The sequence below is a fragment of the Centruroides vittatus genome, unplaced genomic scaffold, assembly GCF_030686945.1.
Source record: "Centruroides vittatus isolate TY-2023 unplaced genomic scaffold, ASM3068694v2 scaffold_752, whole genome shotgun sequence".
NCBI classification, from domain to species: Eukaryota; Metazoa; Arthropoda; class Arachnida; order Scorpiones; family Buthidae; genus Centruroides; species Centruroides vittatus.
Window position 1 is genome coordinate 916,427 of NW_027122716.1, and position 143,285 is coordinate 1,059,711.

Below are 143,285 nucleotides of genomic sequence, written 5' to 3' on the forward strand. Positions count from 1 at the left end.
GCGAAAAGTGAGGAAATTTTAGTAGTAACTTAAAAGTAAAGTTGCTGTAATAATTTCGAATTTACAACATAAAAAATTCCATAAATTTGTTTTTAAATGAATAAATAAAAGAAAACATTTTATAATCGAATAAATATTTTTGTAAAAAGACTCGGTTTTTGCGACAAATTGTTGATAGACTCGATGATAATTCCAGTTTGCGTGAACTTTCTTCATCTAGCTTTATCATGCGCTAGCAGAAATAATTAAAAAGCGTCACATGAGTCACGATTATAGCGTGAAGCAAAGTTTGCATGTCGAAAGCAGAGAAATATCCGCCAACTCATCACCCTAAACCGATTAATACTCAAGGTACACCAATTTGCTTTCACATATCGTAGGGAATGGAGTTAAAGAGACTGTCACGATACGGTCACGCTTTATTAGTTGCCGTCACGAATATCGTGTCTTAACTTCGTACATTTTTATCTCGAATAAAATGATATATAATGTACGTTATATAATAACAAAAGAACATATGCAGACATATTCTGATGATAGCGTCGACTAAGATGTTTGCATGAATTTGTTGCCGTCACATGTCACATATTTGTTAAGAATTTATAATTATATTATACAGGAAAATAGTGTTATATGTTATACCGGATAAATTTGCATAATTATTTACGTCATAAATTATAAAATTAGTAGATATTTAATGCAAGGAAAAGAAATAAAATTTAATTAGCATTATCTAATTGGTTTAATTGTTGATTACACTCTAAATTTAATTCTTTTCCATTAAAAATTTTAACTTAATTAACCAAAAGGGTCCACATAATAAATGTTTTCCTATAAAGTAAACAATGTTACTTCACTAGGAGTATTTGATGGAATTTAGAACAATGAACAATATAACAAACAGCTGTTGATTATAAACAATTAAAATTTTCTGTCAAACTATTTATTTGTTAGGAGTTAATCTATTGCATAAGTTTTAATAGACCACACCTGTAGTTCCCTTAGGCGGCCAAGTAGTAAAGTTGGCCATAAACCAGCAACTTCTGAACTATTCCTTTTGCCCTTCAACTACCCGAGGGTAGTAGTAGGCTTTGATCTATCTTTTTAACCGACATTGTTAAATGTGTATGTTGTAACTGTTAGCCTATTTTCGAATCTAGAAAGAAGGAGAAGAAAAAAAAAATGCACGCAGTTAAAATCTCTTAAGACAACAAAAATATGGCCTACCGGAATTCCGTTGCCCCGTTTTTCTCTTTGGCATCCGTGCTTAAAACCGATTAGTTTTTATCTTTATAAAAATGCTTTCAACATTTGCTTTTACATCCGATTAGTATAAAGAATTGTTTGAATCAGATTAAGACGTTAAATTGTATTGTCTACCATTCGTTATTCGTTGATAGAATACAAAATTACAGCAAGCGATCTGTGCAAAAACAAAATTTCGAACTATTAATATGCAGTAGAGTCTATATAATCCGTCACTACCCAGTCCGACACGTTCAGTAATCCGACACTAGACGAAGCATATTAAATTTTTATAATTTTAAAGTTAAATTTTCTAGTTTACACGTGTAGTGTCTTCTTTTTTTCTTAATACTTTGTGCAGTGCCTACACTACACTACCTTATACTGTATGATTAGTTTTGTTAAATTCTTAATAATAAACAGAGTAATTTCTTCTTATATGTATGTACAGTACAGTACTATAGTTTTAAATTGAAAATTCAGTAATCCGACACTCGCCAGTCCAATATTTGTCGGATTACAGAGACTTTAGTGTAATTTAAATAAATCTTTAGTTAATATTTCAATAATTACCATTTACTCAGTTAAATATTTTTCCCCCTTTAAACGGATGCAATTTAAAATTATTTTTTACATATATCGAGGATTGAAATTAGACTTAATCACACGTTTCGTTGGAGATTTTGATTTATGGCTTACTATTATTAAAGTCGAACTGATTTAGTGTAATTGCGAGGGAGCTTTGCAACAGAAAATGCTCACTCAATCACACATTAATATATGTTATTAGTGGAGATTGATCAGTTTTAATTAATAAAAAGTTAACTTGTCTCAAGGGTGATAAAAAAGTTTAATTATTGAATCGATTTATGCTTTTATAACGCTATTAAATCAATCACTTAAAATTTTATCAAGTCTTTGAATACTTTAATATGTAAGTATCAAGTTTTATTAATTATTATTGTTATTATTATTATTATAAATATAAATTGGCGTCGTATTTTAATTTATTAAGGAAATTTTTATTTATTAACAAACTTATACCTCTGAATTAGGAGATTATTATATAATTCTAGATATATTGAAGCTGTTTTAAGATGTATTTTTCTATATAGAAGGTCTCAATTCGCTTCTGTTAATCTATTTATATTAAGATATTATTAAGAATAATAAAAATAAATATTTTGTTTTTATTTTTTCATGTATTGTATATTATAGCCATAAATCTTCGTCTGTATGGCTATTACTAGTATTTTATATGGTGCCAATGGTCAAAATAATGCTTCTCTCTGAATTGTTTTTTGTTTAATATTTATCTCAAAATGACTGTTTACCACTGTCTCTTACTATACTGATCGCTGTATCGAAATTAGCAACGCAGAATTTATAGTTAATGGGGAAAAAAACCTGTTAAAGATGGACAAAACTAGCGATTTAACCCTAAATTTGGATATAAAAACTCATAAAATTAAGGTTTAAACTAGTGGTTTAATTCTCAATAGGGTTAAACCACTAGTTTTGTTTCCATTAACTGTAAAGACTCTATACATTACGTATAACGAAACACCTATTATAAGACTATATATTAAATTATCTTAAACTTTTGAATATATTTCAATTAATTAATAAAAAAATTATCGAATTATTCAGTCCATTTGCTTTTAAAAAAATTAATATTAATAAAAACTTATCTTCTAAGAAACGAAAACTCGAAACGGATTTTAATCGTTAATTATAAAAGTGAGTTTCAATTTAAAATTTTTAAAATAGAAGGAAAAAAACTGGTTATGAAAATACACGATTTATTGATGTTACGCGGGCAGTAACAACGTACCATTAATATTAATATCACTTAGTAACAAATTCGTTTAGAAAAGGTGAAAAATGCAATATTTTTATACGAAATATAGGCCTATATATATATATATAAATTTTAAAAGGAAAAGAATAAAAGTTAAACAAATAATAATAATAGCAAACAGCGTAACAAACGTTAGTATTTTAGTAGAGGCATGTCAGTCACTGCTACGTCGATAAGCCATTTCGTGTCTCTGCCTCATTATAACAGAGTAGTTGGCGTGACTTCTTTTTCAAGTTTATCGGCCAAATAATATGGTGACATACGGTTCCTTGTCACGCTCTTCAAAGAAACCTCGCCCACAGATAGTTATTAGATCCAATATTAGCCCTAGTACTACCGTGTAAACATCGTTCTAAAAGTATAATCGATAGTCGCCAGCCACCGATCGTTTTGTGAAAACCAAAACTCTACTGCACAATATTAATCGCTCTCTCGGTGTTTGTTTGTTTGTTTGTTTGTTTTATAAATACACGAGTTAGCACCTTTGTCGGTTCGAAAAGGGCATTGGGAATACCGCCAATACTCTTTATTTATTTATTTTTTAAGCGAAATTAATCAAATTTTCCCTGGATTAAAATGATCGATTTAAATACAGAAATTTAAAAGCTATGTCTTTTAATAGTAGTTTCCACTTCTATAACACACAAAAGCCTCGAAATTAATAAATTTATTTATGGATATTCTCTGATTACATTATTTATGAGCATTTGATCGATTATAGTGTAGCTTAAGCTGATTAATTTAAAAAAAATTTACTCGATAAAGTTAATAAACGTACAATTAACTATAGTAAACAAAGGTTATTAATTTAGTTTTTATAAAAATGCAACTTAAGTTATATTCTAGATTATATTATGTTATTAATAATAATTTATTTTCCTAATTATTTATGGAAATTAAGAATTCTTTCTGGATACATACACAATAGGTTCTAACTAATTATTTATTAATGTACGAGTTTTATTGTTGTGGAAAATAAATCGGTAGAAACGGAATCAAATACAGTGAATATAACGTTACAGAAAACAAGTGTAAGCCGATATTGAGCCTAATACAGGCCTATAAAATCTTTACAGAATACCAAATTTATAAATAGATTAATATAAGAAATTCTGAAGCTAAATCAGAGTGAAAAATATTATAAATTGCTTATAAAATTCGTTCGGACCTTAGATTATTTGCTATTAACATTGCAACACCTTAAGAAATTTAAGAGCACCTGTTTAATACAATAACACTAATTTAATATAGAATAATCCGATTTAAATTCATTTTAAATCTGATTCTCGTGTCGAATTTTAAACGAAGCATCGATCAAATCTTATAATTTAGTCGAAAGTTATCTATTTGACAGTCAATCAAGCATTTAGTTTCAAGCTACAGTTAACCTGTTTATTGGTGTTATCGGCTAGGCTGAAATGAAATATCGTTTGTTTCATGGAAATCAGCTGACGTCACGTCACGCACGTGCCTTGTATTGTTGGGCATATGGTCGAAAATGATAGCAAAGCATAGCAGGAGATTCTACTGATATAACTTAGGTGTTATGCTTTCATGCTACGAACTTACTTTTCTGCATCTTTTGTGTTAAAACCTCACGGTTGAGTCAGGATCAAGCTAGGAGATGATAGCTCAGTTAACATTAGCATTGTTATTAATAGCGATTGACTGCCGAGAAATCGGATAAAGGGGAGGAACCCCGTCGAGTCTGCGGGAAAGAGGGTGGGAATGCCTCCTGATAGCTTAATGGAGTTGTTTATTCCCTCCGTTGGTGGTATCTTAGGTGATCATAAAGAGATGATTCACTGCTCTGATTCTGCCAGTTGGGTGTATGCATTGATCACCGGGTTAGCTGCGCTTGATACCGGTATTGTGATATAAATCATTACTACTGTTTAATTACTATAGCTCAACTTAGGCCTGTATCATTTCTGATCTTCCAACGCCGCAAATTGATATAAACCCAGATTAGCAGAGACTAGCAACTTATCTGTTTAATGTTTAACTTTATCGGCGATTTTGGCTAATGGAATTTTATTTATGTCACAAATAATTTCGATTTTTTCGAAATTTTTAAGGATTTAAACCTCCCCACATAATATAGAATTCAATCTATTACGTGATGGCTTCATTAGCAATCTGCAACCAAATTTTATTTTTAATATATGTCAATTGCGGGGCTTTCAAATATACCAAAGCACCCTTTAGTAATTTGTTGGCATAAAAAAAAATGGATAAACAAAATATCGAAAGGAGGTGACGATATTAATAGGAAGTGGAGCAGCATTGGCTGACAATATTGCTTGACAAACAATCGGCAATAGAGGAGAAGCCTTCTATTTGCAGCAGTCAACGAGCGCGGCCACTCACTCTATCAAGCCCATTGCTCCGCTAGTGCTCTCTAGCGGAAACACCGTTAATGAAGAGATCTCCGCTAGATGGCGCGAGGCCGTGACTTAACACCGTAACCTGTTCCGGCCGACAATTTCCTCCAAATGAGGTCGCTCTAACCTGACTTTCCTGCTTTTAATTTATGGCTTCTAGAAAGGCTGCAGCCGGGTCGAGGAGCCTCTTGCACTTTGGCATCGATCGGCGAGGGTGGAGAGAGAAAAGAATAGAAGAAGAAGGAAAAAAAAACAACAACAAGTATCGAAAATAATTAAGATACGCCCGGTTAGGACAGTTCGATTAGGAGGTCCTAGAAGCAGAAATTTGTTAAATTTTAGCGCGAGCGTTAACCAGAAAGCGCCACCAGAGACAGAGAGAGAGAACGCAATTAGATACATTAATTGCTACATTGCTGAGTGGTTCTCATTTGTCGACAGAGTTTTAAAGGTGGACGAACAGACGATTTACTCCAATCAGGCGAGGAAGTCTATCGTTTCTGACCGGAGACGGCCGGCCGTAACCTCGTGGTGGCAGTAACCACAAGATAAACCTAAGGTTTTATCTGGAGCTGCCCGCTGGGGAGAATACGGCACAATGGACAGATAAGAGTCGGAATAGTATCGTGGCTACGGAATTCAATTTCGGTCAGACAGATAACCGAACTCGTATCTGTGCGAGAAGCGCCTATACGGCTTAGAAACGGATACGTTCTATCGACTGAGGCAAAGATCCCGCGATTGAGTCAAGATTTTTTTTAGTTTTTTTTTAGATATTTTTTTCTCTCAGTTGACGTTGGGTTCTATGGTCAAAAAAGTCCAAAAGACGTCAAAGGATTGGCGCTAACCCTAGGGAATTAGAGAGTGGCACTTCGGATTCGAGCACTTTTATCGAAATGTTTTCGAGCGAAACGCAATGGTACTGAATGGCTATGAATTGAAATGCGGAAATAGGGAAATACTACTTGTATTATGATTCTGAAAAGCGACATTGAATAAAAGAAATACATTGAAAGGCAAGTATAAAAAAAATTGAGTTTTTATGACATTGCTTTTTGAATGCTATATTTCCATCTTTTCCACAAGTTTTAACGTCGCATAAAATTTTAACGATCTCCTTTTAAGACTTGTCGTAAAACTCTTCGAGCTTCCAACCATTCGACAAGCTAAACTTTATAACTTAAGTTATATTTTATCCATCGCTTTCCTTTAAAACGCGCGAAATCTTAGCCGAGAGATTCATGCCGATTGTAAACTTTATCCACTGAAAAATTGCTTAACGAGAATTAAATTCCGCTTTATTTTAAATCACAAGTCATATCCGTGGAAAATTTTGGCATATAAATCGAATGAATTAACTCTTTAAGACATAAAACTAAGTTAAATCAATGATCCTCCAAAGTGGGGACTTCAGCTCCATCGAGGATGGATGAAGATTCAAGAGAGCGCTGGAAGGGGTGTCGAACAACAAAAAATTCATTTCGAAACGGTATATTTATGCGTTAAAATGGGGCAGTTTGGAAAACAATGATTAATTAATCAAGATGTTTAAATCAGTGAGCAGATAGCGATCGAATCGGGTTCGATTTTTCTATCGAATTTCCCTTCAGTAATATTAATAAAAAGGTAGAATCGGATTTCCATTGGCGTACGGGTCAAGCCGGTGCAACGTCCTGGCGTTTAATCCCGACGTTTCACACGACATCCCGCATCATCTATCACCATTAGACTTGTTGGATCTGCTGCCAGCGGCGTTGCATCGTCCAGACTAATTAAAGTCTCGCATTCTTCTCGCACCGCAAATGATTCCGAGCTCGTGACTGGTTAGTCCCTACTGTTCATAACCCCGCCTCCGTTTCTCCTCATCAAAAGCCATACAAGACTAGGCAAATGCGGAAATCTTTTGTGCTCTAAAACTGCAATATTTTGTTGATAATTGGTCGTGCATGTTTCTCATATTATCTTCTTTTTTCCCCCTATGATAATTAAGATAATTATGAACGAAATAGTTATTTTTCGTTTTGAAATGTGTACTTTTCAACGTTATCGTCTTTAGTAACGATACTTTGAACAGTTTTAATACCTTTTTATTGTTTCTAATTTAATGACATTCTGCACTTATTCGATCGATGTTACAATTTTCTTAATTGTTCGAAAAATGTTATCGTTTAGCCTGCGCGTAAATAACTTATTACGTGGAAAAAATATTCAGAATTTTTTAAAATAATTTCACAATTAAATTTGTAAACCATTAATCTTCGTATAATTCAAAAATAATTAAAGTTTCTGACTCGCTCTTGAACAAACACACACACATTCAGTGGCACAAACAGTACTTGTGGAGGTAATCCGGGTGCTGGATTCTCCACAGGGTTTATGGTACGCTTAATTTTTCTTCATTCTTGGTATTTATGGTACTTTTTACATCATCCAGAGCAAAATCTTAGTTACACCAATGCAAACATTTAACAGTTTTAACACGTCTATTATAAAATATAGAGAAAATAAATATTTTCTAGAAGTTGATACTTAGACATTTAAGTTTATTATCCAAAAACAATATAGTTTGGTAGGCCTTAATCTCTACTGATGGGTAATTTCTATAATTATAATTCGGTTCTCGGAAAATTATATAATATAGGCCTATTTCTAGCTAGAAAAGTCAATTTTTATTATGCTTTATATTAAATTTTCTACGCTAGATATTTTTTAAGATGAAGCAAATCTACCTCCATAAGCCTGTTGCATAAAGTGCTGTATAAACTCTGTATAAATCTTTCTGATTAATTCTACAAATGTTATTTTTATAAATTTTATTAACTATAAATCACGTATATATATATTTCTTCGGGATTAATAATGGATAAAAATAAATAAATAAAAATTTTACGCACTTTTACATTAAACGGAGCAATCAAAAATCCTGTTTAAAAACCTTCGATGGGAATTAAAATGGCGAAAATATTAGCAATAATAACGACGGCTAGACGTCGTTATTTGTTATCCATTGCTCCTTTATATTCGGACAGGACAAGAAACGCCAATAGCTTGGGAAAAAGCTATTTGCATATTTAACTAAAGTGATTTAAATAACTAAAACTTTATAAAACTATTTCCTTCTCCAAAAATCGCTTTAGGAAGTGGGAAAATGCTTATTTTGATCCCCGAGTGTCTAAGAGTCGACGATAATGTCACTCTTAAAGGAGGACGATAGAAAACAGAACAAAGAGCGCAAATGCATTCGTCTGACCGCATTACCATTTTGTGCTCCAAGTCCTAAAACTTTGATTCATTTAAACGTGGGAAGCTTTTGTCTGGAATCAGTGAAGAAAAACAGGAAACATAGCGGCACAAACATCGTCTCTTCCGGTGAGGTACGGGGAAAGAAAATGTTAAATCCACAGACGTTTGCGAGGGGAGCGTGATAAACGTTTTCATCCCCATCTACGAGAGCGCCAACTCAAAAGAAAGAGAGAAGAAGAAGAAGAGGAGGAGGAGGAGGAGGAGGAGGAGAAAAAAAGAAAGAAAGAAAAAAAAGAGGGCTTAAGTGACGAGCGACAACTTTACATAAGAAAACGACGTCCTTCGATTTGCAATCACAGTTCGGAGTCTCTTCCATTCTATACCGGAAATGGAATGGGAACGCCTTGCCATGTGGAAAGAGGCGTTCACTAGAGAAACGGAGGAGAGATACGAACTGAGCTTTGTTCTTGAATCTTTTTTATTCTCCTTCGCTGACTGACTATTTTTTTTTCCTGCTAAAAAAAAGATTGCTGAAAGAAACAACTGATTACCGAAACGAGAAAAGTTCGTTTATTATTTAGCTAAAGTATTCTATTTGTTTTTTCTCCGTCTTCTTCCAATCGTTTTTTCCGATTACATTGGATAAAAGTCTATTCTTAAGGATAATTCCTCGACAGAATATATTCTGGTTTTGTTTTTTCTCCGTTTTATAAGATTTTACGAGCGTTTTGAAACTTGTAAAAAATTCGGCTCTGATGTTTTTTTGTTAATTCAAACTCGTTTGCAACGGATTAAGTCCCCTGAGTTTATTTAATAATAAGAATAATAATAATGATAATACAAGAGGAACTTTAAATATACAAGTTATGTTAGCTGTTTACATACTTTAACAAAGTAAAATATTTACAAACTCCAAATAATTTACAATACTTCCGTTACTGCTGGCAGAAAGGTTACACAACTCTACAAGATACAAAAAAAAAAAAAAATGTATTACCTTTCTAACATAGGAATAGATATATAATACCAGAAAAAGTTTATTAATATCTAAATTAATATATTTACGAAAAAATAATAAACGATATTTGTTACATTTTAGTTGTAAAATTAATGATTTAGCGTGGTAATTTGTTTCGTATAAAAGATACAAGAATGGGGACCAAGGTAGAGACAACTCACAGCTTAATAAAATACTAAACATTGACCTTTCCTTGCGTGGGTTTATTTAATTCCTTGCAGAGGAAATAATAAATTTTTATAATTACTTATAAAGTTTAAAAGTTATTACTAATTTCTTCAAAATTTTGATTTAATATAGTAACTTCATGTAGATTCTAGCCGTAAAACAGCGAAATTTACCTTAAAAAAACGGATATTCTACTATAATTTTCGCCTGGAGACTATATAATATAGATTTAAAAGAAATTCGCACGATTTAATAATTCTCACACTGATAAAGCCTATACTTAGGTATACTTAGGCCAATATCAATTCTATAAAATATAAATTTGGCCCAAATTCGTGTAAAAAAAAAAAGTATTAATGAGTTATATTTTCTTATCTCTAGGCTAAGTCTAATAATGGTTTTCTCATCTGGTTCTATAAATTATACCGTATAAATTGTCAACAAAAGCAACTTACCACAATAAATAGATTTTCATCTATTCAAGATTTCCTCCATCTTTCCTGATTTTGTTTTTCTAGATTTTTATGTAATATAAATTGCTTGATCGCCTCATTTTTCTATAATTTTTTCTTGTTTTTAAACAAGAAAAAAAAAGAATAAAAATATAAAGAATAAAAAGTAATTGTTATCCTCTTATTCATTGAATATAATAGCCCTTTCTTTCAGTTTTTTTTCTTATAAATCATAAATAATTTTGTATTTATTATAGCCTTTATGTTATTTTTCAAAGAGACATTGAAAATAAACTTAACTTATATAAAAAGCAATCACTGTGGGGTTTGCAATCAGCTGGAAAATATAAAAAATGTTTTACCAATTGACTCTACAATTTATTTAGTTGATATCTCACGCGAGTCCGTGATACAAACGTGACAGGCATGATGTTTCCTGTAATTTAAACGTGATCGCGAGAAAATCGCTGTTTTGCGTGAGAAAATAATATAAAGAAATAGATTTTTGTACCATTTAATTTTTGTTCTATATTTAAATCGATATTAAATTTAGTCGTTGTAAACATTTAACTTTCCCTCCTCATTTTAGATCTTATTTTTCTGTGTGTGTAATTTTTCCCGTTTTGTTCCACGTCATAAGTTTCCTAGTAATTGTATGATCAATTACGAGGAATTGAATAAACTTGTTTGCATTTCCTGTAACGTTAACATTAATAAAATCCCTATAATAGACCTATATATATATATATATATATAAGCTTTATATCATTTTAATGAAGGCATAAATCTTTATAGACTTATAACTTTATTGCACTTGCAATTTGGCGTATTTTTTAACGATTTTTTAAACTAAAACTTCGTAAATAACGAGAATATGTTTATCAGTAATTGTTTATTAACGCTAATAGTTTATTCGGGTGCAAAATAGACTCGATAAGAGATAAATTATATTAAAAAATAACTAAAAATCTTATGAAACTAGTTACGTACTAAGTTCTAAATACTAAGGTGAAATTAAATAAAAGTTTAATTAATTAATTAAAAAATAAAACAGATATATGCAGATATAAATAGCCAAATATCTCGTTTATTTTTGGATTTTTCGGTGTATATTTTATTTATTCTAATGGGCAAGAATAAGGCCTAAGACTTTGTCTTTAAGGGTTTAAATCTTCCTTCCCAACGCTTGTGTGTTATGATTGTATCTAGCTTTATATAAAATATGAGTTATAACTCTTATATTTTATATAAAGCTTCACCGATTAATAAGGGCATAAATCTTTATAGACTTATAACTTTATTGCACTTGTGTGTATTGTAGAAAATTCAGTGTAAATACAATTTTCTGACCACGTGTAGGCCTAAGCTATATCTAATTAAAACTGTCGATGATAAAGAAGAATTCGTATCGATAATAATCGAAAAATTATCAATGGTTCCTTTATGCTATTTTTCTTTTAGATTAATGAAAGTTTCTCATACTTATTAATCAGTTTCTGTGTAAGATTTCATTAACTGAACTGTTGAAACTTTACAAGAAAGTGGAAAAAGAAAATAAGAAAAGAGAAATGAGTTATTAGTTGAATTAAACTAAATACCTTTCTCCGTTTTAAATGATGAAAGGTATTTAGTAGGATGCAAAACAAGCGCTCAACCAGGCGATGACGTCACATTCCTTCATCCACCTGTGACGTAGTAGACGATGTATGAGCTACTAAACTCCTTTATCGCCATTTACGATCGCACTTCGTCGTTTGATGCTTCTTATCTCCTCAATTACTGGAGACATTGGAGCGTCTAGGACAATGGCGATTCAATGACGTGTGATAGAGTAAGCTGGTAAGGCCATTAGGGCTGCGAGCTAAGTGTTAATTTTTAGTCACACGTCGCCTTGGCTAATGACTATTGATCTGTTCGCAGCTTCTGTAGTGTTAAGCTGAGGCCGTAGTCTGTAAACGACCTACCCAGTTTCAATTTTTGTCCGTTTATCTAATTCATTAGCGGGGCGGATACTTAAATAATGACGACAGCTCGGATGTGTGTCGTCTAGTAGAAAAAGTTGAGCATTTTTGCTTTATCCGCAGACACTTTTTCCGACTCGAAACTCGGGCAAGTGTGAATGGGTGTGTGTGGGGTTTCATTACCTTAATATGCATGCGAAATAAGTGGAAAGAAAACTGTTCCACTTCCATTAACATTTCAAATACGATTGGTGCGTAAAAGGAAACCCGGCGACTTTGAGAGATAGAATGAAGGAGGCGTGAAAAAGATGAGGAACTGGAAGGCGTTTCGGATTCCCATCGGTGGTAATTTGCAAGTCAAATCCTTCGAAGACTGCTTATCTCGCAGCTTAGAGCTGCAGAGGATCGTCTTCACCTAGTAAATAGACGTTCTTCTATGCAGATGGCCGAATCTATTGATTGAACGTTGCAGATGAAGCGAAAAGCGGAAAACGTCACACATGCGATTTGCTTTGCATATTTTTCCCGTTTTCCTACCTCTCTGGCAACTGATCTGCGTCAGAAGACTTAGAGGGAACGATGCCAGTGAATCGACCACATAAATATTTAAAACGGGAAACGGTTCAATTACCTTTCGTAGAAAGTAGAATTGAAATCGGGTTTATGGTGATTTGAATATAGACAATGACTCAACTCTTCATCGTTAGTCTTTTCCACTAAGATTGGGATCCGATACGATGGGAAATGAGACTATCAAATGATGAAGGATAGCAATTAGGACAAGGAAAATAATAACACGTTCGACTTAAGATGTTTACTTGACAGATAAGAGTCCTTGCATTAGAGAATTTGCCTTAAAACTTGCAACAACCTTTCCTCTTTTGAATAATGGCGTACACAATACTTTTAAAGGAAAACAGATTTATCAATGATAATTGAAGCAGATAATTCAATCTACCAGACTCGCATTCTTAATCATTATGTTATATTTATGGTTTCGTCTTTACTTTTTGTCTTCGTCCGTGCAGAATATTTGCGTAGGCGTACTTTAATTAGCTTTAGGACTTACATTTAATAATAAAAGAAAAAAAATAACATTTTAAAAAGATCTTTATTGCTGTGTTTTTGTAGATATGACTGGTAAATATAAGATTTACTTGGAATAAAAAAGTAGACTGTCGACTGTAGAGCTGGAAGATAAGGAATTTACAATAAAAATTCTAGGGGAATTCTGAGCGTAGAGGAGCTGATGGAGTAGGATAAGATGTATTTCTCTCCTTTAAATAATGCTGCACTTAATGAAATGTTTTAAATTATAAACACTATTTAATATTTACCATCGAGAAACTGCTATTCTCACATTGAGCTTATTATTCAGATATTTTTAATAATTGCTGGCTTCGTCTTTACGGTAAGTTATATCTTATCTTCGAATTTATTTTCATTGATAAAACCATCAAACAGAAACTATTTTAACCATTAAATGTGTCTAGTCTGTTCTAAAAGTTATCTGGATCATGCCGCTTTAATTTATTCTTAATTTTAAAATCCCTCCTAGACAGAAAGGCACCAGAAATGTCTTTTCACCGAATGTAATTTGGTTTAAAAAATATCTATTTATGTATTAATTATCATCTTTTTTATCAAAATCGACATGTTTTTAATTATGTAAAGGAGAAAAATAGGTGATATTTGATTCTATGAGGCTTTTTGAAGCTCTATGAGGCTCTTATGAGATTAATTGAGGCATCGACTCTACGCTTATGTTCATTTGCGAAGACATTTTAACTAATGAAGACACAATTTCTTGTAAAAAAAAGAATTAAGATTTGGCTCTTCATAACGAAGATAATTTCTTTAAGGAAGAAAATATAGAAACTCCTAGAAAATATATAAATTATTCTATTAGAAAATCACGAAAAAGCACTCGAATTAGCAAATTTTTAAATTTAAGACGTTCTGATGTTTACATTCAACAATTTCCAGGCTGAAAAAGCTAGTTGTCACCTAAAAAAACACTAGTTAAGTATTAATATTTCTTATTTAGCCTATATCTATTATAAATGTTTTTAAGATCCAATATTTTCGAGTTTATTTGCTTTTATTTTACTACTATTTAAAACAAGTAGGATAATTTTTAATTTTATTTTATACATATATTTTTTATTACTAATTCGTCGATAAATTACACTAATTTGAATCTGTGAGAAATCATCATTCTCTCCAGAAAATAGGAATGGTTTCGGTTAGAATAAACAGTTCATCTTAGAAGTTTCAGTGCTAAAAAAGAAAAAATCGAATGTCTATTTTTTAAATTATCTTAGAATTACTTATATTATTATTTAGTTAATTAAATTAAGCCTATATAATTAAATTTAAGCTTAATTATTATTATTACCCTTAAATATATTGACTTCCTGCGGCTTGTACAGTACGTAGGCTTTAGGGGACGATTTTGTTAATTAGAATTCATTTATTTCTTTATTTATTAATTTTTATATAGTTTATTATTTGTTATATTATACTTAGGATATAATTTATTCTTTTAAATAATATACATATACAGTAAAACCTGCCAAATCGGAAAAAGTATTCGGTACCGTGCAAATCCGCTTTACACAAGTTTTGACTGTATATAACATTTAAATTGTTAATCCGTAAGTAATTCAAAGCCTTAATCATAACTTTATGTAGGCTATAACATGCCATAAATAGTTATTTCTTTAATTTCTATTATTATTCTTAATAAGGTCGAATGTATTTTGATATGTAGATTAATCTAATATTTCATTCCACTATAAATTATTTAGGTTATGAAAATAATTTATATCAGAACACAGCAATATTCTGTTATAGTCAGGGCATAAATAATGTATATAAAATAATTATTTACTCACAATATACTTTATTCCTTTGTAATTTATAACATTTAACATGTGTTACTAAAGGAGGACTGTGTACTGTTTTTAAACAATACTACAGAACAATAATTAAAGTATATATTAATCAAAGCAAGAATCATTTTTGATACATTAACATACTCAGTTCAATAGTCCAATTGTTATTATTAGGTGTATAATTTAAGCTTGAGGAAATTTTGCCTATTTTTATATAATGTTCATCAATCAACACACAGAAAAAAGTGTGATAATGAAAGAAGTTGGAAAAACATAAAAGATTAAACTAATAAACTTTATACAGTAAAACCTGTGTAAACCGGACTGGCACTGTACCGAATATTTTCCGGTTTGGCAGGGTTTATTTTTTACCAGAAAGTCGATCGGTTTCGAAGAATCTTTCCGTTAAAACAGGCTTTCGTTTTATAATAAAACCTGTTCAAAACGGAACCTTAATAAAACAGAAACCTGTCTAAACGGTAAAAATTCTTTTCAACGCAGCGATTTTCTGTGTTAAAGAAGAAAACCTATCAAATAGGAAAAATATTCGCTATCGTGCGAGTCCGATTTACGCAGGTTTTGCTGTATTCAGGGCTCGTTTTGGGCAGGTTTTATTATAACAGATTTATATTTAAGGGATTGAAAAATATTTTATAAATTTAAAAAAAAATAAATAAATAAAACGAAATTATCGCTTAGAAGATATCATGTTAGCAGCTTACCATATGTTAAGATATATCGATACATAATTGAAATCTATGCTAAAATTTGATGGGAAAAGTTTGGAGGTATAATAGGAGTTTAATCTATCAAAAATGCTTCCCCTTTAAATCATTTGAAATTTTGAGCACCCCATACAATCTAGATTCCATACTTATCGCCAAATTTTACAGGCGATAAATAGAAAATCTAGAGTGATGAATAAGATCGAGTAAAGGAGAGATTTCAAAGCTTTCCCAAATATCAATATAAAGTCTGTGAAAGAAGTAGATAAAATATTTTAAGACATTGATATATTTTACGAATACGCCTAATATTTTATGGAAATACTCTTTGCTTCTTACCAAGCATCGATAATTTAATTATATAATTAATTCTCTGCTTTGATGTATCATAAATTATCTTCAAATGTAGGCTTGGACTCATCTAAATCAATTAAATTAAGTTAAAGTAAATCGAAGAGATTTTTGTTTTTTTAACAAAGAAAATCGCTGTATTTTGAAGAATTTTTCCTGCATCCGTTTTATTAAGGTTCCGTTTTAAACAGGTTTTACTGTAATTAAGAAATGAACCATTTTTTAAGTGATTTAAGTTCAATTTCATTTACATTTAATAAGAAAAAAAATTGAAATTAAATATCGAGGTCCCGATTAACTATATACGAACTTCCGATTTAGACCGGAAGTCACGTGATTTTTAATTAAAATACAATTATCTGAATTTGTTCATAAACAAATACAGTGAGACAAATACAAAGTATTGTGCAACTTGAACACTAACTATGTAGTGTATTTACTCGGACACATGGCGAATTTCATCACTAATTTTTATTCAGTTGAGGAATAAAAACATTCAATCTACATCATCTTAAAATTGCGAAACTTTTTTTACACTCGAATCGAAGTTCATTTCGCTTACTTTGTAAATAATACAAAGTATATTACAGTAGCGTGGACACGTTCTCTCTAAATATAAACAAGAAGGCTCCCGTGTCCAGTTATAACTAATTAAAAATAATAACCGAGAGAACACACGTGCACGAAGTGTTAAAGTCAAGTGATAGACACATTCCAATAGTTACTAGTTAAAAATTCTCATTAGAAAATATGATACACGTATCTCAGATCAGTAATTCTTAAGTTTGCAGCCTAAATGGCTTACTTTGCGTGTATGATACACCTGATAATCACAATAAATTATTTAAAGTTGAAGTAAATTATTGGGTGTCACGGTCTCTTGTGACGTCTTGGAATATCGTAAATGCCAGACTGAAAATAATGACTTAGAACACTCGAATTGTTACCAATGACACTAATTTATTTCTCTTGTCTGTCTTAGTTCATACTCCTTTTTAAGAAAAATTCAGAAAAATCAATTTTTTCTCTAATTTATTGACCCCTGGATAAAAGGGTTAATCCCCTAGATAAAGGGAATTAACCACTTTATAAAGCTTGTAGATTTATTAATACTTGTAATAGTATTTAGTTGTTCAAATCGTTTCTAACTAGCTGCATGTGTCCGGGTAGGGGATTGGTGAGGTTGGATTGTAAGAGTTTGCTATTAAAACCATTATATCTTTTTCAAATTTCTCTTCAGCAGCATCATATACAAGATAAGGGCTTTAATTTGTTACCTGAACCGTATTTTTCTCCCTAACCGTTTATTCAAATTAAGTCGTAGAAACGGAAACACACTTTCAATTAATATGCATCATTTTATTGCATGTAAACTTTTCAAGGTTAAAAATATGATATAAAAACTATTGTAAGAAAATAAAATAATTTTGCAACATCATCTATAAATATCATCACCCTTTATTTAATTTTATAGATATTTTATTTGAAAAAAGAAGTTTTACGCTTCGATACATAACAGATTACATCTTGAGAGAGATGAGGTAGGGTCGAACCAATCACAGTTGTGAACCCTCGTTTCTTTCGGAAATTTACCTAAACATGTGAAGAAAATCAATAAAACAAATAAACCAGATTTTTCACTATTTATTTTTAAAAAAATAACTAGAAATAAACAATTTATTTCCATGTTTAATTATAAAAAAGTAAGCTCCAATTCTCAATGAGAAGGTTATAAACAAAAGATCAAGAATGACTCTCTTGTTCTTCTATTTACTTTCTGGTAAATAAAAATTTGATAAAAGATGATGAAGATCGAAGTAAATATCAATTTACATCATTTTAATATTACATTTTTTACTCAAAATGCATTATCACTTCAGCATTCCAATAATACAAGGTTATCATTTGATGCGGATCAAGTATCATTAATCGTGTTTAAAACACTCATAATCGTTTATAAATAAATAAATATAAAATATTTACGCTAAAATATATAAAATGTTTACACATTAAATGTTTCTAGACGATTACTAGCATATAATCACCTTTTATTAAGCGTTTATAATAATATTATCACGAATTTTGACTATATAAACACTCATATAACCTATAGGCCTATATTAACATTGTGTATCCTACACGAAAGGTTGCAGAAGGGGCAAATTGGGCAATTATCTCTCTGGGATGGAGAAAAAATTCCACAAATTATAATTATAAGAGTGATTGACGTATGTATCCTTACTACCTCGACTATAAGAAACTTTGCTGTATGTAATGCTGTGTTCTATAATACACTTACAAAAACATCTTTTATTAAATTTAATAACTTAAAAATTCTTAATAAAAATGTAATTTTTGAAAAGATTTCTTCATTCATTTTTCCCAAATTTTAATAATTTTTGTCGATAATTTATTCAAAGCGATTTTTTATAAGGAAATCGAAATAATAATAATGTTAGACGGATAGATTTATTTAAAATAAGCATAAAGTTAGAATCTATTGTTAAATCACAATATATAATTTATAAATTTTTATCATTTAAGATATTTTTAAAATGAGTTTAAAGGAAACACTGGCTTTACATTAATTGCATCTTACATTACAAAATTAGGTAATGGATGGCCTAGATTTAATATTAGACTATAATTAAAGTTTAAGAAACTTAAAACATTAACAGACAATAACAATTTTTTTTATATATATATAAAAGCAATACAAAACATGTTTCAAATGCTATTTCTTTCAACTTCTAAGCATTTATTCTTGTAAATAGGATGTAAACTCGTTGAAAAATAATACCCTAACGTATAATAAACTAATTTGTAAGTTTTACAAAACAATAAAACATAAATCATGCATTAGATACAGCCTTAAACTTGAAATTAATAAAGTATAAAATGTATTGATTTGTACGGAATTAAATATAAAATATAAACTAGAATAGATGTTTATCGACAGTTTTTATCTCCAATTCCATAAAGACTTTTTATTTTTTATGTTTTTTTTTGAAACATTTAATCAGTTCTAATTGAATTTTATTGACTGCGTATGATCAATATGCACTTATCGAAAGCTAAAGTGAAAAAAAAGAGATCAATTTTAATAGAAAAGTCGAAGGAGATTCATAAATTATAATCTGAATCGCTTTGGTTATTTGGAAATCGCAGAAGATAATTTGTTTTAAGAAAGAAAGATTAGGCAATAGATTTACAAGTAGCCTACAAATATCTTACAAATAAGATCCGCATGACTTTGACAATTTTATAGAAAAATTTATCACAAAATGATAAATTGTAGATGTGAAAAAAGATACGATCTGTAATTTATCACAAAGAAAATTACTCTTTTAAAATATTAACCCGAAGTAATTTATAAGTGACGAGTAGCAATTCGTAGAATTTTTGTTAAACAATGTCTTAAATTTAATTAATTTAACGTAATTATAAATCACATCTACTTAAATAGGAATTTTCTAAGGAGATAGTCGATTAAACTGTGTTACTTTTTTATATGAAAATACAAATAGAAATAAGTTTAATATTTAAATTACTGACGTTTGTCAATTTAAAATAATTAAAATTAATATTTTTTTAATAGTCTTTGATGTATTTAGTTCAATTTGTAATTAATTTTATACGTGTCTTTATATAATATATTGTAGCATATTTAATTTTTAAGGCTATTTTTTTATATACCTTAAGGAAACCACGAGACATTTTTGCATGATTCTTGTAATTATCTTCCAATTAAATTAAATCTTTATCATATTATTTATTAAAAATCATTCCAAGTATATTATATATATAAATTTATAAACTTATGCAGTGGGAATTCGTGAGACATTCCTATTATTTTTTTTTTACCTATTTTTTCCGATTTCGTTGATAATTTATTCGTTTTTTCCCCCTTAATTTTATTCAGTAACACACAATTAAATTATTAAATTCATTGCTAATTGCTTATTTTTCTAATTATATGACTAATTTGACATCAATGTTCTGTTAAATGAGGCGATAAATAAAATCAGAGATAATGATTATTCTTAAACTTGTAGCTGTTTAAATTATCAAATTACAATAAAATTCTAAGTAATTTCTTAAATATAATATACTAAATTAATAAGAAATAATAACAATAAAATTGTATATCCGTGTTATAATATTTTAACAGCAATTTTACTAAAATTAAACACCATTAAGTAGGAAAAAAAAAAAAATGCTCCCGTTTGTATCGTGTTTAACTCGCTATTTTTATTATTTTATCGAATCTTTTTTGCTATATTTATATATTTTCAGGTTAGAAGACGTTTTTTTATACATTTTGAATCCATTTGCCCATCAATTATTATAACAAAAATACTAAAAAATGATTTATTTTAAGACCCATACAAAAGTAAAAATCTAAAAGTCAAATTGTTATATTTACTACATCCAGATAAAAACATAACTTCAAAATAATAGTCCATATATTTATTTTAGAATGTGGATATAAAATCTATTTTATCCTCTAAAAAACGCTATTCAAACTTATTGACGTCGGTGAAATTTTATTTTATTTTTTTGGTACTATTTTTAGTCTATAACTTGATTTAAGATTTATAAATCCGATTTTAAATATTTTACCAAGATTGTATAATATAGAAATATATTTATGTTAAATAGTATGTTAATTTTCTCTTTAAAAAATAAATTATTAAAATTTAAGTTTAAATTGGCTGGATTTTGACTTGTCGAGGCCCTAAGCTAAAGCAAATAAGAAGGCCTTCCTCCCTATCAAAGAATGATAAAGTTATTAGTCTAGGCCTTAAGTTGTAGCTTATTCGGCTTGTATGTAGCTCATATCCGGTCCTGTTTAAGTTCTAGAATAGAATCTTAATGGCAGAAATTAGCAATTAGTTGAACTGATTAATGAAGGAAACTTGCTATGAAGAATTTAACTGTTCAGGCCCTAAGCTGTAGCATATAAGAAGCCCTTCTTCTCCATCAAATATTAATAAGTGCAGAGGTATAAGGCCTTAAGATGTAGCTTGTTTAGCTTGCGTTTAGCCTATATTCGATCCTGTTTAAGTTCTAGAATAGAATCCTAATGACAGAAACTGGAAATGAATTCAAATGATTCATAATGAGGTAAAGGCCTTAAGATGTAGCTTGTTTATTCGTAGCCTATATTCGATCCTGTTTAAGTTCTAGAATAGAATCCTAATGACAGAAACTGGAAATGAATTCAAATGATTCATTAATGAGGAAAACTTGGCGATAAAGGATTTAACTTAAATTTTATTAAAAGATAGATGTAATTATTGAGGCCCTAAGCTGTGTCATACAAGAAGCCCTTCCTCTCCATCAAATAATAATAAATTTATGGATGTATATAACCCTGTTTAAGTTCTAGAATAGAATCTTCAGCTGATTCATTAATGAGGGAAGGTTGTGACGGAGAATTTAACTATTAAATCTTTGTTTAATTATAGAACTATATAGTTAACGAGAACAAGTTTCGAAGAAAACACTACTTGGAATTAATTTTCTATAATTAAATCCGACACAATTAATTTGGAGCAGATCTAGAACATGCATTTAAACGAAGGCATTTAGATAATTTTACGATAATATAAATGAAAAGAATTCGGACAGAAATGATTTTTCTATCTGCAGACAGCATACATTATGAAAAAAAAAACCCTTTCAGATTTGTCCACAACTGCATCATATAACATTAGTTAATTTCTTCTAGCCGCAAGGGGACTCGTCATTAATAATCATTGTTAGCTCTTAATACCCGTATTCCCTATAGCGAAGGTAAATGTAAAAGAGGAATAAAAATCTTTTCGTGCCTGTATTTCCGTGCCAGACAAATTAATTTCCAGATTTCGACTCAGCTAAGCCGTATGCCAGTGGGTGTATGTAATAAGTGGCAGTGAAACAGGATATTGTTGCCGGCACCGAGGTAATTATGGTCGTCGGTATGTGATTAAGTCACACAATACAGGACTTTAGGCAGCCATCATGCCGAGTATTAACGGCCGTAAGTCAATCGGCTTGTGTGACGTCTTAGAATCAGTATAGACCACGTGGGATAATAGGTCTGGTAGCATCATTTGCACGGACGGGGGCCGTTCTCTAATAAAGTATCCTCCTCGGAATCTTTAACCTTCAAATAGCGTTATCGCCGGACAATAGTGTTGCTAGTTACATTGAGAATTGCTTGAGTAATGGCACTTTCTGAGCATTCTAAGAACTCAATGGCTAACTTGGTGAGAATGAAAGCTTTTTCTTCCAACTTACAGAGATTATCTTCTTTCATGATCTTAATATCGCTCAATATAGTTTAAATTCTTATTTTTCTTCCCTTTCTTCAAGGTTTTAAGCCTGGATAACATTTTTTATTGCTTGGTTTTCTTGAAGTTTTTATTGAAAATCAACTGCTTAAAAACCAGAAAATTATTGTCATTTCGTTTAGATTAGATTTTATTTTATCCTATCAGATATATATTTATGGATTCTGATAAGAACATTGCTTAATTGAGGAAGTATTTTACCTTCCTATAAACTCTTGATACGCTATAACTAGATGGAAAAAACACCCCGCTATATAGAAAGCTCTATAATCAGTTTGATTATAACGACAGAAGAAAAATATTAATTTAATACTCCAAAATTGATTTCTACATCTAATTAAATTACTAATAATATTTTTTAATTGAAAAAAAAAAAATATTTTTCTCCAATTTACAGCCACGAAAACCATTATACAGAGATGCAAAAGTGGGTATACAATCGTTATTATGGAAGAAAACAGAAGGAATAGCATTTATTTTTATGCATTAATTAAATTATAAATAAAAAAATACGACGAAATAATAAAAATAGTAAACACTAAACATCCATTTATCAGATCCACAATTGTATTCTTCCTTTTGAACCACTCCTGTATTTATTTAAAAATAAATTTATGATGTAGCTGAATTAAAAACTGCTCTACTAATCTTATTTAGCAATTCTTTAACTTTGTTCTTTCTAAATATATAGAGATTTTTTGAAGCTATCAACATACTTATCGAATTACTAACCATCATCTGGAAGTTTTCCTATAATACATCAATCAAAAGACAGGTGTTGGTGGTATCAGTGATCTAACTTGGTAAAATCAAACACGGTCAAAGGTTTGACAGGGCAACAAATTATAACAATGTAACCGATCCAACACTCTTTTTCTTTTCATTAAAATTACATTTAAATTCTTAAAATCAACAAATTCAGGATCATAAATTTATAAAATATATTTAATACTTCGTTAGAGATCAGTGTAGAAAAAAATGTATATATATTCATGTTATTCAAATAATAAATCCTTTCTTCGTGTTTTTAAATTGAGTCTTTACAGAGTATATTTGATTTTCTAAAAATATAATTTAAAAAAAAACGAAGGAAAAGCATTAAAAAAAATTTAATATAGGACAAGCTATATGCCTATATTTCACGAATATTATCTTACAGAGTTTAACAATAATAGAGTTAATTATTTCTGAAATTTGAAGCAGCGACAATAATTATATTCTTTGTTCAACAAGTGGTCTATTTATTGCCGGTGTCAATGTTCAACTTAGCGAAATAAACTCGATGAAAGATCTGACAAACTATAAATTAAAACAATGAAGAAAAAACAAAGTATATAAGTTATATTTAAGTTATACGTTATAAAAGCTAAATAAATTTATAAACTATACAATAAACAGATGATAATAGTCTGTATACAGCGTGTACAGTACAATACATTCAGAATAGGTTTGTGTAGATTAGATTTATTTACAAAAAAAAGAAGTGACTTTCACACATACAGGGCCAGATTAATCATTAAGAAAAATACACAGATACGTATGGTAAAAGGGTCCAAAAGTAAAGAGGTAGGTAAGGTCGAAAGGTTTTTAGGTAAGGTAAATGGTAAGGTAAAAGGGTTCAAAGGTAATAAAAGATTCATACGGCTCTTCTTTTGTCATTGAATCCTTTTACCGTAGGATTCTTCTACCATGTAACCATTCTGCCTTTGGACCAGGCGACTCTTTCCATCTTTAAAATAATTAGTTTCATTTTATCAGTGGCGTAGCGAGGGGGTGCAAGGGGGTGTATCATGCACCGGGCGCCACTCGCAGAGGGGCGCCCAAATGGTCTCCAAGACAAACTATATGTGTTTCTGTAGGGGGAGGGGGTGCCAATAAAGTGTCGGGCGCCAGTTATGTTCGCTACGCCACTGCATTTTATTCCTACAAGACTTTTAAATACTCGAAAAGTATGATATGTATTATATAGGGGCCCACAAATATCGAATGAGGACCCACAAATCTAACGATACGATCTCATACACAAACAAACACACATAAAAATATGTTCCAGAAAGAAACGGCATTTCTTCTTTTGTCACATTTTATTTATTTATTTTAAATTTTTAAAAGAATGCTCCTAAGATAGAAGCTAATCTTATTCGAAACCCTCTAAAACAATTTACAAACTGGGAACAAACTGACGTATCGACAGATTTATTTTTTTTTAACAATAAAAAAGATGAATGCTGAAATAAATTGTATAAAATATTTATTATTTTATTAAGCTGAAAAAACCCGAAGCGTAGAAAAAAAATTGTCGGTTTTCGATCGATAGACGTTCTTTAATTGACAGCACAAATGCATTAACCAATACGATATCATTATACTGTCATTTCGAGTAGTGCCAGAGTCACTAATGACTCTTGAATATTAATTATATGTAAAAATTCCGATTTTTCAAACTTAAATGCCCGTCAATAATATTTTTTTAGATTATGGTTAAATCATTACTGTCTGCAATTACAGTATTACTTTAGATGATAATAAATATTCCGCGCTAATGTATAAATATATTTACAAATTTTAAAGAAAGAATGGTAAAATTTAGTTTACTCTCTTCCTAAAAAAAAAATAATCTTAAGTTAATTTTAATTTTGGCTTTTTAATTATAATTAAAGGCCCGAATATATACCGATAAATGTGTTAAGTATACGTGTAATAAATACAGTTTTAGTATTTATAATTTGCATTTTTAGTAAATAGGCCTATATCTTACTTAAATGATGTTAAGGCTACTAGAATTATTTTTATAAATAAATTTATTATAATTTCGAAGGTCAAAAGATAAAAGGGCATAAGTCCATATCGACTCTGAGTATAAACTCAGTTTTATAAGTCCTCACTTATATATAATGTGCTTTCATGTGCTTTCATGCACTTTAATATTCCAGACAAATTAATTTTCATGATTTTCAAGTACTGTAAATAATAAAAGAACATTATAACATTCTAAAAATATGAACTACAAAGTTATTTTAATTTCCTAAAAGTATGACTTATGCCCTTTTACCCTCTGACCTTCCATCTAAATACCTTAATTTCAATGCCTATCTATATTGATAAATAGTAAAATATTAATGAAAAACCGAATTTATTCTTAGTATACAGACAGGACTCCCTTTAATATAATTTCACTTATAGAAACGAAATTAATTTACCTTATAAATGTTGATACGTTAACTTACGAGCTTAGCCTATTAAATGAATGGTAATGTTTATTATTTGTTGTATACTGTAACGAAATTACAGTATACAACAAATACATAAACAGCTTCACGATCTTATCGCGCGCGCCATTAAAACCTGATATATAAGCCTATATTTTAATTGCAAAGCTTAGAAATGTGTTGAAAATACGAAAAAAAGGTGCCATATAACTACATTTAAAGCCGTATTCAAGGTATATGAATAGAGTTGTTGATGCAGAAAGGTGCATGACCTAACATCTAATCTTCTTTTCTATCGCGTATTTAGCACGTTCAATTAGTCAGGTGTGGGTCAGGCAGGTATCACGTTTCTAACGTCCTATCTCCAGTCAGGTACCTAATAATAAATTACACCTTACAAACTTCATCCGTCACTATTTGCCGGGTTTGCGGTCAAAGAAGCATAGAAAAACTCCGTTTTCTCCAACAAAAATGGACGAAATTTTCGTCGGGTTGCTAAAATAGATAAGGATCAGCACGAGAACTTGCAGAGTAATAATGACTGCCTCTTTATTTTTACAGGTAAATGGATACCGGCGATAAAACTTTTTTTTTCTTTTTTTTCATAACCTTCCATCCAGTTAAATTTTGTTGATCAGAAAGGGAACATTGTAAAAAATTAAATTGAATGCTGAGTAGGCATTCTGATTTATCTTCTCAAGTAAATGCCAAATTATTGATAGATATCTTGGTATTTTACACGAAATTTGCAATAAGTTATCCCAAATATCTCATTTTCCCTTATATTTTTCGATACAGTTTACCTTTATACGTACTTATTTCAAAGAAATTTTTATTAAAAGGATCAAAGTTGATGATAAATCTACGAGAAGATACACAACTCGATTTAAAATGGGATCAGATTATCATGCTCTAGTAACCTAGAATATAGAATATTGAGATGAGGAAGAGAACATTGCTATGGTTATTCGAGATTTTCCAGATTTTCTTTGACTATAAAACATATTTTTACTCTGTTTTACACCTTAATACATTAATATAGTAGGCCTTTCAGGACACAAGGTTTCATCAATTAACTTTAAATTATTGTAATTAAAATGGTTTCTACCTGACCGTAAGTCAATAATTCAAGAATAGGAAACTGCTTTAATAAAAATAATTTATTAAATTTATAATTAAATTAATAATAGATGCTTTTTAATAGAAATTAGGTGGGGAAATGTTTAGAATTTTATCTTCTCGCGTGTAATTCAAGCATTGAAATTAAAATGACTTTGTTATCATTAATCTGAAAGCTAACGGCTAACTAATTACAATAAAAACCTGTCTAGAACGGTACCTGAATAAAACAAAACGCAGAATTTTTCTCGTTTAGTCAGGTTCCGTCTTAAACAGGCTTTACTGTATGCTATATCTTTAACCATTATGCTAAAAACCTGCTCAAAACGAAACCTGCCTAAACGGGAAAATTCTTCGGTACGTAGTGATTTACTACGTTAAAAATTAAAAAACAAAAGCGGTTCAAAATGGAACCCAGCCAAACCGGGGAAAATACAGTAGAGCGTCGATAAGTGGAACCAATTGGAGACTGGGGTCCTTCCAGTTAATGATTTGTTCCAGTTTCCGACTTTGTACGAAAAAATACATTAACCTGTCCGATGTTCAAATTTTTCTCCGTTGCGTATCGCTTCCTGTTGAATTTTTCTCCGTTGCGTGTCGCTTCCTGTTGAATTTTCGTCGATTTTAAGCCTAACGAAAATTTTTATAATAATCATCGAGGCTATCGTATCGTTAAAAATTATTTCTGCATTTTGTACAAACAAAATAAATATATTAAAGAATATAAAAAACATGAAAATTATACTTTAGAAGTAAATTTAGTATCAAAAACATTCGATTCAGCACGACACAGTCCGACTGAAAATCGTTCCACTTTCCGGCCATTCCACTTACCGACGCTCTACTGTATATACAGTAGAACCTTAAATTAGATAGAGTTAGATAACCTAATAAATAGGATTTAACAATGTGGAGGGCTTATCACACCAAAGGCGACAGAAAGAAGGACCAGAACTTTTGCAGAAAAGTTAGTCTTTAATAATCACATTTCAAATTTAGGTAAGGATGCATTTCGGGTACAAGGACCCCTCATCAGCTTACAAACACATGGTACCAACATAATAATTATAACACTAAAATTAACCAATACAAAAGAATATCTAATATATACAGTGTACTGTATTTACAAATTTTAATGTAACCTGTACACTAAAGAACTAAAACTATCGAGCATAAAATTTTTCAATACAATGACAATGTGATATATCATATTATTTGGGAAATTATTAAATCCTATTAAATCCAATTAAATCCAAATTGTTAAATCCTATTTATTAGGTTATCTAATTTATAGTCGTGGGCTAAAAGCGTTGTTTATTATTATTACATACAGTAAAACCTGTTTAAACCGGAATCGCACAGTACCGAATATATGGGCTATATTCTTCCAAGATTTCCGTTTTCAACAGGTTCATTTTTTTTAACGTAGAAAAATCTTCCCGTTTAGGCAGGTTTCCGTTTTGAACAGGTTTTAATGTATTCGGTACCCTTCGATTTCGGTTTACTCAGGTTTCACTGTAATAAAATGGTAAAATTCATCATAAAATGTTAGAAAATATTGCCGAATTTAATAAAATCATAGATTCACTATCGATTTTGCAAACGGTATCGGAGATTTTCTCCTCATTTAAATATTTAAACTTTCAAGTTTTTTGCATAACCTATCCCAAAACGTTTCGTTTTTATTAAGCGATATCCTTTTTCTGTATTGCCGATCAAATTATTTAAATAAATAAATAAAAAAATCTTATTTTTTTTTAGTTTAAATAAAGTTTTAAATCTTTAATTTAGCTTAGAAACTGCAAACGAAGAGGTTTTATTCCAGCTCTTACATAAATATGAACTCGTGTAGAATATAATGCATGATTTATTTATGTATGGGTGATTAAAGTGTTTGATTATGTAGTAAAACTATAACTGACAAATCTATCGTAAAAAATGAAATATATTTCAATACATAAATAACGTCAAAGTATTGTGTAATAAAATTTGAATATATAAATCATGTTTTTTAAAAAAAAGAATTTAAGTACGCTGATAGGGAAAGCTGATAAGGAATCAAAAATATGATATATGATTATGTCTTAACCAGTTAAACACTAAGAATAATCATTTTTTATTTTACCCTAATGGTTTTCTCTCTTATATCTACGTATATAAAACTCGAAATATGTATGCAAATTAGCTAAAGGGTTCTATATCATTTACTGTAGCCGCACTAACTTTAACACGAATATTCTTCGACACCCTAAAAATACTACCCCTAAAGTCTACCCCTCTTATAGTTAATACGTGTGTTAGGTAAAGGATTATGTATGTACAGTACAGTTGACTGTATCCGCACCAAAAACCCCTAAATTCCACTCTCTCTTAACTTAAACCCGTGCAATTTCTTGTGTTTTGTAAGTTCATTATGGTACAGTACATATTCCGGTCAATAAATGTACTGTACTGTACAGTACATTTAGTTATTAAGACCATTGTTTTTAATCACCCTCTCCCAACCCAACCTCACCAATCCCCACCCCTCAAAAGCACGAGTAACGTAGGGCACACGCAGCTGATTATATATAATTTCCATCTGAGAAAATTATATTTTCTACCTGAATATGGCTTTGTCTTAAGATGGACGTGATAAAGCCTTATACTTGTAACATGTTTATAAACAATAACAAGTTCATTTTACAAGCAAATATATACATTTTTAAGTGTAATTAAGTAATTTAAATCATAATAAATCTGGAATTTTACTCTTCTTTTCGAGTAAACATATTTGTTTCTATTTTAATAATAAATCGATTTATTATACTTTTTTTAAAAAAAATTTTAAATAAACAAAAACAGATTTAAGTAATAAAATAAATATTTAATAAGTAAACAAGAAGCTTGTTTTCTCTTTAAACACTTTGTTTCCGACGAATTCCACCCTTTTGTATGAGTTAAATTAATTTGGTATGAACCAAATTTAACGCTAATTAAAATTAATTAAGAGTGCTTAATATTTTATCGACCAAGTTTTATGTAATAAGTTTATGCTAAACGTTTCCTCACCGGAAATTTTGTTGAACACTCCTGTTTTCGTAGTCCTATATTAATAAATTTCTATCGATTTTATATATATATATATATATAAAAGGAATTTGAAAGCATTCTTCTGAGAATTGAATCAATAAATTGCCTCCTTGATTGTATTTAAAGTATGCAGACGGATGTAAACACAATTAAGAACGGTCGTAACTCTTTAAATTAATTATGCAAATTAAGTAGATACGCGTTTAAGGTAAAAATAATATGGAATCGATGTCTTGCAGGTGCGGAATGTCAACAGTACCAATACAATAGAACTTAGGTGACAATAGGGATAGTTGGCGTGTTGACGAGGATGAATGCATAAGGTAAAAATGGGTGATTGGGTCTTATTTACTACAAATTGTATTGATGGAAGGCAAAGGGCCAATTGCACCCCGAAGCTAGCTCTAATGGAGACGTCAGATGTGGGTGGATGTGACTTAATGACGAAGGGGCGGGTTGCTAGGCTATTCGGGTTAATGGTTTTACGACCAGCCCCGGGCTGTAAACTAAGTCTAACACGATATCACTTGCTAATATAGCCGGCTGCCACGTATTATTATATTTTTCTCTCCAAATACAAAATAGACAATTGAATAACCAGAACCCAAGATAAAGCCATTTTCTCTCCTAAAATTTGTTTTCTAATCATCTAATTTACTGTAGATTAAATGTCTTTAAAAAAAATATATATATATATATATATTATAAACTTAATCCAACTAAAATTTAATTTAAATACATAAATAATTATGTTGGGAAACAAAAGAGCATAGATGATACACACGAGCTGAGATAAGTTAAGCATTTTTGGGGATAAAAATAATTTATTTTTGAAAAATAAGATATTTTTTATGATAAACTGAATTTTTTTAAAGCAATAAATTTTATTAAATGTGTTAGATCTAACCTAAATAGGCATGACAATGAAGAAAGGGGATAAAATTTATCTGTAAATTTTTCTCCCCTACTAGTATTTTCTACTGAAGAACAATGTATTTACTATAATTTTAGCTTACACTGATATATATATATATATAGGCCTTCAAATAAATGAATATAGATAATTAAAACAGATAAAGGAGAAAAAAATGCACAAAGAACATTTGAACATCTCTTCTTGTTTTTTTATAAGGAACTAACCTATATTTTAACACTCCACTAGAATTAAATAATGTATAAATTCAAAAATTGTCGGCATGTGTACAAGAATATTTATTTATTTAAATGATATAAATTATTTAAAATTTTTTTCGAGACGGTTATTCATTTTTGGGGAGTGAATTGTCATTTTTTACACTTATTTTTCGTTTATTCTTATAGCTTTGGTACGTTTCATCCTGAACAACTATATCATAAATATTTTAAAAATTACGCAAGAATTTAATTAAAATTTTATAATTTCTTAAAATAATATTCCATTCGTTAATTTTTGAAGAATTAATTTAACAATGTCATCGATTAAATACTCGTGATAATGTAATTCATGCGATACGCTTGATGTCGAACCATCTACATTAATTTACTTGTTCAAACCTTAATTAAATACACAGGAAAAAAAAAATAATATAACTCAATACACGCAAATATTTCATCTAATAATTAATTCTATTAAATATTGTTAAGATCAGCTTCGTAATATTTAATAAAGTCTCGATTTTCACGTAATAACTTTGGATACTCTTGATATAAAATATCAAATTTACTTATTTAAAACCTCAATGATAGATATAATACACGAAAATAATAGATATATAATGTTTCAACGTCAGTATTTCAATAATTTATGATTCTTATTACGTGCTACATGCAATTGAATATGTCTAATATTTAGTTACGGATTTTTTTTTTATATGGGTCTATACTATACGAATTTTTGTTTTATTAATTAATAATAAATAAACGAGACGTGAATCAGGTATCAACACAAATTATAATCATCAATATATCGAAATATTTACATTATTGACACTGGAAATCATCGACCCAAATGCAATTAATTAATGACATAATCTATGACAATTTTGTTTTCTTTTAAATTTCCGTCCTCGTGCCTGAAAATATACACGGGAATTGCTGGTCCCGAGCTGTAAACGTACTTTTATTTTATGTATCGAATAGGCCTGTAATATTCATTTAGTCGGGGTAACATCCCCGTACATATTTATCGAACGTCTTTACTTAATACAGTTATCAGTCAATGTGAAGGAACTATACCCATCGTGCACGACGTCAGTGGTCTCATTTAAGTTGAATAATTGACTTTTTTCACGATTTCGTCAACGGATTTTTTTTCGTTCCGTTCGATGGCGATAGAGGACATTTATCAGTTGGTTTTTGGAGGAACGGGAAATCTCTCTGTTCGTTGCCGTTAAAAAGCACACTTGTTGAAAATTTGCAGGGAGCACTTATGGAAGAATAGGCCATAAAGGAGGAATCTCGCCGCAGATCTCTCGAAATTCTTCAATTTCCTCGAAAATGAGCAATAGTTTACTAAAAGAGTTCATGGAACTCTATAAATCTAGATTTCATTGAGGGCAAGCGGTTGACGGTGAGGCGAAAATTGGATAGGGTGAAGTAACCAATGGGCCTAACAATGGTCGACTCGAAGTCGTGGTTCCGATGTGAGCGGGTGGTGGTACACCGTGGAAAAACTGTCCTGCTCCTGGAATCCCGAAACCGAAAGAGGGTAGAAGCGGTCTGGCAGCCATTCTTAATTTCTCGATTTCTGCTTCTTTTAATCTCTTCTCTTTGGCTCTTCTGTTTTGGAACCATATTTTCACTTGGGTTTCCGTCAAATTGAGCGAACTGGAGAATTCGGCTCTTTCTGCTATCGATAAATACTGTTTAGTACGAAATTTTCGTTCCAAGGCTAGAAGTTGTTGAGTGGTGAAAGGAGTCCGAGGTTTTCTGTTACTTTTGTGTTTTCTCAATTGGCACTTGACGGGAGGAAGTTTAGGAAGTTCTCCTGGTTCTGCAAGGAAAAAAATATAAATTTAAAATTCATTCGATTTTTTAAAGATAAAAATAACACAAATTTTAAACTAAAAATGCAGGCCTTTACAATTTAGCTGCAGAAACATTAGTGCAAGCCTTCAGCATGAAAAAATATATATAAAAATCTTGTAAAACATTAATTTTTTCATTTGAGACCAATCAGCTAAGTATTTCGTAAACATTTTACTAAGTTTAATTAAGATTTACTAGTTTTAGTTTCTAATTTATGCACGGAATTAATAAATTCTTCCATGCATAAACTAGAAACTAAATCCAGTAAACCTAAACTACATTTGGATTTATTTCAAACATTTTCAAATAAATCCAAATATTTAATTATATTTGGATTTGAATCAGGCGATTTTTTTTAATATTTTCGATATTCACAGTTAAATATTTTTTACACTTCGACTAGCAATTGACTTTATATTCTACACGATGCAACAAAAGTTTTAAAACTTTTGTTGCATCGTGAATTTGTTGCACATAATTTAATAATTAAAAAATAAAACTTTTATGCACATTTTATATTTATTTTGTAGTAAAGAAGGCAAAGCTTGGAGACAAATAGTTAATTACAAGAGTACATTTGTATTTAATTATTTCATTTTTGGAGTTTTTTCACAAGTAGATTATAGAATACAGTATTACATCAATACAAAAAGACAGACAAAGCACTCCATTGTTGAGGGTGTAAGGTTACATACGTCAATCACCTTTACGATTATAATTGGTGGAATTTTTTACTCGATCGGGGGGCAAGCACCCCGTTTTCCCCTCTCTAAACGTCCATATGAACGAATTATTTCAAACACTAAATCATATTTTATAAGTCTAAATTTACTCCTTAATCAGAAACTTACAAGAGCAGGAGAATAGAATTAAAATAGCCCCATTTGATTAATATACCTTCTTATGTATTTTACAAGACGTATATATTTTTTTACAAATTAAATAATACATTAAAAAAAGAAAAAAAAAGAGTAATGTACTGTATTCCTGTACAAATATTCTCTAACATTTAATGACCAGACTATTTCGCAATTTCCTCAATAAATATTACTCTAGCATTTTATTTCTGGAAGAGATTTAGTAGTTCATTAAACGTAAAGTAGATCAGCTTCATATTTTTTCTCTTCTTCCTAGAGCCTTATATTATTTACATTTTTATATCATTTAAAATAACTGCAACGAAATTTGCATTATTTATGCGACGTGAAAGAGGAGACGTATAATTTACTTCTCCTTTTTTTTTTTCTTTTCCTTAAAGATAATCTCTCGCAGAATCTTTAAAGAATCAAAAAATCGATTATTGGTAACAAAATTATAATAATTTACCTTAACGTGCGAATTAATAATTACTTAATAAATAATTTAAATATACCAATAATCTTGTTAAACAACGAGGAAGTACGGCCGATTTCTATAGTGTTATAATGATTATTATGTTTATATTTTATTGGTGTAAAGTGGTAAATATAAGACTTTTTTGGGGTAAAAATCTTAATTAAAATTAAAGTTATAAAATGAATTAATTATGCTCTACGTAAAGGCAAAATCATAATTGTTAAATCTACATAAACGATAAAAATAATACATTTTGGCGGATAATTTTGACTAGTTTTGTTTTAAGCAAATTTTTTCCGTTGATAGTATACAGAATTACGTCTACTTAAGTAAAGAAAATAACAAATTTACAGGGGAAACTTGTAGGGAGTGTCTGTCTAGTGGTCAAATGGGAGGTCAGTTGAAATTCTTAAATATTCTAAGTGGACCAATTTGTTTTAACCAAATGTGAAGCAATTTAGAAAATGGCAGCCTTAACCTTAATGGTTAAGGTTTTCGCTTGTTTTTTAGACCTATATTTTTTTAGTTGGCACCGTTAAAAACTGAGTCTAGACTTAGTGTAACCTGTTTTTATCTCGCATTAAAGAAGTAAAATAATTGCCGATAAAGACGAATAAATAAATTTTATTAAACGAAATAATACATTTTTTATCTGCAAAATCTATAAATCAATTATTGAATGAAGACTAGAACTAAAAATATTGAAAATAAAGCCAGATTTAAGTGGAGATATCGCTGACTAGGTATTACTTACACAACAACATTCTAGGCAGAAAAGAGAAATATTTTCGGATAAAAATACATATTGGGTAAAGTCTAGAAAGCTTCTATCGAGAGATGTAAGCTGTTTTTAAACTTAGAAATTTATTCGAATTCTTTATTTAATATCCAGGAAAACACGATTCGATCGAAACATGTTAAGAATCCCTTAAAGATGTTAAGAAATCGCTTAAGAACATGTTAAGAATTCCTTAAATTCATGCAGAATGCGTTAAACTATAAAATTTGTTTAATCTTCCTACAGGCCTACTTGATATTCGCTGTAAGAACTGTTTATTTTAGTCGTGTAACGTGCCTTTAAAATAAATGATAAACAAAATGAATTCATATGCATAAGCTCAAGTTACTACACTGAACCACTCACTTCTCAATTCAGTATGTACTGCACAGTACAATACCTGCAAGAATTCGGATTCATGCCGGATTGAATAAGAACTGATTTATGCCGAACGTTTTTTGTCTGGATTTTGTTTCTAACCGGAGAAAAATCTGTCAATATTTTGCCTTCTTTCTATGGACGGACATGCAGTTTGTATCTCATGATCTATGATTGAAATATTACATATTTATTTAATATTTTAAAAAAATATTAATAATTCGTTCTTCAACCGGAATTTTAATAAGTAGAAATTAATTTATCCATTGTAAGAAGGAAATTACAAGACGATTTTTCTTCTTGCGAGGATCTTAGCGAATTATAAAATGAAGGATGATGAACGATCCGAGCGAAAATAATTATGAAAAATATGGAAAAATCTGTAGCAGAATATTTTAATACAAGAACTAACTTCTACTTTTTCCGATTGGGCGATTCACACGGGTACAAAATTATCGTCAATGACACGTTGATCGGTTAAGCCTGTCGTTTATATTTATACTCTTAATTTTGCTGGTCGTGTATCGTTCTTCCCTCCTTAATTTCTATAGACTCTTAGAGAGTTGTTAGACATTTTGTATATAGCCTAAATAGTTCGACTTCTCATCGTCAAAATGAATTATATTTCATTAAAAATGATCAAAAAATCGATCGTTTCAGTACCAAATTAGCATTCAAAGGCAGCATATTTAGCCTAAATGTGCCTAAGACACTGAAAGACAAATTTGCTAGAACATTTTAATTTTATAAAGAAAGAATCAAAATACTTTCGAATTTTTGAATATTTTTGTAATCTATAGTAATTTTATAGGTTTAAAGTTATTCTTATGACTAGATTTTCAATATATTTATTTTTAAAACTTTATTCAATACACTTAATATTTTAACTAGACCTATAAATTATGCAAATAACAAAAAAATCAATGTGATTTTTGCGAGTCATATACAAAATGCAGGCTGTGTTTCTATCGAACAGCTTTTGTTTTCTTTCTTCGGCATAAATTAAATTTGCATATTTTCATACAACAAATAGTCACAAAATACATTACTATAATTTACCCATTTTTAATTAATTAAAACATCAAATTATGCAAAAATATTAATTAAAGCCAACCTCTTTGATTTTGCTTATCTAAAATATGAAAATGAAATTTTCATTATAATGTAATCAAATATATCTATACAATATTTTTCAAAAGCTATAATATATGAATATTTATGGATCGAAAGCCTATAAATATTCATGAGTTTTTTTTTTAAGCACAAACACCACATGGTTTATTATTATTTAATAACGTAAATAATGCCACAGTAGGTCTATATATTCAAAAAGTGCAGCTGAAATTCGATTAAATCGATAACATAAAACATAAAAATTTAAGTATAATTAATAATGATTAGTTTTAAATTGCTTAATTACTATTAATTTAGCTTAAATAAGCTTAATTAAGCGCAATTGGATTATATACTAACAAATTAAATAAAGACAAACAGTAATTTAATAATTAAATCATAACTTGCTTGCCATAAAATATGCAATGAATATTACAGTTATTTGTTTAAATTATTAATACAATATAACCTCTTATTTAAATATTTTACACGAAGCATTATTCTTTTTAGAAAAAAAAAAAAAAAACATTTAACGATAATTACTCTTACATTTTAATGATTTAATCCATAACGTTAAGAATATAATTAGAATTTTAATAAACCGAGCTTGCTTATTGTCTATTTTACTTCTCATTGATTTATTAAAGAAAAATTAATTAACTTCACCTATCAACAGATTTACAGAATATAGTATCTAATGCATTTAATTATCTTTTAGCATTAATTAATCTCATGAATAATAGAAGGCAAGGATATGGAGTGCCGCTGGGCAGCGTGTCAATAGCTTGGCTCTCCATTGGCCCCGATTATGTTTAAGCTAAAGACGTAACAAAGCGAATTTTTAGTCATTATTCGTTGTATGACAATGTAACCGGAGATGTAACCACCATATAAACATTTCCATCTGATCGCTAAAGACCCTAACAGATTTGGAATGGTATGGATTGGACGGTTCATGAAACAAAAACCGTTACTTCGATGATTGATGACGTCTTGATCTAGCGAGCGTGACGATAGACGGCAATTTGCCAGACCGTGACGTAGTCCGTGAGGGAAATGTTGCGTGTCACGTAAAACATGCGGGCGTCGGCTCCCATGCCAAGTTTGGTTCGATGCTTGCATGTCTTCATTAGTCTTGGTTCCGGTTTTCATCGATAGCACCTTTCTATTTAGCTAACATTACATTTATATAGCTACAGCAACGAGTACAAGAGCCTTTTTTTTAAAAAAAAAGGTTGGGAGGGGGGAATCAATTGGTATGAACGAACTTTGAATGTAAAATTCTAGACGACAAATTGACTTACTCGGAGAGTAATTGATAATCTGTACTTTAACACTCGGGTTTAACATCTTACACTTTGTTTTTTTTAAGCTCTTATTTAATATTTAATAAGCTGTAACAGTCGAAGAATGATCTCATTGTTCTAATGAATGCCGACATTTTCAGAATCGCAAGCTAATTAAGTGATACTCGAACCCGGTTTTATGTTAGATATACGTTACATTTAAAATTTTTGCTAATTTTTCGGTGATTTTTTGCGAGATTTTCGGCTGTCGATTTGTATGACGAACAATTAATGCTAATTTCTATATATATACGATTCCGATGTTTATGATGTTTAAACACAATGGCGTATATAAAGACACGGGCGAAAACTTTATTTATTTTCCTTTCTAAACGAATGAGAAGTCAAAATTTTAGACAACATAATCATTGAAAAATACGCAATGACGCATTTTAAAGTACAAAAACATGCATAAAACTATTTGCATTAAAGGTTACTTTAACTTAAATTATCCGAAACTTCTGGTTTATATTTTGCCAACGATCTTTATATATAAAAAAAAAAAAAAAACTAGAAAATAATGTTAAAATTCGCAGAAATTTTTAAATATTTCTTCAATTATTTAAAAAAAATTAAAACAAAATGAGCTGTGTTTTGCTATAAAAATTTTAACGAGGCGAAGTTCCTAGTAAAGACATGAAGATGTCTTTACTAGGAAATATTTATGTTTTTTTTTTAATCTAATAATTCAAAAAATTCGTATTTTTACAGTAAACTTTATAAATTATGCGAATTATTTTGTGTTTAAGCAAGAAAAAAACCGAAAATAAAAGGACGAATTTTATATTATCATCATCATTTTTTCTTTTTACAAAACTGTAAATAAGCATTTAATCAGTTAAAATATGATATATAATCTTCGTAATAAATAACTCGCCAAAGACTTAAGCAATAATCTATAAGAAAGATTCAAAGAATAACAAGTTAATCTTGTCATTGGATAATTCTCTGACGTAAGTTAGAAAGATGAAACCTCAAGAAATGTCACTTCGGAATTATAAAGAGCATATCTTATCTAATCTTAGATCTGAACATGATGGATGCCTTTGTGAATTGAGATGACAAATGGCGGTTCACCGGAAGAAATATAAAAAAGAAATTATGAATGATATCGGCGACAAAAGCCTAACATGAATAATAAAGACTTTAAGCGTTTTGTGTCTTAGCTCTACAAAAATAATCTTGATATAACATGACATCTAGATTGTAAAATTATGAAGAGGATCTTGTTATAGATAATTCTGCTTTACTTTTTCAAATTTTACTTCATTAGGTTCGAACTTAATACTCTTTAGAAATTTGTCTGTTTTATATTAAAAATATGTTCGAATTCCTCAAATTTATAAATATTAATTTTGTAAATTGAATTTATACGATTTTATAATGGATAAAATTACGTTTTAGATCAATTTCTACCTAGATCTATTCATGCGTGGAATATCATTACTTAAGTCGCCGAAAATCAATTTTCACGTTTCCTGATGAAATTTAATGTTGAATTATAATGATTTACTGCATTTTTTGTATTAATAATAATTACAGCATAAATTAAAATTGTATTTAATATATTAAATATAAGAAATTCCTAGGATAATTTATCATATACAAGCGATAAAGAATGGAGAATTATTTTCTAAATCAGTGTTTCCCAAACTTTTCGGATTACTGCTCCCTTTTAGTATATATAGCTTATATAGGGCCTATATATAGTTTATAAGTTATATTATATCCTATTTTCTGTTTCAAAATGAATTTTTGTACTCCTTGTCTTTCAACATCCCTACCAATCCTAGTCTTCCAACATCCCTAAAACCACTTGTCTCTCGGCATCCCTTGAGTCTTCTACCACTCTCAATGGTACGACAGCGCCCACTTTGGATATCGCAGTTCCAAATTATAAAATTAATATGTGATAGCCTAATTAAAATTTTATGCGTAATTTTTAAAGCTTTTCCCTATAAACACAACGACTTTTCCCTAGACCCATTAAATTTTATTTATAATTTAGTTTAGTATACTTTTCGGGATTATTGTTAAGAATTTATTTTCATAAGTAATTTTTTTTTAAATGCTTACTTAAAAAATAAACTAATATTGCCATAAATGATAGTCTAATCATTTTTTTGTAGTTTATAAAACAAGAAAATTTATCTTCTTAATGACGTTTCTAGCTTATTGACTGAACGTTCCACTTTATTTTTGCGTTATGTAAGCAATGTCGTGCTTACATTAACACTCAAAAAGTACTAATTAAATATGAGATAATACAAATGATTTCTAGGACGAATAGAATTTAAAAAATAAAAATAAAAAACGGGAATAACGTGAAGAATTTAATGATATTTTTTGGCTTGTTTACACTGCCGTTGATGTATAAATTGTCTATGGAAAAAATATATTAAATTAAGAAAGAAACACTTTAAAAAATTATAATAAAACATTCAAAATTTATAAAATAGTAGAGCAATAGATATTAATTTTACTGAAGGAAGGATAAAGTTTTATAAATTTGTGTTGTGCCTTTATTACTTCTACTAAAACGTTAAAAATTATTAAATTTAAATCACGTATAGGCCTATTAATTATAAATTTATATTAATATACTTTATCAGCTTTAAAATTTCTCTGCTTTAATTCCTTTGAATAAATTAAAAATTTGATTTTTCCATTTTAATTAAGCTTTCGAAATTATTCTGCAATTAAATTTAGTACTGCAGGTTTATAATTTATGTCACTTTTTCTAGGTTTTTGTTAAAAAATAAAAACATTTAATGACATTTTGAAGCCATTGTCAATATTAATATTTAATTATCGTAAGTAGTATAATTTTCTTGGTGTAATTTATTTATATAATTCTGTCATAAAGTAGCCCTTCTGAAAGTTGGTAAAACTACTTGATTTCGTTTTCAGAAACAAATTTATAGGGTTAAATTAACTTATTAAGATTTCATTCTGGAAGAAAACGTAGAATGGATGTAAAACATACAGACGAAATGATTATAAAAATCGTGGAAGGAGAAAGACGTAATCCTATCTTATTTCGTGTATACCATCAATAAAAATATCAAAACTTTAAGCTAATATATTTATAAAATTACAGACTAACAAAACAGCTAGATCAAAATTTGATAAATCTATAATAGGGATGCTTATAAAAAGGATACCAGACTAAAAAATGAATTTCTCTTCCAACCTGCAATTTTATCTAACTTGGCCACTTTTTTTTATAAAAAAGTCTACACTTAAATACGCTCTATCCAATTTTTCATAGCAATCATACCGGGGATGTCTCATTTTTCATATAGTTGATTGCATCATATACGTGTATTCGCATAAAAGTAGTAAACAATGCTATTTTTATTCATCTAGACGTAAACCTTTATTATATAGGGGCTTTGTATCACGTTCGAATACAACTAATCATGGAGGTTGCCTGTTTCTATTTTGTACTAAATTCTTTCACCATTCTTCCTATCGTACTTTTATCTCAATGTTTCTTTTAATTTTTATCCTGTTTCGTATTCGCCTGGCATTTATCTGTAAATCAACCTCCTATCTTTGCTACTTTTGTTTTCTCTTGCAGTAAATCTTGCTTATACTTTGAATTATTATACAAACTTAATTTTTTTTTCTTTTTTATAATATTCTTAGAACTTTATCCTTCGAGAAAAAGGAATTTTATACAGGATCGAAATATTTTCCTTTAAAAAAAAAAAAAATAATAAAGCTTTTAACAATTTAAATGTCAGTGGAAGAGATAAGGAAAGATTTTATGCTCGTTTGATACGAGCTTAGCTTTCTTTTATATATATATATATATATATATATAATATTTGAATTTAAGGCATTTTTTCCCTTCAATATTACGATAATACCATCTTTTCATAAATTTATAAGATATTAGCGAAGTTTCGAGCTACTTTCAACATACAAAAGTCCATTTACTAGAAAATAATCGTTTAATATATTGATATAATCTTAAAATATCATATTTTTGGCTGTAGTGGTTCATTGAAGATGATATATCTAACCTCTAGCCCTGGGCTTATTTCCCATCTCCACTCAGATTAGCCATTGTAAGAGATGCTGGTCAACCAATATTTGTCAGTAGTCGGATACTTTATGGCTTGCCAGTCGGTTCTATTGTTAGATAAGAAACAGTCCATTAGGAAAAGATAGGCGTTAAGTTGTTCGGTTGTGAATTACCTTCGGTAATTGGAACTGAGGTCTTTAATTCAAAACATAATACACTGATTATATACTGTATTTCGTAATAAGTCGAAAATAATGGACGAACATTGTAAGAAAAATCATCTGTTACAAAATATTCTTTAACTCTTTAATGTGTAATTTCCACATAATGAAAAGAATGCAAAATAATTACAAAAGCGAGTGACAGAAAATAAAATTTTTCTGCATTATAAGACTTGTTTTTTTTATTGTTTCTTTTTTTAAATTAATATCTTACTAATGGCTTCTATTCAGTTAACGTTTGATTAAAATTCGCTATCATTACGTAAGCAGTAATTTAATTCTTAAATTAGTCTACTTACTTTACATTGCACTTATTTTAATCAACGTAAAAATGTAAAATAAAATAAGCACCTTATTTTAAATAAAAACCGTTGTTTCAACTTTATCTGAATTTCTACTTTATTTAAAAAACTTTATTTGTTTCGCCATCTTTAAAGATTTAATGCTTTAAAATGTTTTAATAAATAATATCTCAATTATTTAATTATAATCTAAACTTCCATATTTATTACGATGTTTTTAGGCTTTAAAAAAATATTATTATCCTTAAGATTTGTAAAATTTGTCGTTCGTAAGCAATGTTTTAAATAGCTATAATTTGTAGTTAACAGAATCTACTATTTCTAGAAAATGTAAATTGAATTTAGATTTAATTATTTGTTTACTATTATAAATATTAAACAAAATCTACAGGCACTATAATAGTAAACATTCGTAAATAAATGCAGTTTAAAGTTCTGTACATAACAGGGGTGGCAAAACCTCGTCACGATAAAAGCGTATCATAAATACGTGAGAGCCACATTCTATATTAGAATGGTATTTTATATATAAATTATATATTGTATATAAGATATATATATATAGAGGAAGAGCACCAAAGTTGGACCCCTACTCCTAAGTAATAAGGGGTAGGAGTCCCGATATACGGGAGCCTCAATAAGGGTCTGGAAGAGCCGCAGTTTGGCCACTGTGGGTATATAAAGTAGTTTACAGTATATATTATAAAATTTTCGTTTAATTTATATTATAATATATTCAATTCTGTTTTGTTGACACTTGGAAAAGGCCTAATTTTTCCGTAGTGTCTTCAATAAAATCTGATTTGATTTAACTAAAACGAATTTTTAGGCTAGTCTTTTTAAAATAACACGAGATAAATCTAGTATTTTAACAGCCGAATAAATTATAAAAACGTAAATTAAATAAAAATAGATATAACTTAGCCTACCAATTTCGAAACAGTTTTCCTCAGCGACGAAATTTGGAACGAACTTATCACGTAGGTGAATTATTATCGAAGATAATAACCGAAGACCATTCATTTACCACAACTACAAGTTCTAATAAAGCCTAATCGAAAGTTAGCAATGATTTAAATCTATGAGGCTTTTACGTTACAGAGACACGTCAGTCAGGAAACATGACGCCAGCGTATTCCTAACGGAAGTAATCGATAAGCGAAATGATTTTATTATTTAAAATACAGTACACGCTTGCAATGATAGTTCTGTACCGGAAAGTTCTGATATCCTGCAATATATCTCTAGAATTGAAAGTTTAGAATTAGCCTCTCTCATAAGTAGATCTATTTCCTCTCATTTTCAGGATAACATGGTTTTAATGGACGTAAAATATCGTTTACCGAATTCGATTTATCATTTTTAAATTACTAACATAATAATAAACTACATACTTTTATTATTACGCTGCTGATATATGCCTAATTGAGGAAAGATTCAAATTACCCCAACGACTTGATTATATTCAGTTAAATATAACCAATGCTAAATTCTAATTTTATTAATTTACACTACAGATAAAAAAAAGTTATATATAAATAGCTTTAAAATATCCCTTTAAATAATTTTAAAACTAGAAAATTAGTAGGCCTATATTTTTTTAAATTTTATTTTAATTAACATTTTTTTTTTCTTTTTTAATTTGAGTAATATTTACTAGTAAAGAAATATATGATCCTATCATAAATTTTCTAGTTTACGATGAAAAACAAACTTTAATGAATATTTTATTGATCTTAAAGCATCATCAAATAATCAAATGGCCTAATAAATCAAACACCTAATTAATAAACTTTCCTTATCAGCTTGGAAATTAACTGATAAGAATTCAGTTTATTAACTGAAATATATCATCAAATAAAATTAATTTCTTTCAGATTTATGTTTAAATTACTGACGAAAATTAATGAAGACATTTCTCTAAATTTAATTTATTATTTTGTTTTATATCGCTGTCACTACAAAAAGGAGAAAAAAGAAAAAAAAAATTTACATGAAGTTAAATATGTTTATGAATTTAAATTTCTTTCGTTATCTGATTAAATGTTTTGTATTTGCTTCATTATTAGATATATTTTTTTCAATCTCACAATCTAATTATAGAATATTAATGAGGTTTTAGTATGATATTTTTCATTAATTATCTGTATGAGAGCGAAACACGATACAAAAATAGGATCGTGTATCAATTGATTTAATTTAACTTAATTACTTCGATATTAAAATTTCTTTAAATTAATATTGAAAAATATTCGTAAATTTAACATATTTTGTGCCTTATTAAATCAATTTTGCATAATATTCTGATTTAATTACGAAAATATTATTTTAGCCTGTTTAATCAGAGAGTTAAATTTTTCACGGGGTATTTGATTTATGATATATTTGAATTATAATTATGCGTTAATTAATTTTAATTTTCATTACTTTATAAATTGTAATAAATTGCTTTTCATTATTATACAATTTATGTATTAAAAGAATAATAGATTATTTCTTTTAATAAATTATATTTTTGTATCTGTTGTGTGCGTAAATTTTAAGATTTAATTTAAAAGATTTTTATATGAATATAGGCGGATCTCTTCCAAATAAAGAAGAAAAAATAAATAAAACTGCTTAAAATACTCTAGCGAAGGATGGATAGAGATATCTTAACGACGATTGGTTGGCGAAATAGAAAGAAGGCGGAGATATATCTATCTCTTTCCATTTCATCAACCAATCATTATTAGCATCGTCAAATATTCAAAAATTTGTTTTTTTTTTCATATTCAGCAAAGAACCGCCTATTTATATAGAAAATTTGTTTCATGTAAATTTTCAGTCGCTGCCATCTTCCAATATTTTATTTATTTATTTCCTTAGATGTCTTCAAGCAAGATATGCATAGACTATATCTCTCATGCAAGCCTTGTTCTTTCTTAAAAATTAATAATTATTATAATCCGAATATTAGACAAAACTTTCAGGCCTACTTATGAACATTCAGTATTTTTTTTTAAATCCATAATAGATTATATTTAAATTATATAAAATGTATTATTGTTATTGAAATAGGTACACTGTCGAATTCATTGAAGACGAATTCACTAATAGCTTCTACAAGGCATTTTAAATTAGATGCAAAGAAAAAGAATAGACTAATTCGATGCAAGGAGCTTTTTTGTTTGATTCTTATGTTTCGAAAACCGATAGCAGCACAATTAATCACAAGATCGTCTTTTCTATTTAACTTGTAACATTCTGATTGACATAACTAATTACCGATAGGGATTCTTACACAAACGATGGAGAAAAATTCCTGCACAAGCAAATGCTGGATAGAAGGCAGACTAGAAGAACGACGCAGTGACAAACGACGACAGATCACCCCCGGGGATGACGAAAAGCATAAAAAATATCCGGTGTGTGGGGTGGTGTCGACGTCATTCTATCCATCAAGCTTCGTTCGAATGTCTGCACGAAAGCTCCATCTGTCACTTAACTGATGGAGATACCGATACTTGTCGGGAAGTCTTTGATAAGTAGTTACTAATCGACTTTAAAATAATGGACGTTGTCTATGCATTATTGAAATTTTTACAATATTTTATAAATAATAAGTACATTTATTTACAAGATTGTATGAGTATAATTTTAACTATTAATAGATTAATTTTTATATTAAATTTGCTATAATCTTCGCATGGTTTTAATATTTAATTCAAACAAATTTTAAACTTCAAAAATGATTTTTCTCTATAATCTTTTTTATTTTTTATTACTGTTTCGAGAATTAGCAATATTGTAATTTTAATAACAAGCATGACTTTTAGATCTTTCATTCAATTAGATATAATATTAAACCCAACTTTCTATTGTAAGATCACGCTCTTAAATGGCTTCCAATTTGATTAAGAAGACTGCAGATCTAATTAATATTTTAAACTGACGTTTTATAAATTTAATAGAATAATTTTTAAATTATTAAATAGATAAAAATTAGAAATCTAGATACCAAGTTACGCATTTCGTTCCTAATAATTCCAATTATTGTTATTAATTTAGGCTGTTTGGTTACAGAGTTTAGTCAAAGTTATAACAAAAAGCGAAATAAAAATACTGTATTTAAGACCTTTACGTAGTGATTGTTATATTATATGCCATAGAATAGAACACGACAGCTATATCAGTAATTGGAACTTGTTATTATTGATAGATCTAGCGTGTGATTATAACCAAAACATTTCAATATTTTATTCATTACGTCACTTAAATATCGAACCAATTTATCATTAGATAATGGAACAACTTGTACTTGTTACCAAACTGGTTTGCCATGGGAATTGCATTAACTCTAGTTTATGTAATCTGTACTTTGTTAAGGCAAAGTCAAATGCACTTTGTAAACACAATAAATCCTTATTAGTTATTTATTGTACTGTACAACATGGTAGCAATTAGTTTTAAGTAGATTATTTCAATTTAGACTACGTGAAATTATCTATCATTTATGAAAAAATGGTTTAATAAATCATTTAGTCAACACGAAGATTCTTTTTGTCAGTGTAACTGTTAAACGGATCTTTTTATAGATTTTTAATGAGGAAAAAGTATAACTATTGTTTAGTCTTAGTCTAGTAATAATTATCTTAAGAATTATAATTATTACGCAAATTGATATCAATTAAAATTTCATAACAACTTTTTACTTCATATGTTTAATAGTTATTCACGATAACTATAAATATATGTTAATAAATTTTCAGTTTGGAAAATCTTTCGTAATCTCAAACGTCAAATATGATTCATTTAGGCCCTAAATATTAGAACCAGCTTTATATTTTATTAATTAGAGAAAAACAGTATTTAGAAACAGGTTTATTATACTCACAGAGAATTTAATTAACTCTTTATTTGTCCAAAAAATTAAAATTTACAGTGAAATTATATTCATGGTTAATGCAAAACTCTTCAAAACATTATAAAATATGAAGTAATATGATTTGAAAACAATTTATAAAGAGCAGAAACAAGTTAATGGATTTCAGATATTCTTGGACAAGGTTTAATATTATTTCATTTACTATAGCCTACAGCAGAAATTTAAAATTCTTAATGTTAATTCAAGAAATTTTATAATTTCAGTTATTTCAAGAATAAAAGTTTTAAAACTTAGAAGTTTTGTATGCTTCTTGATTGATTTTCTTCGTCGTTTTAATGATTTAAAAATAAAATCTTAGAATTGGAATGTTTAGATTTGTCTTAAATTAACTTATATAAGGAAATTTTAATTTTTAATTGATTTTTACTATTTTAAAATAATTCACTAATTTATAATTGTCCCAGTTTTAATATTACGATAATATTAGTGTTATGAAAAGTTAAAAATAATAATAATTTCGGTAGAAAAACAAACACATCAGAGCAAAATTTGGACTACTGTAAAATGGATTCGTCGCTGTATATTGTTTTTTTTTATATTAAAATCATATATTTAGGTGCAAAGTAATCTCATTATTACTAATAGTTAAATTCATTAATTAATTATTATTATTTTTTCATTGTTCCTGTTATCATTAGATTTCTGAATGGTGTTTAATTCATCGATAAGTTTCTCCTCACAGTCTCACCTGTTTCTTTCAAAATTAAAGGGTCTAAGTAAAATACAGTAAATATAATTTGTATTAAAATTATCTGCTTTATTTAATATAATTATTTTAAGCTCTTTTATTTTGTATATTGTTTGTGTGGAATTTTGTGCTGGTGTGGGGGAAAAATCTTCTGTCCTAGAACATTAGCTAATTGTAAATAAAATAAATAAATTGTCAACCTCAGTTAGTTTTTAATGGAACTAATCGAGCGCTAAACTGTAATTTAAAAATGTTAAAAAAATTAAAATTACGTTCATACCGATAAAACATTAAGTTATTATTAATACAAGGCTTTCAGATAATAAATTTTAATTTTACGTGTTGTAATATAACATTTTCATTCATTTAATTTATTTCAGTTTGTTACGAAAATCATCATCCGAAACCAACTTCTTAGCAATGCTTAGATGATAGAATGTAAAAGATGATCTATGATAGAAGTAACAGGATATAATGCAGCAATCAAGAATTAAAGTAATTATTGATTAAATTATATTAAAATAATCTTTATATAAGCTATATATATATGTATAAATTTAGGTTATGTATTAAGAACAAGTTAATAGGTTAAGATTTTCTAATGAAAATTTAAATATAATGCAAGGATTATTCTTGCTGTGAGCCGAGACGTTGAAGTAAACAAATAAGTTTATTTCTTAATTTAGCGAACAATGCATTAGAAATTAAATAAAACTATTTAAAGCTTTTTTTACCTCTTAAAAATTTGCTTTTTTTTACGATTTTATGGTGAAATATAGCCTAACAGATCTAAAAACCAATTTAATTTATACATAAATATATTTTAGTTAATAAAACTGAGTAAACAGGGTTTATTTAAAAGCCTAAATAAAAATTTCATCGGTTTAATTAATAAACTAATAAGCTAATAGTATAAAAAAAACTATTTAAAACATTTGGTGTAACGATAGATTGCATTATAATAGACTATAATTATCTTTTTTTAAAATTTTTTTCGTTCATTAAGATGAATGAGAATAGAAAGCAATTTTATTTTTTCAAGATCAAACAGTTATTTAAACTGTACAACTTAATTACAGCTAAGCCAATCGCTTTATTAGCTTTTGGTTGTAATTAGGTTGTACACACGAATTTTCCTTTGGCCTCGAGCGAATTCAAAGAAAAATCGTGCGTAACGCATACAACCTATCACAATCTCTCACAATTAATTTCATTTTAATAAATAATAATTTTGTATATCATTTTTAAAAAATAATAATAAAATTTACTAATTCAAAAAAAAAAATCTTTTGTTTATCAACACTTTAATCGACTATTTACAGTCGATTTTTAGATAAAAACGAATAATTAAGTTTTCTAAATCATAATAAAACTTAATTATACTTATAATTTAAAATATTTTTGTTTAATTACATAAAATAATAAACTCAAAAAATAATAATTTATTTATTAAACAAATTTCTAAATCAATTATGCTTATAATATTTATGATTCACGCAACTTAAACATATTCTTTTATTCATATAATGAGATTTTAAGCATAGAACTTATAAGACTTTTAAAAAAACTGTATGCTTATTATATATATGCATACCCATTTTTTAAGTCTAAATATTTATAACCCAATTTTAAAACTAGATATAAGATGTAATTTCTAGAGAAATATAGAATAAATATTGCTTTCTGCTGAATTAGATTTAATAAAATATTATTAATAACAGACCATTATTAAAGGCTTACTAATTTCTAGAATTTTTCTTGCTTATTTTATTTAAATATTTCAACTGTTATTAAAATTAATAGCTAATTTCTAAAGTTATTATTGTAAACACTAAAGGCACTGTACACATTCAGTTTAATTTACGAATATATTTAAAGCTGATTGGTTTAAATCTGCAGTAATTTCTCTTGATACCTCTAAACTAATTTAATATAGATTAGTAAGCAAATATTTTAATAAAATTATTACAGATTTTTAAATAATTTTTAAGTTTCAGGCCTGTACAGTAAATAACTTTTAAAATATTACATAACTTTATACTTTTATCTGATTTATCTCTCGCTTCTAGGCCAAATAAACGTGTGGTTTTACAATTATATAAAATAAAAACTCATATACTGTTACATATTTTTCATGTATTTATAGATTAATATCTGTGAAGAAAGATTAGCGCTGTTTTGTCTCTCGGGTTTTTATAAATTATCAAATTTTCTGCACCAAATTTTCCTTCAAGACAGGAAAATTGAATGATTTGATAAACTTTTTGCAGTCGATAAAATTAATTTTAATATAAAATAGGATTTAAAAAAATCTAAATGAATTTAACTTTAAAGAAGAAATAATTTAACTAATATGAAAATTTTAAAACTGGGAATCGATAATTTCACGTGTGATGCCACACACAGCCATAGTTTAAGAGAAATTTAATAGGGGGGGACGAACAAAACTAATTTTGACGACGATTCATTTTATTGATGTTTAACAATTAATTGCAATTATTAAAAACAAGATCTTACTTGAAACAGGCGAGATAGACCTGGCGGTGTGCAACCAGGGTATAGCCAATCCTAACGAATGGGCCCAAGGCGGTGCTGGACATACCCCCGATTCGGTAGCAACGACTCCTACGGGTTTGGTACCATTACTTGCCGGGTGATTGCGGACCCCATTTACGTTTCCCAGTCCCAAAACACCGCTGCTAGGTTTGTCGAGTATGCCATCCACGGTGAAGCACTTGGAATTGTTAAGCGGAACCGGTGAAGGCGTTTTGGGATTCTCTTTGGCCCTGTCGTTGGACAGTAAAGAGTCTACGGAAAAGGAAATCACTTTAGCTTGCTGGAATTCACGCTTCGAGTCCGATAATTTTCTTGAAGTTAGGCCTCGAGGTACAATAACTGTAACGGGTGCTCCGGCCGACATGGCTGTTCTATCGCCGTTGCTTGGCGGTACAGAATCCGTAATAGCAACCGGACTAAGTTGCATTTCCGTAATGTTTTTATCTCTCCCACATCGCAAACCGTGCCATGACTCGGGTCTTGTTGGTACGAAGTCTCTACTCGAGCCAGGTACAAACCGTCGACACCATCGAGTGGGTGGAGTAGGTGTATCCGTCCATTCTGATTGGCTGCTGTGACATTGGCGTGAGTCGGACACGCCTACCTCACTCTGTAAGGAAGAAAGAGGTGGAGGTTGAAGTAGAAGTCTCGGGGGCAGTAACTGCTTCCGATTAGTGTGTCATCCGTCACGATTTGTCACGATGTGAAGTCACGGATTTTTGGTACCGGGGACCGGCTGTTCAATGGAAGCGACTCACCCCGATCGTATTCTCTACACCTGGCTGCGCCACCTGGTAGAATAAGATGGATAAGAATAAAACAGTTTTATGCCAACAACGGATGGAGAAGAATGGTGGCAATCGTTGCTGACACCATTGGATTATAGCCAATTTACTAACTTGTCTTACATATGACGTATGACTTTAACCTCTCGTGCCTTTTATCCTTGCCTAAAATATAAGTAATCACTGAAGAACTTGAGAAAAATTTTAACACGTTGTATGTACTGTACAATAATTCTGGTATAATGTTATGTATTAACACAGATCAAATCTTAAGACCTGAATATAAACTAGGTTATTGATAATGAAATTCCACTGTAAAAAATGCATACAAGTTATAGAAATGAATTTAATGATTTATAACCTAAAAAAATCTATAAATCTTTATGAGAAATGTGAATTATGATTATAAATTAGATTCATAAAACATTTTTTTTAAACCTATTGCAGATGAATTTTTTAATTAATAAGCGAATAAATAAAACTGCATCCAGGATCTATCAATATCGAATTTTTGTATGGACATTAATTATATAATAAATTTAGATATGCATTTAAATTTATTATAGAACTTTAAATCGATATAACTAAAATATTTAAGCTAATTTATTTATTTTAAAAATTCTCATAAACTTTACGGAATTTTACAATTAATTTTTATTTAAATCATGTAAATTGTTTATTATTAATCATTGAAATTAATTTTATAGTTTGTAAAAAACATCTAGTATATAATTATTATTTATTAATTTTAATTAAGCTTGTTTAACTCTTAATCTTACCATTAACTCTATTGATCTATATCATATTTAGCCTATATTATACAGTATTTTATTAAATTCTTAAATTATGAAAAATAAAACATAATTTAGAATAAAAGTTTAATCTGGGGAAAGGTGATTAAGGATTTAGATAATCCTCAATGCTTAAAAAGCATTAAGGATTACCTAAATCCTTGATCAAAATCCTATCTAAATCCTAGATCGTGATTTTAGAAAAGAACTAACTTATGATAAAAATAAAACCAATTATAAAGTATTTAAACTATGAGAATACTCTAAATATAATCTACACAATTACTTTTTAATAAAATATAATTTATAATTTCTACAATAATTATATAAAATAATTAATTAATTTTGAGGTAGGCTAACTTTTAAACACGAATTAAATTTACGTGCCCTTATACGAGCCGAGAAAATAATTTTATTTTCAGCTACTATCCCCATACAAATATAAATAAGTCGCTGAGATCTACAGTACTTGTTAAACTTTAGCAAAGAATAAGTTATTTTGCCTTTACCAGGTGCATCTAAAGACAACACACGTGGCTCGGCTTAAACACTACATTCAACTGGTGCTACACAAATCAATACCGATTACCACACCTTGCTAACTGCAATGTTTTCTTATTGAAACACCTCATTCACTTCCCACTGAGGTGCCATCTAATCTCACAACTATCAATAACAACAGCCAAAGTCAACGCCTTCGCACTAAACCCTATATACAATAGAGAACAAAACTTCTCATTCAAAGGCATTCAAAGCGGTACTGAAAATCCCTGGCTTACAACTAAAACCCGAATATTGCTACGGTATCGGTTGCCTCATTTGTACTTTTAAATATTCAGAACTTTCATGTAAAGAAATATGTCGAGTGTCGTGTCGATAGCACTCGACAATTTTCTACAATGTTTGGACGAATGGTAGGAAGAGAAGTCTAAGTATAGGAATTGGCCCTCCTACCGTGTTGGAAATTGGAAATACCATGTTTTACTACAAAAAGCAAGATTGTAATCATACTTCTCTGCAATTTTGTTATTGGCTAAAGATAAATAACAGAATCCAATCATCAGAAATATAATAATCTGTAATTAAAATTGATTACTTTTGTATAGAGGAGACAAAAAATTTGAGTAAATAATTTTAAAATTTAGCGTATAAATTCAACGGAAACAAATGATTCGCAGAATAATAAAGGTTATTAATACACATTTAAAACTAAAAATTTAATTAATAGTCATTTAAAAAAGCTATTTAATAACAGATTTTCCGTAGGAGAAATTCGCCGTTCTGGCATGTTCACAGTCTTTTTTTATTTTATTTTAATTTAATCTTTATAAAATTTATGCTGATTTGTCTAAAATTATAACATTAATTTCAATTAGAAGTAGATTTATAAAGTTAATAATAAATAATTTAATAAAAGTTTTAGTATTAATTAGTGTAATTAAACTTCAATAGAGCTTAATATATTTATAGACTATATTTGGTAAAATTATTAAAATAATATTGTCCATAGTTTAATAAATTAATTGTAAATTAAAATTTGATTATTTTATATATTTTTTAAACATAATTAAACCACAGTAGGGTGATAAATATTCCTGAAATAGTAAGAACTTTATGAATTCTTGGTATATTAAAAATTTACAGCTACATTATTAAGTTAATAAACTTATTTAACTAATAATGAGCGGATAATTCCAATATTTTTTGTGTAAAAGAAAATATAATAATTCCAATTTTATACTCGAGCGGTATAAATAATAATTAAGGTAGCAAATATTTACTATTTTAAATACTTGAAGACAGGTTTAACTTGTTGATGTTCAAAACAGGAATGAAAAAAGAAGAAATAAGAAAGCAATTTGATAAAGAAAAGGCTTGATACTAAGATGATAAGTAAACAATAATAATAATAATACATCATCAAGTATGATTAATTTGATTAAAATGTTCCTATAGACCTTATATATTTCTACTGATATTCAGTTTTTATGAGCTTGTATGAAATTTCAAATATGACTGCTCAGGTAGGATTATATGTTAAAAATTTATTTTTTATAATAAATATATTTATATAAGATATTTAGTCTATTTATTTTTTAATGCCATTAGCTTAGTGACAATATCTATTGTATAATTAGTAATTAAATAATTTAAAATATAATCAGAAATTATAAAAAAGTGTATGATTTTAGCCTGTTTCTTATGCCTACTTTCTTTTCTATTTATTTATTTATATTTAATTTGATGGTTTAATTAAATTAATTTATAGATTTTAAAGTATATAACTTTTAAAATAAATAAATAAAAATGTATTTTTAAAGATTTATAAGGCGATTAGAACAGATCGCAGAAGACACTTCGAAAATCAAAATAGAAATTAATTTATTCGTCTTAATTAAGCCACGTAATGCAGAAGATTTGTACAATTTTTCAAATTTTATAATATTTATCTAAACTTGAAATTGTAATTAGTTCATAAATAATGAATTAATTGTTATAATTTATGCTTAGTTTTTTTTATTTTCACTTCTTATCATGGTACAGTACGTAGACCTGTAACAACTCGAAATTTCAGTATGTAGATTTAGTATTATTGTTATCATCTATCCCACGAAGAAATTTAAATGTATCGTCTTCATAAATAATTCTAAATCAAGCAGAGTTTGCCATTATCTGAAATCTACTCGGTTCCTGAATAATGATCATGACCACACGTGGATGCACCAAATCGGATTAGTAAGTGTGAAAGTCGCTTGACACCCCAGCCTCAATCATCGATAGAATCTGAACGAGTGCAGTAGGGATCTTTCTTGACAACAATTGTGTATTCTGTCAAGTCTATTCAATCACCGCACACATCGCCAGTAATCGGATCCAGAGAGATAACATCTTTCGATCTATATGGGGTTAGGTTAAGGGAGCCATTTTTATACCCTTCAGCTTATGTTGGATAAACATTATTGTGGAAATGAGTAAACTAAATTGATTTCTTCGCATATATTTTTACACTCTGAAAGACTTTCCTTGCTTCTTTACTCGAATTAAATTGTAAAATCTCGAAGATAAATTTGATTAATAAGCACACATTTTTAAAAGATTACCCTCTTTCTTACGGGTTAAGGTATTATAGGCATGAAATCTTCTTGAAATCACTTCTGTCGTATGCAACAAATAAAATTTCTGAGACTAATAGTGATATATGTATGATATTTTTTACGGAACCTGTTTCTCCAGTTATTTTACCTGAAGAATCCTGTTGCCAACTTAAGATATGAGATATTCACGTGACTTGAAAAGAGAAGAGAAGTGAACAAAATCGAGAATTTATCTTTAAGACATAACATATTCACTTTCGCTTTAAAAGCAGTTTATTTTAATAATAAGACACATTCGTGATAAGCGGGTTCTTACATAAGTTAGGCTACATTGTAGAAGTGAATTAAAAGGTTTAAATTTAGCGATTTTCTTCTGATTATTTGTTAAAATTTCACGTGAAATTGTTAGAAAAGGTTTAAATTTAGCTATTTTTTCTGATTATGCATCAAAATTTTATTTCGCTTCTTTTGTTATGGAAGAAATATATAAAAATTAATTTTCAAATCGTTCATAAGCTTACAAGTACTTAATATCTTCTGTATTAAGTATTTAAAGCAATAATCGTAGAAGCGAGTGAGTATAATTTAACTATAAATTAATCCATAAAAGGTTCAAAAATATAAAAATGATTTAATTATAGATCTATTTAGTCTATAGTCTATGCGATTAATTATCTCTAGTGAAACTAAATGATGTTATTACTTAGATAAGTAGCTGGATAGGAAAATAAATCAGCGGCTTTTTTTCAACTTGTATCCAGTAATTAAAAAGTCAAGATAAACTGATAACTCATAAAAGAAAGCAATCAATCGTTTTGTCTTCGTTACTGACCCGTTTCTCGTGGTATGATAGATTCTATTACAAATGGCTAATTTGTACAAATACCCTGAAATCTATTTCGTGATAAATGAAAAATTACTCGATTAATATCGATATAAACACGTTTAAAATGTTTATTTTTCGTAATTTAATCATCTAGGTCAAAATTAAATTTATCCTAAACCTTGATTAAGTATAGGATGCAGCCTAATTGAATCTATTAATTTGAATCTGTTTATAATGAACCCGTATATAAAGTTTGATTTCATCAAGTAATTAATTGTTTCTGCTATTTCCCTAAACGAAAAGTCAAAATAATTTAGTTTAAGGGGTTACATTACCTACTCCATTGAAATGTGATCTATCGATATACATTTCAAGTGTAAGAAATAATTTATATATATATATAAGACAAGAATGTTGTTAAATAGGAAAACCTGAAGAATTGTTTAGCTTACACTGAAGATTTAATTATATTTAATGTAAGTTAGTAGGGAAAATGGCTCCAATGGTAGGTATCCGCAGAAAATTTTCAAGGTGGAAAAAGCTTGGAGATAAATAATTACATCAATAAATGCTTACCTAATTATTTAATTTTGGTGGGGTTTTCACGAGTATATTATAGAATACAGTATGGCATCAATACAAAAAACAGACAAAGCGTGCCATAGTCGTGTGTGTAAGGTTACACATCTCAACCAACTTTACGATTATAATTTGTAGAATATTTAACTCGATTCCGGGGGAGGGAGGACAGTTTCCCCGCTTTCCCCTCTGTGGATTCTCATGGCTTAAATAATATAAAAATAAAGAAATACTTATCGTATTTCTTTTTATCTTTTTAACAACAAACTCAGTACTTAAAAATTAATTTAGCATACAGAAAATATACTAGTATACTAGTCTTTATATGTAGGCATATATTTATTAAAATATGTTAGGATATGGCTAAATAAAATGTAAATTGTCCTGTTAAAGAAGTTTAATAGTAGAACGGTTTATTATTAATACAACCCGTTTATAAATCAGAAAATTAGACTTATTCTACAGAAATAAGTGGCAGTTTATAATATTGCAGACTTAAATATATTCATAGTGGATTTATAATTTAATAGTCTAAATCAGAGGTCGCCAAAGTGGTCGATATAACATTATAAGGGGGTCGATAATCAAGCTTAGGCGAAGGATAAGGGGAGCTAAGGATCAAGCTTATCTGTCTTACTGATTGTCAGTTACAAAAATTATTATTAACAAATATACAATAAATGAAAAACAAATGCAAAATTAAAAGAAATGTATTAAAATAGTAAGTGCTTTGTTTTGCTTGTAACACAAACGTTTTGGTGGAGGTCGATGTGAAGTTTCGAAAACTTGTAGGGGGTCGACGATCAAAAAAGTTTGGCGACCCTTGGTCTAAATGAATAAAGTTGAATAATTAAAATTATTTTTGTATAGGATTATTAATTTGATAATTTATTAAAGTTTTAAATTAATTATTTCTAGTTTATTTATTAGTAGAACACGTTAAATTAGTAAAACCTGTATAAAACGGAAACCTGCCAAACAGGAAAAAATATTCGGTACCGTGCGATTCCAGTTTACACAGGTTTTAATGTAGGTCTAATTGAAATATGGCAAGCACATTATGTAATTTATACGTTTGCACATTAACTTAAGCGCAAGATTTATATAGAAAATCAATTTATGTAACAATTCAGTAAACTATAATAATATTTTAGAAGCCCTCGGTTGTTAGTTTATGTTAATATTAATAAATAAAACCCACAGCCTATTCATTGTAACATGGGCAGATAAACGATCCTAGTGTGCCGCAAAGATTCGTTACCTTCAAGAATTTACGAAGCATAACTTATATGATTTACATGGAGTTGTTAAACAATTCAAGTGATATCTCTCATTACAATGGATTTACATTTAAACATGATTTCCGACTAATTCATTGCATAGTGTTGTATAAGCATGGTTAACAAATGCTCGTTAAGTACAGTACACTTGTAGCAATCTGACTCGGAATAGATTACAAGTAGTACAAGGTTATAAAGGCAGGACTATCTTTCCACTGCCTTTATTACTAATAAACAACACACAACCGCTAGGCGAATCATATTAAAGCGTGAACGACATAAATAATAAACACTTCTATTGTTCTCACGACGTGCTCTACACTGTCCGTTCCAGGAAAATACGGAGCGACGGTGGCTATGAAATATTCTTTAACGCCCTTAATTCCACGTCTAAAGCTCGTAACGTTATTACAAAATTAGTACATCGGTGTATTGACGTCACTACCGCTAGGTGGCATCATCTGAATTATGTAGGCTTTACCTCACACCTCTCTAGTAAATCAGGAAAAACAAGACATCTAATTTTCTCCAACAATAGCTCTTTGTATGAAAAGAGAGAAATGGTTAAAGACAGATGGTCCTGTCAGAGCTCCAGTTGTCCACGTTATTTGAGCCATGTAGCTCTTCCCTCTTCCTTCCCCCCATCTTTTCCCTCCTTCCAACCTATTGGTCTCGTGGGGATAATTCTCTCCACCGAAACGATTAATAGAGATCAGTTTTTTTATGCTTTCGAAGAAATTTTTTAGCTGGAAAAGAATTTATTAACTCAATTTTTTATGTATTCTTTTACTAGTTTCTACAGTAACTAGTCAAGAAGGTGCTACTGCATTAACAAGCTTTCTATCAATAAATATTATTCTTATATTATAAAGTATGCCGTAATTAAATAGCTAAGAATCTACAATATAGCTATACTCTTAAGAAATTAAACATTTGTTAATCCTTTAAGTAATAGAGGCTACACAAAGTTATGTTTTATTTTTACAAAATAAAGAAAATTACATAAAACTTAACTTTATAATGGGGCATATAATTTGATATGGAAGCTGTAAATTATACTTAAAATCCTCCCATTAATATTTAATGAGAGGATTTATGTTATTTAATTTTTAAAATTTTTCGGGCCCTATCCCTCGCCACTCACTCCCCCATTGTGAGCCTGACAGAATTGATAATGGGCTCGCTATAAAGGCCCCACGAGGCAGAGGAGTTAAAAATATATATTGAATTCTTAAGAATACTTCTCTACTAATTGGTTTATTTAAAGTTAAAAAACAAATTTCACTTCCTTCTTCGTTAAAAATTACGACTTCATAATAGGATCTCGGCGCTTATGGAAGAGTAAAGAAGAAGCAAAGCATGTTTTTCTAAGCAAGGATTACATTAGAAAGTAGTGAGAAAAAACAACGAATAAACAAAGATGACAAATATAATGAGCGACGAGGAAACAGAATAGATCTAAAGGGGGCTATTCCATTACAAGTCTGCCAGACCTCGTTATGCTTAGAATCACAAGCTGTCAAGAACAGCGCCTGAGATGTAGCCAACAACCAACGTTACACCATAGAAATACGATCTGGAGAGTGGTCTTAGGACAAACTCGAGTCGACAGATGGGAGGCGACCAGACGGGGGATGACTAACTCTTAACCGGAAGGGTAGGCTTTAATATATTACCAAAAACTAGCGGCCATAACAGTAGGAGGATAAATTACGTCTAACGATAAATTGAGTTAAAATAAAAATAAACTATTTCTCTAAAGTTAAATATATGGGATCCTTGAATAAGAAAAATGATCGAACTTTGAAATATCTCTGACCTTTAGAGGTCAACAAGAAGGACGATGGAGACTATCTATTGTGTTTCATCACTTTGTTTAAGCATTTTATCATAATAGCTTGGAAAATCGAACTATTTTTCTTCTTTTAATTGATTTTATTCCTTTGTCGTAACTTCTAGGTCCGTATCAATCAAATTTTATGTATCTGTGTGCCAAGAATGTTTCGAGAGTTGTAGACTTAATTATTTAATTTTTGGGGGTTTTCATCGATGCAAAAAATAAGGAGTCGCATGGTCAAGGGTGTAAGATTATAATTTATTTAATTTTTTTTAATTTTTTGGGGATTTCAGAATCTAAAAGTGGTTTTAACCTTAATGAAAACATTATCACCGTACAGAAAAATGCTTAAAAAAATCTGTTTTTATTGTTTAAAAAAATCAATCATTCTTTATTTCTAACGAAATTCTTTAAAAAATCATTTTAAATCAATCATAATTATTATAAAATTATTAATTTTAATAACTTAATACTGTTCGAAACGTCTTGAGAATAATGGAGGAACCTCCATAGAAAGAACTCTGAGGCTGATTGAAGATTTCACAGTTATAATTTTCTCGAAGAGCAAACAAATATCTAACCACAAAACAATTATTTATAAAAAGAAAGCTTATAATTTTCTTGTTAGAAACAACACAAAAACTATACTTTTGATCCATTCACGGTCCAATAGTGCACACAAGGTAGGTTATTATCACCACAGGGGTCAAAATGGGGTCCGAGTTCTAGAAAGTAAAAGCACGCCCCTGTCAAACTTTTGAACGCTCTCCCTGGTATATAACTACGAGGTCAACTTCACTTCCAATTCTCTTCACATAGCCAAGAGCAATCCGGTAGTGCAGTGAAGAGACTGGTTTACTGCACGTGAGACGTTTCTTCACTTTAGTGCATTTAGTGAAAATGAGGGTGTGGTGATAGATCCCCGCCGCCAATCGTCCACCATCCCTGTTTACTACCACAAACAACGTCAATTTTCTGACCACGTGACCGGGCGACAATCGTTTATTACGGCACGTGCTGTAACCAACACGGGACTATTACACAATGGCCTTTAAGGAAGCGGCATTCTTTCCTGTTTTTCGAAACTTTGCTTCATTAGGCCATTTAGGCGGTAATGAACATAAAACAATAACAAAAAAAAAGGGAGAGAATCGATTCTGCAACGAGTCTGCACCCATCAATTTTCTTGGCTCTCGTATTACATTGCCGTGTAAATGAACAATTTCGACCCTCAATCGATTGCTTTGGGCTATTTTCTTCTGTTTCTTTATTTAGCTCTTGAAATTTAACGGTTATTTTATTATAGAATTGCTCTTTAATTATATAAATAGAAGTTTGTGTTGCTTAGCTTTAATTTTCTACTTATGTACGGTACATTATGTATTACAAATTACATTGTTAAATAAGTAATAGGCAAAAAGTAGTAATTTTTTTCAACTGTATTTAAAAATGATAACTTTATTGTATGATCCAATAGGTCTATGTAATAAGATAATACAGCAAACGAATTAATTTCTCATATAGTCAAACCTCTGAACAACGGCTACTGACGGAAACATAAGAAATGGGCGTTGTTTGGAGATTATTTTCGTATGCATTTTGTTAAATAATCCCTGAAAAAATGATCGCTGTTTAGAGGTGTCCATTATTAGAGGATTAACTGTATATACAGTATATATTTTATAGTCTTAAATCTTTTTATGGAATATAAGGGTTTTCAAAATAATAATAATAATGATAAATAAATAGATCTTCCAGTTATTAGGTTAGATTATTATGAAATTATGTGATACTACGAAAAGAATGATACGCACATTTGTATTATTTTCATAGTCTTACATGCGGAGCCTTAATAATTGGTTAATTACAATCATTTATAGATCAACGTATTTCAAGGTGGCCCAAACCACTGTAAAGACTAATTTTTTTTTTTTTTAAATTGGAAATATCATTTTATCGATTAAAAATTTAGCAAAATCTGATCCTCCCTGCTGAATTGCTTAGTTTAAGCTACGTTTAAATAAGAAATTCGGTAGGTTTAAAAGGCTAACCGACTTTAAGGCCAATCTGTATATTAGGCTCCTGTGACTGCTATGATTTATTCATAATAAAATTACACGTCTCCAAAAAATAATAAGAACTCTATACATATTAATAGAATAAGATTAAAGACTAGGCAATGTTAATGAGAAATTAGATGAAATTCATTTAAAATGTATAATTATAATTGTCTGTTAAGAAAAAAAAAAGGTTTGAAAGTTTAAGTCCACTGTTTTCATTAATTGAAAAAAATAAATAAAAATAAAAAAAAGAATATATTCACAGAAGATCGAAAAAATCTAAGCTCTAAATCCTTCTTTATCTTCATCATTAATTAAGTTCCTGGAAAAAATTCTGGAAGAGTTGCTAAGCCAATTATTAACCACAAGAAACAATAGAAAGGAATTTAGAATTGTCTCTACAATTAAAAAAAAAAAACACCAACACTTCATTATCAGAAAATATATTAAAACTTGCAAATTATAAATGCAGGACAAGAAAAACATGAAGCATTTCTGCCGTATTTCTGTTGCATCAGTTCAAATGTAAACAATCTGAATCAACGATAAGTTAATTCAGGTTGTTTATATTAATTTCAAGTACAATTATTGATTAAAACGTTTGTCTTCTAACCTTACCTAGACTCTAAGTATGAAAAAAAGACGTGTTCTGTTCAATCGGATGCATTATAGCCTAAATCAATGTAAACCTTAATGCTACGTCTATATAAATTACTCCTAAATTAACCCCCTTTACAACTTCTCCCTAAAAATTAAATTAATACATCTTCCCACCACAAAATACGCCAAAATTTTCAATCGTACAGCCACTAAATAAGATTTTCAAACCATTTTTTAGTTTCTGTAATTAATCTGAGTCACTTAACAACTCTAATTATATCTAAACTATTAATAATTGGAGTTATAATTTACTTATTAGATGATAAAATTACAATCCATTTAAGATTGAACAGTTAATATTGTTAGTTGGAGTTTAGGAATTAGAAGGTTTCAAACGTAATTATCCCTTTGAATTTGATAGAATCCTACTTTTAGTGATTTGTCGACATCTTATTTCTGAGTTTTAGACAATGTATTGAATGGGAATGTATAGAATTTATGCACTAAACTCTTGTAATCACTTAAGTAATTTTAAAAGAGTGACAGTTAATTAAATTTATGTAATGTGAAAGAATAAATCATTATCTCGCTCTTGCCATTCTCGCTTTGTATCGCCAATAAAGAAATTTCTGAAAGAATCGACAAAAATCCATTCCCGATTACATTGAAAGTGCCAAACACCCGGTCGACTCACCCAGTTGGACTAAATGTCTATGCATTAGTGATTACATTGTAAAATCCCCTTTATTCAAACAAAAAAGAATATAGTGAATGACAGCCATTTGGTACGTTATTCATTGTGTTTTCCATGAGGCAAAGGAAAAAAAAATATGGCTACACCAAAAGCCAATCCTGCAATTACACTTTCAAAGCACACGTGCGGGTAATTCAACGGTCACTTTACCGTCAATTATTAAAATTACACTATTAAAAATTGATATTAAGAGCCTCCGAAATGAATATTCTACCTACAAAATTATATATATATATAGGCCTATACATTTTTTCCTTCTAGAAAAAACTATTGAAAATCTGTAGCAAATCTGTTTAGACTAGGCTAATCAGAAAAACAATCATAATAGCTTCAAAGTAGGCTAACAACTGTCACACAGATAATACTGTGGATACTTTCTGTTTTAAAGAATAAAGCTCTTTAAAAATGACAGACTTAAATAGAATGATTTTGAAACAGTAAAAGAATTTAAATAGTTTTTAGATAAAACAGTAGAACAACTCGAAATATATTTATATCGAGATTCGTGTGCGCCTGTGTGTTGTGTGTTGTGTGTAGGAGCGTGTGTTGTATATGTTTGTGCTGGGGTGTGTATTGTGTGTTGTGTTGGGGGGTGTATTGTGTGTTGTGTGTCTCAGAAATATTCTCATATTAGAAAAACAGTAGATTTACACGCTTATAAACAAACATAATTAAATAATATTATTAATTATTTTTAAATATTTTTTTATTATAAAGAAATATTAATCTATATTCATTCAATTTAAATTTAACATAAAATGTTGGTTATATATATATATATATATATATACACTTATATTAATTAATTAATTCATACATAGACTAATTATGTTGAATTCCTTAATAATTATTAATATTCTAGGAATTATTTTACCATATTTTTACATTTTCGTTGGTTATTTATCAAATTTTGCAAATATTTGTCGAGTAGAAATAAAATAAAATAAAATAATTTGAATGCAAAATTCAAGAAATTAGAGTTTAGAAAGTGAACGACAGACTATAATATTAAATAAGTTAATACTGTATTTACATTACACAAAATGAATTCTGAAAAACCATTTTTTTGAATTTTTATTATAATTAGTTATAGCTTACACAGACTTATATTATTATTTAAAAGAAAATATTAAAAATTAAAGAATAAATAAAATAAAATTTAGAATTTTACTTTATTATTTAATGAAAAATAAATAAATTACTGAATTAAAAATATTTAAATATAAGATTATATTTTAAAAATTAACTAATTATTGAATAAATTAACTCAATGAAATTCTTGTGTCTTCGTAATGTAGTGCCATTCTTACATAAAGATTCTCAATGGTATAAAGTAAAATATATATATATATAATTTCTTTGTAAAAAATAATAGCAAGAGCACTCCTGTAACACGGATATAAGACCCAAGTGTAAGTATATCAGTTAACACTCAGTAAGAACCTATTTATACGGAGGTAGCGAGTAGCGAGCGTTGAGGAATTTAGCAAACGGTGATGATGCGATAAAACTGTTTAACCTAGTTGGTTGCATATAATAAATCAAGTACAGTGTATATCCTTGGCTAGTTTTTATGTGCCCTAGCAAGGGTTAATCTCAATCGAGGCAGCGAAGCGGAGAGCCTTTTGAGTTTCTCACAAAGTGCCAGTATTGCTCTCTTCAACGGTCAGTTTGAGTTTCTTTGGTTGTTAAGGAGCAGGCGACCGCATTCTACTTTAATGGAGTCCGCATGAACTAGGATCCTGTTGGTAACGACGTAGTCACCGGAACGTCTTTTGTCGCCATCCATGGTGATGCAGCGCGTCGCGGCGGGACGGCGAGTTTCCTTCATGCTCTTGGCACATAGGATGGGTTCGATGATGCGGAACACCGTTGGTCCCGGCGACAGTCACTTAAAGTCGCCCGGTGACAATAGGTGTTCGTTCTACATCTCGACCCCCGACAAGAGTGGCAGCGTGACCGAGGTCAACAAGTTGCTTCTTTGTCAGGGTGCGAACACGATTCCCTGCAGAGTCCCTCGGGGGCAATGCGGCTCCGTTCTTCACAATACACTCGGGGTGTGTCTATATACATGTACCGTATGTGTATTATTTGACTATAGGCGATTGTGAGCGCCAATCGAGCTTTTTGGCTAACACCTGGAGAGACGCGCAATCAATGGACGAGATTTCTCAATCTTCTTTGCCGCGCGTTTCGTCTTCAAAAGATTCATTTCTGGGCAATTTTTTACTTCTTTGTCGGACTAGACGACTTAAGTGGATATTCCTGAAAAGAAACTCCAAATGAATAATATGTTGGAGCTTGCCGGAGTTCGACTCTTATCTAGAACTCGCGAATTGTTCCCATTTAACAATCTTCATAACTTGATCCGGGACTCTTCTATACCTGTCGCTTCTTTTGAAAATTTCAAATACTTTTTCTTTCATCCGTTTGTAGACATTTTCGCCTTTTTAAACTTTTTGTAAGGGAATTTAATAAAAATTATTTTAAATCTCATATGTCTAACGTCGTAATTATAATCAGATCTATCACATAATAATTCTGTTCTATAATCCGGACCAATTTAAAATTAACGAACTTTGTTGCGTTTAATTAAATATTAACTGATACGACAACTGATTTCAATGTTAAGCACCGAAGATTGAACATTGAAACGTCAGTTTGTAAAATCTGAGTGGTTTGAAAATCCAATAAAAAGCTCTGTTATGTATACATAATTTCTACATTTAGAATACTTAAAGGAATAAAATCTCTTCAAAATATTTAAGCGTCCAAATATATTCTATTAATTCGTATAAAATTTAAACACCAATCCAGTAAGGCGTCACAAAACAACAACAATACCATAGGCTATAGATTGTAGTCTATCCCCGCTGAGTGCATCTTCTATGAATTACCACAGGCTACTGATTCTCAACTTCTCAGGAGTGGCACAAAATTAAAAAAGAAAAAAAATCATTTTAAAATGCTAAATGCGGATCTTCATCTTGACTTTTCGTTTACACATCAAAGAACATCAATTGATCCCAATGGTAATCCAGTACTTCGAGAAAAGGTAAAGAATCATTAAATTCAATTTTAAAAGCAATCCGCCCATTTTTCAAGAATAATTAATTAACAATTAAATAAATAAGTAGATCAATAGATCATTAAATGTTAGAAAATGGCGTTTTCGTTTGCCTGCAACGAAATTTGGCGACGATATTACCATTTTTTCGGTGGTGTTTATGATAGCAGCGACCGTGTTGTGATCAAGCGGAACCAATTTCCTCGCTTTGGAGGACAAACGATAGCGAACAAGTCCTGTTAATTGAGGTTGCACGACTGCGGGTGGTTGAGGTCGCTTCCAAACTCCTTTCATTGCGAAAGCAGATGGTTTGCCTCTCGTCCGATTGCCGCGATTTCTGCCTGTCGTCTGTATCGCTGCTGCGATTAAACACCCACCACCCATGGCACCCGCTTATTGTTCTTTTATGCATCCAGGAATTTATGATCTAAAAGCAGAAATGCGGTCGATAATTTCTAAAGAACAGAATGTGAAGCAATGTACGACTTAACTTATTAAATTCATTCGATTAGGATGGACTTTATTAAAAACGATATTAGCTCACGATGACAATAATTATTCATCAAAATCATCCAATGTCAAGCGAGAGAATGGATTTATAATTCATTAAAAATCGAAATTTACAGGATAATTATAACTTTAAGTGTCTGTTAGTTATTAAATGATATTAAAATTGAGGATATTTCAAATATAGAATAACATTTTAGTCAATTCTTCACACTTGTGTATGTAAGTGTGCCTTGAATTCATTGGCATTGTCTGAAATTCACAGTTGCAGAGATAAAGAATTAGACTTAAAACATATTAATAAAGTTTTAATACAGTAATAATTTCCATGTATTTAATATGAATATTTATATACATTAGAGTATTACGGATACTTTTCAAACTTCACGGTTACTTCATGTGAAATTATGTTGCAATGTAGTCATAAACCTTATAACTTATAAGAAAAATACAGTGAAATCTGTTTAGAATGGAACCTGAATAAAACGAAAACCTGTCTAAAAGGAAAAAATTCGTCGAAACGAAGCAATTTTCAGTGTTTAAAAAATCCTGATCAAAACGAAAACCGAACAAAATATTCGGTACCGTGCGATTCCGGTTTACACAGGTTTTTACACAGGTTTTACTGCAATAAATTTTTTATCTTTTTATATTTTTTGTTGGCATGATATTATATAAAACACTTCTGTATAACACCAAGATAAATTATTTTGCTCCTTCCTCTTTTCCGTTGTAAAAGTTTTCGTAAGACAGTAAAACCTGTGTAAAACGGACGGTACCGAATATTTTCTCCGGTTTAGACAGGTTTTACTGTACAAAATTTAAAAGTCTAGGAGAAAAAATAGTTTATTAATCATATCTAAAACTGAAAAAAAGAAAGATAAACCTATATTTTAGGCAACAATTGAACCTTTGATCAGATGATGATTTAAAAAATAAATAAATAAATATGGCGAATTGGACTATAAAATAGCCAATAGATCTTTTATAAAATTCTAATAACAGATTTATTTTTGACCCTTAAGATCATTAAAATTCAAAAATTTAGCAAGTTTCATGTTTATAAACTTAGTTTTTTCTTATTTGTTTCCATTAATTAATGTTTATCCAGCAAGTGTTTGGGTGAAAAAATTAAAGATTTTTACCCGAAAAATATGTTGCAAAAGAAAATAATGGATAATTTCTGTTAAAATTTAAGAAAAATTTTAAAAAATTCAGTCGTTTAAAACACTTCAAACCGTTAATTTTCTGATTTTTAAATGGATTTATACATAAAACACTATTTATTTTTTATGTTATAAACCACGCGACTTTATTTTTAAGTTTAAAAATTCTAAATTTAAATCTAAAAATTCCTTCGGTGTTAATAAAAAAAAGAGCAATTTTTCCAGGCAAAACGGAGTTAATAATAGAGATAAAATTAGGAAAGAAAAAAACATCAATGATGTCATTCGATAGTATTTTTGGTGTATTTCTTAACAATATTGATTCAATCATCCGGCAGAGAAACCTCCTATCGACAACACTAGAAAAGTGAGAAGGGAGGAGGCAAAAGAATAAAAGAGATCTTTTGATCAAATTAACTCCCCGACTTACCCACCCATTAACCATTGAAATTCAAAATGTTTGACCTGTGGCTGGATTGGCTGTTCGAACGATCGAAGGTCATTTATTAAAGTCGTCGACACACTGGACTGCCAACGCTTGGTCGCTCATGCGTCGTAACAGCCAGGGGGAGACGTGTTAGGGTTATCACCTTGTAAGCCGCATGAAATAGACAAGTTAAGAACGTAACCAATCAGAGGGCGCCGGCACGAGAAATTGACGCCTGGTCCTTTTGTGGTGCAGTTTTGCAATAGGACATGGCATAATAGGGATTAATGAAGCTTGAGGAGTCTGGCTGCGGGTCAGACGCTTGTCAATAAACGAAGCTCGGTCGCACGTAATGGGATCTGGTGGGAAACTGATGGAGACTCCGAGATGCGTCAGTATTAGATGGTTGCCGATGTGACTGATGGCTCCACTCTTTTTTCCTCTCTCTCTTTCTCCTGTTTTTTCGGGTCGTGTTTGCTTAAGATGTTTTTAAAAGAAGCGCTACACAAATAAATAATGACTTCTCTCGTATTTCCTTTTGCTGTATTGAAAACAAGGACATATGCCAAATATTTAGGCAACCATTACCAACGGTTCTAGCACGATACAGTACAAATATAGGGTCTTCTCTTCTGATAATGCCAATCCTTCAATTTTACATTGAGAAGTTCGAAAAAAGATTACGTCAGATGTGCTCATTACGTCAAAGATCTAAACCCACTACAAATGACGTCAACGATCTCAACCCATTACAAAATGACGTCAAATATTTTAACCAATCGCGCAGATCTATAGATTAAACCATACAAAATGGTAATAGATTTAGAACTAAAAAGTAAAAAAATTAATCTAAAAGTACATAAAAGTTTGCATATAAGTGGTAAAAAATAGCACAAATTTCCTATTTTTTAAACGTGTCCATCATTTTGGGAATCATTAAAGTGAAATTTTTACGGTCATTATTCTAAAACTTATATTCTTCGAAAACACGTTTTTAACATAATGTGATCGTGCTTACATTATGTTAAAAACGTGTTGTAGAAAAAACAGAATTAAGCTTGTATTACTTATTTCTACAATATGTGTTAAGCATTAATCATAATTACTTATAGAAACTGTCTCTAAGCTACGTTAGACCTATATTTTCTTATAAAAATAGCAGAAAGACTACATTTACAGTTGTTAACGTGTGTACAATAGTCGAGTCGCGCCATCTTTTATCAGTTATTTAAAATATTTCATTTTTCATTTTTTTTTTCAATTTAAAATAATTTAGAATAAAAATACTCAAATTATTTCCGAACTTTAGAAAACGTTGCCGTTTTTTAAATTTCGTAAATAAATTATTATTATTATTATTATATACATACATAAATACACAAAATACATTATACTGGTATTTTAATTTTTTTATTTATTTTTAATGAATTTTAGCGTAATTTTAAATTTATGATAATTTAAATATATTCAAAATTGTTTTTATATTTATTTAATTTTAATTAAAAAAAAAAAAAAAAAAAAATACGATGGTCTGAAGCAACCGCTGAACTGGTGCTGACATCTATCGAAAAATTATGAAAATAATGAAAAAAGAAAATTCTATATAGTAATTCTATAAATTATAAATAAAATTCTATAAATTTATAAATTAAAATATATTTTATATTAGTAATAAATTTAATTATAGAATTTAGTTATAAAGGATTGAAGCAAATGAAGGAAAACTTTTGATAAGTCTTTAAGAAGAATTTAAAAACCTGAACTTGAATTTCCGATAAAATAAATTGGAGGTTTTGCGGGACCTCGGAAAAATGTTATTAGTGGGGCTTAAATGTTATTAAGAATTTTCTTAGAATTTTTAAGCGCGGGGCCTCCATCTAAGATCCGAAAAACCGACGTCTGAGCCGACCCTGATAGATTGTGATGCAAATCGTCGTTGTTAGAGGAAAAAAAAAAATTTAATAATTTAATATGATTAAAAATATTACATTTCAACACGATTCTTAACTTTACCACAACGACTGAAGTATGTTTAATTGCGCCAATGAGAATATTGCCTCTATTCAATAGAATATAATGCTTCAAATCGGCTTAACCTTACATAGCAATAGCGATAGAGAAATATCTTTTATGGTTAAATGAACTAACATGTGTTCGTGCCATGTTCGGGCTTAGTAACAGAATATCTGATTAGTAATTTGGATTGTGCCATATTCGATTCGAGATTCGTGAACATTTCTATGTCACAGCAACATGTTTTTGTTCCCGTAACGTATAAAGAATATGTAAAGATCGATGGATGTAAATTGGCTACGTTATTGTAATGGAAATTGCTGTGGATCAATAACTGTTAACAGGCACTTTTAAAAATATTGATTTCCTTTTCTATGATACATAAACGGGCGAAAATTAAATAATTGATCAAAACGGTTAGCGGAAAATTATTTGTTAACATACTTCGAAATTATTACTTTATTTAAAAAACACCCGAATATTTCCGTAAGTATTAGAGAATACCGGTAGTACTTAAAATTGTTTATTGCGGTTTATGTAAAATGGCAATCAAAGAAGAAATTATTCAGAGTATTTACACATTTATCATCAATTTATTTACGGTTAAAAAAATGTGTCATATTTTTCGTTTTTTTTAAAACTCTTTCCGCCAATGTGAGCATTAAGAGGGCCTCTTTTAGCAAGCCAGTTACGAATTCGGCCAGGCCCACAATGGGGCTGCCGGGTGGTGAGGGACGAGGCCCGACGTATCCGGACGGACCACCCTCCGAAAAATTCCTAGGGATTTTTCGACCCGTCCGGATTCGACCCTGGTGAGGTGCCATCTTGATCACTAGACCGTCTGATATTTTTCGGTTTAAAATACACGGTTTGTCAGTTACTAGCAAATGAGTCTGGCGTTGCTCGGGCAAAAAAGTAACGATAGCGAAGATTAAGATTATTAGATTATAGCCGATCTTACCTGTTTCCACCGAGTGCAAGAATTAGGTCCCCCCCCCTTCCGAGGCTAATTAGAATTTTTAGATGGGTCTAAAAACTAATCTAAAATAGTACAGTACAAGCCGAGTTCTTCGGGGTAATCCTTAATCCTCTCCATCTCCCCCGGAGAAAATTTCCAAAAAATCCCTTCTTAGTGTATATGTCGCAGGGATATGATAAAAGTAGGATTTGGTTAAATCCCTAAGGGAGATGATCAATTTACTGAAGATGTTAAAATAATGGTTCGATATCGACATTTCCCTAATTAAATGAAGTGATTTGATCAAATCTCTAAACTGGTTTCGTGAAATGACAAAACAAACAAACAAAAAAAAAAAAAAAACGAATCAACAAAGAAAGAAGTACTTATATGAGAAGATCGAGATAACGCCAAGTTTGTTTATTTTTAATGAAACAAGTTGTAGATTTGTGGCACTTGGAGTTACAGAGAACGTTATTTTTTTACAGGCACATCTATTTGTTTTGAATTGTACCTTGGATTTTTCACAGGAACATTTCCTAAACCCTTGACCTCCGAATAAAGATAATTTTCCAGCAATTTCTCGCAAACTTAGCTTTATCGGTGGGACAGTTTCGGTAAATGTGGTTGTAGCTATTTGAAGAGCGTTTCTAAGAAGCCAATCTGCCAGCTGAAGTACCAATTTGGTATAAACCATTTTTTTAATTATCCAATACTATCCCCGTAATATTATTTCCATCTAATCGACCTCTATCTACCTAAGGTACTGTACATCAACCAAAACTGTGGAATTCACTAACACGTCTTTAAATTTCTTCAATGAAAAATCTTCCATTTTTTCAGCTGATATTTTTAGGTATTTTGCGGCATGTTCCCTTTGATCTTTAATTTTCTTTTCTTTTTGACATAAGTAGCATAAAATTTTCGATCCATATCCTTCTTCTCCTACGCAATTTCCACATATTGCGTGTACTGGATTTTTACAAATGTCTCATGAATGGGCTCCAGCAGATTCTGTTCCACAAACAACACAATGTAGTTTTACTTCGCTGTCAACCGCTTCTGTTTTTGATTCTATTAACAGTACAGATGTTACCTCCTGTACCTGTACCGTCAGTTAAAACTGACGGTACAGGTGTTGTAGAGTTGTAAACTGGTTCGAGCCGTGTTATTGATTTAGTTGCTAGTAGATCCTCTAAATTTGAAGTTGAAGCATTGTAGTTAATTAATTCTGGATTAACTTCTGAAGTTGAAGCGTCATCGTTGTTCATTAATTGAGTTGCTGGTAAATTTTTTGATGTCAGTGTTGGCCCTATGTTGCTGTTTAAGAAGCTGATAAAGGTCCTCTTCAGTAACAAGCTTCTCAAGCAACTCCTTTGAAGTATGAGTAGATTGGAATCCCGTTTTTTGGTTTTGTTCCAAATAAGGCTTTGTAAGGTGATCGTTGAATGGTACGATGAAAAGAGGAATTTTTCTGAAACTGAACAAAGTAACAATCTGTACCCAAGTATTTGTGTCATTGTCAATAAGCCAAGCACGTAACATAGCTTTGACAACTTGATTTGATTGCTCAACAGATCCTTGGCTTGCTGGATGTCTAGGCCTCCCATTTACAATTTTACATATTGGCCACAGGAATGTGAATTCTTGTATGACGGCAGCCGTAAACTCACGGCCGTTGTCACTTTGCAATATATGAGGACAACCTACTTCCAGAAAGATTTTTAATAGCTCCACTGGTTCTTCAGCTGCTCTTTTCGAAGTCAATGGCCGCAGAAAGCTGAATTTCGTCGCGTGTTCCTGGTAATGTAATAGCCATTTGTAATTTCTGTCTGGAGTTGACTGCAAGTCAACTAAACCCAATTGGCCACGATGGTTGAAATCGCAGGACACAATTGGGCGAACGACGATTCCTTTTCTTGGAAATTTTTTTTAGACTGACGGTATGTCAGTCTAAAATTCTCGGCCCCACTTCGGTTGTTCTGGAATTTTTGAAACTGTGCACAGTTTCAAAAATTCCAGAACAACCGAAGTGGGTATGAAGTATCGCGATTTCAAACTGTACAGCATTTTATCTCTGCCTCTGTGGCCAGTTGACTGATGAGTTTCCCGAAGTATATGATAAAATTCTTCTGCAGGCACTATTTTCACAACTGGATCGAAGTCGGACTTTTTCTTGAAAATCAAAGATTTTTTAGTACCTACTTCCATTAGATCGTATTTTTTTCCGTAGTAATACTGTTTATTTGTCCGTTGAAACTTAAGTACTGGTGGTAATTTAAATTGTTCAATGGCTGTGATAGCTTCTCCTATTCTTTCGCGAGTCCACAACGGTTTTTCTTTATCATGCCGCACGCTCAAACACGTCCTGATAGTTTCATTGAACTATTCTTCACATAAAAATTCGGTTTGAGTATTCAAAGCTATTATTTTGATAATCGTACAAATTACAAAGAAAATAAAATGTTAATGCGCGCGACTATCGTGACGTAATGATTTGTACAACTGCGTCAGAGGTCGTCGGCAACTAGCCTGTTGAAGGGACGAGGGGGCGGGTAATTAGCGCAAACAGTACTATGCAAGTCCTGACTTGTTTATTTTATCTTTTCACTAAAATAGTACAGGAATTTGATCACATCACTTATTTTTTTAGGGAAATGACTCTATAGAATTGTCATTTTAACATCTTCAGTAAATTGATCATCTCCCTTAGGGATTTGACCAAATCTCCACTTTTATCATATTCCCGCGACATAAACATTCTCATGACGTACCCAGTGTACCAAATTTCAACTCCTAATCATTTGGGCTCTGCGCTTATTATTATTAACCCATCTCGATTATATTGTAAGATAATTAGAAATCAAACTACTGTATTATGTATAAAATGAGTATATCTATCAATTGCCTTCTTCATACTGACAGATTGCGTAATTAATAATATACAAAATTCTGAATCATAAAAATCCAAAGAGTTGCGTAACTTTCCCGGCTGTTACGAGATTTTATTTAAAGAATAACTTTTATATTATTAATTATTATAAAATGGCAAAAAGCTTAATTTTGAGGGTAGAGATAAGTTTTATAAAAAAATTGTAAATGCTAATGAGTAAAGTCTTCATTAAGCCTCACCTCCCGACCTTTAACCACCAAAATTTAATAGTATTAATACCTTTTATACACAAGTAACCATGCCAAATTTCGTTTCTTAACCATTACTCCATCCTTAGATATTAAACGAAATAGACGCCAACACAAACACAATATACACTGCTGTTTATGAAAATTGCAACACCGCGAAGGAAGAATCAATATTGTTGCGCTACACGTTTACGTCGGGCCGTGCATCGCGAAATTTGTTAGAGAATGGCGGATGTACTCGAGAACGACGGTGATCAGCGAGGGTATTTAAATTAAAACTATTTTAAACGTTTATAGGTTGTTTAAGGCAAACAAAAATATCTGAGATGTATAAAAATTTTTCGTAAGTTTTCCTTTGGTAAACGTAAGTTTGGCGCTTGAAAGAGGGTACCCATAAGATTTTTACCTGTATTATTGTTTTCTACATTTTGCCTTCAAGTACCAAGCTTATCTTTACTAAAGGAAAACTGCTAAGAAAAATCATTATAAAAAGTTTTAATTGGCATAAATTTGAGCTTTTGTAATTCCGAGTAACATTTCGAATAAAATTCATCTGTTTTCATGCAATGTTATTCTTGTACGCATAAAATTAAACCGTAACTCTATGGTAAATCTCTGTGTACTTTGATCTAAGTTTCGCTAGCACCTCACTGATAACGAGAAAGACTTAAGTTTAAAATTTGAGTTTTCTAGACCCAGTAGTTTTTCTCTACGAGTGTCTGCAGTGCCGGATGAAGTAAAAGAAAATACAGCTTTTTTGCATTTTTCAATCGCTTATATTTAGCCAACCGTTTTATAGAAAATCTTGAAATTTTGCACATTACCTAAGAAAACAGTTTTTTTTTTTTTTTGAACGAGATATTCGGAATTATTTCGGGTGTTTGGGGAGCGGAGAAATCGACAACTCTGATTCTTGTATAGAGCTAGTGGAACTGAGTTGAGCGCCACCTGTACGCAGGCAAAGAAAACTGTTTCGGGAAAACACGTGCGTCTTTGGGTTGGATACATAATGAAACGCGGTGCTTGTTTTCTACCTGTGATAATGAACCACAGCTTTCTGCCACACAAAACTTCAAAAAATAACTGTTGTGTGGTCGGTTGTAGCGTTACCTATATTTACCTATATTACTGCGCCGCCAGGTACAAAGTTTTATTCGTTCCCAAATGAACAATACCCTGGGAAGAAAGAGAAATGGCTGGCTGCAATTTAATTCCTGAGGTTAATTATATAATAATGTGTTGCATTCTAACCAATCTTCTGTTATAAAACCTTAGTTGGCTCTATTTTAAATTTAGTTCTCAAATGTAAACTTTAGTAATTTTCTTTTTTCTTTTATATTATTTTGTTAATCTGACAGATATTAATTGGCATATGATGTGATATTTGAATTTAAGAGATCTGTGGAAGAAAGGAGTAAGAAGCAAAATTAGTATTTTGAGGAAATGAAGGTAAAAGTTCTCCCTGTTAATACAATACTATTAGCTACTGCTATGCTTATTGAGCTCCTCTATGTATATGGTTAGTTATAAATTTCATTATTTACCATGCAATGGATATATAGTTTGCTTCTTCCACACCACCCTTTAAATCGTACAAAATTAAGAGTATAATAAATATCAGAATATTAATACTGCTCAGTCCTAATGATCTACAGTCACTTCTCGAGTTATGACGAAAAACTTTCATTAAAAAATTTTTAAAATGTATCAATTTTTTATAGTTTTCGTCAAATATATATCATATACATATATATCTTGCACGCTTCTGACGATTGATTGCGTCATCTTTAATTTTGTTGTACCCTTCGCGTGTGCTTACGTAAGATGGCTAACTGTTTTGTTGTAAGTACAGTCACTTCTCGACTTACGTCCGAAGTTGCAGAACCGAACCCTGTCGTAAGTCGAGAAGTGAATGTATTGACTAATGCAGGCATTAATTTGACCTTAAACTGCTGTATGTACAGTACGTATATATTATATATTATTTAAATATATACTTATAATATATAAATTTATAATTTATCAAATTTCTATTTATTAAAATATATTTAGTGTTACATGTAACATACAAAATTCATACAGGATAAATTCATATATTGCAAGAACGCTATTATTCCTCAACAACAATCAAATGAACAAAACGTTGAAACAAAAGTAATGAACATGAAGTACTAAACTTTAAAATTATCACATTGAAAAATCACTGATAAGATCATCATCATCGGAATCTTCCTCACTAGAATGTTTTGGTATGGTTGAAGCAGATGATGGTTTCCAAGTGTAACGTTTCATCGTTGTTGCTTTTAAGTGGCTCCTTTGCTAATAACAGTGCTTCACAAGAATCGGTAAGAACTCGATTTTGTAGTTTAGTTTTTATTAAATTTAATTGCAAAAAACACGTTTAACTGCTGAATGAGGAAGCAATAAAGGCATCTATTTACTGCCAAAGTAAAGTAAGAAATATAGAAATATAGAATAAAAACGAATGTTCTGAAAGGTACTAAATTGAAAGGAAAGGTATTAGGATTTCATGAACAGTACTAGGAAAATGGTGTTGGGTATCTTGATACTGGAACAAGTAAAAAGGTACTAGATTAATGCAAAAGTATTAGGTGGAACAACACTGGTGCCGGCTTTATAGCCCCGATTCTGTTACCTGGCGTCGCCGCTAGAGGCGCCTCGATCTAGTTTCGTCGTTCCTTCCACTAGCTATATATGTAGTCAGTCAGTGATATATTTACTCGGCGGGAGTCACTGCCGCGATTCCCGATAACACTAAATAATTATTTTTAACTTTAATTAGCGTTGTGATTCCTACCATGCGATATATATATATATTTTTTTTTAACTCTTTCCGCCCTGTGGGCACTAAGAGGGCCTCTTTTAGTAGGCCCATTATGGGTTCGGCCAGGCCCGCAATGGGGCGACCGGGTGGTGAGGGACGGGGCCCGACAACCATGCGATATAATAATAGGAAAATTCCAATGCGCTTTGCTTGTTCTCACGACATAGTTTTGTTGAGGGATAAACCTGTATGGAGATGACAATCCGAAAAACAGCTTGGGAAATTATTTCTAGAAATTTACAAACGAATCATACCGTTGATAGTAGATGCCGTGAAATAACAATACTACTACTACAGTATTATAAGCTATTTTATGAACACAGCTATAGAAATTCTATGGAGATGCAAAAAATTGCAATACACTTGCAAAAAATTGAATAATTAAATAAATTCTGGAGAGAATCCTATATATTTTAATCCTACTTTGTACGGTTTCTTCCGTATCATTTTTTTTTCTAATTAAATAATCCAAATATATATAAAAAAATTATAAATCTCGAGAATCCATGAAGTTCCGGAAACAATTCCTCTTCATAATACATAAACCAAGGATGTACAGTACATTTTTTGTACTTGCAAGCTGAGGAAGGAAGTATAATTTTATTAAAATTTTTTATTTTCGGCAATTAAAAACTATTGTGTTCCTATAAGAGGACAAAAGTTTGCTGATCTTCTTAATCGTATTTGCTTTTATACTTATTTTTCTCCAAAAGGGAAGGCAAAAATATAATTATGCACAGTGCATAAGTGCTGTAAGTAGCTTTTTATATCAAACAAACTCATCTATTGTGCCAAAGCGATTAAATGTAGGAAAATATCAAGATCTATTAAGAAACCATTTCTTTCATCTCTGAGATGAAGCGATGGACAATAACTTTATTTTCCAATACATTAACATGGCTTACCGAGAATAATAATGATGTTCTTCAATAGGCAGCTTATGGAACTGACATAAACCTCAAATTCTCTATGGGATGACTTAGTGAGGATGCAATACGATAACAATTCCAATTTGAAAACTGCAATAGTAACTTTTGTAGAAACAGATCAGCTCTGATAAGTTAAATGCTCTAATTACGTCAATGCCAAATCAACTTATTCATGTTATTCAAAGCTAATGGGAGACAAAACACTACATTGTAATTTTACTTTTTATATTTTTGCAATTTCACAAGTTGGTCCTAAGCATTTTCCCAGTAGAATATGTTACATGGAATACTATTTTTGACGAAGTTCTTCAAACCTTAGCTAATTGAAAAAATTGCTCTGTTTCATTCACAACTTTAAACGCAGTAGTGGTGCTAATTTCCTCCAGTAGACATTGGCGTAGCCAGGGTTTTGTTATGGGGGCCTAGTAGAGGCTGTAATTTTCTGGGGAGGGGCACCAGGTTAACTGGAGGGAGGGGAGCGTGCCCACCCATGCCCGTTCCTGGCTACGCCCATACCAATAGTGTATACATATTTGGAGAGAAAGTCAAAAATTAATCTTAATGAGTCATAAGCATTAAGTTTGATTTTAAATTTTCTGGGTAATTTTGAAAATAGAAATGTCAAATAACAATGTTATGACAGTAGAATGAGACTGAACGAGATTTAATTGACTAGCAGCAGATCAGTGAGAAAAGATTTACAAACACTATTTCTATGTTATGCATCCATAGTATAGTTTTTTAAATTTTAATTAAACATTTTAAACCCAAATGGCTTTTGTAATTATTTTTCTAACCAGTATTTGGCAACTGTTCCTCTGTCAGATTCTCCAAATTCTGTTACGCAACCCACAGTTTAACAAGACCTGCTCTAGTCGGTCTTATTTTCATCATGTTATGAGCAAAAGACGATCATTGACGATGTATTTCATTACCTGAATTAATGACTCGCAGGTACTGTACTGTATATTCATAGGATCGACTTCAGATCGTTCAGATGTAGACTATCTAACTAATATTTATAAATTTATCATGAAAGATTTTTTCCAAAACTTCATAGACGATGTTGTTTACGTTAAGTTTTGACATAACCTTTGATATAATGCAATGAAACATGTTATTAAAATCTGGTTTCTGAAGAGTACTAAGTAGGCAGCCAGCCATCAATTTGCAAGTCTTACTACTGAAGGCATTTTATTCAATTATACTTTCTATTATTTAAGTGTTTAAAATGAGCTTAACTTGTGATTCAATGCGTTTAGCAAAATAAATAATTTCTCCGTAATAAAACACACATACATCATATACAGAGTAAAAACATTATGGAAACATAACATTAAATATTATGTGATTGCGTAGAAATAAATCTAACAGATAAAATTAAAAAAATAAAACTTTATTAACATTTTTATTAATATAGTATTTGTTAAAAATTTATTTCTAAAATGTATAATGGACAAATCTAGAAAACGTAAAAAAGAAAATACTGTATTTGGTATATCTACTTTAAATATATAAAAGTTTTCTTCTATTCAGAAATTATATCACAGTCAGAAATCACTAGAATTATGGCATTTTCTATTATATATTTCCAGATTCCATTCCAATAAAAGAAACATACTGGGTCTGAAAAGAATTGATTTTTTTAATAAGTACATATTAAATTAAATCTGAATACTAATCTCTAGTTATGAAGAAATTAACAAGATATATTTATATATTAATAATCATCATTTTATTTATTATTTTTTTACTTTACATAATAAAAATAAATACAGTACAATGACCAATTGCAAAGACAGATAGGCAAAATCTAAATGAAGCAGGTATTTTTAGTACAGAAAAGCTTATGTACGGTACTTAACAAGAAATTAAAGCTTAACATAGATTTTTATGAACTTTTGATAAAATAGATATATCAAATATAAAAAACTGTAGTAATTATAAATTTGTTATGTATTTACAGTTGAAATATTTTGCAGTATGAAAAAAAACATGCTGAAAATGAAACAGAGCAAGCAGAACTTCACATGCTTGAAGAAAATGGTTTCTTAAATATTTCAATGCAGCTTCTAGGAGTGTATACAAGTTTTAATGAGAAAGTTTTATAAACACTACTTCTAAAGTTTAAAACTTTAAATCAACACAGTTTAGAAGGAAAATTTTAGTGATCATTTATAATTCTAATAATCTTTTTTTATATTAGAATTTCAATTCTCTGCTAAGTTAAAAATTTAGTGAAAACTTTGGACAATTTATATATTTCTTAAAATTCCAGTGAACACGTAAAAATTGTTAATTTGCCATTTTACATATTAAATTCCACATATTAATATTTATTTTGACTTTTACTAATAATTTTAAAGTAAAAAAAAATGTGAAATCTTAATTATCCATATGTATGGAAATGCATAAATACATTTAAATTAGATATGATAAATTACCCGAATAACAAATTCACAAAAATATTACATATAGCATATAAAAAAATGAAGCCTTTGTTAATTTCATAAACTTTAACACACTTTTTAGATTGATCAAAATATTTGTTCAAGAATAGATATTCTTTTACAGCTTTTATCAATCCAAAAAAAAAAAAAAAAAAAAAAAAAAAAAAGTATAAATTTTGATATGTAATTTTGTTAAACTAAGAACATGTATTCTTAGAAATAAACTGCTATTCAAAAAAGTGTTTGGTTTAGAATGATATGAAGAATAGTTTTGCATCCCACAAACTATATAGCTTTCCCCTCTGATAATACTGCTCTTTCCATTGTCTGTTTAATCTAAAAACATCAATACCGAAAAATAAATGTGTGTATTGATATCAAATTCTATTTTCAATGTCTGCTAAGTTGATTTTGTGCATAACCATTTACTAGGAATTTAAACTGTACAAAGTAATCAGATTATTTTATTACTTTTTAGTCTAAAAGGAGATAATACAATGATTTTCTCATTGATAAAACAAAAGGTAGTGGCATTGCAATTTTTTAGTATATATAAAAACTTTATAATTATTTTTATATTCTAATTTCTGTATTAACAATCCATAAATGGCAATCAGAATCAAAAGCACACATTTATTTGAATTTTATTCAAAAATACTATATTTAAAGTCTATAAAACTGACTAATAATCAAGGACTGTATGTAAATCAGAGCATATTATTCATTTAAATGAACTTTATCAATAGCAGATATTTATATATCTGCTAGATTATGGTATCATGAAATACTTTAATAACTTTCACTAGTTTCTGTCAATCTTGTATCTTGTGTATCCAATAAAACCATACAAAACCAACAATTTCTATTATAAGTCAAAAGGTAAAAATCTTAAATTACATGAAGTAGGAAGTAATTCAGTCTAGAGATAAGTGTTAGGTGCCATCTCTTGATAAATTTAATAAATATTACTTGAATTTTAATTGGTAGTTAGTAACATTAATACAGCCTGATGTAATCCAGTAATCATTTGGCTTGAATATTTAATAATGAAGAATGTGTTGGGTTCAGAATTTTACTAACATTTTAACAGAAAACAGATATGTTCAGACTGACAGTGTATGTTGTTCTTTATATATATATAAATTTATAAAGAGGAAGGTGTTCACCTCTTGTCCTGCTGAGAAATAAACAATGGAGAATTAAGAGACCTGTCACTAAGCTCAGTCCTTCATCAAAAGTGTCTAAAAATACCTATCAAGTTTGGTCCTAAAAAAGATATTTACATCGGTTGCCATTTTTATCAGTTTGTTAATATGATGCCTGAATTAAAAGAAAATTGCAATAGGATTTATTATCCATTGGTTTTTATTTCAAGAACAAGCCAAAGCAAGCTATTGGATTTGTACCATGAAAATGTAAATTGCCTTTTAATATTTCATATGGATCTGGATTATCATTGGGGAAAATATTACAGATGAGAGCTTTCTGGTTTTGAGTAGGACTAGAGGTAAGTTCTCTTTCATTTTTCCCCATCAATATATACATATGCATATATAATAAAATCACAAGTTTGTTTTCCCTCTTGAATACAAGATTTAGAAATTACTATTTTGAAATTAATAAACACATTTTATATTAATTACTACTGATTAAACTCACATATTTTTTCAATTTCACTGGTATTCAAGACAATTATATAAAACTGTGTTGATTTAAATAAGATTAATAAATTTCAAATAATAATCATTTACTGAAAATCAGAACTCTTCATTAAAACATAGTAAATTTTAGTTTTAATTTAATTTATAAAAATAATTCAAAGTATATATAAATTTTTAATAATGATCACAAAAAACTTGTCATCTGTTCTTAAAAATGATAAAACATACATAGATTAAATATTTCTAATAACCACACACTATTTTATAAACAAAAGAACAGTTTATAATATTTGAAATCAATATACAGTACATTTATTAATAGAAATTTTATACTCTTACATTATGTACAGCATAACAATTATCAATACAGTTTATTTCCACATAAGACTAGACCAAAACAAGTAGAAAATTAACTACTTTTTCTATTAAAAAAATATTATATATTTTGTTTTTTAAAATCGAGTATATACAAATGTACAAAATATATAATTTAATTACATTGAATTTTGCCAAAACTTGTAAGTTAATTTTTAATAATCCAAATAGAATAATGTATGTAGATTCTAGTAATGAGTGTTGCAGATTTTTGTTTACTATATTCATGCTCTTAACAATTATAAAAATTTAATAATGATCACTTATCACTATATCAATTTATATTTGATAAAATATATATATAAATATTCATTTGATATTTAAATGCACATTTCTCTTTATTTAAGCCAATTATTATTTTTTAAAATATTTTTATGTTCACTTTAGAGTCTACACCAATTAGTTATTTAATAACAAGAAAGTAGAACAAGAATTTAAATTCTAATGTAAATGCCTTGGTACAGACAGTAATTGTTTTTTTTTTTTTTTAAATCCTTTAAATGAAAATATTATTTATTATTTTTAATAATGTTTACCTGAATGCTTTTAGAGAATTCTTCTGAGAATGAGATAAGATTGTGCCATTGCAGGTTTTTGAGCTATACATTTTATTTATTTTGGGTTGTATAGGGGTTGGCAGCACGTTAGCGAGAGGGAAGGAGTATTAAGGAAGTGCAGATTGGCATTGGCAACATCAATCTTTTCTCTTTGGTGAGGATTTGCTCTGATGAAGATACGAAAGGCTTATTTTTTTTGTGTTAGGGTGCCCCAAGAAACCTTGTGGTGCGGTTAGAAGTGTATGCAGGTTTTGTATTATTGGACGGAAAGTAAAAGTCCGTTTGCATCAACAAAAGTGCTGACTGGACATCTAGACCTCTGTCAGAATTAGTGAACTACAAATAGTGGACATCGTCTAAGGAGTAATTTTTGTGATAGAGTCACTGCATTTTAACAGCAAGGACTTGTATCATATCCAGCTCTGAATACCGACAAGTTTGTTTGAAACATAGATGTTTCTATGTGTGTCCTAGTGCATCCTGTAATTTTTGTAGGTGTAATACATGTATATATATACATATATATTGTACATAAACTTAATTTTAAGTAACTTTTCTTTGTCTCTCTCATCTCATGGTAATCACACATCTATGCAATAGTCCACAAAATACAGTTGTTAAGCTTTTAAGCTATATCACCAAACAATCGCTTAAATATCACGCTACAATATGGCTAGTTAATAGTACAATAATAGTACAAACTAGCCATATTGTAGCCCAATATTTAGGCGATCGTTTGGTGATATATTATAAACTCATTGGGCTTAAGATGTTATTATTTAAGCTATATCATTGAAAGAACTTAAAGAAAAGTAAGGCTTTAAAGAAATTTCTTATTTTAAATTTTTGTATTAATTAATATATACAAAACAAATTACTGATATATAATTAGAACTTTATACATAAAATAAGAGCTATAAAGAATTTATTAAAAATAGTATTTTAATAAAATAGAGAATATATACAAAATTAAATCTAGGGTAAGAAAGAGGAGGAAAAGATATTTTCAAGTAATTTTATGTTCAAAATATTTTATTTTTCTTTAGTCTTTAAAATCATCTTGATAACACTGCTTGACTTTTAAATTATTCTTAATACAAATCACATATTTATGAAAACACTTTTTGTTTGGATACACATTTTAGCACTATAAAATATGGATTATGTCTATGGTAGAGCTATGATACTTCCAAAAGAATGTTTCTTTTTATATTCTATTCTGTAAATTTTAATATAAATTTAAAAAAGTTTTCCTTTTTAAACAAATACACATAAACAGCTTTTAATTCAACATTATAATTATTACAATCTAAAATTAAATATAAAAATTAATTGTAAATAAAATTAAAAAAAAAAAATATATATATATATATACACAGGGTGAGTCAAAATTATGTGAACAATCTCAATTTTTAATCTTAATGATAAAGGAGCACGTGTATAGTACAAAAGTGAGAGACCTCGAAGATCTCAAGGACAGAATAAAAGGTGTGATATCCAACATTTTCCCAGAAATGTGTGTCCTGGCACTAAATTGTACTGTTGAACATTGGTTTGAGTGCATTAATCATGCTGGTGGTCAGGTCAAGACTCTGTATAATGCAAACTTTGAGTAAATGCTTTCTCTCAATAACTTTGACTCACCCTGTATATATTTATATATTTTTTAATTAATTCTCTCTAAAATACTTTTATTTTATATGTGAACTTATATATAAAATACACAGCTAACTAATCTACCCATTTTAACTTCTCTTGAAGTAATTTTTTTCTAATTATTACACAGGTTAAAATAAATTTGCTCATTCATCAACATTTCAATTCTAGACACATTATCAATGATGCATTTTGTATATAAACTGTTAACATTGAAATAGATCCAAATAGGAAATCTCTTAAAACTTTTTTGTAGAATTTTTAAAAATGGGGTTTTAAGTTTAACAGTATTCTGAGATTAGTGATGATAAATAAATAAATATAAGGGATTGTTATGTCTGTAATTTATTAGTTTTATCAAACTTAATTATAGTATTGTTTGCAACAACTCATTTACTATTTTATACACACATTATAACTGTAGAAGAAGAGGAGGAAAATAATACTTCAATGAAATACAATATTTACAGAGTAAGTACACATTTGCAAACAATATATATTCTATAATAATAAAAGAAGAAACCAACTCTGACTTCTTTTCTGTGAAATCAAAAAGGAATGCAAGGTTATTAAAAAAATCTCACGAAATTCACGAATGGCTGTAAATAATAGTTTTCGCAACACAATTAAAAAATATTTTTTTTATGCGGTCAACAGGGACCGCATAAATAAAGTCTCACATAGAAAATAACTCAAAACCGTACGAAATAGAATTTATTGACAACAGATGTCAGCACTTGACTGCATCGTCTGGTCTATCGTCTGTTTTACATATTTTTGTCCAGGTGGTGTTTTGTTGACTTAAAAAGTAAATTATTTTATTTTTCGCATATTCATGCAATGATATTACTATAATAAGTGCATTTATGCTATAATAAGTTTATTTAGCTATAATAAGTCAACGTAAGACATGACGAATCGCACGAGACTAGTCGCCAACTATACGCACAAATTATAACTGTAGAAGAAGAGGAGGAAAATAATACTTCAATGAAATACAATATTTACAGAGTAAGTACACATTTGCAAACAATATATATTCTATAATAATAAAAGAAGAAACCAACTCTGACTTCTTTTCTGTGAAATCAAAAAGGAATGCAATGTGTTTATTTAAAAGAAATCTTCAATATAGAAATTAGATAGATCATTTAATTAAATAACTTATTTTGTTGTTGAAGGGATTAAAACATAATCCATCATTGAAAAAGCTGAAACAATTCACAAAAACAAAGCATTTTTACAGTCTTGAGGAAGAAATTATTTAATGTAGTTTAAACCATTCAACACTGGATGTAAATTCACTGGCAAAAATCAATTTGTTATGAAAAAATGTTATGAAAAGGAACAAACTTAGGATATTTTCGTAACGAATGAACATAGTTACATTACAAATATTTTTACAAATTCTCTATAGGAAATAAATATAAAGACCCCAAATTATATTACAGTTCTTTAGAATGAGACTTTTTTAAAATTATTTTTAGCTACATTTTTAGCTGGCATTACATAAGATACTACAATCATTCCTTCTTGATCTCTTACCATATCTTCTGAAGGGACATGTTCCGTTTCCATTTTTTTATATATTAGCTGTTGACTACAATTGTCTTTCAAACTATTTTGAAGTATGTAGTTTCTGTAAAATAATAAATAATATAATTATAAATATAAAAGCAAAATAAATTTCAAAATTTAAAAAATTTACATCATGAAACATTACATTCATTTAATTTAATCTATTTCTATTATTAATACTTTCCTGTAAAATAATGAGTGTATGAAAATTACAGTCACTTATTATATCAATTTTTATCAGCTCTTTAATAAGTTGATTTGCAGCCTGAAAGATGGTCACATGAAAGACACCATGTCAAAATCTATAATAAGTACCAGATTGACTGTTCAATCAGATAAGCAAAAATGAGAAAGGCAATCAGTATTTTGCCGAAAGAATATTCCATTACTAGAAAACACTGCAGGAAAAGCCAGACTACTTGTGACCACTTTGCAACTAAAAAAAGTGTGTAAAATTGTTAAATCTGACATTAAACAGGTTTGAAGAATGAGGTACTGCAGAATATTGAAAAGGAATGGATAAACCAACATCTGTAGGGACACCAAAAGTAACTAGGATAACAGGGCAAGCTTTCAAGAAATATTCCAAAATATCTTTTTGAAATGGGATCACAAAACAGCTTAGTAGTAAGTACTCTGCAGAATATTAAAGTAAACAGGATAAGAATAACTGCTCCAACATATTCCCTAAATTAAGAAAACTGCACAAAAACTAACTAACTAATTGCTAGAAACTTTTGGTTGGAAATATTGGTTTTGATTATGAAATCTACTGTCCATGTGATCCCAAAAACAAGTTTCAGAACTGAAGTTTTACCACTGCAGTAAGCAGTCAAGGTCAAAGTTGATTTTGTTAGGTTTGCCTCTACAAAGAAATTTTCTCAAATCCCTGATTTGGCAAGTGATTGATGAATGACAAAATGTTTCTGAACCCTCAGATGGTTTCATCTGAAGTACATCTCAAATGAACCATCAATGATAACATATATTTAAATGAGTGTGTTAAGAAACATCTGCTTATATTCATCTAGAAACATCATGAAATTAAGAAAGATGGATGCTATTATTCATTTCATGTTATATGTTTCACAGAAACCTAACTCTGATGTTGAAAATATACTTATAAAGCTTATTCTTTATTGAATAATTATAGATAAAGATTTAAAATAAAAGAAATGCCATCCTCTCTTCAGAGAATGTATTCTGATTAAAATAAGTATAGTTTTCAGTTTTATCATTAACTTACATAAAGACAAATTTTAGCTATCTTTTCAAGCTATCCATCTCAATATGTGGAAGAAAATGCAAAATCAAAATTGTTATCTAGTGTTTTAAAAGTTAAACATACATTGCTTTAATCATTTTTTGCTTGTTTGCTGTATAGTAGTTTAAATTGTTGGAATTTCTTACTTGTTATTTGTTAGGCTGAGTTTATTGAGAAAAATTGTTAACAAAATTTAACTTAATTTTAACTAAGAACCAAATCAACTGAGTCAACTTCCCATTCAAAAGTCCTACCTATTAAAACAATTATCCAGGGGATAAAAAACTAAGTCATTTTCTGTTTCTGTTTATTTACTCAAAAGCATAAAAAAAAGAGTGAAACTTTTTATTGACCTCAAATGGTTAGTCCATGAATAAGAATCAAAGTTAGGGAGAGGAAGAGAAAAATGTACAGAACAGAATGATCTTGGGGTGAGACTCAAAAGACACAGACAGGAAGGAGAATCATGAAATTGGCCATATAGTAAGGAGAGGACTTTGAGGAAGAAAAAGAAAACATACTGAGAGTATATCAAATCACTTGACTGAGGTGCCATCCAAGTTGCCAAATCCATCTGAACATTGTTGTCAAACTCTGAAATGAGAACATCTGAGAAATCAAGAACCCTCCATCCAAATTCCCAAGGTCAAGATCACAACACATCAGATGAGATCTGGGTGATGCACTCTCTTTCTATGTTCAAAAAAGATTTTGTATATTCTCCTTTTACTTTTGAATGTAATAAACATTTAGTTAATGTAAATGAGTGTTTGTCATTCTCCAAGAACCTACATGATACTAATCTTTTGAGATGTGTAAAATCAGTAAAATCTATGTTAAAGTTTGCCCAGGCCAATCACTCAAGCTTGACATAACATTTTACGTAATAATTAAGGGCAAAACCTTATGCATTGATAGACAGTGACAACTATTTCTTATCTCTAGAATTACAAAACGTATGTCAATGATGAAACGTTTATTTTAAACAATTTGAAATATAGCTGAAACTTATAGACTTCATAGGATAGCAGTGATGTTGTAAAGATGACTGTGACAAAGATTTCTGCTGGCATGTTGCCTACAAAAATAATGATTGACATTTTTCTATGTCATTATTAAGTTACACACAAGATTGATGGCAAGAATTCATCTTAAGAACATCCTTCAAAATAATTTATTATCCATGAACATCTGGGTAGGTTCACAATACATTGTATAGATCTCTGCAAAGCATTCACAAGATTGCCATTTATTTTGAATTTTTAACTCTAATTTTTTCTTCACTTTGAGAAAAATAACAATTACATAGGCTAAGATCAGAAGAATACAAATGTCCCAAAATCATCCATTCCCATTTCTAAACATATATCTTAACAGTACACTGTATGTGCCATAGTATTATTGTTAGGATAATAGGTTTCAGTGCCAGCAGATGGGATGTTTCTTACAGATCCTAAGTTGGACGCTCTGCTCCAAATGTATCATCATCATACAACTCAATCGGGCCATGGGAGAATATGCTAGATGGGTCTGTTGCCAATGTCACTGTAATGACAATGTCACTAGGATAATCCTGTTTATTTTATTTTTATTTTTTATGTATTTATTGTAATCGTACCGTTAATTTACGTAATATTTGTTCGAATTTCACATTTAATTTAAAGAAGTAACTGAAGATGGACGCTTAATGCATTTGAAAATGTTCTTAGGATTAAAGAATTTTTGCTGAAGTTGGAATGGTTGATTATTTTATTTTATAATGTCACTGCATCAAAAGTATTAAATGTGCAGTACAATTATGATCTATTATAGTATCAAGTTGTTCATAATGTAATAAGAATTAAAAAGAGCGCTAAATATTTCAGATGCATCTTAGTTTTTGAAATAAAAAATTGTTGCCACTATTTATCCAATGATCTTATAATTAATTGTGGCTAAATGCCATGCTTCAAATGTATATTTTTATATATAATTTTATCGTTTTTTATATTTTATATTCTCTGTTCCTTTCTTTCTAACCTATTTGTCCATTCTTCCTGGAATGTATCTATTTGTTTTACACTTTCTTTGTTATTTTGATGACTTGCCCCTGAAAACAAAAGAGGGAGTGCAGCCCTGAGGGGGGAAAGAGGAACATGTGAGTCAGACCTCGAGTTCGAAGGAGTGTTTGTGGAGCCTCCGAGTACGCATAGGGCCGAATAATAAAGACAAGAACAATCCAAACTGTGTTTTAGAAAGTGAGAAAAAGTGAAAGTATTCGTCAATCCCCGTTTCACTGTGACATCCTAACCGGTGGATTTGTCATCTAGTCGTGGGTACCCTCTTTCCTGTCCATTCTTGATATTGCCTCTTTCTTGCTATTTCTTTGTTTTGTATACTAGTTTTAATTTTATAATTTAAGTGATATTGTCGAGAATTCATATTGTACACTAGAATTAAGTTTTATATTTTAAGTGATATTGTCAGGAAAATTTGTTGTACAAGATTCGGTATTTGCTCTCGTGTATTGTCGGTGGGAAAGGTGTTTATTGGTATCCTCTGTATCCTGTTTATTAATGAGCAAAGAAAATAAAATTCATTGTGTTTTGTTTCTCTTATTTTCGACTCTTTGTCTTCTTACTGCTCGTTAGCTTCACATAATAAATCCAGTATCTAAATCTTATCTGGCTAGTCCAATAAAATCCAGCTTACTTAAAACTTGGTAAGTGTTATAGATTTAGGTTTTCTTGTTAAAAGTAAAAAATATGTACATATAACACGTCCTTTTAATATTAGCCCCAAAACGATTACAATAAGTAGTATCTACTTCATAAGAAATTTTAGAATTATTACTACAGATATATTTATTTATTACATTACTGTTAAACTGATGATTAAATGTAAATAATAAAAACTAAATAATCAATAAAAATGATTTAAAATCTTAAAATACATTTGTACAATTAAAAAAACATTTACCTTCTAATTAAATAAATTATCACAATAAAGAAGATAACCACAAGTATACATAGTATTATTGTTCCTATCATCCATCCATTAATTCCTAAAACAAACAAATAGTTCAACATTAAAGTATGGCAAATACAAGAAATTCTGAATTAATAGAATACAGTAAACTCTCATTAATGCGAATAAAATATAACCACACTTTAAATAAAACAATGGAAATTTCTTTAAAAACAAATTTAATGTAAGACTTTTAGTTTTAATGAAACAATACATAAAAAAAAATGAGTTCTTAGTAGTACAATACAGCATTTACAATAAAAACAAAAAAAAAAAAAATCTCTCTCAATATCCCAATATTTTACTTATTGATATAGATTCTGTAAATAAGTATTAAAATTTTAACATATATTTTATAAATTTGTCAAATACTATACTGAGACTATTTTTGGCACTATATTTAAATAAATATATAAATATATATATATCTGCTTATCTCTAGCCAAATTACTTAATTAATCTAAAATTACCCATTAAAATCTATTTATTCATTTCTAGTCTGTTTTTGATCACCCTTTCTTTATATTTACAGTTAAGTTTAGAACATATTTGCATAGAATTATACATTCTGCTTTGCATACTTTCTCTATACCTGGGTGTGCAAATTCTTTTAGTTCACTATGTCTTTATTGTTATCTTCTGAATCTTAAATGGGCAAATTTTATAGTTTTGCACCCAGTATATTTTAGTGTCTCGCGTAAAATATTGCAAACTGCTTTTTGTTTTGGGAGTTTTGTGTGGGATATGATGAAAAAGTTGGATATGCAAATACTTTCTATCCCCTTATACCAGGGATGGGCAAGCAAGAGTTCAGTGGGAGCCGAAATGTAGGTTTTGCAAAATGCATGGGAGCTGCAGTTCTGTACTGTCGTGTCAGATAGTAAGGTAAGGCGCATGATTTTATTATATAATATAAAACAGATATCGAATTTTTTAAATAAACATATTTTCACAAAATTATAAAAATAATAATTAGAAAATAGAAATTAACACTTTCAACAAGAGTCGCATTTGCCCATGTCTGCCTTATACAGTAATTAGTTCAGATTAAATAAGTTAATAACAGTGCACTACAGTTAATAAATTTCGATATTTACCTTCAGTCTTTCCAATTTCTTCATTCAATCTAAAATTAAAAATATTAGTTATTCAAAAATTCTTTATATTAATAAATCAGCTTTAAAAATCTTTAACAATTAAAAAAAAAATTCTATAACCTTTAGTCTAATAGTTAACCTACATTAGAACAATTTTTGAATAAATGTAATTAACTAAACTAATCACACTAAATCGAAGGCCACCAAAGTGGTTGGTACTGACTCTCAGGGAGAAATAAACTGGTCTTTAGGAGGTTTTTTATAAACTTTAATATTCAACAGAAAATGTCATTCTGAAATTTCACCAATAGTTCTTATTAAAAAACAGATTTCTTGCTTTTTCTTTGATAAATTTCAATTAAGAATTATCTTGGATAGCCATTGAAAACCATTAAAACACATGAAGTTGTTCGTTGAAACATAAGTTTACTAAAGTTTTGTATAACAGATTTTTTTGATTAATTACATTTTATCATAAAAAGTAACTCAAATTCGAATGACAAGTTTTACATGTTTCTATGTATGTACAAAATTAATTCGACCTTAAAATATTTAGGATTTAAGTTTGGACATTAATTTATATTTCATGCCTACTGTTTACAGTAACAGAAAACTACTGAAAAAAATATATTATATTATATTTAGATATCATATTCTTATTAAAAATAACGTAAATTTTACCCTAATGGAAATGGGGGGAATTTGACAATATTCACCGGGATACTTAAAATTTGGTTTCATTTCTTCTGTAAGCAATGAAATGTAACCAATGTGTCTTATGTGTGAGAGGTCACAATGCTAAAAAACACCCGAAAATAAAAGAACATCTAGAAAAAATGTGTACAGAAAAGGAGGATAAAAATCTTTACTTTAAGAAGCCCAAAGAAACACTAAAGAAGCAAACAAAACTAACTTCCTTCTTTAAATCTCAAGCTAATATTGAAAGTGGATTAAAAGCTTGTTATAATATATTGATGCTCATTGCAAAAGCAGAAAAACCTCATTCAGTTGGCAAAGAAAATTATTCCATTATAAAGGAAGTCAGAGACAATAATGCAAAAAGACATCAGTGTTATTCTTAAGTCTTGCCACTAATTTGTTATACAATAAAAAGACAAAGAGATGAGTTATCTGTGAACATTGAAGAAACTGTTACCAACAGACATAAACATTGCAAATTTTTAATCCAACTCAGTGAATCAACTTTTGGAAGTAAAAATGTTCTTATGGTTTAAGACACTTGTCAGTCAGTCAGTCAAAAAAGTGTTTTATGGATGAATGTTTTTTGCTAAGTATCTGAAAACAGACTCAAAAACAAATGGGAAAACTATACTATAATGTTTAGAAGAATACATGGAAAAACACAATATTCCAATGGAAAATATTTGTCCTGATCTGTCATGACAGGTCAGTATCAAGGATTTACTTCCCTTCTGAAATAAAATTCCTAATATGTGCACTATTCATTGTTTCATTCATATACAACATGTTGTGGCAAAACAAATGAGTCCTGAATTGCATAATTCTTTAACGGAATGTATGAAAGCAATTAATATAATCAAACCAAATTCATTACATTCATGTTTGTTTTCCAGGTTATGAAAAGAAAATAATGAGACAGATAATCAATTACACTGAACTGAATGTACACTGAAGTCAGGTGGCACTGAAGAGATAGGGATCTGTTCAGTGCCACCTGACTTCAGTGTGGTCTTCAAAAACTTAGATTTGTACGTATCAGCCATAAAGTTTTTGAAAGATATCAATTGTTCTCTGTGTTGTGAGCTGCAGAAATGTAAAGTTCATTTATTTTATACATCTGACCTATATTCAAAACTTAACAAGTACTAAAATTGTTTGAAAAGGTAATAATGTCAGTCTCATTCAAGCTTAAACAGTCTTGTTTGGTTTTCAATAGAAACTTGAGTTTTATAAAATCAATGACAGACTTCAAATATTTGGTAAATCTTCAACAACTAAAAAATTAAGAAAATGAAAAGATTACTTAAGATGTTTTAGAGATATTTGTTAAGTATTTTAAAGAGCTGATCCATGAATTCAGCAGACCTGCAAAATATGCAAATTCCTGACTGGCTTGTATCTCCTTTTAACTCTTATTTAAACCAAAACAGTATAATAAATCAAGAAATTTTTGATGAACTTATAGAGATGTCTGTTGATCTCGAAGCAAAAATATTGTTCAAAAATAAGACTACCAAATTATATTGGGAAAAAAACAATATAATATATCCTAAAATTTGTGCAATGGTACTACAGGTATATGTCGCGTTACGTCGTTCCCGATTATATGTCGTTTGTCAAAAAAGTATATGGAAAAATAAAAATCAAATTTAAGTCAGTTTATTCGACTTTAAATCCGTCCGCCACAAACATTGAAGTCGTAATATCACTAGAAAAGCATTGAAAGCACATAAAATCATATTAAAATATGTACATTTACAGTAAATGTTAATATAATCATCATAAATCCTAGAGAACGAAACATGAAAGCATCTGTGTTTCTGTGTTGTCGTCTTATTTAGCGATCTTTAAGTGTTCACTATTGGCATTTTCCACCGTAGTTTCGACTTACGTTGTAGCTACACAAGTAAATTCGGCTTACGTCACCTCTCCTGGAACCAATTACTGACATAAGGCGCGGTATACCTGTACCTTTTATTTTAGCATTTCCCCTATTTCATGTATAGTTGAAACTGCATTTTGTCACACTAATGCACATAATTAAGAATTAAGCAGCAAAACATACTGAACTTCGAGAAAAAGAAGACTTAAGATTAAAGCTTACAAATCATGTAAATGGTCTAGTAAAAAACACTAAGCCCAACCTTCACATTAAAAATAAATTTTAGTTTGATATAAAAATGTTGCTTGAATAATTGTAAATGTTTTTTAAAACACATTTTATTATCCATTAATGTAATAATTATTATTCAGAAACTTTTCATAAAACAAATTTAGAAAGTATCTAATATCTAAAATTTTTCACTGGGAGATATCCAGATTTTTATGGCATAATCAAATGGATCATTGAGATAAGTTTGGCAATCCCTATCTAAATGCTTTGCAAAAATTCAATGTAAAGAAACTGTTTTGCCAATTGTATATTTAGTAAAAATCAGATAGAAGTTGAAATAAAAGACACTGTTGCTATACACGTTCAAATAAGTTGTAAAAGCAGCCAAATTTTAATTTACTTGAATGCAAGTAGCAAGCTTGCTTACATATTCTAATTATGTGTTTTAAAAAGAGCAATTTTCTGGAAAAGGAAATTATTTTTTCTTAAAATCAATATCAAGTGGAATTTTTAAAGATATGTTAGACCAGAACAAATTGTGTATAAACAGAATTTGATTTTTTCCAGACCATATTAAAGCAAAATCATGTAAAAAAAAGAAAAACCCAACAAAAACATAACAGGATTACAAGTTTATTGAAAGAAGATAATTTGGAGTTCTATGAAAGAAAAAGGGTAAAGTTAAATATTGATGTTTTCAGGAATTCTCAAAAAACTTTTTGCATGAGGCATGTTATGAAGTGAGTAAAGTATAAATGTTAAATATAATAAGTAAAGTGCTTGTTATAGAAAGGGGAATATCCTCATACATAAAACCCTATTTGATATGCATAATAGAACACTTAACTGCAAATGATATTTAAGGGTACTTAGATACCACACTGTTTTTTATCCCATAAAACTCCTAAATTGCAAATGAAGGCAATTAAGTTTTTTCCCAAAACAACACACAAACTTTCTATTCAATTTAACATAACACTTTGATGGCATTCAACATTAATACCAGACTATTAAAAACCATATGTAAATTTGAAAAGATTATTTCCAAATGTGTTATTATGGATAATTATTAATTTTGTAATACAGTCATACCTCGGTACTCGAACGTTTCGAAGCCCAAACAAATCGGTACCCGACCAAAAATTTCGAAAAAATATGCCCTTGTTCCTGAACAAAATTTTGGTACTCGAACGGGAAAGCCCGCCAAGCCGACAGTGGCGGCGTCAGTTACGAGAGTCATTGTTTCGCATGCACATTAACTTACGCAGTGCTATATTTTTTGGATTAAAATCCTTTTCTTTTGATTTATTAGCCCTTAAACATGGGTCCCAAGAAGAATAAAAGTGAAAGTGGTCAAGTGAAAAGGAAAACAGTGAGAACAACAATCAAACTGAAAAAAGAAATCATTGCTAAACACGAAAATGGAGTGCGTGTTTCGGATCTTGCTGTCCAATATTCTATGGCTAAGTCGATGATATCGACTATTTTAAAGAATAAAGAAACAATAAAAAAAGCTAATGTTGCAAAAGGAGTGACTACATTGACAAAGCAAAGGCCTCAGGTACTTGAAGAAGTGGAGAAGTTGCTACTTATTTTTATAAATGAGAAACAGTTATGAGGTGATAGCATTAGTGAGAGATTTATTTGTGAAAAGGTGCTAGAAATCTATGACGATTTCGTGAAGAAAGCCCCTGGTACAAGTACGAGTGCTTTTGTATTCAAGGCTAGTAGAGGGTGGTTTGAAAATTTTAAGAACCGAAGTGGAATACATAATGTAGTAAGGCATGGAGAGGGAGCTAGTTCAGACAAAGAAGGGGCTGAGAAATTTGTCGCTGAGTCTAGTAAACTTATGATGGAAGAAGGTTATGCACCTCAACAGGTGTTCAATGCAGACAAAACTGAGCTATTTTGGAAGAAAATGCCGAAGAGAACCTAAATTACAAAGGAAGAAAAAGACTACCAGGGCACAAGCCAATGAAAGATAGGCTTACTCTTTTGCTGTGTGGTAATGCAAGTGGAGATTTTAAGGTTAAGCCATTGTTGGTTTATCACTCTGACAACCCAAGGGTGTTCAAAAGGAACAATATTATGAAGAGTAAATTGCCTGTTATGTGGCGTGCTAATTCAAAGGCTTGGGTGACTCGGCAATTTTTTGTCTAGTGGGTGCATGAAGTTTTTTCACCAAGTGTGAAAAAATATTTGCAAGAAAAGAACTTGCCAATAAAATGCCTTCTCCTATTAGATAATGCTCCTGCTCACCCTCCAGGCTTGGAGGAGGATTTAGTTGAAGAAATAGACTTTATTCGGGTTAAATATCTGCCACCTAACACAACCCTTTTGCTACAACCAATGGATCAACAGGTAATTTCTAATTTCAAGAAATTGTACACTAAATCCTTGTTTCGAAAGTGTTTTGAAGTCACTAATGACACTCGATTAACTTTGAAAGAATTTTGGAAAAATCATTTCCATATTCTTAATTGCGTTCATCTTATTGACAGTGCATGGAACCAAGTGACATACCGTACCATGAATTCAGCATGGAGGAAACTCTGGCCAGACTGTGTACCAGAGCGAGATTTTGAGGGTTTTAATGAAGAAATTGTGGATGACATTGTTTCTATTACATTGTTTCATTGGACAAAGCATAGGCTTGGACGTCGACAATGAGGATATTGAAGAGCTCGTGGAAGACCACAGTACCGAGCTTACTACAGAAGAGTTGGAGCACCTTCAAAATGAGCAACAAAGGATTTTGGCTGAGGATATGTCTTCGGGGGAGGAGGAAGGGAAGGAGGATATCCCAAGTTCAGTGATTAAAGAAATTTGTGCTAAGTGGGGGGATGTGCAAGCTTTTGTTGAAAAATCTCATCCTGATACCATGGTAGCCAATAGGACTGCACACCTTTTCAATAAAAATGTCATGTCTCATTTCTGTAAAATTCTGCAAAAAAGGCAGAAGTGACAGACAATGGATAAGTTTTTAATTAAAGATTTACCTGCCCAAAAGCGACAGAAAAGGGAAGCAACCCCCGAAGTTCCATTACCAGATGTTTTTATGGAAGGGGCAGTAACTCCCTTCTTCGTTTTCACACCTCCATCCACTTACGCCATCATATCGCAATCAAAAAGGTAAGTTTTCGTATGTTAAAATGACTTCTTTAATGTTTTTACTATTTATTGAGAGTTATATATGTGTTATTTACTGCTTGCCTAAAAACTAAATATCATTTATACTCCAATCTGTTATGTTACTAGCGAATCAACTAGGGATTGGAACGCATTAATCCATTTTACATTATTTGTAATGAGAAAAAATGATTTGGAGTCCGAACGTATTGGTACTCGAACCTCTTTCTGGAATGGATTATGTTCGAGTACCAAAGTACTGTATTGAAATTTCATCTGTATATTCACAATGACGACACCATCTTATGTAAGTATTAAAAACTAAAGAAATTTTCAATTAAACTAGATAATTCCGAAAAGAAAAAAATTAAATTATATGTAGTGTAAATTAAACCTGCAACTCCTGTATCGAATAAACAACACTGCTAGTTATACGATCAAAGTTTAGTGTAGCTTTAGGTTAAATTTTACATTTTTTATGACTGACTATTGATCAATAATCTACTAAAATTTAGTGTGAAAATGAATTTTGTAATTTAAGTTTATATTTACTTATTTGATGCAATATAGATTACTGTATCAAATACATCTTCACAATTAAATGAATAAATTTAAGACAAATGAAAAATAAATATCAAATTTAAAATTGTTCTTCTAAATATCAGAGACTTTTTGCTATTGATGCTATGATTTAAATACTTCAGTGATTTTGGTACTGTTTGTAAATTAAAAACAATAAAATTCAGATATCAATAAAGAAGTTTTTCAGCAAAAATTATATTACACTAGCAAAAACTATATTAATAAATTATTTTAAATACATACATTTTGTAGCATTGTTTTTTCTTTTTAATATTATCACAGTTTTTTTGACATTCTGCTGTACTGCAAATGGCTATAAGAAAAAAAAAATTATTATATATAATATTTAATATTAAGTATTTTCAGAGATAACTAAACTCAATATTAAAAATCATGTTTGGTTATTGTTCTCAATAAATAAATGAATATATATATATATCATTATATTTCTTTTAATGTTCTATGTATATATCATATAAAACATTGAAATAAATATAAAATTCATTAAAAATATTCATAAAATCAACTTCTATAATAAGATTAATTGCATTTTACATTTTTGACTTCTCTTGTTCCATTATTTTTATTGTATTTTATTAATAGAATCGAAAAAAACAATGTCCAAGCCATCATTATTTAAGGTAAATTTTATTTTCATGCATATTTTGCTGGGGAAGCAGAAAATGCATGTTCAGATTCTACACTTGTTGGTAAGATAGTTTTTAAACAGTTATGTACTATCTGCAAGTATAAACCACAAGATCCATTTTCTTTGAAAATGAATATTTCTTTCCTAATGGTCTTTGAAAAATTATTTAAATACCAAAATTCAGGCACAATTTATTTTTGTTTATGTTTACTTCATAATTAATTACCATGTCTAACTTCTAATTTAAAGAATGTGTGTGAAGTATTACCAATTCTACAGAATTACAATCTGTATCTGATGACAAAACTTTATGACTGGCAGTAGTGAAAGGCTAATATTCATGTCAATATTTTTATTCTTTAAACAATCAAAAAATAAGTTTGAATTATATTAATGTCCTGTATGTAAACATTCAAAAAGCTAAACAAATTTGATCATCTTTCAATTATCTCATGTGTTAGAAAATCTTTCACTTCCTAAATTCACTAAAAACAAAAAATATGTCATCTTATGTATAAATGTGTCGGTTGTGAAGGATGTATGATCCTTCACAACCACATGGATACATCCTTCACAATCACAGGAACCACATGTTAATTGTGTAATTAACATGAGCAGAGCCAACCTTTCTTTTAGGGCTCTTCCCTGCATACAAATATGTAAATTGATTAAAAGTCCATCTGGCACCAAATTCTTGTAAAATTTCTAAAATCCAGGATGAAATATATTTTTTTAAACATTGAACACTAAATACAAATAGAAATTTGATTAAATAACACCATAAAACCTTCAAAAAATATCAGCACAAAAATATATTTAAAATAAATAGGTTGTGACAAATGTTTTCGATCCAATTAGCATCTGCATCAAGTCAAAAATGTTCGAAGGGGGAAAGGTATCAATTTTGAGGAGGAAGCAAACCTCTCGCATGCTTGGCAGTCCTTTTACGAAGATCCCGACATTAAAAAATAGGAAAGCAATTAATTCATTTATGATTTTAAAATGTATTCGTCAATTTTTGTGTTAATTTTAACTTTAATGTTAGCACCTAGGTGTGATTTTTGTTTAAGGTTTACAGTTCCAATGATTTTAAAATATTTAAATTCAAACATCCTGCATTCTAATTCTTTTGAACATTTTTGACCTAATGCAGATCCTAATTGGATCAAAAACATTTGTCTTAACCTATTTATCTATATATATAATTGAGACGAGTTGATAATAATAATAATAATAATAATAATCAGTGCAGAGCCCAAACGGTTAGGAGTTGAAAGTTGAAATTTGGTACACAGGGTATGTCACGAGAATGCACACAAGAAGAGATTTTTCGAAATTCCTCCCCACGGGGGAGAGGGACAGGATTAAGGCTTAACACTTCCATCAACAATGGAAGTGTCAAGTAACAATGGAATTGTTAAGAGAGAGTGACGTGCAAGACGCAGATGTAGTTTTTTTTCGTTTTTACAAGAAATCGAACATATTTTTAGACCCATCTAAAAATTCTCTAATTAGTCCAGAAATAGGGGGACCCAATTCTTGCATTCTATGAAAACAGGTAAGGTTGACTATAATGTAATAATCTTAATCTTCGTTATCGTTACCTTTGCCCGAACAACGCCGGGCCTACCTGCTAGTTTTAAATATATTTTTTTGAAGCCTTTATGGTGTTATTTAATAATCTATAACCAGCTTTGTAAAGATACAAAAATTTGATGTTTTCACACATCATTCACAACAAGAACACACAATTAACATGGAACAGAATCAATATACATGGATAAGCATGGGTATGAACCTTTATTGAACAAAGAGAGAAAGTGCAATTTTCACAAAATCTTTTTCATAAACCATCTGATTTTTTAACTTCAATTTTCTTGAAAATGTTTGAGAAGTGTACTTTCTCCCTTTGCTCATACCAAGGCCCTAGTCTCAAAAAGTTTTATTGTGAGTCTTAAGATCCAATCTTAACCCTCTCTTAGCAATTGAAGATTTGTATTACTGACAACTTTATTGGCAAAAGGGTAAATATTGTATGTGAGATCAAATTCAATTCAAATTCTTAAGAAGTTTTAGTTGATTTTCTGCCTTTTAGATATAATGTACAATCAGGTGGAACAATTTTTTTACAAATAAGAAATTATGTTAAAGCTGTCCAAAATCAGCTTTAACATATTTCTAAAATTATCATTTTTTGTTGATTATCTAAAAAGATTTTCTATTTTTCAATAAGTGGACACTGTTCATCCATTAACTTATTCATATATGAACTATTCTTGGTTATTTACAGTTTGAGTAATTTCCAAACTAATGTATTTTTCTGAAATTCTTTCGAACTTTTGTACAAATTTTAAATGTGTTCTAATCAAAACACAGTTAAAATTTGTACAAAAGTATTCTAGTTTATTTGTATTATTCCTGAAGATGAAATTTTGGAATATTGAAAATGTTTGATATATTAAAATTAATAATGTTTGTTAAAGAAACCTGACTTTATGTTGTGTTCTTTGAGTCCTTTTTTTAAATTATTAAAATTTCTTTATATTGCTATTGTCAGCTGTGATTAATGGGTTAAATTCATCTATCTACTTTTAAACTTGTTTATTACTACATGAAAACCTTAGTTTGAAATTCAATGGACAAAGTAATTGTGACTTCAAATTCTTACATTTCAAATTATCTGAGATTTACATTTTCTATACAATTTTCCCAATACCATGATATTAAGGAAATGAAATATGATTACGTATACAGAATGTGTTAATTTTTGTTTATTAATTATAAATAATAATAATATGAATAAACTGCAGATAATCAACATGTATCTGGTGAGAACCTCACAGGTTGTCAGATAAGTTTTATAAAACGTAAGGCAGAATTCCTGGAAATGTAGCCCAAATTATCTTTAAAGTGGTCCAAAAAGTGGTAAGTTGTCCAAATGAAGTAGCCTAGAGCCTATAAATACATCAATCTGCTACTTATACCCAATCTTACAATCTTGAAAATCAGCCATATTTTATGTGAGAAAAAAGAAGAAAAAAAAAAAAGGTTGTCCGCGTGTAAGGAGACACCCAAAAATGTGAAAAACAACGTGTTACCATGAAAGCAAGCCATACTGACCACTTTAGAGCGGCATTTAAATCTAAACGAACAAGTTAACATATGCATATCATAGATCAAACAGAATTTTCACTTTAAATTTCAAAGTAGCCATATTTCAAACCAACCAAATTCCTTAATATGTAAAACTATTTCTCTGACCAGGACAAAAGTATGGTTATGAACTAATGAGCTTTTGAACTATCCAAGTTTGAATTAACAAGGATTTCTGTATTAATTTCAGCAAGCTGAATGAGCTCTATTTGTTACAGCTTCAAAGATTTAATAGTTTTCAAATGTTTTCAGCAGATTGATTTAAACTGTTATTTTTGGGTAGTTTCACAATAAATGTTCAAAGTTCAGAGAAATGATATCTTCATCTTCAGACATGAGCTATAGAGTGTAGCAAGGTTCACAGTTCAATTTTTGAGCATTTGTTGCAAAAGTCACACACCATTCACTATTATTATTATTATAAGTAACTTTTGTGAGTAATTTTTAAACAGCTTATCTCCAAAATTACTAAGAATAATACCCATGTTCATACAAAGTTTTTTGTTTAAATTGACCCATACCACTCATCATCTGATTTTCCTCTTTTCCCAACTCACTGTGTGTAAGTAGTATTATTTTCTTATTTAGTTATATCTATTTTTACAAGATGTATAAATTATGGAAAATAACATTATTTGAGAAATAAATAGATAGAATAGCATTCTAAATATTTTAATCAATGTTTTCAATTATCAAATATGGGTTTACCTGAACATTTCTTTACTAGAATTTGATAGTCTGGTTTTGGTACATATCCAATATTGCATTCACAAAAATAACTGCCTTCAATTACTATACAAGTGGTGTTTTTTGTACAACTGGAACAAGGATCTTCAACTGTAGCTAATAACAAAAATTAAAAATTATCATTTATTTTCAATTTTACATATCATTTCATTATATATATTTTATTATTTAAATATATAATTGAAGTTTTATGTTATGACCTAAGTGATTCCTAGAAAACTATCATGGTTAACCAAGTGTGAGACTTTTTACTTTTGTTTGATCGACGTTAATTAAAGGTTTAAAGTAATAATTAAATATTTAAGAAATAAAAGATTCTAATAATCTACCTGAGAAAAGAGCAACCTAAGGGTCAAGCAGTGAAGGGATGACAAGGCAGAAAAACCAACACACATTTTTTCTCGTGATACTCTGATAGATGAAAACCAATCAAATATCCCTCCAAGTCAACGATCATTACGATGCTTGGACTTAGATTACAACCTTAGTCAAACATTCAATTATTAACGATAGGAAACTGTCAAACGGACGGAATTATGAGGAACAAACAACTTAACACCTAAATGCAAATTCCAGCATATAATGAACAAATAAACTTTAATGTTCAAATGTTTTCGGCCATCTTTTAGAGGCCCTCATCAATAAAAACTGGAACACAGCTATGTTCAAAAGCTAAAACTTTTTAAAGGATAGAACTGTTTTGTGCATTCTTTTCTGACAAGGGCCTCTGAAGGATGGCCGAAAATGTTTGAACATTAAAGTTCATTTGTTCATTATATGCTGGAATTTGCATTTAGGTGTTAAACTGGTAAACTAGTGTAAACTTGTTTGTTTAGTTTACAGTTCCAGTTTGTGTGTCAGTTTTTTACGTAGGAATTATGAGATAAGACGAGTAACAATAATGGCTTAAAAATATCCATAATTCATTGAATCATCCAATTCTTGACAGCTCACATCAGCAAAACCTGGACCCAACTCAAACTTAGAATGCATTAAATCAACATCACCTGAGATCGTTCTCACGTGGGACATGTATAAAAATGGATTGCACCCAATCATTACAGCGATCGCCGGAGGAAACTAATTACTATAAATCTTGTCCGCCTGGTCTCAGAACTTTCTAGGAAACTGTCGTTTGGACAAGTAATGATAGAGGTATTAACTTTGAAGTTTATGTCTCTCTCTTCTCTCTCTTGGTTGACTTAGAAAATAAGTTAACCTAGTCTATAGGAAACTACTTGCAAGAAATCTCCACTTTGCCTCAAGTAAACAATCTTCTGTTAATGTTATGTTACCTTTTCAATGTAACTTTATTACATTGCATTTGTAATCTCTTTCCTTGTTTATATTAAATGTGTTAAGTTTATCTACATGATTGTAATCCTTTGTGTATCGCCAACACCTTATCGACAACCTCACTAACCCTCCCACTTGCCTATATTTGCGCCATCCACCAACACTGTGAGCAGTCACCACCTGTCTGACTGAGAATGAGTTAAGTCTTGCGCTTTAACTTTTGATATCTCACACAAGTGTCACATTTCCCTTAACTCCAGTTTCAACATTGTATCTATGCTAAAATAAAATTTCAAAACAAAATTAATTACATTGCCTTCAAAGACCACAATGGCAACACAACAGGAAACATTCATAATTCTTAAAAATTTATAATAACCATCTGTCAACAATGAAAAATTTCTAGAAATAAATTAATTAAGTATTTTTAGATGTCTATATTGTTGTAGTGACAAAACACAGAAATAACTGTTAGTAAACTTATTATACAGGCTGGGCAAAAAATCCATAAAAGCTTTGAACATTCATAAAAAATGGAAGTATTATCATATGAAATGTGATTTGCATAATAAGTATTGTCAACATGGGAAATTTTTGTTGATGGGAAAAATTAGTTCCAAAAATCACTGATAAGTGGCATTGACATACAAAAGAAATGCAAATGACAATTAAAATGACTTTCAACATGTTTATTAGACAAGTAAGTATTTGACATGGTCTCCACCACAGGATATAACGATTTAGCAGAGTAATAATGCCGACAACTGCAGAGTGCATCATATACATATGGATGGATGTTACTTCACAGCAAATAGCATTTTTCAATTCCAACAAAGTGGAAGGACCTTATTGAAACACCTGAAACTTTAAATATCCCCTACAATCAGAAATCACATTGAAAGTCATTTTCATGTCTAGTCATTGTCTTTTGTATGCCAATTTTTTTCATCAACAAAAACCCTCATGCTGACAATACTTACCATTCAAACAAATTTCATTCTGATAATTCTTCAATTTTTTATGAATGTTTAAAGATTTTATAGACTTTTTACCCACCCTGTTTAACAATAATGTAATTATATAAATTTATAAATTAGATGATAATTGTTAATACATTTATTACAAACAATACATCAAATAAAACTTTCTACATATTTTTATTCTGATTTTCTTAATAATGAAAAGACATGTTAGGAAATAGAGAGAAGTGACATGTTATTGGATGTGTAAAAACTAAGAGAACTTTCCAAAAACAAGTTTAATCTTCAATTTTAAACATTTAAAACAAAAAAACCTTATATATTAATATAAATATAATTTGTAGATAGAACAACAAAATTTAAAACTGTTCTAATATTATAAAAACAATTTATAAGAACTTAAAAATTACAAATCGTATCTTCTTGGTTTTGAAGAAGAAAAAATAAATAAATACATAAACAAAAAATTCTATTCTATTTACACTTGTAACAATCAAAAATCAAATAATACCTTTGGTGGTAGGAATATTTTCTACAATAGGAACCTCTTCAGTACTAGAAATAGCTTGCTTTTCTGTGACAAAATGTGTATAATTAGCTATCTCTGCAAATTAAAAAACAATTAAATAAGTACACAGTAAACTGTTCTGTTTAGAAAAGAATAAAATAAAATACTTGTAAATATATAATAATTAAAGTGAAGTATAGTTAATAATGCAATATAGTTAAATTTATCTATTTTTATTGTTATATTATGAATAATATACCCTTGCATTACAGGCTAATTAAGATTTCATCTAATATGGCTGATATGAAATAGGACAAAATAGAACTAGCAAGCATGAATATAAGATAAGCAACAAATATGAATAAGATTCAAACTTGACCTCACAACAGTAGATTGATTTTACCTCTTGAGTATCTAAATAGAGCCTCAGGTACCTTCAGTACTTTAAACACAAATTCAAATCAAATACAAATGTTAAAAATTAAATTTAGTTACATTTTGTAAACAAAAAAAAAGTGTGCAGATGTGTGTGATTATGTTTTAGAAACAATGAATAACACTAGTGATTAGAAACCTTATCTAGACAGCCAATAATCAAGAGTTTGTTCAGACTATTGAAAATTATTTAATAAAGTATATCAATAAATATTAAAAAGAACTTCTCTAGTAATAATTTAAAATGATTAGTACATTTTTCACAATAGAAGTGAATAAAATATCACAAAAATTACAGCCATTTAATATAATTCTGCTTTTATTGTTGAAAAATTTCACGATAAAACAATTTGTAAACTTCTAGAGATAAATACTTGTTTAAAGCAAGACTATCAATAGAATACTGGGTTCTACAAATCATCAACTACAGTAGTGTGTCGTTTATCCAAAAGCCGATCAACCGAAACGCCAGTTAACCAAAAGCGTTCCAATCGGACTGTGTCGTGCCGAGTCGAATGTTTTTGATACTAGATTAACTTCCAAAATATAATTTTTTTGTTTTTATATTTTTCAATATATTTATTTTGTTTGTACAAAATAAAGAAATAATTTTTAACGATACAACAGCTACAATTATTATTTTTAAAAATTTATGTTAGGCTTAACATCAACGAAAATTCGACGCGTAGCAACATGCAACAAAGAAAAATTTCAACATGGGATAGGTTAATATATTTTTTTGTACATAATCGGTTATACGAAAAATAAGTTATCTGAACAACCCCAGCCCCCAATTGATTCGGATAAACAACACTCTACTGTATATCATGACATTAGTGACATGAAAATAAATTAAACAAGATATAACGGAATAATGTTCAAAATTTAATTATGTGTATTTACTGTTTAATAATAAATTGGATATTTTATTTATTTTTAACAGAAATGATATTTACAGTATAGCTAAAAAACGTTCTAACTTTAATTACTTAAATATTTTACGCTTAAAATGACAAGAAAGATTAAATAAAACATGATAATTTCTTAAAAATAAAAAATAATAATGATTATTTCAGACAAATATCTTTTTAAAGATTTATTTGAAATGTATTAATTTTAAACAATAAAAGTTAGTTTATTTACTTTTGTAAAAAGTAAGCTATTCTTTTAATATGTAAGAATTGTTAGTTAATAAATTATAAACAAAGAATAATTTAAAATTAGAACGTATCTATGCATTAATTAAATCTTTAATTTCTCTTTTACCTTCACACATTTCTGAAATTGGATTTCTTTGTTTGCCTTCATCACAAACACAGACATATCCTTTTTCACTTGTAGGATCATTATGACAGTTAGCTTTTTCTGCCCGACAAAACCTGTATCCCGAGCTGTCTTCACTGCACTGATCCTCTATTAAAGAAAAATTAATTATCATGAAATTTTAGATATCAGACAAATATTCAAATTCATATAATTTACATTTACATTCAAATTACTTCAAATTAAGCATGGAAGTTTGAAATAAAATATATAATACCTCAGTATTGAATTTTAATTGTATCTTTTGTAAATTAAATTTTAAATTCCATAAAAGAACCAAAGCATCCATGTATTGGAAGTTTGCAGTGGACTCAAATTCATGAGTAGTTCATAGATGTAAAAAAAGTTATTTCCACGAGCTTGCAAATCCAGAATGAACTTCCAATACATGGATATTTTTACTTCTTTTATGAAATCGTAACCAGTATTATGTGGAGAATATCTTATCTTCTAAACTTCAATATAACAAAAAATATATTTCTGTGTAATAAATAACAACCAAAAGCACTATTATGGAAAAGAATTTTACTTTTCATTTAATATTGTCTTTTAATTCTCATATGATTAATTTATTCATTGTAAATTAGTGAATGTAATTATTTTCAAAATTATAAAAAGCAAGAACACTCATGTTTATTTGTGGACAGTAAAACAAACTATATAAAATATATATTCAGGATTCCTACTCCAATTTTTATTTTGAATTCCATGACTTTCCCTGACCAACTTTGTCCAAATTCCCTGGCCTCACATTTCTTACAGTAGAGAATAGCAACATAATAAAACAGCATTTTACTTGAACATTAAATACATCTATCCCTCTTTTTACACGGTTGATATGTTCCAAAGACTGTGCCAAAAAGTATAGTATACAGGGCGAGTTTTTTTTATCTTGAGACAATGAAATATCTTAATCAGATCTCATTATTTCAGAAAAGGTTTAGACAGAAGTTGTAGGGTTTCGAAGGGGAAATCAATTGGTGACCTTGGATATGACCTTGACCTTCAAGGTCATTTGAAGGTTGAGTCTGTTTTTCCAACGGGAATACAGTAGACTCCCTATAACACGATAGATACGTCCCATGTTATATGAGTCACTTGAATACGTGAGCCAATCACAGCCTGGCACGTATGCAGTTAGGGGCTACGGCTGTTTGAAAGGTTTTCTTCCATAAAATTAATCGATTCTAGACTAATTTGACTCAACATTTTCAAATCATGTATAATTTTTTGGGAATAATCCATATAAACAAAACATTGTAGAATTACTTACCGAGTGTGCACCGTTTGACGATGCCATTGCTTAAGCTTGTTTTTGTCACAGAGTGGCTCATCGAACGGCGGGCGTGTGTTTCCTGATCAGCAAATTTCACATAAAAATAACTTAACTTTGGATACATCATTAATAAAAATATCATTTTTATGGCCGTTGGATAATAAATGTTTTTTAGTAGGCCCAGTGCTAATTTAAACTCAAGGGTTTGTACAATGTCTGCTATTGGTCCAGATTTGACCAATCCTGTCACAACACGAGTCGCCGACGACGTTTTACTGTGTTATATGAGTCTTTTTTAGCGTGTTATATGAACACGATCAAATTTTTTCAAAATCCAAGTTATAGGGAGGTCTACTGTACATATTGTTGACCATGACAATGGAAAGAGACAAAAATTTCACAATCGAATATACCCTTGACCTTAAGGTCTAGGTCAAAGATCAAGATTATTTTATGGTTGAAATTAAAAGCTTTTTCTAATGGAAAACCATACTTTTTATTACTGGAATAGACAGGGAGGTAAAATTTACATTTTTTCATGACTATTACTTTGACCTTTAAAAGCATTCACTACTTTTAGCTCAACATTTCTACATCCATGACATTACTACCCAAGAGTAATGACATGGATGTAGTAGTTTTCTGCTTCCTTTGAGGTGCTTATTTTCAGTGAGTCCCCTTGCCTCTCGCTACCAGGGTGCTTGTTTTCAGTGAGTCACTTTGCTTCTCATCGTTGCTTGAGATATTGGTTTTGGAGAAAAATTTTATAACAAATGTTCAAAATGATGTCCTTCCACTTTGATGCAGTTGTTGAGCCATGCTTCAAATGTTCATGCTTGAGATTACCTTCAGAGGTCAAATTTGGGATACTTAAGGTCATGGCTTATTGTAAAATTTGACACTCTCCATTGCCAGGGTCAAAAAATTCCCATTGAAAAAAACAGACCTGACCTTCAAATGACCTTGAAGGTCAAGATCACATACAAGATCACCACTTGATTGCTCCTTCGAAACCCTGCAACTTTTGTCTAATCCTTTTCCCGAAATAATGAGATCCAATTAAGATATTTCATTGTCTCAAAATAAAAAAACTCACCTCGTATATCTAATACATAAAATGTTTTCAAAGCAGACTAGTAGCCTCTAAAGCAGGCCTGGCCAACCCAAATTGTTTTGCGGGCCACAATTTAGGCAAACATGCCTTTAAAAAAGTAAAACGAATATAAAATGAATAAGATATTATTGTTACACCAAGAGTTCGTACTCACACTTGTGCATTATAACAATGACACATGCAAATTTTCATTTATTTAATTGTTTTGTTATACACATAACAGGAAACAAAAGTTTTAATAGATATATAATATCACTTAGTGGGCCACACAATTTAACGTGACGAGCCACATGTGGCCCGCTGGTTGGCCAGGCCTGCTCTAAAGGAAAGTTGACTCCACCATGGACTGTTAATTCTTGATATGCATGAAAGGGACAGTTTGAAGACATTTTTTTAATATATTGTTTCTATTGAGAATTTTTGATAAATTTTCTAAGTTTAAACTTATTTGTTCCAGCAACAATTTTGAAAATTTTTGCTATAAAGAAAAATTGTTTTATAAGTATACAGAGTATTAATAATCACAAAATGTATGTTATTTTGACTTTTCAGTTGGCTAAAGATGATATCAGTTACTATAGAATTTTTCCTATTGGATTTCTAATATTTTGTCTCATCAGTTGTAATATTTTGTACATTTCTGTATTCCGTTTATGTTAATTAAACTGGTTATTTAGTTGTTAACCTTGTATCCGAGTCAATCATTTCTGTCTCGCCATCTCTCACACCTCTCCTCCTGAATCTGATTGCCCACACACGTGACTGCTCGCACAAAGTTGGGGTTTCTGTGTCTATTCGAAAAGACACAGTGGTGTCATCCTGATAAGGTACCAATGAGGTACTGACCCTATTGTCACATTATTTATATATGATGGATCTTCTTTAGAAGTATTTAAATTGTTTTAGTCAATAGATAATCTGTATAAATGAAATAAAGTGATGTTATTTACATAAATAGATTGTCAAACATAAAAAAGTTTAATGTAATATAATATAGCAACCCATTTCTTTATGATAATTCTGCAGGATTTCGCATTAATGCATAAATACTGCTGATTTAGCAGATAAAAAAGTGAATTATTGCACTACTCACCAAAAAATTTCTTCAATTTTAAAGCTTTTTTGTTGGCTATGATTAATATATATGAAAAGAATGACTGAAAAAAAGGTAATATAAATTGTAAAAAGCAACAAAAATATAAAAAAAAGTATCTTGAAAATACTTTAGGTGTTTACATTGTATTTCTTGTGAACAAACTGATCTAATATGTAAATCCAAAATATTCTCTCTAAACCTCAAAAGAGAGAAAAGAAAAATAACTTTGCTAAAAATATCTATTTTTAATACATATACTGTACTTAATTTTTCCATAGTAGAAAAACCTACTTTGCTGAAATTCTCATTATAAATATTTAAAAAATAAATTTTCTATTATCAATATAATGTAGGCATTTCCTTCACTTATTTAATCCATTACTGAATATCAGACATTCTGCAAAAATGTCTTATATGAGTAAAACTATCATGTTAGAATGTAGCGTTTAAAATATTTTCTGATCATCAAACGACATAACTGTTAATAAAAAATTGTTCTGTATTCAATAATGTGCGCAAGCCGTACCATAACCATTATATTTACAGCACAGTATGATAAGGAACAGGCATGTATAGCAATAAAAATTTGTTACAAAAAGAAGACATTTTACAACAAAAAAGCAATTAATTTCCTATAATGAACTGTTATTTACTAAATGAGAAGAAGACAAAGCTTGAAGAACTGGATTGATGAAATAAGGTAAGCAACACTTGGGCAATCTGTCAAGAGTAATGTCTTCCAGGCAGACTCAGGGAAATTTGCCTTTATTTAGGTGTTACGTACATGAAAGAAAAACAGAAAACGCCACTTGGTCAGCTGGTTGATGAGGTACAAACTCACAACTAAAAATCGGTGTTTAGTGATTTTATTCATTCAACCACTGATGGATGATTGAAGAAAAATAATAATAATAATAAAAAGGCAATATGCTCTTCAAAATGTTTACACGTGATTCTGGCATTCTACCAATTGTACAGTACAGTAGAGAGTCGAAAATCGGCACCCTGGTAATCGGAATCGCCCGATAATCGGCACGATTTTCAGTCAGACTATGTCGTGCTGAATTGAACATTTTTGATACTAAATTTACTTCTAAAGTATAATTTTCATGTTTTTATATTCTTCAATATATTTATTTTGTTTGTACAAAATAAAGAAATAATTTTTAACGATACGATAGCTTCGATTATTATTATAAAAATTTTCGTTAGGCTTAAAATCGATGAAAATTCAACGCGAAGCGACACGCAACGGAAAAAAATTCAACAGGAAGCGACACGCAATGAAGAAAAATTTGAACATCGGACAGGTTAATATATTTTTTCGTACATAGACCGTAATCGGAACAAATCCCTAATCTGAACAACCCCAGTCTCCAATTGATGCCGATTTTTGACTCTCTACTGTAAATGGAACGTAACTTGAAATTTTTCCTGCATGTTTTTTGTTAAAAATGCCGTGAGTTTTCAGGACAAATATAAACTTTTCCCATGTGATCAACAACCAAAAAGCATTGAGAGATGAGATATGAGTGTTTTACAAAGTTTGGACATTAAAAACAGATTCTATTGTTAAAACACTAGATAGGTCACATCAAAAAACTCAAGACACTGTTTATCGATGTAGTTAGCCTGGGCAAGCAGTTTGAGCAGTAATATGTCACAAATGAAAGATTATAAATGATTTATTGTTGAGAAAAGAAAAAACACATGATGAAAAGTACAGATAAAAAAAAAAAGTGTAATAAAAAAATTAAACTAAACTAAACTAAAGTAAATAAATAAAGTAAACTAAACTAAAATATGGGTTCTGGGGTAACTCTTGCACTTTTTTTGTCCAATTTTTTAAACTGCTGACATGTTGACAAAAGGAAATGACATTTTCTTTAAATCAGTACAAAGTCAGGCATGCAGTTACAGCAGAGGCAATTGAAGAGCTAAGTAACATGCCGCCGTCTAGTAGGGATGAGACACACAAATCTGGTTCCTTTTTCTTTGAACTTGGATAACTTTTCTTTAGTTCAACCAAAATTCACCAAACTCTGCAATAAAATAAAACAACTATCTGGCTTTATATTCCAAAAAACAGCACCCAAAAATATCAAAATACTTTTTGTTATTAAGCATAAAAGAGGCAAAAGTTGACACCTTCGTTTTTTGAATATATCTTTTCTCAGAGTTAATTATATTTTCCAAAAAATAATTTATGCACATGCCACGATTCTACTGAGCATTTTGACACCAAAAAATCATTAAAATATAACGTGGAAATTTTTTTTAAAAAATCGGATAAAAAAGTGCAAAAGTTACTCCAGAAGCCTGGGCATTGCCCAAGCAATTAACAACGAAAATTTACTACATGTATATATCTATATTTTATAAGACATTTTAGAAAAAATAAATAAAACGTCTAATGTAATTTTTGTGGAATATGAAATAAAATAATAAATCATACCAATACATTTAGTTGAGTTTTCATTAAATTCATAACCTGTTCTGCATTCACAACTATAATTAAATATTCTTGTATTTGAAATTATACATATGGCATCTTTTTCTTTACAAGCTATATATCCAGGTTCACCCACATTACAAATGTTAGTAACTATAACGAAAAGTTAATTAAAAAAAACAAATTTAATAAAAATTAAATTATAGAAAAATCATAAAAAATAAAAATTTCATAAATAAGTACAAAAAATAGGGAATATACAAGTATTTTCTTTTTCTTTTAATCTGTAAATTTCTATCGTCACAAACATTATTTTTCACATTGTTCCATTTAATAATGCTATTGAAAGTGTCATCAGTAAATGTAACAGTTCACTAACGGATATAAAAGTATTAAGAAATGAAAATATATTTATGAATGTAGTTAACTTTATCATGAATGATATCCCATACCACAGATTAGTAATTAAACTAATAAAATTATCCACAAATATTTATAATTATCTTCTTGAAATAGTCAACTATTCCCTTGATCAAGAAGTATCAAGAGTGGTTCAATAAAACACAAGACTTAAATTTATTTTGTTCTCTTCAAAGTAATCTTCACCCAGTGCAATGCACTTATGCCAAGATTTTTCCAATCCTTGAAACATGATTTAAAGTTTTTTCATGAACCACCTTTAGGAATCACTGCAAATTCTGTTTTATGGCATCAATTAACTCAAAATGGTGACCACAAAGTGGAAATTTTAGTTGAGGAAACAGCCAGGTCACAGTGCCATATCAGATGAATACGAAGCTTGCAAAACCACATTTGTTGAATTTCTGGCCAAAAATTCATGAACAAGAGCATTGTGAGCAGGTGCATTTATCTTGGTGCAAAATCCACAAATAAGGTCATTTTCTGTGAATTGAGCATTTTGTGTCATTTGCTTTATGTAAATGAAACAAAATGCTCAAATAATATTCTTTGTTGACAGTTTGGCTAATTGGGAGAAATTTGTGATGGACAACACTTCAGACTTGAAGATTTGGCAACACATGACAATTGAAGAAACCTTCAACATGACCTTGATTTTTGATCAACTTTGGCATGGTCGTTTTGGTCTTGTTTCACCTTTCCAGGACCATTCACTTGATTGCTGAGCTGCTTCAGTATCAAAAGTGTAGATCCATGTTTCGTCATCCATAATGATGCATTTTAAGAATTTGTCATGAGAAAGCATTTCCTCAGCCATTTGAACATATTGTTTTTGGAAACATTTCGATGTTTTTGGGACAACTTGAAAAGGGGACATGCCCAAATTATCTTTTAAAATTGCTTGACAAGATCCAAATCATAATGGAACATGTTCAGTAATGTCCTTAATTGTTAAATGATAATCATTGAGCACCAAATCTTTGACCTATCAGAGCTGGTTCATCTTCGACACATTCTTTGCCTCCGTGAACATCTTGTACCTCTCAAAAACTTGTGTTTGATAGACTATCATCACCAATGGCTTTCTGCAACATTTTCAATGTTTTCATAGCAGTAATTCTGTTACAAAAACAAAATTTAATGCACTTTCTTTTCATATATATGTTTGTTTTGTATATAATGAAAATAGATGATGACATTTGGATTGCTGTTAGATGTCTATAAAAGTCTTACCAAACAAAGACAGTAACCTTCTACACATGCACAGTTTAAATGAACCACTCCTAATACTTTTTGATCACATTAGTAAGTTAATATTATAACAAACATGAGATAATTTTCTGCTTTATATATAATTTATTCTGAATGAAACTAGGCAAAATTCATTTTCCATCTGAGCACAAACTAAGAATTGACTCAAACTGGTACTGGTATGGAGGCTCCAAAAGCATTTGGTTATAAATGTATACAACATAATGATATCTCAACAGGTCCTTCAAAATCTAAAGGAATATTGTATATTGAATATATACAGCATGACATTCTCCAAATAAACCAGTTCTGTTGTTACTTTGAATACAGTGGGTGATTGGTTAACGAACATAATTTGTTCAAGACTTTGTTTGCTATCCGAATTGTTCGTTAACTGATTATCAATTTACCATAGATTTTTATGGGAATTTGATTAATTTGTTCTGAAGACCCCAAAAAATAAAAAATATATACTTTCTTACTACATTGTAAGGAACTGAGTCCGAACGTTATTTTTATTTTATTATTATTTCCGTTTTATTATCTTTTGTTTGGGGCTTATGTTTATTTAGGACGAAGGTTCCCCACCACTCTCTTGTTAGTAATGAAAAAATGAAGATAAAACAACTCACGGAGAAATAAGCGCCATAGGAAAACATCTTGCGCACTTGCGCTGCCCGGCGGAAGTAACAGTCCGCAGAAAAAAAAATGGAGGGGGAGTCCCCACAATCACTAGTAGAGAAATACTTGATAAACCATCTTAAACATCCCAGAAAATTATGATAAATATTTTGTAAACGGTTTATAAGCTTTGTCGGAAACTTAAAGCTGCCAGAACAGAAAGTTAATGTTAGCAACTAAGTATGTAAATAAGAGGAGTAACCCAGCTCAAGTGTGACGTCACCTCACAGTATAAAACCCGTACGTTAACCGAAGAAGGAGAGGTGATTTCTAAACCGAGGTGAATTTCAAATCGAGGCGACTGTGAGGGCGAGGTTAATTCGAAAGCGAAGTATTTTCTGATAGAAGTCCAGAGTGATAATTGGACGATCCAAGGTGTTAAAGAGGAGTTCGATTGACGATTTGACGATATCGAAAGGATTGAGGAAATAGTTTTCTTCATATAGTGAGGTGACGGATAGACGTTTAATTAGTAAGAGATTTTGTTCATAGTTTCTAAGTATTTGATTTGTCGAATTTCAAAGGGGAATTACTATTAAGTTAAGCTAAGTAGCTAAGTTTATTGTCGGGTTGACTTGTTGATTTTCGTTAATAAATTTTGTTTGGAATTATTGATATTTGTACGTAGTACGTTCTAGTTGCTAATTAAATATATTTGAACTTTTGATCTGACTTGATATTTGTCGTTATTATTACTAATTTTTCGGTGCACGCTTAAAAGCCCAGGCCTGGCAAACTAATCTCGAATCCGCGTAAAGTACCCGTTAGGTTAACGGAAGTTTCACCGACCGTAATTATAGTCGGTTTCCTAAGCTACTAAAAAAATAGTGCTTTACAACATTTATTTATATGTAATAATAAAAATACATATATACACAGTCTTGCATTTTTATTAGTACTGTTTTTTCCGTTTGTGGGGTTAAAGAATCTGTCTAATGTCAATTGCTTTTCTCTCGTCTTCAGGATTTTTCAGAAGTAATTAATAGCATTGTAACTGTAGAGATCCCTAAGCCTATTAACCTCAACCTAGTTTGGATGCCATTCTAAGACCTCTGTTCTGACATCCTCCCACTTCTTCAAAAGATGTTTAATAGCAGATATCGGTATTAATCTGCTTTTTCAGAAGAAAACATATTTCGCTGAATTCCTTGATGTTCTTTATTCAAGAGTTCTTGGCGTTCTTCTGTCATCAGATCAGTTTCAGGTTCCATTATGAGCTGTTCAATGTTATTTATTTCTCAGAGGAGATTTTTGTTACTCCTTTAGCTTTTTGAGTCTTCTTGATTATACTGTATCTTTCTTAGATAAGATTGAACTGCAGCCTACTGTAGACCTGTTCAAGCCATGTTGCCCAGCAACATCAGAAATCTTCTGCCCACTCTCTACCTTTGCTATTATACCCTCATCTTTCGAAAATAAAAACCGACACAAAACTTAATGAGTGCTACCCAACAGTCTCACGAATACTATAAAAGAATTGATTCTGTCAGAAAAATAAAAGGCTGGAATTAGGAGGGAGAGTTTCAAAGTTTGGAGGAATACTATCCAATCAGTATATACCAGACTGAGTGTCGATGTCGATGTCTCCCACGCTCCGAAAAGTTTCGAATTGTTGCCCGAAGACAAGGGAAGACCAATCGGTATTCATTATTTTACGTCGCTTCTTCTTGTGTTTGTTCTGTGAGGCATTCGTTGTCCGAACATAAATATCTCTCGCAAAAATGTTTGCTATCCGATTTGTTCATTAACTGATCATCCACTGTATTTAAAAGACTAGAATACTTTGTTCATTATAGAGATCACCACATTATTAATCAAGGTGTTCTAAGTACCATTTAGTCTTATAAATTTGTTGCCAATATATTGTGCTATTGACAAGCATACACTTATCATTGTGCATTAAGCTTTGAATAAATTATACTTCAAAATAAATGTGCACTCTTTTTTGTAAGTCAACTAAAACAACCATTTTATAAGATAAGCCCACTGCTTGACCAAAACCAAAACCATTTTCAAACACCTTTATTTTTTTGCTGTTTTTTTGATACAGAAGACCTCAGCTAAGTCCATTGGCACTGACTGACCATTATTCTTCTTCCCAAAATATTTATTTCAATTTCAAATACACTCTATGAACCAAAACTGTTAATTGAAAACTTCAGAAACCAGAACCGAAACTATTATCAAACTTATTTGGTTTGTAAATTTAATTTTATGGCAACAGATACAACTATTGATATATCAGTATATGCACATGTACCTACAAGTATACTATTTAACAATAAGATAAATTTTAAGTTTTATTTTATCACAGCAAAGGTTAATGGCATAAGTAAATCAAATTCAGCTAATAAGCACAATAATTCCCAAAAACTATACATATCAATTGAAAGTAGAGTACTTAATGAATATTAATCACATTGAAAAACTTTCAGACGGTGTGGGTTCAAATTTTCTATAATATGATTTATAATTAAAATACACTTATAAATTTTAAACACTATATCAAAAACAACAAAAAAATTTCAGTTATATATTCTATTCAACAGTAAACAAACTGAAAAGGAATCAAAGTTCAACAAATTGCTCTTAATTAAATAACAACTGAGTTACAAAATGTACGAGTAACTACTAATTTATTTCGAAAGAATTATATATCGAAGTTTTCCATTGATTTATTTATTTATTAAATGTATTAATGAATAATTATAATAGTTTATATAATTCGTTGTTACATATTTTGGATAAAAAAAACTAAGAAAACATTTACGACAATGGAATTCTCTTTATTGACTTGAGTCAACCACGTGTAGTTTTGGTTTTGGTTTTGATTTCAGACTAATGTAATTTCTAAGGTATATAAATTAAACTACTTACCTCCTGAGATTACTTTTAAAACATTGAGAATTGCAAACAAAAACAATATTTTGATCGAAATCATTACACGATAATGATATATTTACAAAATGCTGATAATGAATTTGATGATACATATACGATTTCACTTATTACATAGTAATACTTCAATTCAGCAAAATAACAACTTCATTTCTACATTCGTAAATGATATTCTTAACATTCACCGTGTAAGGAAATACTTGTTATTCGAAAAATCACTTTTGAATCTCATAACACATTCAAGTTCACTCAGTCTTAAGAAGAACGAAGCAATGCTCCCACAACCGCGAAAACAAATCACAAATACAGGATATGACGTCAAATATTCACGATAACAAAATTACGTAATGTCAAATACCGTATAACAAAAATAAGTTAATAATCCAATAAAAATTAAATGCTTAATTAACTATTAATGTTGCTTTTTAAATTATTATTTTAATAAATTTTAATAGTACTAAATAATACGTCAGGAAATTCATAAGGCGATAGTTAATTGCTCTAATCATCGCATGAGGCGCTTACATTTTTTCTAAGAATTAATCATTTCCTCATTAGGAAATTTCTAGGGCTGTGGAGTCGGAGTTGTCGGGAGGAATTTCTGGGCAGTCCGTTTGTTTGTTTGTTAAGTTATGGCAACGCAACACTTGGGCGATTGTTGCCTAATGCAGTGATTCTCAAAGTGGGGGTCGCGCCCCCCAAGGGGGTCGTGAAAAATATTTGAGGGGGTCGCTGAAAAATTGATGCCAGATCAATTTTTTCAAATATTTTATAAATTTACTATGTATTCATGTTTAGAAATAATAGAAGTAAAAAATATATAAAATAATTTTTACTTAAATAAATTGCACATATAAATAATAAAAATAATATAAATATTTAAATACGAGCCTAACCCCCTCCCTCTGGGATGTTTTTTGACACATACTTATTCTTCGGGGGTCCTTTGAAATTTTTAAGTGCAGAAGGGGGGTCGCGGTCCAAAAAGTTTGAGAAACACTGGCGTAATGGATGCCTTTTAAGGGAAACTGGCCCCTATTTACGGGTTACAGACGTGGAAAAAACCCGGAAAACTCCACGTGGCCAGCCCGTCCGAGCGAGGCGCGAACCCACAACCTCAGGGTACGAAGAACGCTTGGCCACTGGTGGGCGTGGGCATGGTCGAACCCACGTCGAATATGGTAAAAAGGTTCTCTTAGTGGTCCAAGTCGAAAAGAGTTTAAGGTAGTGGCGTGCCGTGACATTTGATGATAGGGAAGCTGTGTTTCTGTAAGAAGCCGACTTACAGGGGCAATCAATTAATTGTGCATCAGGGCCCGTTCGTATTCGTTCGTTCGATAAGCCAGTAAAAACCGTATACTTCTTTAAATGTATTTTTAATAGATATCTGACGTACTTAATAAATAACAGAAGTAATTATATTGAACTTTCTTATTAGATTCAATTAATTCCCTATGCCCTCTAAATGCCCATTCTTGCTTTGAGAAAAAATATATAACATCTATTAATTTAGATATATCTATTGATCGTAATTATCTTGTTATAATTTTCAATATTTATTTTATATTGTCTACCAAAGTTAAATTCTATTCCGCTTTGATTTCCAAATTGCTTCAATTTTACGAAAGAATCGTCATTCGTCATAAATTTTATCGTCAAAATGTCGAAATTTTTTTGTTGACGTATTTATATTTAATTTAGGCATTGGTCTTTCTCTTTTAATAATGTTTTCTTTTTCATTATATGGTCTTGAACCTAAATTTTTTTAAAATAAATTTTTGAATCACTAGCCACGATAGAAGGGCTAAAATTAAAATTATAAAAAAAAAACTTACTTGGTAAAACAAAATGTGTGATTAATATACATACCTAGTACAAAAATATACATACCTAGTACAAAAAATTCTTCAATTGTATGAATATACTTTTAAAGAAACTTATAATTAAATATATCTTTGTGAAGAAACGTACATAAAAATAACAAAATATTCTTTACTTTAAATCTTAAAACAATCCACTTACAAGGTTAGTGAAATAGCTCCCTACGAGTGGCTAATGAATGGAATCAGAGACGTTCTGGAAGGTGTGCGGCGCGTGCATGCACGCAGGCTGCCAAATCCCGAGGGTGCCGATACCGGTCAATGTCAAATGCCTCTTTTGTCGCGTCACTAGTATATCTCAAAGGACGCGACAGGGTTGTAGATTTTAAACGTTTCTCACCATAGATGCAAATATGTTAAACTTAATAGTCATTTGTTTTCTAACTACTGTAATTCGTTTTAGTACCAGGTGCACACGGAAATCAGTTCCCCACTGTACTGAGCTAGTGATTGGTTCGGTTAAGCTTTTGTTTAAGTAAAATTCTGGCTCTTTCAGCAGGGTTTTATTTATGTCCCCATTCCCTAATCTCTTAATTATTTAACTACTACTTAGTAGAAATAAGTCGAAACCAGTTACTTTGTATCTGAATATCTGTAGTCTTGGGAAAACATTGGAAAGACAAATTTTTATGACAATGGATATATAAATCGTAAATTTAAGGAAAATAAATTCTAGAGCTTTTTTTTTTGTACCATTGTATAATGCTGCCAAATTAACAGTTAATTTTTTAACACTGTACTAGAATTGTACACGTTTTTTTCTCCATCCCCTTACAGATGGGACATACTAAATCGTAATATCACCGGTTTAACATTGAAATCCGTAAGTAATATAAGATGGGAGAGCAGAATAAACGCAGAATAAATATATCAAATATTTTAATGGATTTTTTTTTTAACTCCTGTCAACTATACAGAACTATCATAAAAACATACAAGTAAACACCTATCGGTTGGGTTAAGTTATAAATCTAGTCTACAGTGGACAACCTTTTTTATAACATGGGCCAGAATAAATTTTACGTTTTTTCCGCGGGCCGTAGTAGTTAACCGACGCCTTCTTGTGACTTGTAAGTTTTTAGTCTGCAAATATGAAATAAATAAATAAAAAGTTAATTACTACATTTATTTCTCTTATCGTTTTCGAAAATTAAAAAGAATTGGAAAACTAATTAAGAGACTAACTAATTAAGAGAAAAGAATAACTAATTAATAGTTATTTTTCCAATTTAATAATCTATTAAAGATCTCACGGGCCGGAGAGAAACTTTTCGCGAGCCGGGGTTGCCCGCCGTTGATCTAGTCTGCTCATGATTCACATAATCGGGTGAGGGTGGCCGAATATCTAGCAGGCGGCTAACAGCCCAGAACCGCCCCGGGATTTAAAATTGGACGCTTTACGCCTGTGTCGCTTCTACCAGCTAAACAGGGTGAAGTTGGTGCTCTGTAAACCGCATGTGCTAATGCCTATATAATCTGGCTGATTGGAAACTGACCCGGTTTCGACATTCCTTCCGCCACCGAATTATTTGAATATACAATAGCAATCTTATCGTTTTTTTCACATGTAGTATAGAAATTTGTAAAAGATACATAATCAGTTATAATAAAATATGGGTGTACTATAGATTACTATTTATGGAATTTCAGGACTTTGATTATATATTGGAACTCAGGGGACCGAGACGAGTTCAACGGTACCCTATTTTTGGACTGGAGACGAAAAATAAAAAAAAGTTATCATACTTTTTTACTTACCATACTTTTTTAATGCTCTCACGAAGACGGCACTATAGTTGCTAGTACTGCCATCTTAAGCGGCCGGATGGTCGAGCAGTCAAGGTTAGCAGTCTGCCGCCCTGGGGGACCCGGGATCGAATCCGGACGGGTCGAAAAATCCCCAGGAATTTTTCGGGGGGTGGTCCGTCCGGATATGTCGGTCCCCGTCCCTCACCACCCGGCCGCCCCATTGTGGGCCTGGCCGAACCCATAATTGGCTTGCTATAAGAGGCCCTCTTAGTGCCCACTGGGCGGAAAGAGTTACAAAAAAAAAAAAAAAAGTACTGCCATCTTGCGGTAAAGTCTGCAAACCTTGACATCGGACTACGGTCATCTCCAGTAGGGTTAAACACGCGATACGAGAGCGGAGAGAGCGACGCGACTTCCGATTATCGCGCGATCTCCATTTCGGTTAATGTTACTTATGGCAGCGAACATGGCGGCCCTACTGACCTCTCGTATGGGCGCTACCACACGCCGCCATGTGCTAAACTAGTGATCGATTCACGGTAGTTCTTGAACAAAGTAAAAAAAGGGGGAAACGTCTACTAAAGGCAATTTTAACGGCAAGCACGCGACTCCCGATCGCGATAGCGAGGCCGACTTAGCGGAGAGCGACGCGACTCCTTATCATCGCGCGATCGCCGAAAAAAGTATGATAACTTTTTTATTTTTCGTCTCCGGTCCAAAAGTAGGGTATCGTTGAACTCGTCTCGGTCCCCTCAGTTCAGATATATACTCAAAGTCCCGAAATTCCATAGATAGTAATCTATAGTATCCCCTAAAATATTAATTTTAAATAATTAAAAGTACGTTAAAATATGAAAATTTATATTTTATAAAATACAAGGGAAGGTCATTGGAAGGTGATGACGGCACGCCAATGATTTAAGAAGAAAATAACAACAGTAGCATGTCTCTTGATCGAGGGAGACACTTTTGTTTGAAGATGCTGTGTCGTATGACTGGTTGCCGGAGAAAAATGTTTGCTCTCCGCAAACATTGTTGGGCAACAAATTTGCTCACCAACTACGGTCGACCGGCAGAATCGTTTTGTGTTCGTCTCGCTTTAAGTTTTGCTTTAAGCGATGTTTCTCTCCTTAAAGATTAACAAATTCAAACTATCGATTTTACGTAATTTAAACGTGTATACATTCTTAGTCTCAATAATTCAGTAATTTGATAAAGAAATTTGTATTAATTCGAAGTCTATTGCTTATCATTGTTTAAATATTTTTGTTTAATATATATCGTAAATTTTCGATAAGTTTTCCACAAGATACGAATTTGATTAATTTCTAATCTTGCTGTGGAGGTGAGATTAAATTAACTCCATGTAACCTAATAAAAAAGCTAGCCTGCGATTACGATGACGGAAGATATAGAAGTATGATATGCTTTATGTTATATATACAGTAGAGCATCGATTATCCGACCCCCGATTAACCGATTTATCGGTTAACCGACCGCGTTCTAGTCGGCAAATTCAAATGTTTCCTAGTGATGTGGGTCTACAATATTTGGTTATTTCTTGGCTACATTAATATTATTTTTGTTAAATTTTTGCATGTTTTAGCTGGCAGCACTGGCTCAACCATGAAAGGGAGACTAGTATTTAAACCAGGCCTAATACACTATACTAATAATGTATTTTTTCATACTTTTTGGTTATCCGACCAACCCCAGTCCCCAATTAAGTCGGATAAACGATGCTGTACTGTACAAGCATACATACAGTTAAACCTCGTTAATACAAAGCTGAAGACGGCCGGATGGCCGAGCGGTAAAGGTGGCAGCCTACCGCTCTGGGGGACCCGGGATCGAATCCGAACGGGTCGAATAATCCCCAGGAATTTTTCGGGGGGTGGTCCGTTCGGATATGTCGGGCCCCGTCCCTCACCACCCGGTCGCCCCATTGTGGGCCTGGCCGAACCCATAATGGGCCTACTAAAAGAGGCCTTCTTGGTGCCCACAGGGTGGAAAGAGTTTAAAAAAAAAAAAAAAAAAAAAAAAAAATACAAAGCTGAAAGTGTGAGGGGGCTGAGAGGAGAATTTCAAAACGAAATAATAGCGATTATGTGTGATATCGTTCTCGTCCCCCATTGCCGTCTGGACTGCCGAGCGGTAACAGTCAACGTCATATGGGAGCGGTTGAATCAGAGATCGATGCCTCGTTTATAAACAACACAACCCGTTTATTTGACAATTTAACTTACAAAATTTTCATAGTCACGAAGGGTTGAAGTCCTTGTATACTTCGGCGCCCGGGGAAAGCCCGACATATCCCGACGGACCACCATCTCGAAAAATTCCTGGAGATTTTTTCTACCCGTTCGGATTCTATCCCGAGTTCCCCGGAGCGGTAGGCTGCCACCTTGACTACTCGGTCATCCGACCTATCGCCGCCCTTGGACATGAAACTTTCACTTGTAAGCTAAACACTAAATTTTTAGAGGCCCAGTTTTTGAAAACGCTTGAAAAGTAGGTACTATTATTTGGACAAGGAGCTGTTTGTGTTTACGGCTACGTGCTCATAAAGTTTTGTTCGAATCGGAGACCCGAATGTCTAAACCTCTTCTTGTAAGTTACAGTTTAACATGTGACTTTTGCTTCCCAAACGACAAACTGATAAGGCTACTGGCACCTGCATTAATAAGTAAAACTGAGGGCGATAAATAATTTGACGTGGCGAAAAAAATTTAAAACTGGCGAAACGGTGACGGCATTTTAAAATTTTCCAGAGCGACCGTTGATTATTAGAATATTTTCAGTAATTAAACTCTAAAGTTTCTATAAAAGCAGAAAAATTTGTGCATTGTAAAGTAAAAACACTGCAATTCATAACATGAAAAATAATACTTTCGATTCTGTAAGCGAGAGCTCGAAAAAAGCAGATTGCGCGCGCTTTCTTGGTTCATCATGTAATCAACGGCGCGTTTGTTTATGTACAGTTTTGCCAACTTGATTTTGAATTAATTTTCAGTCGTTGTTAGTCCAGAAGCATTTTACCGTCGTCAAAATTTTCTTGAGCCACAGTTTAAGAAACCCTGATCTAACTATATCAAAGGCACGTGAGAGATCGACCACCTTCGTAACATGAAGAAAAAACAAGTACATGTGTATTTTTCAAGTTTTACTCTATATTTATGCATATTCTGTCATCCAATAGCGAATTATTTTAAACTATTCCGCTAATTAGCTAATAGAATATGCGATAGAATATGAATAAAATGTAGGTGAAATTGGGTGATAAGTATCGGCTAGCCCATTGTAAGTTTGGCTGAATTCATAATAGGCTTGTTAAAAGATCCCCTTAGTGTCACAGGGCGGAGTTTTAAAAAGTAGAAAACCAAAATAATATGTAGTTTACGCTAACTATAAGTTGTAAAATAAGTTTTACATAGATTTATACTCGCACTTTGTACTTTTTGATTTTATAATAATAAATTAATAAACATAAACAGAAATAAACAGTGTACTTGTTTTACTTCATCATTCTGTTTTATTACTGTAATAGTTTTACAGTATACAATGTCACGGTTGTAGCCCGGGACGCCCCCTAGTGGGCGTTCTAGCAGCATTACAAATTCCTATGAGGCACGTTTGATGCACTTAATATATGAAAGTTTTATACGCCTAATTCTTAAAAGTTTGATGCACTTAATATATATAAATGTATACAATTCTTCATCTTAAAAACTAAACTTTATATTGTTAATTTAAATAATAATTTATATTGTTAATTTAAACGTTTGAAATATGACACACGTTAGGGGCGCCTCTAATGCCCGTTTTTGGCATAACGTTACACGACAGGACGGACGGACACGCGTTCAATGGGTTATATATACAGATAGTACCGTCGTATTTGTTCAAATAACTGTTAATCAATAATCATCATCCATATTTTTATCGTCGCAATTCTTGTACTTCTCATAATCATTTATATCACATAGAGTTGAAAAGGGACTAAATGTCCGGAATGCATACTCAGGGAAATGAAGATATGATTTTCTAAGGTTCTCTTTACATTGTTGGCGTAATAAGTCTAGCGGAAAAGAAAAGCCGTTATAATTGAATAATAAATTATTTATTATAAATACATATAAATGCGCTTTTTGGCGTACAATTTTAGAACTCGACTTCGCAAAAGTTCACACCTGCACCAGCGATTTGTAACATGTAATTCTTTGTGGATTTTAAGAATTTAAAAATTTAAATTTCATATATTTGAAGATAAAAGTAAATAATATAGATGGCCGAGATGACAACTTATGTACCATTCTGGGGTCCTGGGATCGAGCTCGGATGGGTCGTAAAACTCAGGAATTTTTCGGAGGGTAGTCCGTTCTGACATGTTGAGCCCCGTACCTCGCCCACCAGTGGTCAAGTGAATAAAACCACTGAACACTAAAAGTTGGTCGTGGGGTCGCGCTTTGCCAACGAGTTTTCCGGGTTTTCTTTACGTTAGTAACATCTAAATAAGAGCGTTTCCCATAACAGACTTTCCGGAAGACATTTCCTTCCTAAATAAGTTGCCTATGTGCTGCATTGCCATATACGAATAAAACTATACCAGTAAAATCAAAGTCCCCGTACTTCACCAACCGGCCGCCCCATTGTGGGCCTGGTCGAACACATAATAGACTTATTAGGCTTGCTAAAAAGAAGGTCCTCTTAGTGCGCACAGGGAGAAAAAAGTTTTAAAATAAGCACACATTTTTGAAACAATTGATTTCTACAGATTGCAAAAATACACGCTGTGCAATGTCCAAAAACGAACATTGATTCTTTCTTTAAGCTACTGTGTCTCAGTAAAGTGCATGTTTGGAGCAACATATAAATAATTAAATATATTTATTTTATTTTTTAACATATCCAGACAAGAGTGCCTAATATACAAGAAGTAAAAATAGCGCAGCCTCGGGTAAAATGGCGATTTGGCAACTAAAATATCCCCTTCGTTACACTCACTGTTGCCAATCTAAATATTTTACATCTAGATCTAAGTACTTTTAATGTTGTTTAGATGTTTTCCCCAAAATTTATAGCATGTGACCTAATAAATTTATGTTTTATTTTTTCATCCATATATTTTTCACAGAATTTATAATAGGATGTAGCTTATGATATCCAGATAGTTTTATTTCATTTTTTAGATATTTTGTTTCAATTAGAGTTGGCAGCACTGAAACTTACACTGGCCACGTTTTTGTTGTGCATGTCCTCTATGTTAGTCGAATTCAAATTGTCAGTCGGCGTTCTCGATTATTTTGTACTGAACATTAAAGTAATTTAATCTCCAAAATGTCAAAAAGAAACCGTGTGTTTAGTGATGAATTAAAAAAAGATTATCCGTTTTTGAAAAACGTTTATGATCGTATTGACAAAGTCAAATGTGAACTATGCTTTTCCGAATTTTCAGTAACTCACAGTGGGCATTTGGACATTAAAAATCACTTGAAATGTGCGAAACACAAGTCAAGCCAAGCGGCAGCGGAAGGAACTTCCTCAAATACATCGTCATATTTTAAAGGTACCGATTTATTTTCTGTTGTAAATATTTTCTCAAAATTGTCCCGGTTTGATAAAAAAAATATGGTAAGCCTAAATATAATTAAACATATACTAATTTTATACTTATACGTTGAATAATGACGTAGAGAAATATTATTAAAGGGTCGTGCTGCATAGTGCCAAATTCGCCCCTTGGAGATATTGTTACTGAAGTGGCGATTAAAATCGGTTAATGTTACCCTAGACTAAAACAAAAATTTTGTCATGACACAACCTGTGAAATACTGTTTAAACATTGTGATGAAATGTGTTATTCGGAATTATTCATTAAAAAATTATTCAAAACTGATTCCTATTGCTAAGAAGGGGATGGCCAGACGTTCGAGTCTCCGATTGGAACGAAACTTGGTGAGCACGTAGCCCTAAACAAAAACAGCTCATCGTCCGAATAATAAAACACTTCTCAAGCGTTTCCAAAAATTGGATGTCTGTAAAAGTTAGACAGCCTAGGAGTTTGGTCAAACTAAAGGACCGCTTGCAGCAACTGTGAACTGAGAAGCTGCAGGACACCAAACGCCTCCATATATGTCCATATCTCATCGTGTATTCACACTAGAGGTGACCGAACAGGGTATACAGGGACACGCCTTTCATTAGTAGTTTTTCTTGCAATAGTGATCCTTTTGCTTTCATTTTGTAATCACTTACAATATCATCATTACACGCACATATGCACAACTTGCTCGATTTCGACAACTCCTTTATGGTTTACTAAATTTTATGGCAATGAGTGTAGTAATCAATACAATACAGTTATCTCGGTGTATATGGTAATCAGCAATTTGCTTTTCTGACAACCAACAGAAAAAGTTAAAATCAAGGGAAATGCAAGCTGGGCTGAAGACAAAAACATAGAAAAAAAAAATAGTATATAGTACAAAATAAAAACACTAGAGGCAAGAGATTATTGTTCAGCAGTGCTTTCCAACCTTTTTGATCATGTGACACTAATGGAGAATTCATAACCTATTTCACGGAAAGACATCAAAGGCTTGCATATACTGTATTAGGAAGTACAATAATATACATTTGCAATATTTATTTTCAATTTTAAAGACTAACATAAATGTTTATTTGAAAAAACATTCTATTTATATTTTACAAAAGACAGCTTTATACAATAAATGTTTCAGGATTTAACATTTGCTTTTAAAATTCTATGATATCCCTTCTGGAGCTCTCATATTTTCTAGACTTTCGATTTTCGTAAGTTTGATGACAATTATAACATTTCTTTATTTGACCATCCGTAATATATTTAATAGATCTATCTAAAACACGTATAGATAAACTTTTCCAACTTTACAGTGTTCAAATTCTGCAGAATAAGCTTTAAAATTGTTATTTCTTTTTAGCAATATTCTCGAATTCGTAAATATATATGTTAATTTTAAATGAATATATTCGTTATAAAAAAAAAAAAAAATAATAGGCCTACATATAAGTTGAAAATTAATTACCATTTTCAGAGCTAAATTGATATTCCTCTAAAATCAGTTGTAATTCGTATTTAGAAAAAAGACGAGCCCGTAATAATTCACGGAAAAGAAATCATTGCAGTTGTCTTCGGTACATCGAAGTCTTAATTTCCTACTTGTAACATTGCTCTCCTTTTCTAAAAAATGTCTTTTATAGGGGCATTTATTTATGTATGATGTGTTTTTATGTCTTCTCAAGCTGTACGAAAACGAAAATCTTTTATCACATATATCACAAATTTCACTATAATTATTGTTTTTCTTCAAAACGGGATTGTTTTATCCGATGATTTGATAAACTTTTTTTAAAATGAACCTACAGATATTTTTGTTTTTTGTAAACTGGAGATTGCACTCCAAACACGCAACGATTTTTATCTTCTCATCTCTTTCAAATCATATTAAAACGGTTTAAGTAAAAAGTGTGAAAACATTAAAAAATATATAATTTTTACCATATATATATATATATATATATAGCATAAATTTTGATTTGAATAAAACAGAACATAGCTTCTTTCCTAATTTTTGTGTTAACACACGTTAGTTCGTCTTGATGATTACTTCACTCGACATACTTCGCTCAGCCAATGTGGTTACATTGGCTGAGCGAAGTATGTCGAATGAAGTCGTAATTAGTAACTGCAGCTAGACGCTTATATTACATTAACCTCCGGAAGTGGTCAGCTTTGAAATGACGAATCCTTGATCCTGTCCTCCACTTCTTCCGCGGATCAAGCTTCTCAACCATTTTCATAAACGTTTTACTTAGTTGGTACTGTACCAAATTGATACCCTCAATCTACCTCAGTTACGGAAAGTTTAGATTTTAATTTTATTTTTAAAACAATCCCACAAGTTGTTTTTTCACAAAATAATAACATAAATTATTTTTTTTAAACAATTGTAGTATATAAAAGACCTGATCGAAGTTCCTGCTACCATGATTCCGTAGAATCAACATTCCGGAACTAATGGGGATTGATGATTTAATACGGTTCCAACATTTAATAACTATTTATTTGAGAATATTTATTTTACAATGTGAATCCTTCCCTGTAAACCATATAATCTGGTAGACGTATCTCACAGCAAATACTTATTTTCTTTATATTATTTGTTTTTAATTTTGAGTTTTTTTTCCCTGAGTAAAGCTATTTTGTCAATAAAGACAAAATAGCTGTCACTTTTATTTACTGTATTTTACATTATAAACATTTACACTCAAGAACATTAAAGTTTTCTTCATATACACGCCACTTTTATATAGTATTGAATTAATATGCAATTCTTATAACTAGAAAGGTTTTACAGCCACATAAAATTGGAAAAGTAACAGTAAAAATTTGAAAAGTAGCAAAAACTAGAAAATCCCAAAATAAATCTTTATTATTTATTCACCTACTCATTTTGATTAATTCTTTGTTTTACATATATTATAAAATCTATATATATATATACAGGGTGTCTCAGTTAAACGTTTCAGAACTTCTAAGAGGGTAGGGTGCATCCCGATGACTCGGAATCATAGCAATGTGGGGTCGGAAATGCTTTCCTGACGCGGTAGATGGCAATGCGCAAAAGTTCCGAGTGTTCTTGCAGGAAATCGTCATTTCGCACAAGGACGCAGAGTTAGCCGCTATGCATTTGGTGTACGGGCCTGCAGATTGTAGTGGGCCAGCCGCACAGCGTTTGTACGTGGAACGATATCTGATGAGGCGTATTCCCAGCCATAATTTCTTTGCAAGCCTGCACCAGAGGTTAGCTGTTTCTGTGTACATCACCGCCTCAGGAAAGCATTTCTGACCCCGCATTGCTACATGATTCCGAGTCGTCAGGATGCACCCTACCCCTCTTAGAAGTTCTGAAATATTTAACTGAGACACCCTGTATATATATTCAATACATACATATACAGTATACATGAAAATACATGTATATATGAATAAAATGTATTCTCTTTATATATTATTTGATCTTTAATAAAGAGAATAAAATTACATAGATTTTACAATTCAAAAATAGATTTTAAAGGCAATAATATGTAAAATGTGAATTTCTTTTGAACTACTGTATACAGTTACATTTTCTTTGCTTTCATTTCATTTCCATTAGACTTATTCACGTAAGAAAAATAAAATAATTTACTAAACAAATACAAATAACTCAGATAAAGTATTACAGCAAATGTTATCACACTTCTAGAATTATCACATTCCATTCCTTCCAATTTCTTCCGAATAACCCATACGTTTATAAATGCGCCGATTATCATCTGTAATATCTGAACGGAGGTAATCGACATGGAAACAATTCTGGGAAGCTTTATATTTATAGTAGTTAACAAATAATACGTATACATAATCGAATGGACAAAATAATTCATATTGATAAACCAATGAGTAAGAGATTCGGGGTGTCTAGCTATGTACCAAGTAAATATAAATGTCATGGCGTGATGATACCAATGAAGAAAAATCAACTTCCTCTTTCTTAAAACTATGTAAAATGTATCACCCAATTCTATAATCTTAGAATATACATACATCCATCCCCAAAACACAGTAGGCTGACTATAATCTAAGAGACTTTCGAAAACACATACAGAAACAGTAAACCCGAAATTATTAATCACTCGTAGTAATACAGGCAGCATTCTTATAGTACCGCAGATATTAAATACAGCAAAACAGAGATTCCAAATGATCAACATCTTCTTTACTTCTACGGGTTGGCGACTTTTCATAAACGTTTGAATAGCAAAAATCAAAATTGCATACGTTATAGAACAATATATAGAATAATGCCAGTTTTTTTCCATCCAAGCAAATCTATTTTTATAATCAAATATATATTCGAAGTGAAATGCTGCCGTTGCAGACGAAGTGAAATTAAGAGAAGTTAAATTTCTTCGGGAAAACCTAATGTTAAAATTTACATTACAAGAAATAAAATTGCAAGTAAAATAGAATGATGTTTATACTTACATCTCGAATAATCCGTCGTGTAATACAGTTGAAATTTCTCTAACAATCTTTGTGATATTACCGCAACTTATTTGTTAATAATTTTGATTATTATCTGACAGATATATGATGTGAAATACTTAAATTTCATTGGTTAATTATTTCTATTACAGTCGAACTTTAATTTGAAGCTGGAGTAGCTTAGTTTACACTGAGTTAATAGCTTTCAAACAAATGAGAAACTGGGCTGTAAAAAGGAAAAAAAACGATTTCGAATTTGGAGCAGCCAATCATTTACAAGCAAGAGAAAAACGTCATCGGTAACAACAAAACATACATTCATTACGGCCGCCACACACGTTCAGGAAATCCTTTGAGGAATAACTGCGCAGGCCTGGCCTTGAGGAAATTCAGAATTTCCTGTCGCCCACACACGAGGAGGAAAATCTCCCAGTCAGTCAGTCGGCCATGGCATCTGATAACGACGTACTGGCTATTCTTGGATGTTTATTGGCAACAAATTGTATTAAAACACGCGGAAAAAAACGTGTGCGTAGAAGTCTGTGTAAAGAGTAGTAGTAGTGGTTTGGGTAGCACTGATCACAAAATTAATTTTTCATACGAATAATTTTTTAATGGCATTATTTCAGATCACAAAATTTTTCAAGAGAAATCTTGGGCCATAGATTCTATTAAAAAGCATCAATTACCAGCGAAAGATCAATGGCAAGTCGATTTTACTACCAAAAAAATTTATGGGTTAAATTTTATAGACGAAAAACCATCGGATATAACTGACTGGATCGAGCATAGTAATTTACAAAACTTATTAAATTATTTCTCAACGTATAAAGAATTATGTTTATTTAAAGGTGGATAGATAGTCTTTTTAAAAACTGGCGCTACAATTATTTAGACATGGAACTTCTTGGGTGTCCAAGATCAGATAATATTAAAAAGAATTGTTATTACCACAAATATTTTAAAAAGCATCGTTCTTTTTGCGATATTCTATCTTACGAACAATTCTTAATTGAACAAAAAAAATAGATATTTTCAAAATCAATACGTTGTATAGATATTTAATAAATAAGTAACAAATATAATTTAAATAATTATTATATTAAACTATTTCCCTATTTTACTTTGTCTTATTGTCAAAATATTATTTCAAATTGTTGATTTTAATTTATTTCGATATTAGAACAAAAAAAAAAAAAAAAAAAAAAGCAAATATAAATAATTCTCAACCACATCCGATATTAGTACAAATTGTAAAAATTATTATCGCAAGTTAATTTTATAATTTAACTAGCAGATAGGCCCGGCGTTGCTCGGGCAAAAGTAACGATAGCGAAGATTAAGATTATTACGTTATAGTCACAAAAGAAAGAGAGTAATTTCATCAACAAACTAAATATTTCTAAATTAAGGTCGAATTTAAAAATCGAATGTTCTAATATTGTTCGATTTTCACGACGTGTTCTGATTATATCGTTCGATTTTCATCGAATGTTCTAAAGAAGAAAGGTCGAGAAAAACCGAACTAATCTGTTTAAATTTGAAAATCGAATATGTTCTAACATATTACTCGTTTTTTTTTTCCTTTATCGCCCGCAAATCTTGCACGTCGCTTTCTCTTGTTCTCCATTGAATTTAATAGAGTTACTGCAGAATAATTATTTTATGTTTTCCTTGCATCCAAATTAAAATTTCAAGGACGAAAACACGATTAATCTCAAGGAAGCAAAACTTATATGATTTCGATCTAACCAAGTTATTATTTTCCTTTAACAGGTTAAATTATATTTATACTATCTTCATTTGTCTTCACTGGGAAAAAAATAAAACTCTTACTACTATAAAAACACGTGTAATCTTTCAAATAGAATAGTTTCTACATAAGACTAAAGAGAACTAGAGAAGAGACCTCTTAGCTTTAGTGTAACGACTATTAAAATTAATGTATACTTACACAATATCTATAAAATTGTTATTCGAAAAAAGAAAAAAGTAAAGCAATGGCGCCCGCAGTGAGGACAATTGCTCCTCCTGATTCCTCGCTGTGGGTATTCTTAGTTGTATCAATTACAGTATTACGTACTGTACGTATAACGAAAACAAGTTTACCATAGGTTAATTGATATAAATAAGTTATACTATGGTTATTATTATTTTAATTGGATCGCAGCATTTAATTCCCACTTCATGCAGGAACGTACCGAATAGCTTCGGCGTCCGAAACAAACTTCATGGCAATCTGCGTGATTTTTTTTTTCCAATCATAACTCTTCACCCCGATGGAAGAAGGATTATACCATGAGATCAACGTAACATTTTAGCAATTGATCTCTCTGATTTGTCACAATGTTTCTACGTCATATCTGATCTTTTTCAGATTCTCTTAAAAATTTTCCTCGGCTCATCTTACGCACGCAATTAGGCCTATATAAAAGATTCACGATGATAAATAGAAATGTCACAAGTTAACTATGCATAATATCAAGGTAGCAGTTATAAAATACTCATATCATTTTTCATTACAAAATTTCTGAGATAATACAGGGATTTTTATTTTAAGACAAATTTTTGTTTGTTTTATTGACCATTTGCATTTAAAATAATTATGACACAACAAAGTAACCCGACGAAATAAGTACAACTTGTATAGCTTCAGCAATATATTTAATTAACCAAAAACGGTTTCGGCCTATACTCTAGGCCTTCTTCGGTTGGAATATTGAACTTAAATGGAAAAAAAAAACATTCTAAAAACATGTTAAACGCAACGGAAACAATTTAAATTAAAAAGAACGAGAAGAACATTCTAAATCAATAGAATATTTGTACAATTCAAGTACAAGTGAGGTAAGAAATAAATAAATACATACCGTAGTATAATCAAAACATAACACTAGTACAAGCAAACATAAATAGTACAAAAATAAAAATAAACAATTATCGGAGAACATCTTATATCTACGTCATCGATAACGTTTCTGCATCCCTACGATTGACAAAAAAATGTTTTCTATTAGCTTTTAAAATTTCTAATAACTTTAAGAACTTGATAGAAGTAGGGCTTCTAACGGGTCTAATGACCTTAGCCTCATCCCATTTTACATGTACGTCTTGCAAGGAGGCATCAACCGTTAAGACTTTGGTTTATGTTCCTTAATCCTGTGGTAGAGTACGTCCGGTAGCCCTACATACATTAACTGTGTCTTGAACTGTTGGTCCTCAATTGGAATGGCGTAAACATCCGAAGAGTTAGCTAACAGGTTATTTGTCGTTATGTAAAATTTCACCGACGGATTACGCTTATAGTTGTTCATTTTACCAGTTCCGTGTGTACTGGTCTTAATGCAGAAAAAAAGTGTAACATAACCCTCTTTTTACAGTCCGGCTGTGAACACGTAGCCCTTGGGGTTTCAAGTGTTAAGCTTCCTAACAAAACGACAGGAAAACCATGGTGTTTGGCAACCTTCTCAATGTAATCCAGTTCGATATTGAAGTAAAGTTTTACGCAGAAAGGGGTCTTATAAGCAGAGTTTTATGGAGAAAAGATCGAACGAATTGTGCGGGAGAAAACAGGTTGCTACGTGGATGTACGGTAATGCTGGTGTAGATCCCGCCATCTTTGTAAGTGATGGATAGGCCTACATCCAAAAAAAGAATGGAAGTGTTACTCTGCTTAGTAGGAGAGCATAAGGATTGTCATTGAGTTTACATGGAAAATATGCAGGGCTGGTTTCCTGTGCCATAATATAAAAATGTCGTCGGCATAGCTAGCGTAAACCACGATGAGATGCAGAAACTCCGGCAATAGCTCCTCGGGAATCATGCGAGCTCGCATGATTCCCGAGGAGTTGATGCGGTCTTATCATTATGAAACACACTATACTGTATATGTTTCTCAGTGTAACTTCATAACGTTCTTTTTAATTCTCGATTAGCTATTTATGTCTACTTGATTTTCTAACAGGAAAAAAATCTACAATGAGGATAAATCAATTTATCCTTGACTACATAAGCCTAATCTTACAAAGAGAGCGGTCGCTACTTACAAGTCGTGTAATACTTACAAGAGAACTGTTGGAGTGTCTTTTAATAAATATTAATAACATTTAGTTAATAATTACGATTAAAAGCATAAAAACTATTAATCATAGTTAATGACAATCAAATGTCGTTCTATTTTATATTAGTTTAACACACAAAAAGGAAATTTTTAGTATTGAAAGGGTCGCGGAGGAAGGTGACGACATTTAGAATAAATTCTAGAATTTTCGAAAAATGAGAGAAGAATTAAATGTAAATATTCAAAATATTATAGCAGAATTTAAACGTGTATGTGATGATGTCTGGCCTACAGAAGAGATTTGTAGGCCTATTATTTTGGACATTGATAAACAGGTAACTAAAATGCTTTTTAATGCATTTAGCGATATTTTAAGTAATTAGATAAGTAGAGCTGATCCAATATTTAATAATTTGATTAAATATGCATGGTTTGCTTTAGGGCTCACACATGAAAAATGTGAATTTTTAATGTAAAACAAGTTTGTTTTTCTTTTTTAAACACTGGCAGTTTAAATTGTGTTGAGAATAATTGCCAAAATCTTCATTTGTTACATGTGCACGATGTCAACAAGTTCTTTGTTTATTTCGTTTTATTGAAAAATATCACGTAAATAGTTGCTCATTTAATAATTTGTGAATGTAATTACTTTTTAGTTAAATACATCTAATAAAATGTATTTACTTATTACGTTTCGATTATTTTCTTTATATTTATTCTATCATTACTTTTATATTATATTTTATTGTTAAAGTAGTATATATGTTATGGACAAAGTGATTAATATGGACATTATTCATAATGCCTGGTCGTTATGAATAATGACCAACAAAATCGGGCATTGTAATAAATTTCAATAATTTATCAAATTGACCGGTCATTATGAATACTGCTACCACCTAGTCGGGCAAAGTGATGATAATACGTTGAGGAGTGATCATCTGACATACGCTAGCCAATCAGAACTTACATCTTAGTTGCGCATGCGTATTGCATTTAGTACCGAATTTTAAATTTATGCAACCAGTAGTTAATCTTTCTTCTTTGACAAAAGTAACGATCATGGAAGAATCATTAAGTGATATGAATAATTGCTTCAACAACCAATTAAACGAGTTAATAGCAGAAAAAGGTGAAAACAATCAAATTTTTACAAAATCAGTGTATTTGTCAATGATACAAAAAGTGAGAGTCAAAAATGAAAATTACTTCTAAGTTACCAGAAGAATATCCGTTAATAGTACTTTGAAATCATTTACAAAAAATAAATATTTCTAAATGAAATAAGTGGAGTTTTTTAATCAAATTTAAAATTCGGTACTAAACACAATACGCACATGCAACTGAGTGCTGATTGGCTAGTGTATGTCAGATGATCACTCCTCAACGTATTATCATCAATTTACCCGACTAGGTGATAGCGGTATTCATAATGACTAGTCAATTTGATAAATTAATCAATATTATCACACTGCACGCCCTTTTTGGTCATTATGAATAATGTCCGATTAATCACTTTGTCCATAACATATATATCTAATCTTTCATATAACATTTATTTGAGTTTGTTCCTTATTCTATTCTGTAAATGTAATATCGTCATCTTCCTCCGCGATCCTTTCACTACTAAAAATTTGCATATTTGTGTTAAACTAATATAAAATAGTACATTTGATTGCTATTAATCCTGATTAATAGTTTTAGTGAACAGTACAAATTTAATGTAGAGTTTGTATACTTTTAACGTAATTATTAACTAAATTTTATTAATATTTATTAAAAAACACTCCAACAGTTCCCTTGTTAGTACTAACATTTATTTGGTAGATCAATACGTGCTGATTACCTCCCTAAGAAGATATTTTTCCATGGTCAGAATTTCTATTTTTTCATAACTAAAATACGGAGTATTTTACAGGTGTAAAGTTGATTATCAGTCACGCGATTGCACTATGACGAAACGTGCTATCCTTGAACCATGTGAAATATGTTGTAAAACAGCACAGGAAAAATACTCTTATTAGTATCAATAAATAATATCAAACAATAAATTAGTATCAAAAAATCACTTCTTGCAAATACGTACGCCTGTATAGAGTCCGAGCGCAAGTTACTCGCGCGCCGCCCTGGTGGCAAATATTTACATAACATATAGGAGTTCGCTAAATAATGTATATGCGTTATATCTGAGACATTTCGAAAACCTTACCTAGTTCAGTAAATCGCTTATTGTTTTTTAATTTGTATTTGAGTTATAATATTAAAAATGGGTAAATCAAATGTAAATTGTTGTGTTTGGACGTTCTAATACACTAGCAAACACGCAACATGTAACGCCGAAAGTTTCATTTTATTGTTTTCTGGCAGGTCTACACCTTAAACAGAAACGCCAAATTTAGATAAATTTTGCTAAAAGACAAAAGGAAAAAAATACAAAATTTATTGTTAATTTTTAAAAAATTGACACGAATAATTTTATAAAAATATCCTTGTAAATTTAGTAAAAACGGATCACAGGGCTACCCGCTAAATCAGCACGGATATGCAGTATGCATTTTATAGATGGGGAAAAAATGAAGATCCAAGATGTCCAAATTATAATCCAACAATCTATCCCGAAAAAAGAAGAAACGAAGAAAATTGTCGACACGAACAGTCAATGAAGAGATATAAACGCCTAATGAACAGAAGAAATATTTTATTTGAAGAAGCAGGAAGACACCTTTGATGTAGCAATTGAAAACAATTTTTTAGACCCTAAACAAAAACAAAAACGTGATTTTGGAACTCAAACAGAGGTTACAAACGAACGGTTTGGAGACTTAAAAATTTTTTATTTGCATGACTAGTAACAATGTTTCTGAAACTCGAGTTTCCCATATTAAAATGATTTCAAAAGAATGTGGAGAAAATCATAGGTCGTGTCATTTTAGTGGTGTAGCAAATTTTCATGATGATCAATCTTTAAAAGATCTAATATCAGTAGGATTCGATGTTTTCAATTTACTTTTAGACACGCTTCCAAACAGTCCTGTTAGAATTTATGAATTGTCTTGAGAAAATAAGTTACTAATTTTTCTAATGAAGTTAAAGTTGGGTTTGTGCTATTCGGCATTAGGTGCATTGTTTGGAATTCATAGAACCACCATTAAAACATAGTTTTTACAAATTTTAGAAATTATTTTTGTTGCAACAGAAGATTGGATTATTTGGCCAACAAAATTATCTGTTAAGGCTACATTAACTCAATCATTTAAAGAAAATTATCCCGAAACAAGAGTAATCATCGATTGTACAGAAATTAAAACTGAGAAGCCATCATCAGTTCGACATCAAATTCAGTTTTATTTCTACTATAAATCTGCTTGTACTGTAAACTATTTAATTGGAATTGCCCCATCAGGACATAACTTTTCTTTCTAGTGGGTATGAAGGAAGAAGTACAGATTCGTTTATAACAAATGATTGTGATATTCTACAAAAACTGGAGGAGGGAGATATTGTTATAGCTGATAGAGGGTTTCCTCAAATTAAATCGGGTGTCGAAAATAAAAATTTTATTTTAATTATGCCTCCTTTTTCAAAACCAAATCAAAATCAGTTTAGTGCTAATGAAATGGACGAAACATACAAAATTGCTCGTGTAAGAATTCACGTTGAGAGAACCATTGGTAGAATTAAAATTTTTGAAATATTGAACTGTAGATTACCCATTTCACTTCTTCCATATGCAGATAAAATAATGTTTGTTTGTGCAGTATTAGTAAATCTGCAGCCACCAATTATAAATGAGTGAAATTTTTTTATTGTGAAAACACTGAAACTTAATACTATTTACAATTGCAGGTAAATAATAATTAAAGTAGAACATTTGCATCTTCTCTAATGGTGAATAAATGAACGTCTCATTTTTTTCCACTTTAAGTATTACATTTTGTACAGTACATCATTATAGATAAATAAATAAGAAAATTGAATATTTGTTACATATAAAGCTAATTGCATTTGTGTATAATATATGCTATTTTCTTTTAAATAAAGTTTAGAACTTTTAAACTCTAAATATTTTACAAATATCTCATTTGTCCCGAAATCAACAATTTTTTAAAAAATCTTTACACGTGTAAGGGCGTTTAATTTCGAGTAAGCTAAACTAAAACTAAAAGCTAAATTAAAAAAACAATAAGCGATTTACTGAACTAGGTACGGTTTTCGAAATGTCTCAGATATAACGCATATGCACTCTTTAGCGAACTCCTATGTGTTATGTAAATATTTTCCACCAGGGCGGCGCGCGAGTAACTTGCGCTCGGACTCTAAGATAATTGTAGTAATTAATGTTTTTAATAAATTGAAGCTATATGTAAAACTCGTAGTTGATTCACTATTAAAAATAGCTTCCATTAATTCAAAAATGGAAATAAAAAATAGTCTACATAAGAAAAGACACGAATACGAGTAAAGAATTACGTGTAAACAAACGGGTTACAATTGAAATACCTTGTGTTACATGTTATTTAAAATTTAACTGTGCAGTACATCAAACATTTCTATATATTAAACAGTGATGATAATACAATTATTTTTCTTTTTTAATTACAGTACACACAAAAACGCTTATGAATATTTTGAATGGATTTGAATAACAAAAATCGAAATGACATTCAACCGATACGTGATAAATGCAAATAAATTGCCTGCAATGAGTATACTGTACTTCATAAAGTGCCAATTTTTAATAATGACGTACTTTTTGTGCTTAGAATAAGTTCTTTTATTTCATGACTAAAGTGTGCAATATTTATTTTTTCACAAGAGATTGTGATTTTTATCATCTTTAATCACAACCTGTGATTAAAGGTAATAAAAAGTAATTGCTTTTTATTTACCTTTACTTACTTTACTTTTTATTTACCTTTTTATAACCTTTAATCACAGGTTGGCAAGGAAAAACTGAAATCAAGTATTAAAATTCTCGGCTTTTAAAGAAAAAATTAACTTATATAAACAAGCAGTACAGAATTTAAAAAATAACCCTACATTTTTGTACATAATTTTTAATTGAAATATACTCGGCTACAAAATTCAAGTTGGTAGAATTTTATTACAAATGTATTTGTTACTAAAAGTATATTAATTGAAACGAATAAGACAAAGCGATTTAGTGACTCAAGAAAAAAAAAAATAGTGCTGGATAGTAAGAGTGGTTTGGTTCAAGTCGTGCTGGTATCCTTGCCCAGTGGTGATATTCGGCGGGTTCGCACAGGTTCGGCCGAACCCGTTGTTAAAATTTTCAGTTTTCCGAACCTTGTTAAACACATGGAACATTTCTCAGTGGGTTTGTTTTTTTTGAAAAAATATATTAAAATATGCGTATAATACTCTGTAATACTACTAAACTAGAGCCTTATACCCCGTTCGTACCGAGCATTTCAATCTAGATTGTGAGCAAGGTCAGGGAGTATGTCTTGGTGCGATCTCTCTCGACCGTTTCAATCGAGGTTTAATCGCGATCGATTCAAGAGAGTTCTTGATCCAGTCATAAGAGAGATCTCAGAATGCCACACGCACGAGATAATACAAGATGGCTGTCGAACACGTGTCGGGCTATGGACAGCGAAAGAAAAAGTATAATGTATCTCGAGAGATGGTGACACGTGTGTATTTCCAGAAGCGCCATTTCGCGGTAAAGATTACCCCCGCCTAAAAAAATAAAAAGAAAAGGTCGACAGCTCTAAAATATTATCGTTACCTGCCCTTCACCCATGGCTCGTTACGTTCCAAGTACGCCACTGATTGTTAGATATACGGTTGCAAGAAAAGTATTGTATTTATTTCTATTCAAAACTTCCATTTCATTTGTCGGTGATTGTCAGGGAAAAATTTTCTGCTAGCGAACCCCTTGTTAAATATTTCGAATATCACTACTGTCCATGCCGGTATCAGTAACGCACTGATAATCAGCTTCACACCTTCACTCCGCTCGTCAAATAGTTCGTGTTTAACTTCCAAATAAATGTTATTACTAAGTGTTACACGACTTGCATGTAACGACGTTCTCCTTGTCAATGAACATTAAGTTTTAATTTTTCAAAATCTTCTGTAGCAAAATTTAATGCATTGTTTACATTGTCAAATATTACTTAAATTTTATACCGTATTAGAATTTTGATTATATTCATCAATATACAAAGACTTTAAAATTCTATCAATGTAGACACACATTAGATTAGTGGTCTCCAAAGTGGGATACGCATACCTCAGGGGTATGCAAAGTGATACTTGAGGGTACACCAAGTTTTCCTAATATATGTATATATATAAGTTATACCTCCTACAATATATTATAGGGATACAACTTATAATTATTTTCGTCTTAGGGGTACGCAATCAAAAACATTTGGAGACCACTGCATTAGACAATAGAACTTGGGTTTAGCGGACATCTCAGAACTGAAAACTGTCCTTTTAAATCAAGTATTTATTAAAAATTGTCTTTTATAATATCTCGTTACTTTTTTAAATAATCAGTACACAACTTTTTGTTATAAGAGCAAAATCAGATATAACCAATGAATCACTAAATTATAGTGTTATTTTTATGCGATAATTAATCACCATTTAATAAAATGATGAGCTCATAGCATTGTTATTCAAAGGCTTTGCCTTGTCACTGCAACCAATGCTCT

General features: G+C 30.3%; 2 protein-coding genes across 5 annotated transcripts; both read right to left on the reverse strand.

The window, feature by feature from the left end:
- Positions 1–31,954: 31,954 nt before the first annotated feature.
- On the reverse strand, positions 31,955–51,490 carry LOC136989737 (homeobox protein MSX-2-like). Its single transcript, XM_067287990.1, has 2 exons — positions 50,688–51,490; positions 31,955–33,014 (listed from the first exon to the last, which is right to left on the reverse strand). Exons 1-2 carry the CDS (start codon positions 51,151–51,153, stop codon positions 32,569–32,571), a joined length of 912 nt encoding a protein of 303 aa, XP_067144091.1. The 5' UTR covers positions 51,154–51,490; the 3' UTR covers positions 31,955–32,568.
- A 28,273-nt stretch (positions 51,491–79,763) lies between these two features.
- On the reverse strand, positions 79,764–119,083 carry LOC136989649 (fibulin-1-like). 4 transcript variants are annotated; one of them, XM_067287872.1, is made up of 10 exons: positions 118,815–119,082; positions 113,589–113,738; positions 107,591–107,737; positions 105,893–105,985; positions 103,067–103,201; positions 98,800–98,869; positions 92,031–92,059; positions 90,886–90,970; positions 86,631–86,724; positions 79,764–80,012 (listed from the first exon to the last, which is right to left on the reverse strand). In XM_067287872.1, exons 1-10 carry the CDS (start codon positions 118,876–118,878, stop codon positions 79,968–79,970), a joined length of 912 nt encoding a protein of 303 aa, XP_067143973.1. In that variant the 5' UTR covers positions 118,879–119,082; the 3' UTR covers positions 79,764–79,967. The 4 variants fall into 4 exon arrangements, with proteins under 4 accessions (XP_067143973.1, XP_067143974.1, XP_067143975.1 ...); XM_067287873.1 differs by lacking the exon at positions 79,764–80,012 and adding an exon at positions 80,099–80,458 and having other exon boundaries at positions 118,815–119,081; XM_067287871.1 differs by lacking the exon at positions 79,764–80,012 and having other exon boundaries at positions 86,408–86,724; positions 118,815–119,081.
- Positions 119,084–143,285: the final 24,202 nt, after the last annotated feature.

Coding starts and splice junctions, on each gene's coding strand:
- LOC136989737 (XM_067287990.1), bottom strand. CDS start 51,153: ATGCAACTTAGTCCGGTTGCTATTACGGATTCTGTACCGCCAAGCAAC. Junction 33,015..50,687: donor GTCTATCTCGCCTGTTTCAA/GTAAGATCTTGT, acceptor TTTTCCTTGCAG/AACCAGGAGAACTTCCTAAA.
- LOC136989649 (XM_067287871.1), bottom strand. CDS start 118,878: ATGATTTCGATCAAAATATTGTTTTTGTTTGCAATTCTCAATGTTTTA. Junction 98,870..103,066: donor TCTAGTAAAGAAATGTTCAG/GTAAACCCATAT, acceptor TTTTTCTTATAG/CCATTTGCAGTACAGCAGAA. Junction 90,971..92,030: donor AGAAATTGGAAAGACTGAAG/GTAAATATCGAA, acceptor TGTTTGTTTTAG/GAATTAATGGATGGATGATA.